Below are 144,179 nucleotides of genomic sequence, written 5' to 3'. Positions count from 1 at the left end.
AAATAAAAAATAATTGTCATGTTGTATCTGAAATAACTACCTTGTTCTACCAAAAAAGATACTGCTGCAAGGTTACTCTGACCCTCAGTTAAGATTGATATAAGTGGGATTTGTGTGTGTGTGTGTGTGTGTGTGTGTGTGTGTGTGTGTGTGTGTGTGTGTGTGTGTGTTTGTGTGTGTGTGCGTGTGTGTGTGTGTGTGTGTGTGTGTGTGTGTGTGTGTGTGTGTTTCTTCATCTTGTTGAAAGAGAAAGGACTCTATAATTTGCCTTGATATGTCCATGATGGTCTGTAACTTTCCCACCTATACATTGTATAGATGATAACATTGATAAGCATTGTTTGTTTCATAACAATGTACACAGACATCTGCTCAGAATGTGCAGCTGGGCAGGTTTGCGCACATCTCAGGATGTATTGACCCAAACTCAATGGAGAGGTGAGCTGCACAAAAAATGTACATTATTTTGCTATCTTCACTGAAATATTTTTGCAGCAATTTTCTCTGAAGAAAATATTCTATTCTGGAGAGTTTCTCATTCAGACACAGGAAGAAAATGAAACAAGGTTTAGGAGGGAAGCATCTTGTAAGCTTCAGGAAGTACTTAAAACATGTAATAATCATAAGCTCTTTCCACCTGCCAACCAGATTATAGCAGTAGTAATAATTACTAGGGAGAGGAGACCCACTCACCAGCACAGCTGCATGTAGGTCATGTAGGAAGCTCCAGCAATGCACCTCTCATCTTTGGTGTGGTGGAACTGTGAGTAGTGCAAATACCTGTCAGTTATCATGGCCCTATGAGTAAACTTCTCCCCCATTCTCCTGTTAAAACCATGATAAAATCACCACAGGTTCACTAAACTACACTTGGCTAGAAGCACTTATTTCTTCTAGATTTAGTACCCTATCTAGAGAAAACATACATTTCTCACATTTTCCCAGAAAAAGGCTCACAACAAACTGGAAATGAAATAAGTATGTTTAAATCTGTAATGAATCACACAATTTTGAGATGGCCAAAATGTCACTAGGTGATAAAAATTTCATTTACATTATAAATGTCTTATCAAATCACCATATGTGGGCCATCTTAACTGAAATGTTAACTATATACAAACACTGTATGCATACATAAATGTTGATTTTCAAGGCAGATGCTTCCTGCAGATGCACGTAGTTCTAATAGATAAGCCTTTGTTCTATGTACTTTTATGCCTATTCTATATAATTATTATACAAAGCCTATTTAGTATTTACTTTTATAAAAGATGAATCCTCATTGCAAATTAAACACTGCACTATTTACCAGTACTTATTCTCCCTTTCAGAAAACTGCTATTCAGTAGCAGACACAGACACACGAAAACATGCAATTTAGGTTCAAATGCCATTTCTGGGATTTATTATTGGCTTTAACTGTTCTCCCCATTTCTCATCTACCAAATGCAAATGATATTGGTACTTACTAATGAATTGATGTGAATGGTAATAATTTCTTTTTCTAGAGCATTTAATTGTCATATCAGTTTTTGTGTAACTATTATAGTTGAGAAGTTTAGATGACTTGACACAGGATGTTCTCAGAAATATAGAGTCCTGCCAATTGCTTACATTGTACATGCTTAGAGAAGCAGACTCCAATGGACAGACAACCTGAAGAAGCCTTATTTTTGCTGGGGAAGTAGAATGCATCAATAAAGAAAATTGCAGTAGAACCTTTATTCCAATTTATTCATTTCTATTATGTCTCTTGATTAGTGGTCTGGGGTGTTTTAGGAGATGTTTCCATCCTATTAAACACACAGCAATTCAATCAATCGGCCAGACTACTGAGTTCTGCCAAATAACAATGATCATCTCTCTTCCTACATTACCACCCTTGCATAATGCAGGTGAAGGCTTTGCATAAATAGATATTAGGACCACAAATGCCTGTTTCATGGATGCCAATGGTCATTTATGTTCCTTGGACTTTTCACAGCTTTTTGAACTCACTATAATCACAGATGTCTCATTTCCCCACAGCTCTCTGTCTGTGCTGATAGTGAGGTATATCTTGTTTCTGGCCTCTTTATTTCTGTCTGGTCTCTTATCTTTTTCTGTCTGCTAGACATCTCTACTTAAATGTCTCCCTATCACATTAAATTCCCCGTGACCAAGTGACCAAGACAGAATGTCTGATCTCTCTCTGAAGTTCTTTGTTGCACTTCTTTTCTTTCTCCGTTGAAGATATAATGCCTTATCAGAGTTTAAATGAAGACTTATAAAACTGTTCCAGAGCATACACCTCTGTTACAGACTCTTTTGTCTACATTGCAAAAATCTGTAATAACTCTACTATTCTCATTGGGAAAACTCTGGTATTAGCAGTATCCTGTGGTCATATAAATCAAACTGTTAAATGAGGGTGTTATGATGTTTGTATTAGTACACATCATAGTCATAGTAGTCAATGGAATATTCCCATGAACAATTCAACTTGATAATGGACATTTAAAATTAAGTCTAATATAAGTGTGAGAAAATAAGTATTAAAACAATATGAAGGCATGATAAAGCAATATAAACTATTAAAATTAGTAAGAAATATGGGCTATAAGATTACTTAAGGTAACTCTTAAGAGAATTTCCTAAAAAGAATCTAAATAATGAAGGTTGTTATTCAATATTCTGCTATTATATTTATATCAATCCAAAAATACTTTTCCAAGTATACTACATTTAAAAGGATTTTCTAGATTCTACAATGCACTTGCTAATGTATTTTGTTTCAATTGGGTGGTTGCTTTGTCTACTTTGTCATTATTTTGTACCTAGGAACAATGAGAAAAAGAAAAACCTTGCAGTCTATAAGTAATTTATATTAAAGAGAATTATTTTTATTAGAAACAACCTTCTTTTACATGTCAATCCCAGTTCCCTCTCCCTACCCCCTATCCCAACCCCTTTCTGTTCCCCAAGGAGGTAGAGGCCTTCCATGGGGGAATCTTCAAATTCTGTCACATCATTTGAAGAAGGGCCTAGGCCCTCCCCATGTGTCTAGGTTGAGAGAGTGTCCCTCTATGTGGAATGGGTGCCCAAAGTCCATTTGTATACTATGGATAAATACTTGTTTACTACCAGAGGCCCCATAAATTGCTGAGGCCTCCTCACTGACATCCATGTTCAGGGCCTCTGGATCAGTCTGGGGTCCATGAGCAACCCCTTGTTCAGGTCAGCTGTCCCTGTGGTTTTTTTTTCAGTCTGGTTCTGACCAATTTTTCTCATCACTCCTCCCTCTCTGCAACTGGATTAAAGAGTTCAGCTCAGTGTTTAGCTGTGGGTGTCTGCCTCTGCTTCCATCAGCTAATGAAGGAAGGCTTTAGGATGGTGTATAAGGTTGTCATCAATCTCATCGGAGAAGGGCACTTAAGGTAGCCTCTCAACCAATGCTTAGATTGTTAGTTGGTGTCAAACTCATAGATCTCTGGACATTTCCCTAGTGCCAGAATTCTCTTTAAACTTATAATGGCTTCCTCTATTGTTGTATCTTTTTTCTTGTTCTCCTCAATCCTTCCCCTGACTAAATCTTCCTCTTTCATGTCCTCCTCTCCACTTCTCTTCTCCCCCTCTCTTTCTTCTAGCTCCCTCTCCCCTCCCCCATGGTCCCAATTAGCTTAGCTGATCTTGTCCCTTTAGTCTCAACTGGGGGACCATCCATGTCACGTTAAGGGTCCATCTTGTTTCCTAGCTTCTCTGGCGATGTGTATTGTAAGCTGGTACTCCTTTGCTGTATGTCTAAAATCCATATATGAGTGAGTACATACTATTTTTGTCTTTTGGTGACTGGGTTACCTCAATCAGGATGGTTTCTTCAAGTTCCATCCATTTGCCTTAGAGTTTCAAGATTTATTGTTTTTTTTTTTTTCCCCACTGAGTAGTACTCCAATGTGTAAATGTACCACAATTTCTCCATCCATTCTTCAGTTGGGGGGCATCTAGGTTGCTTCCAGGTTCTGGCTATTACAAATAATGCTGCTATGAACAAGGTTGAACTGATGTCCTTGTTGTATAAATGTGCATTTTTTGGGTATATGCCTAAGAGTGGAATTGCTGGATCTTTTGGTAGACTGATTCCCATTTTCTTGAGGAACTGCCATACTGATTTCCAAAATGGTTTCATGAGTTGGCATTCCCACCAGCAATGGAGGAGTGTTCCCCTTTCTGCACATCCTTTCCAGCATTAACTGTCATTGGTGTTTATTATTTTAGCCATTCTGACAGGAGTAAGATGGTATCTCAGAGTTGTTTTGATTTGCATTTCCTTGATGGCTAAGGATGTTTCACACTTTCTTATGTGTCTTTCAACCATTTGAGATTCCACCATTGAGAATTCTAAAGAGATCTGTTAAGCAAAGCCTAATTGTTACCTTAAGGATCAATTTTGATTTTTGTTTAATTAATTAGTTTTGACCAACAAACTGAACTGTCTGAACTTCTTATGATGATGCATATTTTGATGTCACCTTTTATATGCCCCACAAAATGAATAGCATCTTACAGAATTGTTGAAATTAAAATGCATACAAGTATGTGCTATATGGAATCTGGTGTAGATCACAAGTAATAAGACAGGAGTGTGAAAGACCTGCCTCATCCTTCTCAGTGGGTACATCAAGCAGTCAAGGAACACCTCAACCCCAATTTAAATGGTGAGGATGTTTCCTTCTCATACTTTACGAAAGGAGGGACTCCTCAAGTGGAAGAAATGATGTGGAGAAATAGAGTGAATAAAAAAATTCTAATTTAGGTGACTCAATATAATTTTACTTTGGTGTGTGCATCAGGAGAAATTAGTCTCAAGGTATACATTGGGGTGAAATTTAGACAAACTTTGTAGGTCATTGTAAACACTGCTGAATGTCCTGTGGTAAATGGCACATTAGAGGTATTGAGATCAAAGACAAGGGCTTGCCTCATGTTAATTTCCTGAAAAAATGCAAATCCAACTCAAACCAGAGCTGCTGGTGGGTTTAGGATCTTCAATATATAGCTGGGTGAACTTGCTGCCTTCTCTGAGATCAGATTATAGCAGAAGTCTTGCTGGTCTTTATTCACAGATTAGCTTAAACATGGCATAGAGTCAGCTTTAGAAGTTTAAGAAAGTACCCTATTCTGTGTTCTGTGTCTTAGAAAGTTACTTTAGGAAAAACACTTACCATGGTGCACAGAGCTAAAATTTTTCATATGCACATGCATGGCAGCAAGATAAATGCCAACCAAGTTCCCACAGCAAGGTGGTAAGATCTTGAGTCCCTATCCTGAAACCAAGGGAAGGAATGAACCTTCATTATGTTATCCTGTACATAAAGCTATTTTATCATAATCAGCATTCTAAGGGTGTTTCTACAATAACTCCCTGTCATTTTGCAACCTCTTTCCTTGTGCTAAGTGAGGCCAAAGGTAACTGAATGCCTTACACAAGAAAATCCCTGAAAGAATGGTTAATCTCGCATCCCTGATCCTATCTGAGTGCTTCACCACAGACAATTCATCAGTTCAAGAACTTCATAAATATTTGATACTGCATTCATTAGATAGAGGTTTCTGAAAATCCAGAATAACAGCTTCTATGTGTATGCATGTACGTCATTCTGCTTGGTAATTTCAAGCATACTTTGAAAAAACCTCTGCAGCATAGTGGTTAAGCATGAATGGCTCGGAGCAAACAGTGTAGACACAATAATCTCAGTTTAGGTAATCTTGTTATAGTGCCATAAGACAACTTTTGATGGGGGAAGTACTTCTGTTTATGTTTATCTTATTGATTGTTAAATAAAATACTGTTTGGCCAATGAGATCGCAAGTTAGACAGGACTAGGAGTCAAAGAGGATTCTGGGAAATGCAGTAGAGAAGTGGTGATCCAGGCAGGAAGTGACATAGCAAGGATACTCATATTTAAGTGAAGAAGACACAGGAAGGGTCCCTTTTCCCCTTTGCCTCCTCCAGAGGCAGGATGTGAGCCACTGGGAAGGAGGGACGCCAATAAAGCATCCAATAAGATAAGTCTTATAAAATATATCGATTTATGATAATTAAGACTGAGCTAACAGATGAGGAATCCTAGTCATTGGCCAAGCAGCTTTGAACAAGAACTAATACAAGTCTTTCTGTGTATTCATTTACGCAGCTTGCGTAAAGAGTACATGTGGCAGTGGGGCTCGGCGGCTTTTGGCAGAAATATTTATCGTAACAAACTTTATCCATTCTTAGTTTCTCTAAACTGCAATGTGTAGACACTGGTTGTAAATATTTTGGAATTTTTTTGACAATACAATGAATTTATTAATTTGTCCTGTGATTGTGAAGTAAATTCTTAAAATGTAAATTATATGGCAAGAACCTGTTTTCCATGATGTTTCATATTGAAAATGTAGTTCTACTTGACAAGATTGTGGCTTCAATTAGTCTCTGCAAAACTATTTCAAGGAAATAACTAGAATGCCACATTTCAATATGTATTTGTATTTCACACAAGTTAATCTATGTCAACTTTATGTATATTTGCTTAATTGTTTACTTTGACAAACATTCCTATAAGATAGAAGCTCACCCAGTATTCCAGGATAGGCAGTAAGCCTGAGGGGTTATTCTCTCTCCTTCCCCAATTCAGGGATAACAAGCACTTTGCCATAATTGGTTATTCACATGGGACCTGGGATCAAACTCTGGTCCTCATGAGCACTTCATTTATTGAGCTACTATCATATCCAATCTTTTGTGTTCCTTGTCATCACTTTTATATTTATATGCAAAAATTATTCCAAATCATAGTACATCTTTTTATTACCTAACAAACCATCCTACATTCTGTTTCTTAAAACACTAAAAAACACCTATTCATTAATAATGTTGGAGAATTAAATTTCTTAAGTTAGAAATAAAAAGCAACCCACAAAATATCAATTATTTAAACAAAATTGTAAGCCTGAAACCATTCACTCAATGTGTCATATGAAATACTTGTTTTATTGTGTGTGTGTGTGTGTGTGTGTGTGTGTGTGTGTGTGTGTGTGTATGTGTGTGTATGTGTGTATACTTATGCCTGCATACATATGTGTGTTTCTCCAAAGGGATATTGAAGTTTATAAATTCAGAACATACTAAATTCTTTTTTAATTTAGAAACAATCATTTCACATATCAATCCCCCATTCCCTCTCCCACCCATCCTCCCATGCCTGCTACCAACCCCCACAGCCCACCCCCAACTCACTCACCCAGGATGGTGAGGACTTTCATGGGGGATCATTAAAGTAAGTCACATCATTTGGGGGAAGGCATAGGCCCTCCTTCTTGTGTCTGGGTTGAAATATTTTCCCTCTATAGGGAATGGGCTCCTGGTGTCCATTTTTGCACTAGGGATAAATACTGGTTCCAATGTTAGAGGTCCCATAGCCTGCCCAGGCCTCTTAGCTGGTACCTGCATTCAGAGGGTTTGGTTCAGTCCAATGCTGGTTCCCCAGCTTTATGACTGGGGTCCATATGCTCTCACTAGGTTCTTTTAAAACATAATCACAGTATTCACTAAATAAGATAAAATTTCTCTCAATTAGGAATTTTGCATTTTGAAACCACAAGTGTCACAGTACATTCATAAGTAAACAATAAATTATAGGGTAGTCGCTAAATAACATGGCCATTCTATTTGTTTATTTCAGAATGGGAGTTATGCCTGTGAAGTAATTACAACAGTCAATTCAATTTATTCTCAACATCTTTAAGCTTCATATTAAATTATTTATTCTTTGTTCATTTGTTTTTCAAAACAGGTTCCTCTATGTGTAGCCTTGGCTATCATGGAACTTGCTCTATAGACCAGAATGGCCTGGAACTCAGAGATCCACCTGCCTGTCTCTCAAGTGCTGGGACTAAAGGTGTATGCCACTGTTGTCCTGATTGAAATCCTTTAAAACAGTTTACAATATTATATTTTGTTTGATTGATAATTAGGAATGCATTTAATTATATGTGTCTCTTGTTTTCCTTAGTGTTGTCAGATATTATCTATCTACATATGTCTGTGCTGGAGAATATATATGGATGAAGACATATATTAACATTCAACTTCAGATCACAGTAAGGAAATATACACATGTTCTTTTTTTTTCTTTACAAAAATACCAGTTTAATTTTTTTGTCAGCTTTCTTTTTTCTCTGTGACTTCTGAGATCTTTCAGTCTGTTTATTTCTATGGTGGACAGGTGCAAGATTAGTCATGCTATCTGAATTTCTAGTTGTTTTCCCATTGTTACTGCCTCATGCACATAAGAAATGTAATTTGGGGGCAATTATCTCTGGTTCATGACTCCTGTGAATCCCGTTACATTCCTGACATGTGTTAATGTTGATGATCTTCCCTAATATCCCTCTGCTTCTGCAGCTAAATGCTACTTGCGACATTTGATATCTCTCCTCTTGAAAATGATTGTGATGATGGGACCTGATGCTGTGCTTAGATGAGACCTTAATGTGCAACACTCAGGAGCCTCCACAGGGTGTCCAGAACCCATTTCCTGCGATCTAACCAATGTGGAAGAAGCTCTATCTTCACCACATCCTTGGTGTTATCATTTAATGCTTTTTTGAGAACTGAGAGTCTATGGAAGGGTTGGCATAAACAGTAGGAACAGCAAATTAAATTTACATTGGTAGGGAGAATCTCTGTGATTGTCCTTTACCAAGTAGATACTCAATTCCCAATAAACAATAGTATCCATCTGAGTCAAACATAAAAAGATGTATTCAGAGAAGTCGGAGTGATTTCTCCATAATTTTTTTCAGATTTTTTTTATTTAAATTAGAAACAAGTTTGTTTTACATTTTAATCCCAGGTCAATCTCACTCGCCTCCTCCCCCAAGCCTCACCAACCCTCTATCCCATCCCCTCTCTGCTCTACAGGGAGGGTGTGGACTTCCATGGGGGATCTTTAAATTCTGTCATATTTGGAGCAGGGCCCTGGTCCTCCCCCATGTGTCTACGCTGAGAGACTATCCCTATATGTGGAATGGGATCCCAAAGTTCATTTGTATACTAGGGATAAATACTGATCCACTGCCAGAGGGCCCATAGATTGCCCAGGCCTCCTAACTGATACCCATGATCTGGGGGTCTGGGTCGGTCCTATGCTGGTTTCCCAGGTATCAGTCTGGGGTCCATGAGCTCCCCCTTGTTCAGGTCAGCTGTTTCTGTGGGTTTCTCCATCCTGATCTTGACCCCTTTGCTCATCATTCCTCCATCTCTGCAACTAGTTTATAGGAGTCTGGATCAGTGTTTAGCTGTGGGTGACTGCTTCTGCTTCCATCAGCTACTGGATGAAGGCTCTAGGATGAAATATAAGGTAGTCATCAATCTCAAAAGGACAGATATGGTATGTACTTACTCATATATGAATTTTAGACATAGAGCAAAGGATTACCAGCCTACAATCCACACCACCAGAAAAGCTAGGAAACAAGGAGGACCCTAAGAGAGACAGACATACATGGTCGCCGGGAGAAGGGGAAAGGGAGAAGATCTCCATAATCTTTTTAAAGGAAAAGTAAATTAAGGGAATCACCTTCAATGAAAATAGTGCTAACTTATTAAAGCCATTATTTTTAAAATGTGACTAGGTATTAAACTGTGTTAGAGAGAATACTTTTTTTTTAAATTAAACCATATCAATATAATGGAAAATCACACATTGTGCAGAAAACATGAACTCTTTCTTCAAGAAAACATGGGCAAATAAGATACTTTCCATGTAAGACTCTTACAATAAAAGCATGTTTATCCATTGAGCAGATGTTATGATTTTCAAACCAAATCTCTAACGCTCATTATTTATAGGTAAGCCAAAGCCAATTTTAGTTATTTGTATGTTTCATGTGTGGTCTCTGTCTTCTCCTGAGTTGAAAGTTTATCTGGAAAAGGAATGTCAGATTGCTTACACTTTTAATACTGAGGGCCCAGCACAATGTTGGTCAGAGTAGAAATAGTTGATAAATAACAACTAGTCCTACTGATTATTTGTTACCATCAATTGCTGACTTTATAGGATTTAGAATTACCTTGCAGGAAAATTCTGGGCATGCTTATGTGGTAAATGGAAGAATTGAAGGATCTACCTGTGTGGCTCTATTTTATGATATATTCTCCTCAGCTGTATGAGATGAAGAAATTACTCTGGGCACTGGCTATCCTCCCTCTGCATCCTGACTACTGATGCAGTGTTACCAAGGGACTCCTGGCCCTGTTGTAATTTCTTCACCACCATAATTCAAGGGTCCCCAAGCCATGAACTTAAAGACACCTTTCATAATTTATTAAATAAAATATATTTTAAAGTCTTTAATATTGACACAACTATCCTTAGTCATGAGCCTAAGGTAAGAGTGAGCTTACGTTTCATTGGTAATGTAAGGAAAGAAGGCTTCATTGGTGACAGTGATCATTTATCTGACAAAAATTCATTCCCGTGAGGAATGAATGAACTCAAGAGCATATTCTCCATCAGAGGGATAAAGAATGCAGTCAGAGGAAAATCATCACAGACAACTCTGGGACTGCTAACAGACTAGAGCATACTGGCAGGGAGTGCCCCCACACCCATGTCTCCATGATGAGGGACACTGACCTATTTCTGGATTTTTTTTTGTCTTTCGTCTTTGAGCAACACACACATTAGAAGCCTGTTTACTTGACCTTGGGTTTTAGTTTGCTGGTAGTGCACAGATGTGGGTGTGAGAGTTCCTGACTTTAATTCAGAACATCAGAAAATAAGATATTTCTTTAATAATTTGGTGTTATTATAAAATGCTATTGGAAAAAGTAATGCATTTGTGTGCCCTAAACACTTGCTACATTTCCTAATACTCACTGGTCTTTCTGGTTGAACCACATTAACATTAAGGTCAAGTACTTCACTAGAAATATTTGTTTCCTGTGGGTTTTAGGGCATCAGTCACATCTTAGTTTCTTAGGCAGTAATTAAGTGGGCTTAACATGGGGCTCATAACAGCATAGAACACAGAAGCTGTATTTCCTGTTCTTAAGATCTACTGGCCCCTGAAGTTCAGACTGATGAGAGTTCCTTGAAAATAGTGACTGTTTTCATGGAACATGGCTTTCATGAAAGTCTTTCACTTTCCTATAGGAGTAGATATCCTTAGCATAATAGCTACCATAAACATGAAGGAAATGGAGACAACAGATTCAGCCCATGGAAAGTTAAACCTCAAAAGAGAGCTGGCATTATGGTGTTAAAGTAAATACCAGAGCAAAATAGGAAAAGAATCAGCAGTTCATCAAAGAAAAGGTGATTAACTACATAGAATTTAAAAAAAATGCTGTTTTCTGATGCATACATAAAACCCTTAGTGTATAAACCAATAAGAAGCAGTGTGAAGAGTCCCTGGGTTTTTCATAGGTTACAGATGGCCAGATAACCATTCATGGAAATAGTAGCAAGGATGAAGTTGTCACTGGTCAAACAAGTACAATAGACAAATAATTACACTCTTTGTATTACAAAGAAGATGGATGGTTTTATGTTCACTAATTCTAAATTGATTTGGAGGAATGACAGAGGAACAACACAGAGTAACAAAAAACAAGTGATAGAGGAAAAGTACAAGAATATGTACTGGTAACAATGAAGTCTCATGAGCAATATCATTCCAATACTCCCGTTTTCTTTTATGTCAGATATTTATTAATTTTTACAGGATGATTTGTTTTAAACTGTGCTTTATTAATTCTTTGAGGATTTCATACTATATGTTTTGATCATATTCACTGCTAACTCCCCCTTTAAGCACTGTAATATCTGCCCTTATCACCCTACCCCTCAACTTTGTGCTTTCTTTTTCATTTACCCATATACTCCAATTTGTGCTGTTCATATACTCATAGGTATGGAGCCATGTACCAGCATATGGTACACCTCTCAGGAGTCACATCCTGTAAGAAAACTGACTCCCTCTCCAGAAGACATCTACTCTCCATTGCTTCTAAGTTAGGGGTGAATGCCTTCCACTCCATAATAGAACATTTATTGGCTTGTCCTTGTGCAGATCTTATGCAGGCAACCACAACTGCTGAGAGTTCATGAGTGCAGAATACACTGTTTTGTTCCATTCCTCCATGACTTCTGACTTTTGCAATCTCCCTGTCTCCTCTTCTGCATTGGACCCTGAGCCTCTGGTGTGAGTGTAATGATGTCAATGTCTAATTTGTTGCTAAACACTCCACATTTACTTCTTTTCTGCATTTGGAACAGTTGTTAGTTTCTAATAACCAGTCTTTACTGCACAAAGAAATGTCTCTGATAAGGTCTGAAAGTTGTGCTAAGCTTCAGGCAGAGGGGTATGAATTCAGAAGGCCGTTTGATAGTAGATACATCTTGGAAAATAACAGTCATAAGTTCATCCTTGTTCATTGCCTCTGAGCTGCACATCCACCCAAGTCTCATAGAAAAATGAAAAAGAATATAAATGGTATTTCCTATATCATGAAGCATACCAGAGTACTTTCTGTTTCTAAAGATTTGTAGATGCACAGAAAGTGTTCTCATATTATAAAATAATAAAATAGTGTTTATACAGTACAGAAAAGAGTAGGAGAAGAGGAGGAAGATGGATAATGGCTACCAAAATACAATTCTATACAAAAAATGGTGTTTACAATTCTGAAGAATAGGAAGCATAATCTGCTATGACTTAGCGTACATATAGAAATACCTGGAGGGGTGTGAAGGTCCCTAAAGAGAGAAGTGTAAAATGTGTGAGAAGATGCAAATATGAATTACTCTGATTTGGTCATTATATAAACTAGATAAGCATTAAGCAATCCTCAGTATTTCAGAAATATGTACAATATCATGTGACATTCAAAAATTGGAAAAACAAATATTTAAAATAAGGTAAATTGTAAGGAAAAGCAATACGTCTCACAAATACTTTTCAACTTTAATGTACTCTAAAATTACTGTGGAAAGATTAGTAGATGACATTTTCCATGAGTTGAAATTATTTACTATAAAAATCAAATATAAATACCTAAATATCAAAAGCCAAAGGAAAAATCAAGCTAAATATAATATGTTGATAAGAGACACCTCCTCATATTGCAGGAACTGACAAAAATGTTACTAACCTACTGATCTTTTATTTGTCTGAGTAATATTCTGCATTTATTTATTTTTTAATCAACCAAAGAAAGTGTCAGGCTTTTCAATATCTCATTCTTCCTTCTCGTGATCTCTTTTAATTTCAAAGCTTACACACACATACATACATCACATCTCTCTCTCTCTCTCTCTCTCTCTCTCTCTCTCTCTCTCTCTCTCTCCCTCTCTCCCTCTCTCTCTCTCTCTCTCATACATACACACACACACACACTGTAAAAAAAAATCACCTTATACTCTACTTTCTGACTCACTGATTAGAGCTTCAGTGACTGTGGAGAAGTTGCATTGTTGCAGCTCCACAGCCTAATTGTCTTATTTTGAGCTATCTGTACCCCATTTAACAGCCTTGCTTGTCTACCTTGTACCTGGTCTAACATTCTTATGAAATGAAACTCCAAGAATATTACCAGTAAAGTGCAGTGGCAGAGGTTTCCCACTGAAGTATTTGGAGGGTGATTTTTACATTAATTTCTTTGATCTGTTATACTAAAAACTTTACCAAATTCGATTCACCTCATGTATTTGGTGGTTTTGTGTGTCAACTTGACACAAGCTACAGTCATCAGAAGAAGGAGCCTCAGTAGAGGAAATACCTTCATGAGATCCAGTTGTAAGGCATTTCCTCATTTAATGATTAATGACAGAGGCCCCAGCCCATGGTCCTGGGTTCTATAAGAAGATGAGTTAAACAAACCAAACAAAAGCTCCCCTCCAGGGTCTTTTCATCAGGTCTTTCCCTGTTTGACTTCCATGTCCTGACTTTCTTCAGTGATGAAAAGTAATGGTGAAGTGAAAGTCTAAAAATAAACTCTTTCCTCCCACACTTGCTTTTTGGTCATGGTGTTTCATGGTAGCAATAGAAACCCTAACCAAGGCACCTATGGACAGGGAATTAGAGATAACATGAATCTGTGTTCCAAGGCTATAGTCATATATTATCTCTTATCCCATTTGAGGTGAGAGCTTGGATTTGTGTCAGCACACATATTTAAATATTCAAAACTAAGATCTGCATAGGACAGAGAGTGTATTGCATTTTTCTTTCTGAGTTGGGCTTACCATACTTAGTATAATACTGTTCTCATTAATCCATTTACCTGCAAATTTCATTATCACATTTTTCTTTATACCTCCATGAATTTTCTTGTCTACAAATGCTACAGCTTCAAGACTAAAAATATTCACATATACTTGGATATTTTGTATAGAGTGATTTTTTTATGGTCATCTCTAGGATAGTATTTTCATACATAACTGTTAACACTTTTTAATGGGCCATATTAGTATATATTATCCATATGTTTTATAGAAAATATTGATGGTTTCATCTTTACTACAATTTCTAGGGTGTATTTATATATTCTTGTATTAAAGTTTTGTTAATATTTTAACCATCAGTAATATTTCAAAAGTAGGAATAAATACTCTGATTTATTGGATATACAAAATGTAAATAAGCCAAAAGAACCTGCCCCCAACATAGTTAACCTAAATTCACAATCTTCATTCAGGGGTTCTCATTCTATGTATGCATTCCTGTATAGTGCATGTACACCTGTGCAACAGTATGTGTTTATTTAATGTTCTTTGTGGTGTGTGTTTGTGTGTGTGTGTGTGTGTGTGTGTGTGTGTGTGTGTGTGTGTGTGTGTGTGTGTGTTTAGTGTGTGGTATGTTTGTAAGCCTATAGGTGTGTGAATATGTATGTGTATGTGAATATGTATGTGAGTGTATATATGTGTGTTTGCACATGTGTAGTGTATTTTGTGTGGCAGTGAAATGCTACAAGTTAGTGCTCATTTGTGTGAAATTAATCTGTTCTATCCATAACTTTTACCCCCTTTGGAAAGAAAAGGCCCCTTATTTGGTTGGACTTACTTTCATTTTTTTCTAATTTAATATTTTTATTGATTACTTGGGAAATTTGCACCATGCACCCTGATCATGCTCACTTCTCAGTTCTCAAAGGTCCACCCTCACCCTTATAACATAGCCCTCAAAAGGAGAAGAAAAAAAAACAAAACACAAGTCCAATTTCTGTTGCCCATATATTGACTCAAACATCATCAAAATGCCAGTAGCCAGTCTCTAAAAGAAAACTGAGTCCTCTCCCACCTGTACCCTGCAAGATGCCCCCAGTTGTGGAGTTATACACTTCAGTATCCTCATCACAATTTTTGACAGTTCTCTTTGATGGCTTCCTGTCTAGACTGTTACTTTTGGTGATAAGGGAATATAGATTGTCACAGAAGTCTTTCATGTCACTTTTTCCTAAATGTGAGTCTGCACTCATCAATAACATGGCAAAAGTAGCTTCATTGCCCTTTACAGTCTGTGGGAGCACAGATCATAGACTTCCACATGGTTTTCAGTGAAAGCTGGGACCGTAGACATCCATATGGTCTGTGGCATTAACACATGCTATAGATTCCAGCATGGTCTCAGGTGGTGGTACAGACCATGGACATCAACACTTAATACATTTCTCTACTGCAGAAGGGCCATAGACACCATCAAAGCTGTTGGCATTGGCACAGGACAAGGATATACACATGGCCTCTGGGGAAACAAAGCAGATGGACACAAATATGGTCCCCACTGGCAAACTGCCCATAAATATCAACATGGTCTCAGGTGGCAAACACAGGTTCATTCAAATCCACAAGGACCCTGTATGCAACATTGACTACAGACACCATCATGCTCTTCGGTAGCATCACAGGCCAGAGACATCAATAAGGTTTGTCAGAGCAGCACAAACCACTGATATCGTCATGGCTTCAGGAAGCAGCATAGACAAAGGACATCTATCTAACTTTCAGTGATAACACCTGCCAATGACATGAACATGGCACACAGTAGCATCAGGACCACAGACCCAAACATGATCCTTGCTGGCAGCATGGGCCACAGACATTAATATGACCTCATGGATTTATTCTATAATAACACATTGACTTAATTATCATACATCTATCTGGGTCTTCATCAAGATTACAGACAAAAGAGAAATCCACATACTAAAGGTAGAATATAGGTCCCTAGTGGATCAGTGCCCTGAGGGATCAAGGTAATAACTACAAACTCTGGAAGTGGATTTAACCTAGTTTTTTCTATTTTAGTCACATCTAAAACTGTTATACCACACTGGCTATCTTAAGATTTATGATGTTTATTTCTCTTAAATCATAGTTCCGTTACATAATAAATACAAACCTACTTATAATTGGCCCATAAGTCTTTAAATAATGATAACTAAACTCATTGGTCCAGCAGCAGAGGAAAGGGGAAATTTTCAATAAACTAGTAAAATAAATTTAAAATTGTATTAAAAACTAAAAGCAAGTATTGCACTTTTAAAAGAGCATAAGCTATTAAGATCATTTGATAGTCCTAAAATGCAACCAAAATTTCATAAATGTTCTAATTACCAACAGTAAAAAATTATTTTTAAATTTGTCAAATTTACCCTAATCATATTATGTGTACCAGGAACAAATCTGTGCAGTCTAAATGGTAGAACCTTGAAACACTTCATTCATGTGGCATTTCTTTGCTTCTCTCATTTTCACTGATACTCCACAAAAGTATTAAGCACACTATGGAGTTCTAGGAATTTAGTTTGTACTTAAGTATCAACCTGCCTACACAGAAATCTTAGGCTATGTTTCCTGTCACACGTTTGGTATTTGTCTATGGTGGGTCTATAATTATGGTGAACTAGCTACTCCTCCATGTAAAGGAGAAGCAACCCTGTTTAACAACTAAGTTGAATTACAGATAATTCCTGAAGGGCCTCATAAGGTACTGGCTTTTGTGTCTGGGTAATTATATGCACATATTGCTAAGCAATCTGCAGTCTGAGTAACATTAGAATCCTAAAGTTGGTAGATGTCTGTTTTATGGGAACATGATGCCAAACCTAAACCAACAACATGGACCCAAAAGACTGAGATAGTTTAATATACAAATGTCTACTGGATTTCTAACTTCAGTAACTTTGTAATTTAGCAGCAAGTTTGCATAGTTTTATAAAAATACACTAAACTCTGCTAGAATGGGGTTTGGCTTACTAATGAGGACTCTAAGAATTAAAAGGAATATGGATTGGTACTGGAGGAGGAAACCAATATTTAGGGGAAAATGAAATGAAGTAATACATTATATACTATTTGGGTGGCTACTTGTGGTGTAGGTACGGTGGTAATCTTTAAACAGACTTGAGTTGTGATGTGATGAATCACACTAAATCATTTTCAGCATCATTACAGGGAAATGACAGTTATTCTGAATATATATTTTTAATTTCTTTTCTTAAATATATGTAGGATTACAAAATATACAGTTACACTCTTTTCACAAGTGATTAAGGAAAATGCCTTCGAAACATTTGTCATGTGAAATATGAAATAATGAGGTACTATTTTCCAGAAGAAAACCACGAAAATGAGAAGTTATGACTAATGCTTTCAACAGATATTGATTTTTCAAAGCTACTTTTGAACTTCAGTTGGTATTTAAGCAGAAACTCTACAAATATCACATCAAATCTCAGCAAAGCTTCCTTCAAAAATGTGTTCACTGCCAGGGAAGGCCTTAGATATACATGGCCTCTCTTTACTTCATAGTTTTGTGTAGAAGTCAAGTTACTTTTCTCTGTTACTTTTGAAATGAAGCTATAGGGAAGAAAAACAAATTGTGCAGGAAATATCCATGGAGAAACATGACCACTATGTTGATTTATAGATGCAGTATTTCTATCCTTGTGGGATTTGTTCTATCTGCACTCCTCCAGTTTCTCTAAACATTACCTCCATCTCCCCAAGACTTAGTGGCCACTGTCATGTGGGACTCTTGGCAAAGCACACAGCTATCCATGGTTTTGCAAGATTGTAAACATTTGTGTTAATTTGGTGTTTGAAATGACTGTTTTTAGGAAACACTTGTCATAAAAGCAAATTTGGATAATAAAAAAATGCCACCAATGATGAAGCTTTGTTCTTTGAAGGTTAAACTGTGGGATTGTCCAGGATTTCTGAAACACTTTGAGGTTAACCAGAGAAATCATTTGTTAATATTAGATTTAATGTTATAATCTTTTAAAGATTGAGCCATGGATTTACTCTCTGCAAAATACATAACAAATATGTTTACTGTGAGAAAATGCTCTAAGATCATTTCAAGAACCTGTATAAGATAAAACTCTTTCTTGCTATTTAAGGTTATAAAAATGAATTGTAAACGCTTAGTCAACTTCTAATTTCGCAAACACATTTTCATGGTGAATAGCCATGCTGACTGTTCCCTGGCTTAAGTTCCTGGAATTGCCTCAAGAAGTAAGACTGCAAGACCCTTAACAGGGCACTTGATGTCAATTGTTTTATCAAGATGAGTGTCCATAACCATGCTATTTCTTGGAATTTGCTTGCTCTTTGAAAATGAATTGTCAGTTTCTCCCTGAATATGGTTTTCTGTTGTCAACTGTTTCATCTATCACTCTTTTCTTAGCTCATTCTCCATTTTCCCGCAGAAGTTTCTACAATATTCCAATTATACTCTATTTCTCACTAAAACTGTTGTGTGTGTTTGCTATGCAGTTCAGATGAGATAATTTTTTTGCAAGTTGCGTATGATATCTTCTAGAATGTGGATGATGCAAACCAAACATTTGTGAATACTTAGCTGATCGATGTTTAAAAACTTAAACATTATAGTGAGTAATTATACTTTATGACTCATGTAATTATTTTGAATAATACTATTTCTACTTATTCATAGAAAATTGCATAAATGTGTAGAATGCATTTTGATTATATGCATTCCTCTTTATCATCAATATCTACCTGTGCTCAGTTACTGCTGCCCAGCTATGCATCGATTTAGGACATCCACTGGGTCCTGGGCACCCTGTCATGAACCTCATCTCCAAATAAAAATGACTATCCCTTTCTCAGTGGGCATCATCTGCCAATACCTCCTCTGCTACGTATGGGGAGCCTTAGAATCCTGTTCCTTTATCACACTGCAATGTTATCTTTATACTTTGGTTTTTACATTTCTTTCTTCCCTCACTTCATGATGTACACTGAACAAAAGACAAAGCATGTTGATATATCAAATCCTGTCAAGTCTTTTAGTGATAGCAAGTAGATGCATCTTGTTTTCGATATTTTTATTATTCAAATAAAAGTATTCAAAAGTGCTTGCATGCGTTTATGTATACCATATACATGCATGAGTCTTTGATGCCAGAAGTGCATTGAATATATGGGGCTAGAGTTACAGGGGTTGTTAAACTTCCATGTAGGTGCTAAGAACTGAACCCAGGTTCTTTGCAAGAGCAACAAGTGGTTTATAAGATGCCATCTCTCTAGACTGTGGATCTTTGCTTTTTTTGTTAATTCTAGTTCTCCACTCTGTTGTTTGATTTGGATATGTAGGGTGAGTTGAATTTATTGTTAATACTTGGAGATATGTGCTGCTTCCTGGAATTATCTTTCACTTCTCCCATGATTTTGAGTAAGGTTTTCTTCTCCTTCTCCCTTCTACATTAGGAGTTTGTTTGCCTACCAATTTGAACATACTTCATTACTCCAAAGCCACCAATTGTTTATCCATTTTTCTTATGTAAATTGGTCTTCCCATGTTCTCTGGTTATATTTATTATCCACGTAGGATTCCTTGAAGTGTGATCCATCATGTTAAATTGCTGGCCAGGCATTACTTACTTAAGGCTGTTGCTGGGACGCCTTCATTTTGTGGTCCATTTCAAAAGATAATCTCTAGAGATGATTACCTGGGTTTCTCAAATTTAGCATTTCAGTGGATAGATCTGTTATAAACTTGAGAATTTTCCCCCCTAAGTTACTGCTTCATGATTGTAGCTTTAAATACCTACTCCTCTGAATTATTTGAATTTCAATTATAATTCAATGTGATAAGGAAATATTTATTTTCTGGTCATGTCTGAGTGGGGGGTCTGAAAGACTTCCTGCCTCCAATTGCATGTCAGCATCTTTCTCTAAATTTGGGAAATTGTCTACATTATTTAGTAAGAAAATTCTTTTGGTATCTCCCATCCAAGTCCATTTTATTCTACCTCCTTGGGTGGCTGGATTTGGTCTTTTGCAGTGCACCACATGGGTAAGACAGTTCTTTTCATTTTTTTTATCCTTTATTTTCTAGTTTCCTTGAGTAGCATCAGGTGCTCTTCATCTGAAATCCATTGTGTAGTCAAAGCTGAATTCTTGCATCTGACAGTCTGATGGGACACCAGAACCACCTGGTCTGTGCCTTTGTTTACTATACCTTAAATGTAACCAATATCTCATCCTTGCTTCAGTCTCCAATATTATATTTTTCTCTTTGATCTTATCTATGGGCAATGTGTTGCAACATATGTTTGGCTGATTATTTTTTCATTTCCAAGTTTTACTGCAAGGCTTCCTTTTAAGATGACTCCTGATCCCAGCATCAGAGAGTTTTCGAGGAGAGCTGATTGTCTAGCCAGTGTCAGCATGCTGTACAGATCACAAGTCCCCCATGCCGAGCTTTATGTTTGCTGTATCCAAGGTGAAAAACTGTGAGTCCAACAGTACTTTCCCTTTTCTTTTATCAAAAGTCCTGCTGGGTTGGAAGATACATCACTCTTTTCCTTAATATTTTTGCTCATGCCTTATGTTTATATTCATTGTATGCTTCTCATATTTATCCTCAATATTTCTGGATTTCATCTGAAAATTTCTACACTTCATTTCAGATTTGTGAAGATGTGGAAAATGTGTGGTGCTTCCAATTCATATCCTTCCAAACAACTGCAAACAATCTTGTGTTTGAAATCTGCATATTGTAAACCTTGTAATTTACTTCAATTCATATCATTTATGGAATGTTTGGAATGAAGGAGCAATATAGTCTTTTTAAACAATGACAACCATATTTAGATTCACTGTTTAGATCATCTTTGACTTCTTTAACAAATGATTATTTTGTTTTTGTTGTTTTGGGCACCCAGGTATAGTAGTCCTTTTATTTGTAAATTTCATCATTGTTTTACACTACCTATTATTTATTAATAAAAATCAATAATTTTAATTGTTTGTTACTAGATTATAGAAACAAATTTGGGATCAGTTCATTGATATTGTGATATTACCAATTCAACTTTTATTACAGTATTTAGTTTTTTTTGTAGATTGTCAGAGGGATTCTCATTAGATAAGGATGTCTTCAATAAGATAATTTCATTTCTTCCATTCTAACACCATTGGATTATGTTACTTTCTTTAGTTATAGTAGTATAGTATTTACTCATTTTATAGATGAAAATATTATGGCATAATAGTCAATGGAGTTATTAAATATATATGGCTAGGCCACAAATGTTTTGGGGTCTCACAAGTGCACTCTATTACTTCAATCACATGACAATTAAAAGGAAGATAACTAAAACAACAGATAACCATGTCCTTGTAATTTCCAATATATAAGTAGAGAATACATTGCATATCATTTAAAGACCCTGCAAGATTTGGCCAAATTTTTGAGTAATTCAGCTCAAAAGATAAAAATCAATCCCCAAATTTCATCACTTTTTACAATACCTTGTTATTATGCTGAGAACAAGTGGAATGTAAGTGTGATCTCAATAGTAAAAAGTATGATGGTCTTTACAATTCAATGATAAATGTCAAAAATTCAGACACTTCAGAAGCAGTTGAAACAGCTTGAGGCCATCCATGAGAAGTTGCTATGGATGGCATTACTATTGTTTCATGGCTGTGTGTTTGGTTATAATCCATGCATGAATATGTGATTAGTAGATTTGTTTACTACATCTACTCACTCTTAATTACCATATTTAGTTCTCTTTACATTTTATGCAAACATTTAACTGTATGTGGGAACAAAGCAATATCATTTGGTCACAAATGGAAGAATGCAGAAGTCTAGATTAAAGGCAGGCTTAGTGGCATAAACATTGCACTATATGATGAGCCTGAGAGCTACAATTATGTATGTTTCCTCACTAGAACATTTGCACTCAGTATCTTCTGTGTAAAAATCATTCTTAGGGAAGAATTTCATTGGAATATTTCACTGTTTATTTTTCTAAAGTAATAGATGGCAAGTTGTGCTTGCCTTCTGCATTTAATAATTGCTTTGGTAATCCAAAATTTTTAATCTTAATAAAGTGTATTTTTAAAAGTACAAATTTGTACTACCAATGATATAATTTCTAACTATTAATGATTTTTGTTTTAAATTTAAAAGTAATTTTACATGACGATTTATAGGAATTTTCAAAATATTTATGGTCAAATAATCAAAATTTACGGTTTGAATATGGCAGAGATTTCTTTGAATATTAAATAAATGCTACAAAAAGTATTCTTGACAATTCAAAGTTTTTAAAACAAAACACTGTCTTGTTTGAATAATATCTGTTTTTAAGGGGAAACACAAGTCCTGAAGATTAACCACCCTCCAGTTTGTCTCTCCAGACAACGTGACATCATGCATATACCTCTTCTCTTGAAGATACGGTCTTCTTTGAGCGTTTATGTGATGTAGATATTTGTTCAAAATCCTTTTGAAAAACCCAATTACAGAGAAATATTCTATTGACAATAAGGAAGTGAATTGCAAGCCCTGCCTTGTTTGCGAGTTAAATTTCTTCCCTGTAAGAATAGTATGAGTTCAAACTAATGTCTGTGTACTGTAATCTCCATATTTAATTTTGCCATAAGATGTTTTAGAAGGAAGTGAAAATGACTCAAATAAAGTTCATGAAATGAACACAAGGATAACTTACTTGCAGTGCCTTTATTCTATGTTGTATGAATTATGCATAAGCACATATGGTGGGACTGGGGGTAGGGGTATGAGTTTGCAACTTAAAGCAGATTCATTGTTGAAGGAGGTGGAGACTCCCTGTGCTTGCGTTTTTATGTTGGCTGTGTATGTAGGGGGTCGACTGTTAGTTGTCACCTAAAAATGAAGACAACATTAGGATAGTAAGAGGAAGGTAATAACAGGAAGATATATCCCCTAGAATCACGGTTTCTCTTCCTCGGACTTCTCAGGGTAGCTTCACAAGGGGTGTTTTACCGGCATCTCACTCCCCAGCTCTTTCTGAATGACCAGTCACACAACATGTGCTAGTTCCCAATGTCCTGCCCACAGCTCCCCACCCCCTGCTTTCTAGCCATGAAAATGAAAGCCCCAGCTAGGCATGCTCTTAGCATCCTTTATCTAATCTCAAACCTAATATCCAACCTCTGTCTTTCTATAGTCTTGGAGTTCATGATGTGGCTAAAAACAGCAGCCTGGTTCTTGCCTCCGCTGCTCTGGAAGGAAGGTTTTATTTTGACTGTTTGAATTGAACTTCATGTGTCCATTCCTGTGTATTATTCATATGCTGGTGAATTTCACCATCAAAGTAAGGATGAATGTAATTACCTTCACAGCAACAATTGTTTTGAAATTTAACTTTATCTCAAAATTGATGATTTTGTTCTAAACTTATAATTATTCTGACTTCTCTGGACAGTGGGGAAAAAAATCAAACCAGCATTAATCAGCAGGCTGACACTTACTCAAAAACACACAGCATTGCCAATTTCCTCCATTTGTGAAAATTATAGAAGACTATAACATTTAATTTTCAAGAAAGTACTTTGAGTGCATTTTAGGGTTTTCTAAGTCAAACCTAGAATTGAAAGAACTTTATAAATGTTATGGTTTGTTGAATTTTTGTTTGTTTTTTAGTTTCCAAGAGATTTCCAATTTGTACTACAGAAAATTGTCTCTATTATGAACAGCTTAGATTAATGTGATGGATTTGCTGCAATTACTATAATGATAGTAACATTTTATTTTAATAAAGTAGTTTAAAAATAAAGTAGATAAATTCCATGGTTTTTAAATGTATGTTTAAGTCTTCATGTAGTGTAGGAACTCATGTGTAGAGGTCATGGAACAATTTGTGGGAGTAGGTTCTTTCCCTCCATCTTGTTATTCCCAGGGACAGAACTGACAGGTTGTCAATATGGTGGTAGGCACCTATAGCACTGACGGTCCATTTTGCTTTTCTTAGTGATCACTTACCATGCTTCTGGCATACCAGAACCCCACATCTGGCAACACACTACATTCGTTCATTTGCCTACATAGCTCCATTTTGGTTTGGACAGTACCTCAGCATTTTCTTGTTCACTCAAATTTGCTTCTTGTATGTTGACAGGAAAAATATATAACTAATTGCATATCTGCATATTCCACAGTAGAAGTATGCCTGAAATTCTTTTCTTTTCCTTTTTCTTTTTGACACAGGTTTCTCTGTGCAGTCCTGGCTGTCCTGGGATTTACAGAGTTCTGCCTGCCTTTGCCTCCTAAGTGATTTGATTAAAGGTATTTGCCTCCCCAGTCCAATTGAACCAGGGACATGTTAAATAATGTTTTCTTTTGTTTTGAATGCTTCTCTGTGGTTTTTAAACTGAGCAAACATTTAGTAAATATTAAGTAAACAAACATAAATAAATTCAATTTGTTCACATTCAGTTTAATCTTCTAACAGCAAATATATTATTGCAAACAGCATCCAAATTACCAAACAAATATTTCTGCCCAGGAAGGAGATATGTTTTGGTTTTCCCAAAATGACCCTCACATACCAATGATGCCAGTAACCAGCACTGTAATTATAAGCCCATACATTTATTCTGACCAGCTTTAAACACTGAAAGTATGGACTGCCATCACATGTATTCTTTGTTTCCTTGTCTGTAACCTTGATCTGAGATTTCTGTAAGTCTACAGAACAATGTGGAGGAAACTGATGTGTTGAAATGTCTACTCCTCTAAGCCATGATTACATCTAGTTTCCTTAAGAACTTACACTGGAATTTAGTGGCTTAAGCCAATAAATCCATATTTCTTCCTTTTCCACCCATGAATCTTCAATCAGAGCAGGTGATTGCGAATGCAGTTTCTTTGCCTCTCTGGACATAGGTGGAACAAAGCAAAATGGATGGATCACAATAGGGCAGGATGGTAAAGATTCTGGACTGTGAGTTTGACTGAAGCTGTTGGGTTTAGGCCTCTATGGAGCTGTGTGTATCACACTCCCAGCACAATGGATAACATCCAAATTTTTCATAGTACAGAAAATAGAAATATCCATGGCCTTCAGCCTAGAACATACAGGCATATTTTGCCTTGTTTGCTCTAACTTTTCAGCTGAGAAGAGCTTCAAAGAGGGTTACTAGAGGACAAATCTCACTTCTTTTTGGGAAAAGTCTTAATAATATTTGTTCATTTTAATCCCTGATATATTTTTTCAACATATTTCCCATCTAAGTATTTAATTTACTATTGTCAGTGATGTTTTTAAGAGTCTTATAATAATTTGTAAGTGATATTTTGTAATTATTTATTGTAGAAATGTAGACTTGTAGATGATTTTTTTAAAAAAAACTTGCATTCACTAGACTTGTTAAATGTATTTATTAATTTGAATTACTTTCCTTGTTTTTGGATGTTAATTATTTTATTTTCATATGCTAAATAATTTCTTAAATTTATTAGGATGTATAGTAATAAATGGTCCCACATAAGTTACTATATCTTAAAATCTGATATCAAATACAATTTATTCATTTATCCTGGACTATTAACACTGGAATATTTCTTTACTATGATCTCAGAAAACTATTGAGGGGTTAGAGAGAGGCTTGTGGGTAAAAGATCTTAACATGCAATCCTGAAACCTAAATCAGGATGACCAGAACCTCCTTAAGAGCAGGATGTGTGCAAGAATATGGCAGTAATTGAGATACAGAGACAAGCTGCTCAATGACCAGCTGTCTCAGCTCACTTAATTGGGAAGAGGCTCTGTCTTAGGTAGAAAATAAAGAAATGATACCGCAAAATCATCCTCTGGTGTCTACACACATGTTGGATTTGTTTGATGAAGCCACTTATACAGCACTTTCCCATTTCTTTATATTTAAGTAATTTCAGAGGTGACTCTGTAATCTGAATACCAGACTAACTACCAAATGACCACTGAATGAAAAGGAGCCACAGTTATCCCTTTCTATAACCATAGAAAAATTCAATTGTATGGTAATTTTTCTAAATCACTTCTCTGTATCCAGTATCTGTGGGCTTAAATGCCATCTCCACAACTCTCAAATATGTGAACCAAATATCTTTGCTGCTGGGCAAGTAATAAGGCTTTGTTTAATTTGTTTTTGTGATAGGTGTTGGAGAGAATAGTGTTTGGAATTTGTGCATATGCACAAGCATGCTTTTTTTCCCCTTCTCTTTTTTTCCTAGATTTTCTCAGAATAACCCTAATACAAACCTCAGACATGGTGTCAATTAAATTAAAGTCATTAATTAATTAGCAAAATTGAAGTATTGAATTCAGTCACCCCATTTTTACTATATTTTGAATGACATTTTGAGACAATTTCTCAATATTTTGTCTAGATTGGTATGGGTTTGGTGATATCTTGCCTAAATCTATTGATTGCCAGCATTGTGGGCATACATCACCATGCTCAAAACGTTCATATTTTGTAGGTGAAGTGATCATTTTGAAACTCATGGGCCTAAAGAAAGCACATTCATTCAGAGATGTATGGAGTTTCATTTTAAGTAGAAAGGGAAGAAAATGGCATGTTCTGTGCATTTCATACTTCATCTGGCTCTTGACTTGTATGTGAAACAGGTGTCTGACCCATCCAGACTTGGTACATTCTCCTGATTATTACCTATTTCCCTCAACACTTTCCATAATTGTCTTGATATGTTTATAAAGGCTCTTACTGGAATAGTTTGGTAGTTGCAGAATAAAATACTTTACACTTCGTAATTACTCTAGTGCATTAACCAATCAGCATTATCTGTACAGACGCAGTAGCCAATAGTAGTTCAAATGAAGCAAAGCTAATATTTATTTAAATATTAAAAATATTTCAATTTCTGAGTGAAATAATGAATATTTGAAATTCTTTTCAGTAATTGACATTTGGAAAACTCCAAATATTTCTTTTCTTTTTTTTTCTTTTTTTTCAATATTAGAAATTCCCTGCTGTTCATTCTGCTGGCCACCTTCCCTGTCACTCATCATCTATATTCTCATTATTAATCTGAGAGCTTCCTTCTCCTTGTGTTTCACCCATCTGCCTCAGATGTTCTGAACCAGTCACCCACACATGGACAACTTTACTATTTGATCTTGAATGGCTCAAGTTTCATAAAATAGACAATCAGTATAAGGGGAAGATTTAAGGGACAACTATTGAGTACTGACTTAGAAAGTTATTATTCTGAGTTTTTCAATAATTATAATCCATATTATAAAGTTGGCATTGCTCTCAGTAAAGGGTTTCTATGTGCACCTCACTTTTAATGCTTAAATTGATATCTGATGTGCATGGTAGAAGACTTCTGATGTATACAATATTTTAAAATAAGGGTTTTACAAAGCTGAGTTTTCAAATGAAGTGACACAAACATTGTGCACACTGCCTGTTTTATTATGGAATTGAGAGGAAGGACATAGAAGGAAGTGGAATAATCTATAAAAGTGTGTTTTGATACAGAAAGGAAATTAATGACTACTTTCTGATAGAATTCTCCAATGTTTATAAGAAGTGGAAAGAAAAGATCCCAAGTTGTTATTTAATCTCTATACAATAACACCATCAGATACGGTACCTGGAATTAGTGACTTATATCAACAGGCATTTGATTAAACAGTAATGGATACAAAACAATGTAGACCAACATCTGAAAGACAGGAATCATTGAAGAATTTGTTATAAGACCCTCTTAAACGAAGCTGGAATTAAGAAATCAGAGCTAACTAAAACTCATATATTAACCTAGAAATCAGAGATCACACAAAGAAAAGAGTTGATGCTATTATAAGTCTCAAAATAGACAGAGCAATGAAACAATAAATATGGTAACCCAATTCATACTTAGATCTATTGGTATTCTACCTCATGTTTCTTTTGTATGAAATTGAAATAAAGTCAAAGTATTGTTAATTTCCAGATCAAATTAAGAGGACAAATTTGAATTTTGTTCAATAGTCATTCCAGTCACTATGTTTAACAAATGATTAACAAAGGGACTATTTTGTAGCTCTCTCTCTATCTATTTATGTTACTTAAGTATATATGATATTTGATAAATAGTGTTATAATGGTTTAATATATGTTAGATAGATTTAACATCTCTTTCTATCTGGTCTGTGGTGGTTCACACCTTTAATCCTAGCACTCAGAAGGCTGAGGTAGGCCAAATCTCTGTGAGCTTTTAGACCAGCCTGGTCTTCAAGAACTAGTTCGAGAACATCTTCGAAAACCACAGAGAAACCCTGCCCCAAGCCCCACCAAAAGCAACAACAAAAACAAAAACAATAAAATCCAAAGAAACATCTCTTTTTAACACATATGGCTAAATTATATATATATGAATATATGGATATCATATATATATATATGAATAATTGGATAGATCTAATATTTAATTTATGGTATATGTACAATATATATTATTGAATAGATCTAAATAAAATATACCAGTTAATAATTAACTTTCAGATAAGTTATATAGAATCCATATATTCTATTTTCATTGGAGATTGTAAGATGGTGATTTTTATTTATTTCAATGACTATAAAGGTGTATTTAAACATTTAGAAAGAGTTGAGGAGTGAATCTTGAAGGGAGATGGAGATCAATTCTTTATTTTTCATAAAAAAACAACTTGAATATCATATGATCTGCAAATAGTGAAAGCTTGAATTCTTCCTTTTCAATTTGTTTGCCCTTCATCTCCTTTTCTTGTCTTATTGCTCTAGCTAGAACGTCAAGTATGATATTGAAGGGATATGGAGAGATTTGACATCATTTTCTTGTTCCTGACTTTAGAGGAATCACTTTGAGTTTCTCTCCATTTATTTTGATGTTGGCTGATGGTTTGCTGTATGTTGCTTTTATCATGTTTAGGTATGTTCATGTTTTCCTGTTCTCTCCAAGATCTTTGTCATGAAGATTTTTCAAAGGCTTTTTTAGCATCCAGTGAGATGACCATGTAGTTTTTCTTTTTCAGTTTGTTTATATGGTGGATTACATTGATGGATTTTCATATGTTGAACCATCCTTTTATCCCTGGGATGAACACTACTTGATCATTGTCGATGATTTTTTCTGATGTGTTCTTGGATTTGACCTACCAGTATTTAGTTGAGGATTTTTGCACCAAAGTTCATGAGAGGTATTGGTCTGTAGTTCTCTTTTTAGATGTGTCTTTGTGTGGCTTGGGTATCAATGTAATTGTGGCCTTGCAAAAGAGTTTGGCAATGAACCTTCTGCTTCTATTTTGTGGAACAACTTGAGGAGTACTGGCATTAGCTCTTGATTGAATTCCTGGTTGAATTCTGCAGTAAAGCCATCTGGTCATAGGCTTTTTTATTTTATTTTTTTTGCTTGGGAGACTTTTGATGACAGCTTCTATTTCATTTAGGGTTTATAGGTCTATTTAAATTGCTTGTCTATTCTTGATTTATGATAGTCTACATAAGTGACATGAAAAACTCAAGCAGGGAACTCCTACAATTGAAGAACACCTGCAGCAAAGTGGCAGGATGCAAAATCAACCCCCCAAAATCAGTAGCCTTACTATGTAGAGATAATAAAGCAATGAGAAAGAAATCAGAGGAATATCACCCTTTACAATATCCACAAACAACATAAAATATCTTTGGGTAACACTCACCAAACAAGTGTAAGTCCTGTACAGTAAGAACTTAGAGTCTTTAAAGAAAGAAATTAAAGAAGATACTAGAAAATGGAAAGATATCCCATACTCTTGGATAGGTAGAATCAACATAGTAAAAATGACAATCTTACCAAAAGCAATCTACAGATTGAATGTGATGCCTATCAAAATCAAAACACAATTCTTCACTGACCTTGAAAGAGCAATACTCAACTTCATATAGAAAAACAAAAAACCCAGGATAGCCAAAACAACCCTGTGTAATGAAGGAACTTCTGGAGGCATCAGCATCCATGACTTCAAGCTCTATTATAAAGCCATAGTTCTGAAAACAGCAAGGTATTGGCACAAAAGTAGAAAGATAGAGGAATGGAAGCAAATTGAAAACCCTGATAGTAATCCACACATGAATGGCTACCTGTTTTATGACAAAGAAGCTAAATTTATACACTGGGGAAAAAAGCATCTTCAACAAATGATGCTGGCATAACTGGATTCCAACATGTAGAAGATTACAGACAGAACCATATCTATTGTCATGCACAAAAGTTAAGTCCAAATAGATCAATGACCTCAACATAAATCCAGCCACACTGAACCTCTTAGAAGAGAAAGTCGGAAATTCCCTTGAACAAATTGGTACAGGAGACCTCTTCCTGAATATAACACCAGTAGCACAGACATTGAGATTGACAATTAATAAATTGGACCTCCTTAAACTGAGAAGCTTCTATAAGGCAAAGGACACAGTCAGCAAGATAAAATGGCAACCCACATTATTGGAAAAGTTCTTTACCAAACCCACATCTGACAGAGGGTGATTTCCAAAATATACAATGAACACAAGAAGCTTGTCACCAAAACACCAAACAATGAAATTAAAAAGTAGGGTGCAGAACTAAATAGAGAATTCTCAGTAGAGGAATCTAAAATGGCTGAAAGACACTTAAGAAAGTGCTGAACATCCTTAGTCATCAGGGAAATGCAACTAAAAACAGCTCTGAGTTACCATCTTACACTGGTCAGAATGGCCAAAATCAAAAACGCCAATCTATGCTAGAGAGGATGTGGAGAAAGAGGAACTCCCTTCCATTGATGGTGGAATGCAAACTTGTAAGACCACTTTGGAAATCAGTATTGCAGTTTCTCAGGAAAATGGAAGTAGTCTACCTCAAGATCAAGCAATTCCTCTCTTGGGCATATTCCCAAAGAATGCACATTCATACATCAAGGACATATTTTCAACTATGTTCATAGCAGTGTTGTTTGTAATAGCCAGAACCTGGAAACAGCCTCTGTGCCTTTCAACTGAAAAATGGATAGACAAAATGAGGTGCATTTACAGAATTGGATACTACTCACTGTAAAAAAGCAATGGAGTCTTGAAATTAGCATTCGAATGGATCGCACTAGAAGAAATGATCCTGAGTGAGGTAACCCAGTCACGAAAAGACAAACATGATATGTACTCATTCATATATGAATTTTAGACATAGAGCACATGATTACCAGTCTACAATCTGTAACGATATATCTCTCTGCCCCTGCCCAAGTTCTGCCCTCCTCCACGTTAGAGTCCCAAGTAACACATAGCGAGTCATATTATGTAGAATGCTGCTGACCAAAGGCTAGAATTTCTTATCTGCTAGCTCACTCTTAATTATCAACCATAACTACTAATCTTTATATTTTATAAGAACATATAATATGGAGGATGCCAGCTGTATGAGCTCTTTCTTACCAGTGGATCACATGGTAGCTCCACAGAGAAGAGAGGAGGAGGAATTTCCTGCTTGTCCCTGCTTATATTCTGAGTCTGCCTGCTATGTCACTTCCTGCCTGAATCACAAGATTTGTCTTTACTACATTTCCCAGAATACTCCTCGACTCCTAGTCCTGCCCAACTTGCTTCCCTATTGACCAACAGCATTTTATTTATCAACCAATAAGACAAACATATACACAGAAGTATCCCCCATCATCCACTGTTTTCTGACTAAATAAAAAGAAGGGTTTTAACATTAACATAATAAAATATATAACAAAAGAGTTATCAAGTAAGAACTATAGTTACTTTTATGTTTTAATCCTCTTTTAGATTAAAGCATGGGGGTAGGGGAGATGGAGCTGGGAGAGAGGGGGAGAAGAGGAGGAGAGAGGAAGAAATGGGGGAACAGGAAAGTTGAGTCCAGGGAAAAATAGAGGAGAGCAGATGAGAGATACCATAAGAGAGGGAGTCACTATAGCTTGGAAGAGAGATCTGGCACTAGTGAGATTTCCAGAGATATACAAGAATGACACCAACTGGCAATATAAGCAATATTGGAGGGAATATCCTAAATGTCCTATCCCTATAATGAGACTGATGACAACTTTATATGCTGTCCTAGAGCCTTCATCCAGTGGCTGATGGAAGCAGATGTAGACTCCTACAACTAAACAATGAACTGAACTCTGGAACTCAGTTTCAGTGAGGGAGGGATGATGATCAAAGAGATCAAGACCAGGGTGGTGAAACCCACAGAAACAGCTGACCTGAACAAGGGGAAGCACATGGACTCCAGACTGATGTCTGTGAGGCCAGAATGGGAATGATCTAGACCCCTGAATATGGATGTCAGTGAGGACACCTTGGCACTCCATGGGGCCTCTGGTAGTAGATTAGTATATATCCCTGGGGTAAGAAAGGCTTTGGGAGCCCATTCCACATTGGTGGATTCTCTCTCAGCCTGGACACATGGGGGAGGGCCTATGCCCCACCCAGGATGATATGACAGATTCTGGGGATCCCATGTGGAGGACCTTTCCCTCCCTGAGGGGAGAGTGGGTGAGGGGTTGGTAGGGGTTGGAGGAGGATGGGAGGGAGAGGGAGCAGGGATTGTCATGTGAAGCAGGCTTCTTTCTAATTTTAAGTAATAAAAATAATTTAAAATATATAAAAAAGAAATAACTTGATGCCAGTACTCTAAGTTGAGGATAAACTTCTAGTACTTATACAAACATGGAGATGTTTGGGTTGCCTGGCATGGGACATATGAAAAATTCTAAGCTTAATGCCCTTGTTTACCCCAGAGATGTGGCATATAAGTACCTATTGCTAAAGACACTATGTATTTCAGACCTGGCCCAGAGACAACTGACTTGGAACTGACCTGAATGCCTTCTCCCTGAGGGCTAACTTTCATGATACAGGAATCTGGCCCTGCCTCAACAAGATGAGTGGACAAACTTAGTAGAATTCCTATGAGAGGACTTACCTTATCTGTGGAGCAGACTGGAGGAGGCAGGAGTAAAGGGATTGGGAGGAAAGGAGGGAGGGGGAATGGGATTAGAATGTAAAAAATAAATTAATAAAAAAAGATAAAAAAGAAATTGCCATGCAAGCTTCCAAAGAGGTTTACCCAGCTATACCACATATGCACCATAACAAGTTCCAGCTGACACAATAACCCCAAGGATTTATAAATGCCTTATATAACTCAGTGGTAGCCAACTGCTCTCTAGTCAGAACTAAGACCAGCTAAACAAGAGGTAAATCATGCCTGGTACTGGAAACACAGCCCACTACTCACAACAAGTGAATGCATGGAACTTGAAGGAGAACCAGTATCTGCGACTTCCACCATAATGCCTAACCACACTAAAATATTTTACTGATGCCCACATGTAAATGTTGTACTTATTCCATATCAAAGAAACTTCATTTTGCAACAGACTAAGAGCATTGTAGAGATGCACAGCTGATCAAAATGCACAAGCGGAGGCTAGTTCCAGTGGACACAATTGTAAAACACTCTCACATTGAAGGCTCATTGAAGTTTCCTACAGGGAACACTGTAGGAAAGAATGTGAGAAGATTGTAAACCAGAGGATCAGGTAACTTACTCTAAAGTAGTGTCCTAATCTTAGAAGTTACAACAAATAAAGTATCTCCTACATAAGCAGCCAAATATTAACTGAACAATGACAACAAAAATATATACGTGAAAATAAGTGGGGATGAGAGGGAAGAGCCTACACTTAACACAAAGAACTACAGGCAAACAAGGAGTGCCGATGTTAAGGTCTGTGAGAAGTCCCACAGAAGACCACCAGTAATGGATGCAGTCAGCAAGAGCATTTTATTACTAAAAACCTGCCAAAAAGTTGGGGTGATACAGGGTGACAGCCTGGGAGGCTCACAGGTCCCCCTTTAAACTGGATTAGGAGAATTCAAGGGAGGAGAGATTAGTCTGGGGGCTGATTGGTGAGTAGCTTTAGTAGTTAGGGACTTCCCATTGGCAGGGTAGGGAGCACCATCTTTAGCTATCAAGAGACTGTGATCATTCACTGAGCCACCAGAGGGTTGTGGTCATTTGCTGAGCTAGCAGAAGTCTGTGGAAAACCTAATGATTGGTTGCTCTGAGTTATGGTTCCCCCCTTCCCCCCCCAAAAAAGTTTGCTCATCCCAGCCATCTGTAGTAAATTGAAACTAAGGAAAGGTCCCTGGCAGGGGCTATTGGAAACCTGTCATGGCTCTGGTATGACTCCTTGGCCCTCTAACTGAGAGTGCAAGAAATAATCTTCTTCAGAGAAGAGAAGACTCATTGTTAATCCAATACCAAATGGTCAGCCCCGAGATAATACCTATGAGTAATGCTATACAAAATGGGAAGGTTACAGTATAGAAAAATTATATATGCACATTTATGCATGTAACAACAATTAACAAAAAAGAGGCCATGAATTTGAAAGAGAAGGAAGGGGTATATTGAAGGTATAGGGTATACAGGATTAGTGTGAAAAAGGAAGGGGAATTGAACTTATATTAATTTCAAAATCAAGGAAAAAAGTAAAGTAAGCATGGTAGTATACACTGATAATTTCCATACTGGAGAGGTAGAAATAGGACAATCCTTGGAATTCCTGCCAGTTAGCCTGGTGCAAACAATGTGTTTAAGGACAATGAGAGAACTGTCTCAAAAAAACAGAAACCTTACGTTACATGCTAAAAAAAATCTCCTTGACCTCTGGCCTCCACACACACACACTCAGATCTCATCTATGATTCACATCTGTGTGTTATTTCTGCAATTCTGATGTATAATAAAAGGTTGCATTTAAGCTTGAACTGAAGACTCAGGATAAAGTAATGTTATTTTGTATTCAGGATTAAATACACAGTCATATAACTTCCAAATCATTACACCTGATTGTCTTAAGTGAACTGTCAGAACAATGTCCAAGAATGGAGTCCTGTGAGGTCATTTCTGAATGCTTGTGAGAAAACTGCAAGAAACCAAGACAAGGGTTTTATGGCCTTAGTTTTTTCAAAGACACGGAATTGTTCTTTTTTTTTTTTTTTTTTTTCTTGGTTTTTCGAGACAGGGTTTCTCTGTGTCTTTGGAGGCTTTCCTGGAACTAGCTCTTGTAGACCAGGCTGATCTCTGCCTGCCTCTGCCTCCTGAGTGCTGGGATTAAAGGCGTGTGCCACCAATTCCCGGCCTACAGAATTGTTCTTGAATTATGCTTTCATGCCCCTCTCTGGTGTAGTGGAAATGAACAAAGTTATGTTAGATCATTCATTGCAGCTAGCTATTGTTATTCGTTTAGATGCCTCTATAGAAAAAACATGTTTTTGCCTCTTGTGTCTTGCTCTTGTGATTAAATAACTTTTTCTCATGTGACTCATTTTTACCCTCAGAATACAAATTGTCTGAGGTTCTGAATGAAGTAGATGATTCCATGGGTCTTTATTTTGCCTTGTTTTTCAGCTTCATTGTCCCAAGTCCCTCTGCCTCTAGAGCAATAAACAGTGAACTCTTCCAAAATGACATTCCGTGAGAAGGAATAGTTATTCCAAGTTGTTTCAATATCTGCTATATTAAAAAACTAGCTACATTAAAAGGGAATGAATCAGAGCGTTGTTTTCTGGGAAATATTAGAAACTGAGAAACCTAGAAACCATTTTAGAAACCCACATATGTGATGGTTTTGAGATAGCTGAAATTAATTTATTTTCATCTGTAATCTGACTTCTTCATATTCGCAATATTTGTCTTTTTAGGAAGATTTTACTGAGTGGTGCATTAAATATTTATGTCTTCTTTCCTTATATGAATGAAAATTATTACCATTCCTCTTCTCACTGATTTTATAAATGAAACTGCCTGGCTAATCCATAGTATTTCTAGAGAAGAAAAATGATGTGACATACGCCAGGAATATTATGCTCACCTGACAAGCCATCACTCTCAAGTTTCCGTTAGCTCAATCAGAAAATAGTAGTATGGTGAAATAGATGAGGGCTTGCAGTCTATTACTCCCATGACTGCAGTTTGACAGACTTACTCGTAATGAAAAACAAAAACAAAAACAAAAAAATCTCATTTTTCCCACAGTCAAATGATAATCCAATTAAAAAAAAGTCATTGTCTTATATTTGACACTACTTTTTGTGTCACAAAAAAAAAAAGACAGAAGGGAGGATAGAAAGGAAAGGGAGTGTGCAGGGATGGAGAACAGGATGCGTTATGAAAGCAAGGTGAGAGAGGGGGATGAATGCATGGCATGTGGCCTAGTGAAGACTGTTATGGTCTTTACATGGTTACCTTTCCTACACAGCAGAACTGTCCTAAACTGACTCATCCTCATCTGGATCACAGAATACTCTATCCTCTGTCTAAAAGACTTAGCCTAGCAGTGATGTGTGTATGATTGTGTGTATGAGTGTCATTGTAGAGAGAGGGTCCTGCTATGTAGTCTAGGCTAACTTAGAATTCAGAACCCTCCTACCTCACGGGACCAGGGGTCACAAGGATCCATTAGGGTACATCTGCTAGAAATTAAAACCAAACAGATTTAAGTCTCTCTCTCTCTCTCTCTCTCTCTCTCTCTCTCTCTCTCTCTGTTATGAAATGTAAGTTTTTTATTATATTAAAATAATAAGAATGAAAAACTGAAATGTTCAATCATGTTACTGTTAAGTTTTACTTAATTAGGACAGATTTCAAATGAAGCATTGTACACTTTTCCCTGTTATATGGGAGAAAATACCCTAATTTATATAGATCTACTTAGTATTTTTAAAATCTACTCTATTCATTTTAAGTTCCTTAATTTATAACGTTTTTCAACTCTTCATGAAAATCATTTGTGTGCTGATAGTTGTATATTCAGAAAAATGTGTGAGGGCATTTTTGAGTCTTTATGGGTCAGGTGAATAGTAATCCAGGGCCAGACAGTATGTTACCCATTGTCTAACCCCAACGACAGAGCAGTATTTTAGGATTACAACGAATTAGTCTGAGTATTTTTAGTGGAAAATAACATGGATTTGCTTGTCTGATGATTCTTCCTTTTAATGATTCCTGGCAATTCTGATGTCTTCTCGGCCTCCAATTTTTCTCTCACTCATTTGGTGGTTGGCTGCTTCTCTTTTATGTGACTTCAGAGTTTTGACAAACCTCCTTATCTGTATGGTATTTAAGTATTTCCTTGCTTGATTTTCTTATGTGTTTTCCCTGTGTTCATGCCAACAATTAGTGACCCTCACGTGCAATGTCTTTATTATTCTTGTAGTTTTTAACAGTTCAAGTTGTAAAGATTCTCAGTCATTTTCATCCTTTATTGTCCCTCTAACCTTCCTCTCCTGATGGAAGCCTTCTCAATTCCTATTCCTAGTTCATGCCATGCATCTCTCTCTCTCTCTCTCACTCTCTCTCTCTCTGTCCTCTCTCTCTCTGTCCTCTCTCTCTCTGTCCTCTCTCTCTCTCTCTCTCTCTCTCTCTCTCTCTCTCTCTCAGTGTGTGTGTGTGTGTGTGTGTGTGTTTATTTTAATGGGAATTGGGGTGAGAGATTACTTAATGAAGGCCACACCACAGAAGAATATACCCCCTGTTCCACAAGTTGTTTGAATGACCTTACTATACAAATCAGGTGGTAATATCATCCTGATCCAGTCACTCCTTTTTCATTGTCTTTAAAGGCCATGCATTCAAAACACTCAGTTTCTAGAATATAACAGTATCCTTTATGTCTCTTATAACTATTACCACCTATGGAATCCTTATTTTTCCTCAACAGGATGAAATGTTTTCTGGGAGGCATTCCATGTCATTCTATTTATCATATAGCTGTCAGAACCAACCCTCCCTGTATCAGCATTCTTTTACAAGGGTAAGCCTGTGTAGTAATGACAGAGTAATAAATAAATAAATAAATAAATAAATAAATGGAAATATACATGCTACCATTTTTTACTTTTTATGTCTTATAATGGATAATCTATCTTACCCACCAAGAATGGAAACTGTAAGAGAAATAGCATGAATCCTCTATCCTAGTGAACAGACTCATTATCACCCAGTTAAGAAGACAAACATAAACTCAGTAGTTAACATTTTTCTGTTTATTAATTATCAGGTGATTCCATGAACTCTTTTTTTAGTAATAATTTTCTTGTTTTAAAAAAGAAACACTTCTCTTCAGTAACATGTGAAGGAATATCATAGTTGATATGAGATATTTTTTCTTTCCTACATAGTCCTCCAAACATCACTTGCGCCTGATGTTTTAATTCTATGTAAAGTTTGCCTCTGTGTCATATTGTGATAACTAGTTCAGGTTTACATGAAATTGGTAATGTAAATGAAATTAGACATTCTAATTCATAATGCACTGACTTTTAAAAGAATGTCATTTCAAAAGGTTCTTGACAGGATAATGACTGAATCTAAGAATCAGCCATAAGTGTAGATCAATTCTTTTCTGCACTACCAAGGTATCATTCAGAGCAAAGGGTCTCTGCTTACAAATATCTAGGAATTATTTATAATATTTCATACAAATAAACTTTAATGACAATATAATAGGAAATGATTACTTTTTGCTTGCATAATGTTTTGATACCAAGAAAAAATTCAAGTCAATAAAAAATGATGAGGACATTCCCAAATCATCATTGAACAAAAACAAGGTGTTCATTCTAGAAATATGAGCATATGTAAATCAGCAGGTTGACAAAGGCCTTAAGTAAAAGAAGGAAGCAGGTAAGTATCCTGAACCTTGTAGCATATCTCTGGAAACCTTAAATTAGTATAACCCCGGGAAGAAAAAAAAGCATGGTGTTATCTTCATTTGACTGAGAATAGAACATACAGTTCTGCAGCTGCTCAGAGGAATCTGATGGGTCAGTACAATATCTTCATCTACAAAAGCAAAATAGATTTTAAAATCTATTTACTGAGAACTGCCACAACACCCACCTCAGGGTTTGACATTGTACTAAATCATTTTGAGCATTATCATCATTATTTTGACATTAAATTAACTGCTTCTTCACACATACTATCTCAGAGACATCATTAACTATGTGAAATCAAGATGGAATCAAAACAGAACCAGGAAATTGAATTTTTGTAAAAGAAGGCAATTGAGAAACTACTGGGGAGTTGCTTATGAAATAATACTAAGTTTGCACTTAATTCCAAACTCTTGGAGTGAGTAAAAAACAAAACAAAACAAAACAAAAACAACAACAACAACAAAAATCAAAAAAAGCAATGCAATGTAAGTAAGTCACAAAGTGAAAAAGGTAAAAGCAGGAAAAAAAGTAAAAACCGTATAGGATCCTCACTGGGTAAGAATACATTACACCAGACTAAAAATGCACTTACTGTTTTGTTGTTCCTGTTTGTTTTGTTTGATTTTGTTTATTTGAAACATGATCTCACTATGAAGCTTAGGCTTACCCCTCTTCCTCATCCTCCTGAAGGCTGGGGTTATAGACAAGTGTCACCACACCTGGCTAAAGTAATTTTTAACAAGCTTACAACTGAGGTCCCCCCAAATGATGACAGACTTTTAAGGTCCCTGGTGGAAGTACTCACTATCCCTTGGGAGGAGTTGGGGGATGGATTGGGGTGGTTGGTGGAGAACATGGGAGGATGGGAGGGGGAAGGAATGGGGAGGAAGGATATGTAAATATGAGCAGTAATTAAAGAATTTAAAACAAAACAAAACCTGAGGCCAGGAAGCTAGAAAAGACAATCCCCAAAGAACTCTCTATAGAGTGTAGTTAGACATACATCATCATATAATGTAAGGATAAAAAGATCTCACAATGAAATTTCATTTTAATACACATCTTTGATCAGAGCACTAGGGAAACAGAGGCAGGCAGATTCCTGAGTTTGAGGCCAGCCTGCTCTACACAGAGAGTTACAGGCCAGTTGGGGCTGCATAACATGACCCTAGAAAAATGTAAAATTAGCATATAAAGTAAGAACACTGAGACCTGTTGTGAGGAGCTGTACATGAATCAGGATCCTAGAAACTATGAAAACTGCCCTAATCTTCCTGTGGCAGAAGAGAATGGTAACAAAATCCACTTTGTTTCAAATTCCAGACCTTAAGATGTGAAAGACTAGTTACCTCTAATCCCCTCATACAGAAACCTGAATTTCCAGAAAACTGAAAACCCTTCATGTTGAAACTACATTTGACATCATTTCACTCTAAATTAGATCATCTCAGTGTAAAGTTCATTCTCATTTTCTATGTGTATATCGTATCCTCACACTTTTCACAGAGTCCTGCCCTTGTCAGCAGTAGTGTCTCCTATGAAGAGATCAGTTTACCTTGGGCCTCTCCTCTTTTCTCCAATAGGAAAGCTACTCAGATAGTGAATGCTCTAACTCAGAATGTATGAATTGACTGTACATGTGTATGTAGGAAAAATGAAAATGTATCTTTTGTGATAGTAGAGTCTTGAGAGAAGACTTTAAATTTGATCTCAAATGCTCACCTCACATTCTTTGTTTCCTGAAGTCTTCAGATTTCAGTCCAAATCACTGCTTCAGGACTGAGTTCTGAGATACTTGAAGTCTCTCCAATTTCTATCATAGGGTTGTGTTACAGAAGTGCTTTATGGCCATCTTCTCTGGATCCTCACTTCACAAGAACATATAGATTGTGATCATAAAGATAGGAACCCATACATTACTTTAATAGCCCTGAGAACACATGTCCTACCTTAGGAACCTTAGGACAGAAGTCAGTCATCTTCATCTGATGGCAAGGTACAGAGAATACATGTACCCTTATACAAGCACAGTGACCTGTGCACAGTTGAAGGTTATCACTGGAATAGCATGTCAGATGGGTGGGCATCAGTGGGGAGGAAAATGGGAAGACTTTCTGCCAGAGGTTGGATTACACACTAGATCTTGTTGTTGGGTCTCTTCATCACATCCTGCCTTTGTGAATGAAAACCTGGCTCTACTATAATGTTGAGGACAGTGGACCCACAGTGGCTACACTAAGCTTCCCTCAGGAGGTGTGGGACAAAGGCAGAAACACCCTCTCTTTAGATTCCCCCTGTTTTCAAAAACTAGTTAGCATAACCTTTTTCTCCTGTGATTTATATCATTAGAAATTTCTCAGTGAGACAATTTCCAAATAACTAGTGCATGTTATAGTCAAAATATTTAGCATTTTTTCATATATTCCTACACTTGTGATTACTGTCACCTTCTACATCCTAGGTCCTTGAGTCATCTCAAGAAACTTCAGTGCATGGTGGCAAATTCAGATTTCTCACCTGTTCAATTCACATAATCTCAAGTTTCTGTTTAAATCCCACAAACTCATATTTAGATCTTATTTCAAAAATGGCATTCTGAATGCCCACAAGTATGATTTTCTCCAAATATTTATTTCTTGCTCACATTACACATGTTCTTAACACTCATAAAAATTATTTGTTGAAGATCCCAACTTAATCACTATATACCACAGTATTACAACATTTTATCCTTGATATTAGAGCCTAGGATAGATCACTTGAGCAAACTTGTTTTGAACACTAACACACAAATACAGTATTTTACTGTCTTAAATTTCTTACACATACTCTATGGAAAATATTACTCTTAAATTTTTGAGGCTATCTTATCTGTGTTGAAAAATAATAAAATGTCACATTTGCAAAATACAAACACTATGGCTGATAAAACTAAGGACATTTTGAGAGTATTTATTCTATGATTTACTTACTCAAACACAAACTTTTAATTTTAACTTACAATTACAGTTACTGTTTTATTAGCAATGAAATAAATACATTGTGGTATATGTCAAAGTGTGTATATTTATTCTCTCTCTCCCTAGCTCATTGTTCCTTCCCCCTTCACTCTCTTCCTTCCTTCTCCCCTCCTTCATTCAGAACAAATAAAAGTATTCAAAAATGGATGGAGGGATGGATGAGTTGGGGACTTGCTAGTTTTTATTTTATTTATTGGTATCCATCAAGAAAATGAGCACCAAAAGCAACAATGAATAAACAAAAAAATACAAAATCATGGGATTTTAAGAGTCTTCAATATGCTTTAATAATTCAGTGTGTGAACCAAACAGACTTTATGAAAAATTAATATTTATAGAATGATCAGAAAACATAAGCACTACCTAGGGGTTAGATGGTATGAAAATTGCAGGTACACTGAAGACATTAAAGATTCATTTAAAATGAAGCCATTTGAGATGTTAGGAAACCATTTATATATGACAATCTTACCTTTAATTCAAAATGATCAGGGACTCAAAGAAGGCTAGGAATGTACAGAAAAATAGTGGCTGGAGGTATGATTACAAAATGTGTGTGTTGACCATAAGCTGAATAGCTTATTCTTCATACTTTATCTATGATCAAAGCTTTCACCATCCAAATAGTAAGACTGACAATTTGATAAAGAAAATTTAAATAATCCCTCACAAAATTTTTGATATGAGTTTAATGATTGGCAGGAAAATAATATATAATTTAATCAACACAATGGTGATTTTTCTATATTAATCCCTGCTGTCAAATAGTCACCTGTAATAGAAGGATCACATTAAAGGGTACTTTTTATGAAAGGGTCTTACTTTCTTCCTGTCTCGGTGACACATTGTAGTTATTTTTCAATACCAACATATTGGCAAAGAGCCAGCGGAGAGTAATCATGGGTCAGTGATATATCTTGTGCAGGAATTAGGACATGAAGTTGCTATAAATTGAAACAGAGACAAGAGCTACTCTGTTGTATAAAACTCTCCTTGAAATATAACTGCTCTGCACATTAAGGTTTATGACAACATTATGCAGACTGAAACTTGAAAATATATTAAAGTCAATGTGAGTCTCCAAGACATGGCTGTGCAAAGCTGGCCTAACATCCAGACATGAAACAGAATGAATAAGACTCTGAAAATAACAGGAGAAACTAGATGTGGTTTTCTTCCTACCACATTCTCCATCTTTCTTTCCTCTCTTTCATTATCAGACCCAGGTTTGAACTAATCATTCCTAGAGTCTGACAGCATTTAGCCAAGTGTATAGAATAACAATATAAAAGAAAATCTATTTAAGCTCCCAATTAATCACATTTGTTTAATTAAATTCATCAAAAGTAGGTAAATACTTTATAAAAGTGTTTTTGAAATACCAAAATGTAACAACTTTGAGTCCTATTTAAGCCTAATTATGAGAAAGAACCTTTTTATCCTTCACATTACCAATACTTAATTGTCTTATAACTTTCACATTCTTCACCTCGTTTGTTTTTATATATATATTGCAGAAACATTAGTGATATGCCTTATTCTCCATCACTGCTGCTAAATGACCAGTTAGAGAAAAAGACCTTCAGTAACAGGATTATATTTTATTTGAACATTCTAAACTGTAATAAACTAGCTGGAAATCAGTGTTTACTCATTTTCTTTGTTTCCAAACATTTCTATCTGTGTAGTAAACCTGAACAACAAGACTAACCATTCTAAAACTGTTCTTATATGAAGTCAACAACAATCACTGTACTTTACATTTCTGCTCTGAAGTATTTTCAAAGACATTAAGTTGATATCAGGACCTTAGTTTCATCCTTAAATATCTTATAGCAAGCTCAAGGTCTTGAGGCTGATTTGCAAGTAAAATTCAAGCCTCAGTTCTCTGTAGTTCTGTTTATGCTAACTCACTTCTAGCATACCTCTCATTCTTTCTCCTGGCTGACTATTCTTTCCTTACGCAGAATCCAGTGTGAATCAACCAGTTGGTAAATAAGTTACACATATTCTATATGTATTCATATGCATATATATTGGATACACATATGTGCATTTCTTTATTTATCTATTCATACCTTGGAATCTTTATTTTTTTTTCAGAGACAGGGTTTCTTTGTAGCTTTGGAGTCTGACCTAGAACATGTCTCTGGTCCAGACAGGCCTTGAGCTCACAAAGATCTTGCTATCTTTGCCTCCTGAGTGCTGGGATTAGGGCATGTGCCAAAACCACCTAGATCAGAATATTTGTTTTTAAAGGTGATCAGAATGTTTCTCTTTGTGTGCATTTAGTATATTCTTTATTTCATGAATTTCTTAGTAACATGTTATATTAGTTGTTATCCCAATTTTTCCAGCTTTATTCACAATTTTATTAATCGTGTATCAGTAGCATCTCTTTTTTTATTCTCATTGATAGGCAAGTGTTTAATTATATCTCATACATCACAGTAAAATGTAGATCAGGTTGAAGACAGAAATTATTTATAGCTTTTAAAAATGTTTCCAAGCTAATTGCTTAAATAAGAAATCCACACAAACTGCTGAAAGACAAATCCATCTCTTTACATTGAGACTGTGACTAGGAATACATGATGAATCTTTTCTTCACTCTGGTTTTCAATAAATCATTAACTTTGACATAAAATTTCAGCATCAACCATTACCTAAGGGCTTTAATAGTAGTTATGATGGCTGATCTTGGTTGTCAAATTGACTACATCTCAAATAAACTAAAATCTAAAGAGCTGGACAGGCAGGATTTTTGGGGATTGAATCATTTGAGACTCGAAGACTAACCCTATATATGGGACACACTTTCTGGTGGCAGCTTACATAAGAAGACCTGGAAAAAGGAAGCTTTTGCTCTTTGTCTACTAGTACTCACTCTGTGGCAATTTCTTTATCATATTTCTGAGGTGTCCCTTCACTATATTAGAATCTACTATTTTAGGATCCAATACAGAAATGACCAGTTTAGATATGCACTCTCATAGATGGAGTGCATTATTCCTTGACTTTCCATTGGCAAGCACACTGTAAACCACTTGTAATAAATGGCTGTTTGAGATATATAGATAATTCTATCAGTTTTGTTTCTCTATAGAATCTGGACTAATATATCAATTTTCATATAATATTATGACATTTCCTGTTATTTAATCTTTACATTAAACTGATGAATTTTAATTATGACATTACCTTATTACCCAAAAGGTACCTGCATGATAAATCTGACACCATAAATGAAAACTCTTACAAAATTCAAAGTTTCAAAAACTGAGGAAACAAATATATTTCTGATTACTCAGGAAGGATTTTTATTGGGCAATTCATTTATAACTCAAATATCATTGTCCAGCAGAACTCAGGCCAGGGAATAACTTTCCAGCTGGGACCCACAGGCATAGATGCCCTGGATCTTTGGTGATGAAAGGATGGCTAGAATATTAACATCATTTGGGGTTCTCTTCTTTGTATTGCTTCATGGGATCAGGGCAACCTCAATATATATTTTTTTTCAATATAGCATATGTCTTTAAAATGGAAAAGAGTACTTGCTTTATAAGGTGGGACTGGTATTGAAATATTATCATACTTCCCCAACAGTCTATTCCACAAAACAATTATATACAGCTTAAGATTGATGGTAAAAGTGAAAGTATATCACTTATTGATAGGAGCGAGGACACGGAATTGACAAGCTTATTTATCCATGCAGAAACTAAATTGAAAAGTGTAATTTTCTATAAAAACAGATGGTTTTTAAAATGTCAAGCAATATCTCTGAGGAAGCCAGGTCAAATGACTTCCCTTTCTAGCAGACTCTGTGATAAGGGCTGTAGAGGCCAGCAGCCAGCCAAAGCTAATCGTGACTGTCCACCTGGTTGGATGAAGGGATGCCTTGTAGCCATATCTGAGAGCATCTTGGATGATGCTTCCAGAGAAGCTTAACTGATGGGGGAACTTATGCTCTGAACATCGATAGCAGTACATTCTTCTTTCTCTTCTTGCTGGTATGCAGAGGGAAAGAGCAATTGATGCCTGCCACTACAGATGTGAGATGGTCCTACTACAGTTCTTTCCCTACCATTTTGGAGTGTATTCCCTCCACCTTAAGTCAACATCAACCTTTCCTCCTTCCAGTTGCTTCTTCTATGGAACTTGGTCACAGCCATGAGAAAAGTACCTAATACACTCACTCTCCCCCCCCACACACACCCCTCCATTGGGAAGCTGGCATCCAATCACTGGTCCACCTTCGGTAGACAGTCCTGTTGTTGACATTTCAGTTCATAGTGAAGCTCTGTTGTGATCCCAGTTAGAAAACTATGATCTTTTTTCCATATTACAAATTAATCCCTCCATCTTCCCACATAACTTCCTTTCATCATTGCTGTTTCTACGAGAAACTTCAAATACCCGATAAGAAACTGCATTATGATTTCTTGGGAGATTAATCAACATGACCTTTATAATATATCTTAACCAGCTATGTAGCAACCTATAAATCATAAAACACGCATATGTGTTACGTGTTTCTGACATGAAACATACTACAGATGCACAGTTTACCTCTGGAGTTCCAAGGTCATCAATCACAGGAAAGAATTTTATTTGAAGTTTGAGATCTATCAAGTTATATTTCATAATTCTGGTAATACTTTTGTAGGAAGCTGATATTTCCCTGCAGCCATTACTTGTGATTGAAAGGCAGGCCACAGTGTTTGCCCCATGGTGTTTTCTTTCTTTGTAATGAAGTTTCACAACACCATTTCCTTAGCAAAAGTTCAAACACATTATAGTGCCATTATTTATAATACTTGGCTGATCCGTTGTCTTATTTAAGGGAATTTAGGCTCATTTAAAAACTAAATCCTACCATCAAGGAGCTTAAAGCTTAAGGGGGACAATCAAGACTGGAGCAGGCCAGAAAATCACATTGATTTTAAGATTAAAGGTGTGAGAGTGAATGAGATAACAGTAATGCAAATCTCAGTACAAACTCAAACAAAATCATTTTGCTCAGTTGACTAAGGGTATCCTTACTTTTGTTAATTTTCCATTTCTTTTCTTTTCTTTCACCTACTTCCTGATTCCTAGATTTTGATAAATGGAAATGATGATGGACTGAGAGCTGCACATGTGGACACTAACTATTTGAAGCCCAGGGGAAAAGCATTAGAACTGTATTTGAAATTTCTATCCAGGTTCTCCATTTGGTGACTCTGACTTCATCTGCCACAGGAGCTGTGTTTAGTCACCCCACTCACTTCACCTGCCCCTCCTCATCACTGATCTTCTGGTCATTTTAACTACACCCATTGACTCCTGTGTACTACCTATGGCTCTGGTTATCAATCTTTAACCTTCACACACTCTCCTGATATTACTTTCTTTGTAAATATTGCAAAGTCCTTATTATGCCAAAAGACATACATTTGTGTTTCTATTCCCATTTTTGCATAAACAGCATTTCACTAAATACATGAATTCACATCTGATCAATAGGACCAAAGCTTTTGTCTTCACCACCAAAATAAAAAGTATTTCCCCAGGATTACTGTACAGACACTCAATAGAATTTAAATATTGACTTGTCTTTTATATTTATCTTTACATATGTGTATGTCTGTGTGCCTAATTGTTGCTGTGTGCACCATGTGTGCACATGAGATAGGCCAGGAAAGGTGCTAGAACTCCTTGGGCTAGAGATAGAGCCAGTTGTTATCAGTTAGATGTGGGTCCTGGTAACTTCTGCAAGAGCAGCAACCTTTTGAACACTCAGCTACCATATTGCCAAAAATTTCATTCTTATGCTCCTCATCTATAGTCAAACTTCCTTGTTAATCCTTACAAGATTGGGAATCTTTTGCTAGTTTATATGCTGGGATTTGGAAAAGTCTTCACCACACTAGTATTTACAACAATAAAATCCAAAGACTTACTCCAAAAATGGTGTAAGATAGGAATGCATGTTATTGGGAATATAAAAGTGATGAAAATTTCTGGTGTCCTTAGCTATTTATTCTTTAATTCAAATAACATTTCCACCTATTGTGGTTTCTGCATTTAATAGGCACTAACATATATAAGAAAAATTTAATGATGAAGGCACCACAATTTCATTAAATGGAAATGACAGCCTATGAACCAGGGTGCTAGAGATGATATTAGTCATAAAGCCACTTTAATAACTTATAGTGAATTTCCAGGAACTCAAAGATAGCCAAGTAAATGCCACATTAAACAAATAAACTATTTTTTGCCTTGAAGTATGCACTCCAGAGCTTGAGCACATTATTCTCAGTTAATCAGAAATTATGTTTTTTGTTATTTATTTTGAATTTTCATAAACATATATTTTATATATATGGGTATATAAAATGTATTTTCCTTTTTTATTTAAATTAGAAACAATCTAATTTTGTATATCAAACCCAGTACCCTCTCCTTCCCATTCTCATATGACCCCCATAGATCCTCACCCCATCCCTCTTCTGCTCCATAGAAAGGGTGAGACCTTCTATGGGAGATCATCAAAGTCTGTCACATTATGTGGGGTAGGGACTAGGCCCTCCCCCATATTTCTAGGCTAAGAGAATGGGCTCCCTATGTTTATTTATACACTAGGCATAAATATAATTCTTATTTCTGTTTCAGGTGACAATACTAAATGTTTCCCTGCTAACTTGCATATAGATGTTTATTGTATCATCGTCACAATCTGAAGTCCTAATTTTTTCTCCAAATGAGAACTCTAGTTTCCAACAAAACAAAGCAACCAGTTTTTACCATTTATGAAAATTTATCAGAAGACTTTCCATAGTTGCTTTCATTTCTTATAAAGGAAGGAATGCTCAACTATATACTCCCATTAAGAGGAGTCATAAAAGCTGTTTTTGAGAAATCATGATTTATGCATATTATATAAAGTTCAGCCTAAAGAACAGATGTTAACCCTCTTGGGCCATCTTGCTGAGAGTCTCCTAATAATCACCATACGTATAGCTGTGTGCCCCGTCTGCTGCAGAAGCTTTTGCCCTGACACACGATGCTGGTGCCTATGCTCTACGAGGAAGATCCAGAATTGGGCCCTGGCATTTAGAAACCATTATGTGAGTTAATTAAGATAATTGTTTTCCTAAAGATTGCTTGTCTAAGAGAAAGTTAAATCACTGGAGAAATTTCTCCTTTCAGATCATCTGTACAGTGCTATTTGGAATTAATCACACTTCAAATAGTTGGAAAATTATGTTTATTAGCCCTGCTAATAAGAGCTCTGCCTCTTAGAAGGAAAGGAAAATTCCTTCTATAACATATATAAAATCTTACCATTATTTAATATAGAATTCTTACTAGGTTCTTTTCTTAATGTTGTGTCCCCTTCATCTAGAGGTGGGGTGTCTTGTTGTCCATCTATTATGAAGAGAGAAATTTTTGAAGTGTAACATGAAATATCATTTAATTCCAGTCAAGAATAATATTCTTATACATGTTCTGAGTTACTTTTTCAAATAAGTTGATATTAATTATGCGTGTCTGTTTTGTGCATACCCAAATGAATATTTGACAGGCTCTTCTGAATGTCTTACAACATAACTTCAGTATGGACTTAATAGTTTTCCTCTCTACATACCCCTGTTGGCTTTTATACACTTGTTGTAACCTCTGAAGTATATAGAATATTTTGATTTTTAAATTTGCTCAAGCACTTCTTTCCAGAACTTCTATATTTCAGGCATGCTTTTCCTTCTACAGAGGAGTTATGTTCAACTGAGTTTGAACCACCATAAATTTTCTTTACAGTTTTCATGTGCTCATTTTGATGCTATCTTCCAAAAGCCAACACAAAATTGAAGAAAGAGTTTACATTGGCTGTGGTTTCCTTCCTGAATGTTTACTCTTTCTAATTTCTTCTGGTAGCCATTACAGTGATTTAGCTATGCCTCTCTTGTATCAGCAACCCTGTCGATTTGTTGGAGAATCAAGGGTACTTTGCAGTCTAGCCAGTGATTTGGGTACAGAAGATACACCTTTATGTAGGAAATAACTGTTCCATGATGGTTGTATTCTAATATTGTCAATTGTTGAAGTTGAACAAGTAATAATATTGAAGTATGGTGCTGTGCTGAGGACTGATATAAGTTATATAAACATGAAACAGAATATTTAAGGTTCTGGATAAACTTACTTTGAGACACATAACAAAAAGAACATGTAAAAGAGCAGATAGTTTATAAGCTGCACGTGTTTCCAGGATAGACCAAGAAATTAATGACATATTTAGTTTGGAGGACAGGTGACAAATGCAAGGAATTTTATATTGCACAGATTAGCTGGGATGAGGACAGGGAAGATGAAACACAAAGTCATAGTAAACAAAGTAATTTGAGAGATCTAAACAATTTAATTACATTAACAACTCATTAAATTTACAGTTTGAAACAGCTCTTTTCATAGATTGTTTAATTTATTGAAACATGTTGACACATTCCCATGGGGGTTACTCCAAAGGTATGAAATATTTGTTCATGTCTATCTGCCCCAACATTAGCCATTTCTAAGTATTCCTGCATCTTCAGTGTTCTGGGTGTTTTGAAATATATTTTCTATTTTATAGATGTGTAAAGAATGGGGTGGGTATTAGAGAAGGAATGTTTAACAGTTACAATAATGACAAGAAGAATACAGGATCTCCAAATAGGTGATGACTGGAAAATAAGTTATTCTGAGACTTGTCGAATTGTTAGTAAAGTAAATGTGATGAATATGAGCAAAGGGTAAAAAAATAAAAGTGCTTATGTATATCTGTTGGGAATCTAGATGTACTATTCTGAACTGTAAACAATTATTTAAGAGAGAAGGGTCTTGAGAATGGCAACAGCCATGAAAAAATATCTGAAATACTTGTGGTAGCACAAAGTGAAGCTACCAATGGATAAATGTATACATGTGCATTTTAGAATAAAGAAATGATATTTATGAAATGAACTTTTGGCAGATTGAAAGCTGCACAGTTTTTTTCTTTTTTTTTCATTTCTTCAAGCTTTCATGATTGCACCTGGAATGGACCCTAAACCCAGGCAAGAGCTATTCCAGTTATGACAAAATTACTGTCAGGCTGAAATCAGTGATATCCATAAATAAAATTATGTGTCCCAACAGGTGTGTTGTTTTTGTTATCTCAGGAATTGGGAGAATTGTATTGATATATTATTTATTATTTACTAAATGTTGCCTAAGCCAGGACACCCTTTTTTTTTTTTTTTGGTTTTTCTAGACAAGGTTTCTCTGTGTAGCTTTGGAGCCAAACCTGGCACTCACTCTGGAGACCAGGCTGGCCTCGAAATCACAGAGATCCACCTGCCTCTGCCTCCCAAGTGATGGGATTAAAGGCATGTGCCACCAACGCCCAGCCAGGCACACACTTTTAATACCAGTAACCAGAAGCTAGGATGTGTTGGGTACACACCTTTATTCCAGTAACTCAGGATCAAGAGATAGATGGGTCTCTGTGAGACCAAGGCCACCCAGATCTATTCAATACTGTTCCAGTCCTAAAGAGCAACAGTTCACACAAAGATGATCTCAGTACCTGAGACCACAAACCTTTAATCCCGGCATTAGGGAGGTATATAAGACAGGAGCAAAGTCTTGGGATGAGGCATTCATTCTACAACCATATTGAGAATAGGAGCACCCCAGCTTTTTAGAGCTTCCTGGTAGCTTGGTTGCTTTGATTCCCTGATCTTCAGGTTGAACCACAATATTTGTCTCTAGGTATTTTTTTTTTCATGTTATAGAGAATTCACCTCTTCACTATGTGGAGATTGCCTGATGCGTTTCAGTGGGTTTGATGTGAGGGAACACTGTCATACCGGAGCTTGTTCAATCAGTTACATTTACAGGTATATGTCTGTGTGTGCATCTATGTACAATATATGCACATGCTCCCATTGCACAGGTGTATACAGACATTTGTGCTATGTGAAATGACCATGTTGAAAAGAAATGCAAAAAGATAATAAATAAGTAAAACTGAAACTATTCTAGCGAACTAGTTTTCACAATGTGACATAGAGACAGACTTTATATAGAACTAAAGCATCAGGCACAAGTGAATGTTGGAGGACTATAGGTTAGAAAGTTGAAGGCCACAGTATTTTGGCCTTGTTAAATCTGACTATTTTCTGAAATTCTGGATAGGAAAATAGTGGATGTAGTTATGATTTTTAAATTGGACTTAACTGTGAATGTTCCTAAAATACTAAACTTAAAATTCACTTTGAAAATTGGATTAATGTATGTTCTCTGAACTGCTGACATAAGTAAACATGTATATTTCTCAATACATCTTTATGTGTCTTTGAAGTTTTAATTGTGGAGTAAAGTGGACAGATTTTCACCATTCTTAAAATTATTAGGAATGATGAAATAGTAGTCTTTATGATTGTGTTGAAGAGACATACAATAAACATTAACAACTATTTAATGAAGTGAGAAAATTATTTTTCCTAGTATGCCAAAAATTAGAAAAATAAATTAATAAAGACTTCATTTACTACTAAAAGAAGGACATAAAATGTGAAATGGAATGTCGTTTGGGACAAATGAGAGTCAAATTACATGGTGATATATAGCATCACAGTCATGCTAATAACATTAAAATAACTGTTATGATACAGATGGATTATTTATTTTAGAAAGAAATATCATATTATTTTCTTGACAAAAAAACCCCTACCACACTTATGAATATAAGTCAAAACCAAAAGATGAATGTCAAATGTGCTGTAGTGTACCTAATAAGGAGAAAGATTGAGCAGTTAAATGACATTCATATGAAATGTAGTGTAGATAGATGTTTCTGTCCAGCCTGGTCCTGCCATTCTTCAGCCCCCATAAACACACATAGGCTTATATTAATTATAAACTCTTTGACTGATGGCTCAGGCTTCTTATTGCCTAGCTGTCTCTTAATTATTAAACCATTTCAATTAAACTATGTCTTTTCACATGGTCTTAGCTTACTAGAGAAGCCAGAACCTGTTTCTTCCCCAGCAGCTACATGGAGTCTTTCCAGCAACACACTCTGCATTTCTCTCCCTAGAAATCTCCTGAATAGGAGTGATGAATATAATCAGCGATTATACTTCCTGCCTGACTACATCTGCCTGTCTATTAGTGGAAACAGCTTTATTCACCAACCAATAAGAGAAACAAATATTCACAGCATACAGAAGAACATCCCCATCATCTCCTCTTTTCCATCTAAATAAAAAAGATTTTTAACTTTAACATAGTAAAATTATATCTAAAAAGCATTAACCAAGCAAGAACTACCATTAACAATATTTACTCCACTAACATTTGGCAAAATTTAAAGAAAATATTCTATCATCTAGCCCTATATTTGTGAGTAAAGTTTTGTATGTAACTTACTCTTTTATCATAACTGAGGTAAACTATAGCCATAACTATCTGTCTTCAACTCCATCCAAGACCTCAGAAGGATAAGATATAAACTCTAGACAGAGACATCTCACTGCATGGATAGTCACCCACAATCCCTCTGTAACTTTGGGGCATCCCTCTTCAGCCTATAGGCCCAAAGTGTCTGGCAAAGTTTTCTATGAATCAAGAACCTTGAAGGACCATCCTGTCCCTTGGAAAGTTCAGCAGTCACTTTTTTTGCCACCCTTTTGTCCAGTGTGGCCAGCATGCTGTCAAGCAGTCCAGGCATGAGCACTTTCTTATCCAAATGGCCATTTCTGCCTCATTGAAGGCAAACTCCATAATGAGTCTCTCCCATGCCCATTACCCTCTCTGACATAATTGGTGTTGCCAGGAGCCTTTTAAATGCCATATTCTGCAGGTCTTTGAAAAGTTTTGAAGAATGCCTATCCATTTGAAATACATCTCTGTAACTAACATGACTATAAGTTTTAACTGTTATAGGTGACTATAATCTGTATTTAGTTATGCATTAAAATTTTAAAAGAGTTACATAAACACAATAGTTAAACAAGAGTAGAAATATATATAAACCAAAATTGACCTTAAATTTGTATCAATAAACCAAAATCTATACCAATGAAAAATAGCATTACTATATCATATTCCCCTTTTTCTTTAGAAAGAGATTGACTGTGATCCTTAATCATTTACAACCAAGCCTGTTTAAATAAAAACAAACATTTTAGACAATATTTGGGAATGTGGGTGTAGCTCTCTCCAAGCAGCTTCATGCTGTTTGGGGATGCTGTCAGCCCCAAAGGGATCCCGAGAAAACCCAGAACCACAACCAAATCCTGGCCATAGTCATCTGTGAGGCTGCATCCTCTCAGATGTTTTGGATGTTGGATCACCTGGGCACAGCTTCAAGGGATCTTGTCTGACCAAACCATGTTAGTCTGAAAAGAATCCACAGAATTTTATCTTCTGTGAAGGCATAAACAGAACCTCTTTTACAAAGTAATATGTCCTTACACTTAAATTTTGAAGTCAAGGCATTTTTAAAATATATAGTTTGGTTTAATCCAGCAGTATTTATAATCAAATGTCTTTTAGCAGCTTTTGTTTCTGGCTCAGCAATCAATTCAAACACAACACAATAACAGAGAACCCAGACTCTCTGTGTATTTTCCATCTTTATGTAGTTTCTTTTAAATAACTCTCTTTCTTTTATTTTTAATTTTTGGGGAACAGGGTTTCTCTGGGTATTTTTGGAAAATTCATGCTGTAAACCAGCCTGGCCTTCAAATCATAGAGATCTGATTGCCTCTGTCTCTGGAGTGCTGGGATTAGAGGTATGAGTCACCACACCCAGCTATTCTATTTCTTTTTAAGGACTTTATAGTTTTCTTTTTCTCTTCCAAGCTGATGTATATTCTTAAACACACTGTATAATGTTTAAAGGTTTTGTTCCAATGAATCAGTCTTTACTGTATATCTCTGTCTTTTTCTGATCACATGAGTCTTTACTCTTCTACGGAGTTCTAAGTTTCATGACCTCCTGGGAAGAATGCAGTTTTCCCTCCTACATCAATAGTTATTCAAGGTGTGGAGAGTTTGCATGGCCAGTCTTTCTTTCTTCCTCGATTTACCCATCTTGTCATCTCCTGTAATGGTAGGATCATGTTGTGAGGGCCAGCTTCAACACAAGTACTCTTAGCCCTTCTTCTGTTTTCCTATCTGTCTGAAGTACAAGGTGATTTTAGGCATCTTCCCTATTTCTAGGCTGTTAACCTAAGGACCAAAGTGATTCCTTTTCCTTTCTCTTCACAGTCCTAACAGTTTGTCTGTTAGCCCACAGCACACTGTTGCTTTTCATCATAAGACAGACATGCATGAATCATGCAATATCATAACCATTATTTGCGTGAGAGTTAATCATTTCCACTTTATTTACTTTTTTATGTTCCTACATTTCCTTGATAGAACAAATCAATATAAATAATAAAATTAAGAATCATAATTTCCATAAATTGTACTTAAAATAATGAATATATGTACATTGGAAGGGAAATAAAAGCTTTCATAGCTTTAATTTGTATAAATGCCTAGTATCTGATTCAAACAAAAATTTATAAATAAAGGATGAAACAGTACTCACTATATACATACATATATATATATATATATATATTAGATACCACAGAGTATATGTATTTTATACATATATGAATACATAATGTGTATCTTGTATATGAGTTTAGAGAATTTATTTTTTTACACTTATTATTGTATTTTTATTATTTGTATGTCACTGTGTATAGAAAGTACGAGGGAGTGCATCAGTTCTCAGAGTCCAGAGATGTTGAATCCACTAGAACTGAAGTTACAGGTGGTTTTGATTTGCCAGCTGTAGGTGTTATAAACTAGACCATCATCTTCTGCCATGGCAGCATCTACTCTTGTCCATTGAGCCACCTCTTCAAGCCCTGGAAGCTTACCTGAAAATGTAATTTTAGCTGGGTGGTGATGGCACACATCTTTAACCCCAACACTTGGTGGCAGAGTTAGGGGGAATCTCTATGAGATGCCAATTTGGTCTACAGAGAGAGTTCCAGGACAGCCAGGTTTGTTGCATAGCGAAACCACTGTCTTGAAAAATCAAAAAGAAAATGTGATTTTGAAGCAGAATAAACTGTGATAAGAGGACTTCATGACCAATAAATTTTCTTAGCTATGTGTGGTTTGCTCCAGTGTGTAGCAGCTACATTACTACAATCTCCCCTCATGTGATTAAACTTATTTCAATGTCATTAGCCTCACTTTCTTTCATTGCCCAGGTATCCTGAGAGAATAGGTTCTTATTACAGAACATTAATATTGTGCTAACTTTTATTAGTTACTGTTAAGCATATATTGTGTCTCATGAACCAATAATCAAGTTTATAAATTAATCTTTCTCACAGCATATATGTATACAAAGAAACAGTATGCTTGTTTTGGTAACTGAAATTGCTACCCCCCAGACACATATGTACAAATGCATACATACATACATATATGAAAAATGGAAGAGCTGAAGAAAACAGGAAGTAAGTTGATAGATTTTTTATAATTTTCCCATTTTTTGTAATTTGAAGATGTACTTCTTAGTTTTATGAGATTTTTGAGCTACCTGAAAATTCCCTGTTTGGGTTTATTGGTAATAAGATCAACAATGCAGTAGAAAACTGATCAGCTACCCATATGGAAAGACCAGATATCCCTTATAGACCTTAGGGGGTAATGACCTGCTGGGAGACAGCAGTGGGCTCAAGCTTCTTTTAATTCTCCTTCCAGCTCTAAAGGAATAGCAATTAGAAATAAGAATTTCAGTTTTTGGAAAGTGTATCAGCACCTCTATTTGAAGACTGCTGAAATCTGTTCCTTCCCTGGCTTCTGGAACATGTTTTACTACTTTGAGAAACTGTCAACTTGAGAATCTCCACAGTTGCCCTGGTGACACTTATTTTAGTTGTTTATGTAAGTCTTATTAGGAAGGGTCATTCACTGTTTTCATCCTTTTAAAGTTCATGTTAACTTGAGATTGAACGTTGAATAGTTATGAACAAGAATCTGAGCTTGATGAGATGGCTCAGCTGTTAAGAGCACTGGTGCTTTAGTGGAACACCTGGATTTGGTTCCCAGCACCCAAGCAGTTCTGAGCAACTATCTGCAACTGCAGTTTGGGGGCATCTGATGTTTTCTTCTGACCTCTGTAAGTATTATACAATACTTACAGACACACCATTCATACACACAAAATAAATATTTAAAAAGATTTTTGTTTGTTTTTAAAAAGCTGGGCTGGATGACTTTGGGTCCACACTGAATACTTAGTTTGTTCTTTATTATGTGCTAATGAAATGCTCAATATTTAGACCTTCCAATACCACTCTGTATAACTAATGTAATTATTTTCTAATATACAGTTATATAATATTCCTTCTTTATCCATTGTAATACACACCCACTGTGCATGTGTAAAACCCAGGTAATGGAAGTATTTATGTAATTTTATATAAACTTACTTATGATAAAGCTAAATTTATAAACTTAATTATCCCCATGAGGCACAATAAGGGAATAATAACAAACTAATAAACTAGCACAATTACAACATTATGCAAGAAAATTTCTCTTCTCAGTGTATCCTATTGTATTCCACTCCTCTGTCTTATCCTGATTTGAGATGGGACCAGTTCTACACAATCATCAGAAATCATACCATTGACATTATAATGGGGTCAAGGATGAAACTGATCAACATATTAACAGTAACAGCTGCACATACAGCTCACTAGGGTCAGCAGCTATGACAAGGAAGGCTTTGTAAGTTCTTGCCCCTGCCTGGTATTCTGATTCACAATCTCAGTTCAGATCTGTTCCCTGGGGTCAAGTCCAACAGTGGCAGACACTGGTCTAGTTCTGTTCAAGACAAGACCACTCGCAGGAATATCTTCTGATCTGTGCCATTCAAATGATACTTGTTTATTCTGGAAGTGTTCAATTTAATGGAAGCTCCAGCTTCCATTCCGAATGCCTATTCTAACTTTGTAGATGTTCATTGAGTTACATAGATTTTGGGTCTTAAACTTCATGTGGGATGTTTTTATTTATTTGCAAGATATTTTACAATAAAAATTATAAAGTTTAAAAAAGAGTTGAAGGGATTGTGGTTGAGTGTATAATGAAGTTGAGCTGTAATTCAGGGGAAACTGAGGTAATAGCTAATTCTATTAGAATTTGGGAATGGAAATGAATTTTCAGGAATTCTCTCAAATAAAGAAGGGGGAGTTGCATTCTGCTCTGGTGCTGCCCTATTTTAGAGGTGATATATAAGGGTTGATAGCTCACACCTTCCTGGACCAGTTAAGGAAGAACTTGATTCTAGTAATCTTTAGACAATCCTTGAAAGGTGGGGCTGAAGTCCCTCTATCATTGCATGTAATGTGTATATTTGTAGAAAACATCAGCCCCAATGACATAGAAACATGTGAAGGCCTGTAAATGTTAAAGAAGAAGGTATATTTACCTTTATAAATGTAGTCCTGTGCAAGGATAGCAGCCCCCAGGAGTCAGTAGAGGATGTACCCAGATACCAAACTCAGCACTAAGGAGATTTATTACAGCAAGGGGCAAGCAGTTTGGGGAGGGTGGCTGCCTCTTCATCAAGCAAAGAAGATAGCAAGCAGCAGCAGCAACAACAACAAGCAATAAGCAGGCTTTTTTTTTTTCATGAGTGAGGTTTTAAGGGGATAAATGGGGAGTCGTGCTAGGGTGAGTTAGGAATTCCTGCTTGGATATATTAGCCAAATAGTGAATTTTGATTATTGGACCTTGGTGTTTGTCTCAGGAATGAGCCAGTAGCCAAATAAGGGACTGGACCTTGGTTGCTAGCTTTAAGAGTATAATCTAATGGCTTTTAGCAAGAGAGAAGAAAAAAGGGGGAAAGGACAAAAACCCATTAGCATCTTGATTTTCATGCTCTGGCCTGCTAGAGAATTCTTCATCCTGGGTCTCCTCTACCAATATAGATAATAGCTAAGAGTAGGTACAAGACAACTGTTTCTGAAGGGACATGTGGAATAAGGGAGATGAATTAAGATAGTATTACCTTAATTCAGAAAATAACAATACATGTATAGTAAACCTGATGCTAATTTTATTGCTTTTAAATAAAAATAAAATGGAATATAAACTAACATTTAAACTGCCTCTGAAAATAAAAGCCTATTTGATTTTTTTAGAGCAGTGATACTTTCTTAAAACTTAAAAAAAAATACTAAAGCTAAAATAATGGTAGACTTAAAAAAATCCTTGTTCTTATTTGAAGATAGGAGATAGAGTAACCATTTCCAATATGCCTTTCTTCTACTATGTTGGAAGACTATTCAGCTAAACTGCCATGAATGACTACCCGGACAAGAACCTTGGATAACTTCTTTTCTCAAGAATCATAGCAACTGTTTCAACTCAGATACCTGTTAGCATTCATATAGACTTGGTAGTCCTGCTGCATCTGTTATGCCAGAATGTGTAAAATTCTAAGCTTTTCAAGGCATTACTCATCAGTCATTTCTTTATTAGGTTAAAAACTGTGAGTATAGATGCATTCCACTTGCAGTTTCTTGATGCCATCCACTGAATATAAGTTTCTGGAATGTTTTATTAGTTGTACATTAATTTATCTAGAAGATTTATTTTGTTTATGGTGTTTGTTGTCTAGGAATTGCTTGCCCTACTGAAATGTGATTAATTTGTATTTGTGATGATAGGCAAGACTAAGCAAAATAAAAATGCCAAACTAATAAATATATAATATGCATTTCTTGGATGTCCTCTGCATCAAATCACATTATTAACATAAGAAAATTAGAGATAATTAGCATATTGGTTTGAAAATGAGAAGGCCAATTAATTTGTGGATCCTCTAAATGAGAACATTTATCAAGATCATGTTTCTTGTTCCTTTATTTAAAGGACAATTTAATAATTCCAGAGGATGGTAGATTTATTGCTTCATAAAGGAATATGAAAGAAGTAGATTTACCAAAAGTAAGTGAGACTAAAGTTTCAAAGAAGAAAATGTGTGATGTCATAAGAAGCCTCTGAAGGGATATTTGCAAACATGTATTTCATTCGTTTGTCTGAAAGCAAGATGCTGTTTGACTTGGATTTTGCCTTCTTTCATATCCTGTTTTCCAATTCTTTGATACTTTCGTAGATGTAGATATGCATTTTCATTATCTGATTTTCACTCATGCCCTCCACCTTCCTCGAACCTGGCTCTCTCTCCAGTATGTATCACTTCCTCTTTATTTCTTGCTTTTTTAAATCACACAGTGACTCCAACTACTTATTTCCATTAGGGGAATCTGGTGGAGGGGAAAACATGATCTTGAAAAGCTATGTTGAGTTGGGTAACACAGACCCAGAAAGGCAATTATCACATGTTCTCTTTCATACAAAATTCTAGGTTCAAATCTTTTGCATGTCTTTTGCAGTGAGCGTGGGTTAAGAAATTGCAAACATGGTGGAAAGGAATATTTAAAGAGGGGAACTCTGTAACACAAGTTCAATAAAAGAATTACTGGGGCAGACCATTCAAGGAAGTGGAGGGTAAGGGGAATGAGAAGTGGAGAAAGGTAAACCAAAATTAAGTGTGCATGAAGAAGCCAAATAGGGATCCATGGTCTTGCAAACTAAGTGAAACATATGAAGGGAACCGCAGAATGTGTGTGACATGAAAATGTCTGATAATGACTATATTTGTTCTGACTTTCTTATCGTCACCCATTCCTTAATGTGAGATAGTGCTGAGCTAGCAGGAGGATTGGGAGACTTTGGCCAAGGAGAGAACATTAAATGTGTCTAGTTAAGATGTGGTGGACTGGTGATGCAGGTTAGTGGTAAAGTGCCTACTAATGCACACTATGAATACATATTTATGAAACAATTTCCATGCCAAGTCTGAGTAAATACCTACCATGAGTACTCTTACTCTCATCCAAAATATGAGCTCAAGTGTGTTGTTTTCTTGGTATCATCCATGAGTTTTAAATAAACATGAGCCATGACTTGTATTGAAAAATTTAATCTTAGTGTTATTTCTGTTTACAAATATTTTGGAGGGAGGGAAACCTGTGGTCAGGATTATTGTATGAGTGAGGAATGTATTTTCTTTCTTAAAAAAAAAAAACATTTTATTTATTTACTATGTATACGGTCTTCGGCCTGCATTCAAGCAGTGGGCACCAGATCTCATTCAAGGTGGTTGTGAGCCAACATGTGGTTACTGGGAATTGAACTCAGGACCTCTGGAAGAAGAGTCAGTGCTCTTAACTGCTAAGCCATCTCTACAGCCCAAAGGAATGTATTTTAAATAAAACAGAAATTGCATAGTTATAAAACAAAAAAGTCCAAAGTAAATATTTCAACTCCACTCTTACTGTTTTTGCTCTCAGAATTTTACCAGTTTCTAATATATGATGCAATCTTATATTATCTTTCTATCCTATGTTTATTTCCTGGAGAATTACATCACTCAAGGGAATACCTATTTAATTTTCATTTGTACATATACAATATTATATTATTTCTTTAAGAAAATGAAAAATTAATTATTTAAAGTTTTAGTATATTTACCTCAGAAAGCTGACTGGTTATAATGTAGAAAAAATGTCATACTATCATCACACAAGTCAAAGTCTAAAGAAATATTTGATGGCAAGGCATAGAATAAAAATCAGCATATGCCTTCCAAATGGAGAAACAATAACAGTATGTTCAAGTACTCAAAAAAGAAAATCGCTCAAGTTAATTTTAAATATAGAATTTCTACATTGCATAGACTCTTCGTAAATACTACTAAGAATTATAATGATTAAATGTGTAAGGCATCATCATCTAATTACTTAAGATCTGTATTTAATATCTTTATATGCTATGAATATTATTTCTGAATATGAGAGATTATAATTTCTAGAGATTTTTCTTGGTTGTATGGAGTGACTGTTACCTTCATAAGATTTGAGTCTGTTAATTATTTCTCTGTAAACCTAGAAAAAATATTCTTACTGTGTGCAGCTGCTGTCTAGTATTTCCTACAATCCATCTGTCTATCTACCTATCTTATATCTATCTACCTATCATCTATCATCTATCATTTATCTATCATCTTTCTTCATATATTAATTTCTGCCTATTTGTCTAGTTTATCTTAAGTTTTATCTATTCTATAAATAGTTCATCCATCCATGTAGTATCCATCTATTTTCATCAATCCATCTATATGCACAGGTATTCATATGTGTAAGTTTACATGCATGTATGCATGGGATGAGATGTTGATATTGGATATCTTCTTTAACCACTAAGTACCTTATTTTTTGAGACAGAGTTGCTCCCTCAACCTGGAGCTCATATCCAGCTAATAACCTTCAAGTGTCTGTCTCCTCACACAAACCCAACTAGAGGGTCACAGATACATGCAACAGTGTTTCTAGATTTTATGTGGGTGCTGGGGATCTGTCTTTGTTAGAGTTTCTATTGCTGTGAAGAGATGCCATGAACACAGCAACTCTTACAAGGAAAACATTTAATTGAGGTGACTTGCTCACAGTTTCAGGGGCTCAGTCCATTATCATCATGACAGGGAGCATGGCATAATGTAAGAAGACATAGTCTTGGGAAAATCTTTTTTAAAAAGTCAGCAGAGAGTGGCCTCAGTGTCACATTGAGCAAATTTGGATGGAAAGAAACATGAAAGATGCCCCATGTGACATACTTTCTCCAACAAGACCACACCTACTTCCCAAGGCCACACTTACTCTTCAAAGTCCCATCTCCAAATTCATGTCCAAATTCTTGTCTGGCTGCCACTTTAATGACTAAGCCATCGCAGGCCTATTACTGTCTATGTGGTGTTTTATATCCTCATTTGAAATTTTAAAAGAAAGACACTAATTCTCAATTTTGATATATCAAAATTGCACACAGTATGAAGACTCATTGTCCTAGTAAAATCTGTTACAAAGTAAGAGAACTTATGTCATAGTGTCTTGTGCTATGACTGTAATAATTTTCTTTTTTTCTCCATTTTTTATTTAAATTAGAAACAAGATTGTTTTACATGTCAATCCCAGTTCCCTCTCCCTCCTCTCCTCCCATACCCCCACTAACACCCTAATGATCCCATACCATTTTTGCTCCCCAGGGAGAGTGAGGTCTTCCATGGGGGGGTCTTCAGTGTCTATCATATCCTTTGGACCTCCCCCATGTGTCTAGGCTGAGGGAGTATCCCTGTATGTGAAATGGGGTCCCAAAGTTCATTTGTATGCTAGGGATAAGTACTGATCTACTACGAGAGACCCCACAGATTTCCAAGGCCTCCTCACTGATACCAACATTCATGGGCTAGGGATCAGTTCCATGCTGGTTTTCCAGTGATCAGTCTGGGGGCCAAGAGCTCCCACTTATTCAGGTCAGCTCTTTCTGTGGGTTTCACCAGCCTGATCTTGTCCACTTTGTTCATCACTCCTCCTTCAAACCGAGAAGCATCTGTAAGGCAAAAGACACAGTTAGCAAGACAAAACGGCAACCCACAGAATGGGAATAGATATTCACCAATCCTATATATCCAACAGAGGGCTGATATCCAAAATTTACAAAGAACTCAAGAAGCGAGTTTCCAAAACACCAAATAATCCAATTAAAAAGTGAGGTACAGAATTAAATAGAGAATTCTCAACAGAGGAATCTAAAATGGCTGAAGGACACATAAGAATGTGTTCAACATCCTTAGCCATCAGGGAAATGCAAATCAAAACAAGTCTGAGATACCATCTTACTCCTGTCAGAATGGCTAAAATCAAAAACGCAATGATAACTTATGCTGGAGAGGATGTAGAGAAAGGGGAACACTCCTCCCCTGCTGCTGGGAGTGCAAACTTGTACACCCTCTTTGGAATTCATTATGGCGACTCCTCAGGAAAGTGGCAATCAGTCTACCACAATATCCAGTAATCCGACTCTTAGGCATATACCCAAAAGAAGCACATTCATGCAACAAAGACATCTGCACATCTATGTTCATAGCAGCATTATATGTAATAGCCAGAAACTGGAAGCAACCTAGATGCCTCTCAACCAAAGAATGGATACAGAAAATGTGGTACATTTACACAATGGAGTACTACTCAGTGGCAAAAACAAACAAACAAAAAAAAAAGTGGAAACTTGAACTTGCAGGCAAAATGGATGGAACTAGAAGAAACCATTCTTAGTGAGGTAACCCAGTCACAAATAGAAAAACATGGTATGCACTCACTCATATATGAATTTTACACATAGAGCAAAGGATTACCAGCCTACAATCCACACCACTAGACAACGTTAGGCAACAATGAGGGCTCTAAGGGCAACATACATGGTCCCACAGAGAAGCAGAAAAGGATAAAATCTCCTGAGCAAATTGGGAGCATAGGGGAGGGGAGGGGGAGCTAGGAGAATGAGAAGGGAAGAAGAGGAGTGAGGAGGACATAAAGGAGAAGGAAGGTTGTGTAGGGGGAAGAATAGAGGAGAGCAAAATAAGAGATATCATAATAGAGGGTGTCATTATAGGTTTAAAGAGAAATCAGGCTCTAAGGAAATGTCCAGAGATCTACCGGGATGACACCAACTAATCATCGAAGCAACAGAGTTGAGGCTACCTTAAAGACCCTTCCCTGATAATGAGATTGATCACTAACTTATATGCCATCCTAGAGCCTTCATCCATCAGCTGATGGAAGTAGAAGCAGAAAACAACAGCTAAACAATGAACTGAACTGGAATCGAGTTGCACAGAAGGAGGAGTGCAATTATTTTCTTAATCATATTAATTTTTATTTTAGTCTAATGGTTAACTCAGATCCTCTGCCAAAATATTACATGCTCTTAAAATCTGAGGCATCTCTGCAGCTCCTTAGCTATCGTCTTATTGTAAAAATTTTCTTTAATTGTATACTCTATTATCTTATTCTTTTTTTCTCTGTGTCTCCTAGATCCTTTTGTTTTTGCTTTAGTTTTATAATGGAAATAAATAATACTTTAATTCTGTAAAAGCACTCACACATTCCTAATCTCCCTTTTGTGGACAGTTTGAAAAACATAGGAGCTGGGCATTATGAAACAGAAAATTTGGAAATTGCAGCACTTTAAATATTAAATGGAAACTAGCTGCCACCTGGACCTTATCTCTTAGTCTGTCTTCAGTGTACTTAGATGTCATGTGAAAGTGGTCCTTTAGAGACTCTCAAATGGTGACTAACTTTGACAAGGACTGAACAGAGATGTGAACAGAACAACTAATGATAAACTCCTAAGAAGCCTCCTACATAACTTACCAGTAGGAATTGGGAGAAAACACATCTGTTTGTGTCTAGTTCAAGTGAGAATTAGTTACAGTTTTTCAACATCTTCATGAAAATATTGGGAGAATTTGACTTTATATTTTTGCCTTAATCCACTGTCTACTTTTTATTTTTTGAATTGTTTCTAAAGTTGACATCTGACTTAGAATGCAAGTGGTTGTTCACTGAGTGATGGTGTCTGTCACTTGGAAATAACTGTCTTTGGTTCACAATTAATTTTATGGCAGTGTAATTGCCTTGTGTCTTTCAGTCTCATAGAGGTGAAATGTCAAGTCTTATAATACTCAGTATTGACTAGTTGGGATATTTTACCAAAGACTGCACACCTAGCAACTTATTTTCTGTCTATTGTGCTTTGCATCAGTGTCTGTTTTGTTTGAATATTTCTCTACCCCTTGTTCCTTTCTACAAAGAAGACTTTGGTGCAATTCTCAGTAAACATGCTCTCCCATTTACTTGAGACTGTTATCTCAGCCTATACTCACTTTGTTTGTATTTAACCTCTTTATATTCCTTGATATTCACTGAATTAAGCACCCTATCCTCAGTATGCCAGGCTGAGTTTGGTCTGTCTCATCATTCCTTCAATTTTCCTCTGATTTCACTCTTGCCATTGTAAAAAACCACTGTCTTCTTGAGCTGCCTTGCATGGATCCTACACGGTAGTCTTTGTCTCTTCTAAATTTCTCTCCTTATCTCCCCAGTGACTAGTGCTATGAAAACTGATTTATGGTTTTTTTTCTTTTTTTAGATGAATATAGTTTTGCTGGATTGATTTGCGTTGTTCTAAAGAGAGTTGTGACTTACGAACAGAAAATAGTTCTGTTTTATCTCTAACATTTTAAAGCTAGAGTGTTTAAACTTTAAAACTTTTCTATGTGTCAAGTATGTATAACTAGACTGGTCATAGGTTTAGAACAGAACCCAATATTCCTAAATAGATATGTTATTAAAACCATTCCTAAAGATTACTGCTATAACCATAGATAATAAAACATCTCAATACTAATCTGAGATGTTCTTGTTTGCAGTAGGTGATAATTAAGGCAAAGACCTTCAACTGATCAAGTGCAGAAAAAAGAGACTAAGGAGTGATCATACCTTAAATGGAAATACAAACAAGAACTCCCCTACACTCCCTAAGGCACAGTATCTTTGCAGAAAGGGCAGAAAGATTGTGAAGAGCAGAACTGGAAGATAACATGATAATATCAAGTAACCTATGGTTTCTAGACTCAACCGGGCAAGTGAACACATGAACTCACAGAAATCTCACAACAGCAAAACCCGTACAAGCTCAAGGGAGAAAAAAATTCCAGAATAAAGCAGAGGGGATTTGGTACAAAATTGCATGAATAGCTGAGGACCTATTGGCATAGGGTAGATGCTCTGATAGGGAGACTCACTTTTCTTTAATGATGTGACAACAGGTAGGTTGGCCCCAAACAAGGACAGGCTCCAGTCCCAAGACTTGCTCAGCAATGCAAACTGTACTTGATGTAGGAAAGAATAGGAACATGAAGAAGAGGAGAAGGAAGAAGAGAAGGGAGAAAACTCAAATTAGACTGCAAGGAAAGAGACTATGGAACTAGAAGTTATGGGAGGATTTGGGAGAAGTGATGAATGTATTCAGATAATAACACATAAAATTCTTAAAGAACTAATAAAAATGTGGTTTTTAAAATCTCATAATTTCTAAAGCCAATAATGAAGCATTAATATCTAACCAGCTTAAGAAGTGACTATTTCAATCAGCTGGTATCTCATTATTTGTTTATTGATGTCCATGTCCAGAACTGATACAGACCTTCTCTGATGGGAGAATGGGCCTACCTTACGTGAATTTAATTGAATAAATTTTACAATGGTGCGGCGTCCACCCTTGACCATCAAGAACAACGCAACACTGAGGAATCTTCTTCAACACAGTTTAATCGGGAACCTCTTTGCTTTACAGTGTAAATGGTGGCGGCCCCAGGGCCAAGGGAGATGGGGCCTGATATAGTCTACATCTACGAATCACCTAACCCTACGTGGTGTGCCAGGATTGGTTGTCTCCAAGCAGAATTAAGAAGATACATGACCTTTACCAAATTAGGATTTGTTTACCACAGAGAGCGCTCGCCGTCGGGCTGGCGGAGGGCGGAAACTGGCGCCATCTTTTGGGCGCAGTATTTTGCAGCTCCTTACACAATGGCTAGATTAAGCTAGAATACTGGACCTTTCTCTTACCCCTTTTCTTGCTCTCATTTTAATGCATATTTCTCTATCCCGTTTTTTCATTCTTATTTAAGTTTCTTTGAGTAAATGAAAAAGATATTTTAAGAAAAACAATACTTTGTATTTTTTGTTATTCTAATGTCACTTGATTCTTTTTTCTCTTTTTTATATTTTTTATTTGATTTAGAAACAAGATTGTTTTACATGCCAATCCCAGTCCCCACTCCCTCCCCTCCTCTCCCTACCCACACCAACTATAACCCTACCTATCCAATACCATTTCTGCTCTCCAGGGAGGGTGAGGCCTGTTGTTGTATTCACATTTTCATTCCTGATTTCATTAATTTTCATGTTCACCCTCTGCTGTTTGGTAAGTTTGGATAAAGGTTTGTCTATCTTGTTGATCTTCTCAAAGTACCAACTCTTTGTTTCATTGATTCTTTGTATTGTTCTCCTAGCTTTCTGTTGTGCTATTAATTCTCTAGTGTGATTATTCTCCTGTTTCTTCATGTGGGCATTTTGCACTATGAACTTTCCTCTTACCATTGCTTTCAAAGTGTCCCTCCCTCATCCCTTTTGACTGATTTTATTTTAATTGTTGATTGTTTATTTGATTGTTGGATATTAGGATTGCTACCCCCACTTGTTTCTTGCATACATTTGATTGGAAAATCTTTTCCCAATCTTTAATTCTTAGGTACCCTCTGTCTTTGAAGTTGAGGTGTGTTTCTTGTATGCAGAAGCAGGATGGATTCTGTCTTCTTATCCATTCTGCTAACCTGTGTCTTTTCATGGGTGAGATAAGACAATATTGAGGGTTATTAATGACCATTGATTTTCCATTCTTGTTTGTTTTGGATTTGGTGGTGGTAGTGAAATTATGTGTGGGTTTCCATCCCTTTTCTCTTTGGGTGTTGGTAAACTGGGATTATCTATTGCCTATATTTTTCTGGTTGTAGTTAGCTTCCTTGGGTTGCAGTTTTCCTTCCAGAACTTTCTGTAGAGCTGGATTGGTGGATATGTATTGTTTGAATCTGGTTTTGTCATAGAATATCTTCCTTTCTCTAGCTATATTGATTGAAAATTTTGATGGTTATAGTAGTCTGGGTTGCCATTCTTTGTCTCTTAGTGTAGGTAGAATATCTATCCAACATAGTCTGGCTTTCAGTGTTTCCATGGAAAAGTCAGGTGTAATTCTGATGATAGGTTTGCCTTTGTATGTTACTTGACTTTTTCCTTTGCTGCTCTTAATATTTTCTCTTTATTCTGTATGTTTGGGGTTTTGATTATAATGTGTCATGGGGATTTTTTTTTTTGGTCCAGGCTATTTGGTGTTCTATAGGCTTCTTGTACTTTCATTGGCATGTCTTTCTTTAGGTTGGGAAAGTTTTCTTCCATGATTTTGTTGAATATGTTTTCTGGGCCTTTGAGTTGGGTTTTTTCACCTTCTTCTATACCTATAATTCTTACGTTTGGTCTTTTCACAGTATCCCATATTTCCTGGATATTTTGTGTTAGGGATTTGTTGGACTTAAGAGTTTATTTGGTTGATGAGTCTATTTCTCCTAGTTTATCTTCAACTCCTGAGATTCTCTCTTCCATCCTGTTGGTTATGCTTGCATCTGTAGTTCCTGATCATTTATCAAGCTTTTCTATTTCCAGAATTCCCTCAGATTGTGCTTTCTTTATTCTCTCTATTTTGGTTTTTAGATCTTGGAGTGTTTCCTTGAAAGAATTTTTGATATCTTGTATTTTTTGGTTTGCTTTTTCTTCCATTACTTTAAGGGATTTTCTCATATCCTCTTTGAGGCCCTCTAGTATTTTCATGAAGAAGTTTTTAAGATTATTCTCTTTTGCTTCATCTGCATTGTGATGTTCTGGTATTGTTGGTGTATGTTCACTAGTCTCTGGTGGTCTCACATTGATTTTTTTTCTGTTGTTCAATGTGCTTTTATATTGTCTTCTTCCCATCCTTTCTTCTGGTGGGAGTCTCTTCCTCTTCTGGTGGGTATGGGACCAAGGTTCCCTTCTGGTAGATGCAAACAGTTCCAATAATCTGATATCTGTCCTCTTCTCATGGGTAGGTGGATGGTGGTGGGACTGTTGCCAGTGCCTTGGCAGTCTCTGGTTGTGCTGGAGCCTGCCGGCCGATTTCGGATCCTGTGAGCAGCTGTCACTTGATTCTTATTATATTAAATGATGTTTGCTAAAAAAGCAATAATTGTTAGTTTCTGTAGAATTCAACTATTAATGGTTAAGAATATTACATGTATACATCATTACTATTTACTAGCCATCCATCCCAATTCCATCCATGTGTAAATATTTATTTGGTGTAGGCAAGTAGATAATTCTACAGATTGGGAATTCAATGCACTATTGGATTAAGGTATCTTTATTTCAGAGGACAGCAGGGTGAAACACAGGCCAGAGCTAGGTTAAGAACCCAGCCAGCGCGGCCAGAACAAAGGGGCCCGCGTCCCCATGTGCAGCCCCTTAAGAAGCTGCCTTACGTCATCCTGGCTTTCCTTCACCACGCCCTTCTGGGCGAGTCCTGGGTCCACCTGGTACCTGCCCCAGGACTATTGGGCGGGGTTAGGGTGACTCCCTACAATGCACAGTTTGTAATGGCTGGGAATCTCACAGTTAATTACTCTTCTGGCTGGAACCACAGTTGAAAATTGTCTTCACAGTTCTTGTTCTCATATACTGTGTTATGCTCTCTTTTATAGAGCATCATGAAGGATTTTCAGAGCACAGGGTTAGTCACCAGTCACACTATCATTGTGCTTAACAGATTAGATGACCAAGCCTCAGAATGGTGTCTTATTTATAGTTACCCAATTTAGAGTAACATTTTTGTGTTTTAATCCAGTATTATGCTATCTTGTATCCTCTGGCAAAGACAGACTGATATACCTACAAATAGTATGAATGGTGTGTTCGAATGTTGAGAAATAGCTTTCTTAGATATTGGAGATGATTTACATTTTTATAAGCTGTTTAATATTTAACCCTGTGTAACAAATATGAAAAATAATTCATACATCTATTTTACACTAATGATAAAATATCAATCAACAAATAAATACTGGAATATACTTCATCGACTGTATATTCCAACATGTTTTTCAACATTGTTGGGAATCTGAATAGAAGAGATACATTATTAAAAGTGAGAAGATTATGCCATCTTCTTGGAGTTTTAAAATATACCCTTTCACAAAATCCCCCCTTTGCTGAATATGGAGCACACATTTTACATGGATTTCCCTGGCTCCAATTATTGTAACAATTTAAGCAGAATGAATAAGTTGTGTAAAGCAGCAATGCTGGCAACAATGACAGTGAACATGATTGTTCTCTGAGGCAGGAGTTGCGATGTCAGGCCAAGGACATTTATTACATGCCCTTTAAGCCATGAAGAGCTCAGGATCCTTTGTCCACCACAGATAGCAAACTGTGAAAACAACTAAACCGTCTTTATAAAACTTGAATTCAGCCTGCACATCCCATGTGAAACACTGGCCAGAATGGCAGCAATGGAAATGCTAGCTGCCAAGTCAGGTGGAATTCTGGATCTAGCTGGCCAGTTCAGTGAGAGACGTCTTCACAAAGAATAACAAAAACATGGGAAAATACAAAAAGAGACCAGACAAGTTAGAGTACAATTGAGAAAGGTACCAGATACACACACATGAACACATCTCCACGGACACTCCTCAAAACCTGCAACTGACCAATGAATAATGACTTTGATTATGAGGAAACAAATCATACATTAACTTTACTAAAGTTTTGAAGTTAAAACATATTAGACATTATGCAAACCTCTCCAGCGAGTCAATGATTTTTTTATATTTATGTCTTTATTTTGTGTATGTTCTGGAGGAATACTTGCAATAGAACTGGGATGAAGGTAAGAGGACAAACTTGAGAGAGTGTGCTCTCCTATCCTGTATAAGGATAGACTAGGCATCCAGGCCCAGCAGCAAGTGCCTTTTCCTCCTGGGCCATCTTGCCAGCCCTTATACAAATTTCAATATTCTGATTTACATGAGAACAATTGTTGTTAATTGCAAAGTGTGATTTAAAGAGGTAAGTGACAGAAATCATATTTAATAATAGAGGCATTTAGCCATGTATGATTTCATTACCTGTTATGACTGGTTTGAATAGTGACTTTTTACAAATTAGAATCATCTGAGTCTGCAGACTCACCCAAAGATTTATTCTGATTGCTGTAGTTGATATGGGAAGACCCACCCCAAATTCAAGTGGAACTTTCTGGCAGGAGCCCATGAGGAAGGGGTACCACAGAAGGAAGATTATTTGTCTTTTGCTCATTGCTCTTCCCTCTTGCCCCAAGATGGTTTCCCCATTGCTGCTGTTGCTGTTTTTGTCACTGGTATGATAATTAATGTTTTATGATGTCCATCTTTGACTAGGGGTCAGCTGCTTTTCCAAAAGCCTTCTGTTCCAGATTAGGACTGCTGAGGCATTCATCCTGGTGGACTGGTATTTGACAATGTTTTCAGCCACTCAGGTGTGAAACAAGTATATTGATTATTTCAACATATGGTGATTTAATAAATTCTTCTAACACACACACACACACACACACACACACACACACACACACACACACACACTTTTGATGAGTACTGTTCCTGTAGAGAACCCTAACATAATTTGACAGTCATATTCATTTGAAGAGTATTTGCTATTTTTTTAAAATTCATTTACACAAATCAAAATGTTAAATTCTGGCTTTTTTCTATAGAATGAGCTTATATGCATACATGCAATATTTAATTATCACCTTTAAATTTAATATTGTTTCTAAATTGTATCATAATTATTTAGTGTGTGTGTGTGTGTGTGTGTGTGTGTATAATTGTGTGTCACAGTTTGCAAATGGAGATCAGAGGACAACCCGTGGATGTTGTTTTCTACTTCCACATGTGGGTACTGAGAATCAGATTCAAGTCATCCTTAGGTTTGCCTGCTGGTTCCTAGAACTAAGCACCCCTACATATATTTTTAAAAGAATGCTCAGGTTTGACATTGTGCTATAAATTACCAGTTTCTAATTTATGATCAGATAACATACCTCAGATTAAAGCTTCTCTTTCTAAAGATACTATCTTATTCTGTCTTTATATGTATGGAAGACTACTATTTTTGTTCCATGGATGCAAGGTTATACTCTGTATTATTTTTGTCAGATGATATGATGGATGTCTGCTATATCTGGTGGCACTCTGGAATTCACCCTCTTAATGAGATGTGCCTTCCAACTCTTCACTGTCAGAGAGAATGGCATTCTACCAAAAGTGTGATTCAAGTTATCATTGGGAAAGACATATTCAGAGTGACAGCTGAAAACTATGGGGGACTTTGGGAATAGGGAAGGTTAATGGGAAATACTCAAGTTAGCATTCATTAACTTAATTTTAAAAAGGCCTTTCTTTGTTAAACATTGAGTGCATTACTTCCCTCCCACCTAATAATGCCTTGTGCTTATTTGCAGAGATTCACTTTAGATATGAAAATGAATGGATATAGAAAGGGATTTTTAACAAGAAAAAGAGTATTCAAAAAGTTACCTAGGAAATCTTAATTTTTGAATTACCAATTCATGACTTTTGATATAAACACCTGAGGCCTCTGGTTCTTTCTGCAAATTATATTTTTTTCATTTGAATGTTTATATCATTCATTTAACAGTGATTGATAAGGGCATGGAAATCAGGATGCTTGACCAGTAGAATGAAGTGGAGTTTAATTGGAGAAAAGAACTTATATAGGGAACAAGTGGCTGATGCACCACTCTAGCCTCAAGGATGCAGACCTTGCCACACTGATGCTTCTGTGACCTGAAGAGGCTTTGAGCCCCACTCCTATTCCTTTGACCAGTCATACCCAAAAGGGCATGGTCAGTACTACAGGTGCAGAGGGTGAAAATATCACTACAATTCCCCCTTTAGTCTAGAGAAGAAGATTTAGGCTTGAGACAAAACTATATGCAATGACAGTAAATATCAAGTAGTCTCTGGGAGAAGGAAAGGTAAGTTTCCTATTGTCAAATTCTGTTCCATAAAATACTCTTCATTCAGGACGGGTGTAGGTGGCTCACGCCTTTAATCGCAGCACTCACACTCAGGAGGCAGAGGCAAGGGATCTCAGTGAGTTCAAGGCCAGCCTGGTCTCCAGAGCGAGTGCCAGGATAGGCTCCAAAGCTACACAGAGAAACCCTGTCTGGAAAAACCAAAAAAAAAAAAAAAAGTACACTTCATTTAAGACATCTGTGTGATAAAAACACTGTAAAACATTAAAGATTAATTTTATCAAAACTGTAGTGCTTGTTAAAATTCACATGTACAGTATCTAACCTCAGTATATCTTGACTTCCTTCTTTGTTAACTTTCAAAGTAACACACATCAAAGTATACTGACCTCAGGATATTCAAACTGTATGTAAAATACTCTGTATATAATTCATTTAATTATATTCAGAGAAAAGGTGGAGGTAATAATATTTTTATAAAGATGACAAGCTATAAACAAACAATAACTTGATTTATTTTAACATAATGAGAAGATTATGGAGAGTTGAATAGTTTATGTGCCATACACACATTTTCATGCCAATCAAGTGAAATAAATGGAAAGGAAAAAAATCTCAATCAACTGGTGAACGTATTACAAACTGGATCATTTAATTAAAAATTTATTCCATCTTGATTTTATGGTATTTTTCAAGTTTTAAAATCTAAAGCCTGTCTTGTTTTCCAAGCCTTCATATTTACAGTTTGTGGAAAGTTAATCAATCCTGGATCAGCATATGATTAATCATCATGACTACATTGACTTTAGCATGTTCTGTCATGCCCAGATCACAGATAATTTTGCCATTCCTTGCCTTTCAACTTTAAGAGTTTAAGAATATAGACACAAATATGGAAATATTCTTGCTTCTCTCAAAATTTCCCAGTATATGGAATAATCTATCTTCATGCTACAAACATAACTATATTGTGTTAATTTTATAGCATACAAAATAATGTTTCACAATGATATTTTCATACATATTTATCATTTTGTTACACATTTATTTGCCCTTCATTTTCCTAATATCCTACTACATCCCCTTTCTTGCCGGTCTCCATCCTTTATCCTAACAATTTACGTAATAGATTTATGAGAAAAATCATACAATACACATTCTTCTTTACAATTTGATACTTATATGTTTATGTTCCTATTTATATATACAGAAGAGACTTTTATATTCAATGCATTGTTTACCCTGTAGCAATGTACATTGATTTCTTGCCATATAATAATACATGCTCTGGTAGCATTAAATCAAAAGGTTGTCAAAACTTTGCCTTTCATTTAAGCTCTCCTTATTGTTCACTATATAAGCATATTAAGAATATATCAACATACTAAAATAGCAATATATTCATAATATACATTTAAGAATATTTACATGTATAAAATCATAAATTTTTAGGATTTGCTTTACAAATAGTATAGGTAGTAGTGTGCCTATCTATAAAATTCCACACATGTGATTCTTATGAAACCTGCTACATAAGAGAATGGCAATGCTGCTGACAAGAGCCATGACTGAAAGCTAGAGTGGGTAAAAAATCTTAAGCACGGAGCAAAGCCTTTCTGGTCATGACAGAAGGGGGATGATAAAGAGGCTATACTTAAGCAGTGACTTGAAAAGTAGCCACTGGTAAGACTTCCCAATTTATGATAAATTTTATGAGCATTTAAGACAAACAGATGGGACATAAAATTGACACTGAATTTTACTTTTCAGAAACTGAAAGATGTCAAGACTAACATAAATATAAAGGTAAAAATGGGCACTGTAATCTCAGCAAAGAGACATGCTTTAGAAGAGAGAATAATTTAGATATTGCACCCTGGGGAAATGGAATATTGAAGATGTGCCTGGATGAGAATTTCTACAAAAGAAAGGCCAACTCAGAAGAACTTAAAAAATAACAGGAAAAATAAAATAAAATAAAAATGAACAAACAAAATGCAATAGGCAATATGTTTCCCTGGAAGCCCATTAAGAGAGTAGGTCAAAAAAGATACCAGGAGGTGGTTACTATATTAGGGTTTCTTTGCCTGTCTCTCAACCCAGATATACTTGTGAAGGGTCTTCCCTTAACTTTACCCTAATGCTCATTCTTGTTGACCACCTTAAACTCATTAGTAACCATAGAACTATCAAAGAAAAGCAAGAATGGGAAGTTGAAAATAGAAATTAAAAGCTGTAAGTCAATTAGGTTATCACCAACATTTAACCTATAATGGTTTCCTAAACACTTGAAATGAAACCAAACTGCTTATTAAGGAGTGATAAACCTTCAAATCCACTGTGATTTATGGCATCCATGCAATCTGAGAATCATGCTTCGGTAAGCATGATCTCATTGATGGGTTTTGTATGTACCAATCATATGCAATGCTAATACATTGCAGACAGGCATTGGGTATACTGACTTCTTAAATAGATACTTTTTTTCTCTTTCTCTATGCACATGCTTTTCTGAGAAACTGTGGCTAGACAGATTATACTCATAGGCAGAAAAGTACTACTATCTTTTTTTAAATGAATTCCAAGCCCACTTCTATTGATTTATATTTATATTCATAGGTCAATGCAACTCTCAGTCATCATTAGAGAAGCTTCTATTCCAAGTGTTCAGTGATTAAAACATAAATTCACAACTTGACAAAGCACACAGAATATGAGACTGATGGATTCTCAAAGCAAAATGGATATCTTTACCACATACTCTGCACCCAAGGGACAGAAAGACTATAAGAGCAGAGACTACGAGTAAATAATGTCCCCTGGATACAACAGGATAGCTGCATATATGACTTCAGCATGGGTGGGAAAATATGCACAAGCCCAATACCTATTAAATACTCATGTGGAAAGAGGATGTGGATATGGTAGTTAGAATAAGAATGTCCCCATAGGATCATATATTTGAATGCTTTGTAATCAGGGGCTGGAACTCTTTGAAAGGAATACAAGGACCAGGAGGTGTGACCTTGTTTGGGGCAGTGTGTCACTGGGGGTGTGCTCTGAAGTTTCAACAACCCAAACAAGATCCAGTATCTCTCTTTTTCTCTCTCTTTTTCTCTCTCTGTCTCTGTCTCTGTCCCCTCTCTCTCTCTGTCTGTCTTTGTCTCTGTCTCTCTCTCCCCCACTTCCCTTTGCCTGTGGATCAGGATGCAAGTAGCTTTCAAATTCTTCTCTAGCACCATGTTTGCAATTCCTGCTGCCTGTTCCCTGCCATGATGATGATAACCAAGCTTCTGAAACTGTACACATGTCCCCAATTTAAATGTTTTCCTTAATAGGAGTTGCTGTGAACTGGCCTTCTTCTGTAATCAGATTTATTACCATCCTAATTGTCATCATAGAACCATTATCCAGTAACTGATGGAAACAGATGCAGAGTCCATAGCTAAGCACAGGGCCAAGCTCCTGGAGTCCATTTGAAGAGAGGGAAGAGGGAGGATATAAGCAAGGGATATCAAGATCGTGATGGGGAAACCCACAGAGAGAGCTGACCAAAGCTAGTGGGAGCTTACTGACTCTGGACTGAGAGCTGGGGAACATGCATGGGACTAAACTAGGCGCTTTGAATGTGGGTGACAGTTGTGTGGCTTGGGCAGTCTGTGGGGTCATTGACAGGGGGACCAGGATTTATTCCAAGTGCATGAATGGACTGTTTTGGAGCCCATTCTCCAGGGAGGAATTATCAAAATTTTTAAAATGCCTTGCATCTAAAATATTTTGCTCTGGGTTGAAAAAAAAGGAACTACAAATAAGCAAAGGAACTAAAAACTGAGGGAAAAAAGGAATCGACACACACAATTGCTCTTCTGCATGTTCCTTTATAATTATTCTTTATCTTTCTCTGTCTTTCTCTTTTTGTTTCTCTTTGTTCTTCTGTCTCTTTCTCCCCAGTTCTTGGGGATAAAGTTATACATACACATTTGCAACAGTAATTATTTTTTGCAGTAGAATGTGAGGTTTGAGTTTCTCAAGGTCAGCAAGGCAAATAAGATTTACATAGAGAACAATAAACTAAAACTGCTAGGAGAAACTTTTAGCATCAATTGGTTAGGGCTATAAGTCAAAGAGAGGCTCTAAGTTTAATTCCTACAAGAAAACACCTGGTGCACTGCAGTGCTCTGGCCTCAGTTGTGGCAGAGGCATTCAGCAAAGTTACCTTTCCTTGAGGAGAGCAAATGGACTGATTACCTTTGTCTTTATCTTCTCAGGGCAAATAGGAGGGAGCAGTAAAACTCTAAGCTAAAATCTTGAGTTAATAAAACAAGAAGTTTGAAAATCTTTTTAGTGCAGGGTTAGTTTAGGTTATTGCTTCTTTATCTGCCAGTGAGGTATAACCAGGGCATACTGAATTTTTGGTCCATCTATACAGCTATGGATCAACTTTGGGTGTGTAATAATTCTAAATCCTTGAATATCTGGGAATGTCTTAGATGGAATGTTTTTGCCTATGCACTAAACACTGATCAAATGCCTGTCAATAAAGATAAGTGCAAGAAGGCAGATCTCTGCAATTGCAATGGAGAGGGGAACAAGTACCTGATAGTGAGAAACAGGTCTCACACATAGCTAAGGAATGTAATCAGTAAACTAGCACTTGTTAATGGGGAGCAGGTTTTACACATAGCTATGGAGTCTAATCAGCAAACTACAAATGCATGGGAAAAATTAATCTCAGTAAATGATCAGATAATGCTGAACTATGGGAAGTAAATCCCAAGTTTGTTGCAGAAAGGAATAAGGCACAGGAAGAACCTAAAGCAAGAAATAGCCACTTCATTCACAAGATTATAATGCCAAATACAACTTTTGTACTGGTTTTCTCATCAGAAGAATCCTTAATTCTTCTGAGTTATTTAATGATATAATAGTTGTGTGATTTTATGAATTGTAGCAAGGACTACCTTGCTCAGCCGAGATACAGGGTGGGGTATGGGCTTGGTCCTTCCTCAACTTGATATGCCAGACTTTGTTGACTCCCCATGAGAGGTCCCCCTTACAGAGAAGTGGATGGGGGACTGATGGTGGGAAGGAGGGAGGAGCAGCAGGAGGGGAGGGGGAAATTTAATTGATATGTAAAATGAAAAACTTTTAAATAAATTAAAAATTAAAGAACTTCTGTGGTCATTCTGTCTCTTCACAGCAATAGAGAAATGACTATGACAGTGGACATAAAGCCCCACCCCTATCTGAGGAAATATAAGTAATGAATAGTATGCAGGAGAGGATAATATACTTTCTTTAAGAGTGTATTCACTGGTAAGTTGACCACATATCCAAGTGTATATGGGTAACACAAATTAGAATTGATGGATTTACAAAACAAACAAACAAACACACAAACAAATTAAAATAAGGATACAAAGTTCACAAGCTGAACCTCGAAGGCGAGGGGAGGAGGTTAATAGGATCAAAACACAATATATGAAATTTTTAGATAACTGATGAAAATGTAATAAATAAGACAGGAATTCACAAAAAGTAATGCTTTACAATCTGACATCACAGCATATTCATCAAATATAGAAGAGTTTTCTTTGTCTTTATTTCATTATTTGACTTTGGACTGAATTCGTGATCAAAGATATCTTAGGTCAAAAACTAAAACACAGTTATTGAACACTCAGTCCAGAATGTGGATCACAAAAGAATTGGGAAATTTCCTCCTCCCTGGACTAAATCATGGACTAGCCTGTTAAATAATACAACATTTTATAGAGGAAGTTTAGTGCAATATAGTCCAAGCTGTTTGAAATGTATCCATTCCCTGTTCAGATGGAGAGCTAAGAAAGATGCATAGCTGACTCTTTAGTGAAAATATTATCCAAAGGACCCACCGCTTAATCATAAAAAATAATTAAATGATTGTAATTTTTAATTGACTGAGCTTTTTGTTAATATTACAAGTTTTTTTTATTTTTTAAAATATATTGGTATGTCTTTAAAATTTTATACATTATTATAAACAAGAATAAAAAAATCACACATCAACATTAAACAGATCCAACACCATGTTAATGCTAAAGCAATACTTAAAACTTATGCAGTGTTTATAAGATATTATGTAGATATTTAATATTGTTTAGAAACATTTTTAAATAGTACAAATGATGATTACAATATGATATTAATAAAATAATAAAGATTGTATAAATATAATTTCATTTACATAAAAATTCATCAAGTATTTGAAAATATAATTCCTACAATTTTAACAGTTATCACCTTAAAATTTTAGGATTATGAAGAGATGGTTATTCTACTTTGTCAATTTTTTACAAATATTATAATATCTATTATTTTATAATAAATAATGAAAATATTAAATAATGAAAATTAATCTTATATACTAAGTATTTGGTATAGTAGTCTTTACATATGGACACATAATATGTACATCTCATATATATTATTTATTTGATGCAAAAATGTGGTTTGAAATAAAGCATCCAGGGACTGGAGATATAGCTTGACTGGTAAAGAGCTTGCTTACTATGTACAACGCCTTGAATTCCATTTCATGTAAAGTATGAACTGTATATAAGGTCATTTAGTTCTCAGTTCAAAACTTGGTGGTAGCAAACAGAAAGATGAGAACTTTAAGATTATCATTTATTACATAGTGTGTCTAAGGCTAGTCTGGAATATTTGATACTGTGTCTCAGAATAAATAATATAGAAGAAACAATATCTGGAAAGCAATCATTTTTATCCTTCACTATTAGGCAACCATTTAATTGCAGCACTCAGAACTGAGACTTCCTTTTCGATTTTGTGGCAGTTATCAAATTCTGGGTTTCAGGAGGTGTACATTAGTTAAGAACTCATAAAACGAAAAGTTTTTAGTTTGTTTTGAATGTAAATTTAGGATGACATGGTACTTGAATTTTTCTATTAATTACAGTAAATTCTCACAAAATATGAAAACAGAATGAGACCAATATATATTTCTAAATCACTGCTATTCTCTCTGGAGAATTTCCACTGAAAACACAAAGGAAATATAATTTAGGCACATTTGGAAGTAAGGACAAATCTCAGGCAACATCCACTCTCATAAAATAGACCTGCTCAGATAGATTCACAGAATTTTTGCCTATGGCTATGTGAGCTGTTCTGCCCCAGAGATATCTATTTCAATTCTCTCTGTGGGATTCATTGCTATACAGCATTCTTTAGAGGATCTTTTTATCCCCACTACAAATAGATTTTGTTTCTTCCATAGTCTACTTGCTGTCCCTCAAAAATTCTCAGCCACTTATCTAGAATTTTTATAAAACTTTATAGTTAAAGGAATTTAAAATATTTACATGGAAGAAAGTATGTCATAAAACCTTGGAGACTTCATATTGTTACATAAAAGTTTAATTCATGGAGATGTACTATCTGACATATATATGGTTCCCTTAAAAGTAATCTAAGTACTAGCTTCAGAACAATAATATATTAAACAATGTGATTCATGAAAAATAATTTTTAGAAATATGGTGATGGCTTTGTGAATGATTGGCTTCAGTTCTTCATGTTCATTCATTTTTAATGAAAAAATACTTCATTTATTTAAGAAATTGAATGTGTTTAGTCATTGTTTTCATTGTGCTAGTATATACTACCTTGTGGAATTATTTAAAAATGGATTCATGTTTCTATGTCTGTAGTAAAGTCAGTACATTGTGGTAGTGTGCACATTTGATATTAACTGCTCATTTAATGGCAGACTTGAAACAAAAAGAGATAAAGGAACCAAAGGCTGCACATAGTTTTCAAAGACACATAGTGATCAATATCTTATAGTTAGGTCATGCATCCCCAAGTATCCTTTATTTCCCCCATAAAGCACCAGTAGGTAGAGACTAAGTGCTCAAAATGTTGTACTATGGTAGTATTTCACATGTAAAGGTAATATGTAATAATGAACTACTCGCCACTTAATTTTTCAGTTCCAGTTTCCGTACCATTGGAATGTACCACTAACTTTTAGGATGGATCTTCCTACCTCAACCCTGTATGAAATCTGTAACAGACAAGTCTACGAGTTTGTTACTGTCCTAGGATTTCTATTGCCATGAAGAGAAATAGTGGCCATGGCATCTCTTATAAAGGAAAACACTTAGTTGGGGATGGCTTACACATTCAGAGTTTTTTTATTTAATTTTTTATTGAATTTTTACAAATTATAATTTCACTCCCTCTCCCCCCTCCAATCCCCCACCATCCCCTTCCACCCTCCACTCCCAATAGAGGGTAGAGCCCTCCACGGGGCTCCCCAAATTCCACAACCTCATCCTGGGCCAGGCCTAGGCCCTCCCCCCATGAATCCTGGATGAGAGCATCCACGTCATGTGGGATGGGCTCTCAAAGTACCTTTTTTTTTATTCATCTATTTAGCTCATAAATAAAGTCATGCACAATTATGATACACAATACAGTATGTTCACAATGACATGGCTAAATTAAACCAATTAACATGTTATATCACACATATTCATCATTTTTGTTTTGAGAACACTTAAAGAATACTAACAACTTTTAAAATATAGCATATTGTTATCAACCACATTTATCATGCTCTCAGTAGACCTCAAGACTTCACAAAGTCCATGCCTCTTATCCAACTGCAGTTTTATATCCTTAAACCAATTATATTTTATATGAATTTGCAAGGCATTCAGTGCTTTCTCTCTTCATTTAGGCCTGTTTCTAGGCCACATTCTCAAGGGGATAGTCCTCACTTAGTGACTGAAGAAGAATGGGAAAGTGGATGCTATTTCAACATTTTCCAGTTAGGTAATTGAGCTAGACAAAGTCATGACAGAATGATTGTGGCTAAAATACTGGTATGAAATATGTTCTGTTGACTATGATGTCATTAGCACTTGAATATATCAAAGATTCAGTAACATAGTATTCCAGGTCATCCCCAAGTCAAGCTTTGATTTGTAGTGTTTCACAGAGAGTGAAGTATCCCATATAGATGGAAAGTCTGAGGGAATTTTGTCCCATGTCTGCACTAATTTGTCACACTACACTCAGAAATCTACCTCATTTTTTCACATGGGATTGTGGTTAAAACATTCGCATATAAAACATCCAACAGATATGTCCATTGTTGATACTAGACAAAGCTTTGCCATTATGTTCTGAGATAATTCTTTCAAGTTTTATAAGCAGAGACAAGCCTGCTTGGTTGGTACTATTAGCTTATGGGATGCTGAGGCAGGTGTACAGTTGCAAGTCTGGCCTGGGCTATATAGAGAGACCCTGTCTGGAAAAAAATAAAATGAAATAGTAGAAGAAAAGCCCATGAGCAACCAGAAAAAAATCACAAAGCCATTTTCTAGCTCCTTCACAACTCCTGAGTCAGAAAGTGTTATCTGGTAAGGTAGGTGAATAGTCTAGAAAAATAAAGCTGACAGCAACTTGAATGTCAGTTCATTCATCTTCCAGAGACATAAAACAAACAGCATAGATTACTGGTATGTATCTTTCCAGGATTTTGACTGAGCAAGTCCTATAGTTGAGAGGTTTCCTTAATCTTAGTAAAAGTAGCATGACACTGAACAAAAATGTTATTTGAATTCATGGCATATAAACCAGGAAAAAAACCTTCATCAGTTAAGACTGTCAAAGAGTCCCCTGGCCTGTTGCATGACTGCCATAATGACCTCTGACCCCTTAGCAAGACTGTTACAATGACACATATTTGCCCTCTGTGCCTTGGTAAAGTCGAGTTACTTTGCTAACTTGTTGAGAAAGCTAAGTCCTGTTGAAGTGGAAAGTTCCCAGGCTGGGAAAACCTCAGCTGATTCTCCTGCTTGAAAGTGGGGATGGGTAGTTCAGGAGAGAGATGCTCTTTCCCTGGCATAATGAAAAGATGTTAAAGGCAGTTTAAATCTGTCAAAGAAAATCCTCATTGCTGCTAAATCCCTCTGCTCTCACTGTGAGTGCTCCTGTTGCTTATGCTTCCACCAACAGAATGGCACTGAGATTAGGCAATTTGGTTCTCAAGTTGGCATATTGTGGTCTCTCTTTTTCCACTTCTGCTTTTTTTGGGAGGGAAAGAAGAGTAAACCGAAAGCCAGATGGGCTTCCTTTAGCCAGCATTAGCATTCTTAACTCTTACAGAAACCTTGAAATGAAAACTACATAAAGTTTTAGCTGGTTTTCCCAGATCCCGAAGGTGCAGACATAGCGAGGACCGTTTTAAATTGTCTGTCCCGGGATTTTTGCTATCACCATCCTCCTGTAATTGTAAGAAACGGCAGATGACTCTGCAAGCATTCCCATGTAGACCACTGGGAGACTTAAAAGAAAGACTGCAGTTACTATTGCAAGAGCTCTGATGGTGACTGGTGCAACAGGAGCCTTCATTTGCATGTGAGGCACGTGGTAACAATTCTTTTCTGGCTCTATGACCAGGCTCATGGTCCTGTGGTAGAAGTCAGTTTTGGGGGCTGACCCGTTTGGTTTTGCAATCAAAGGCTTCTACAAAGGATCTCTTCTTGTACATCTAGCAGTGCATGCTGGGCTGGTGTGAAGCGTTAGCCACAACTGAGTCATCAGCAAGGCCAAGCTACAAAAGTGCAAAGTGACTGCTTGACAGCTGAAGGCTAAATAGCTTCACAAATAGACAGGAGGTGCAGGGCAGAAGCAAGAGGGGTAGTGGAAGGAGGAAGAACAGAGAGCTGAGGCTGAAGAGTCAGGGCAAGCTAAAGCCAGAGAAGAGAAACTACAAAGCACCTTGTAGAAAGGCTTCCAGAAAACTGTCAAGACTTCAAAGCCGAGAGCCTCAAACACTGCAGATCAGGAGATATAACACTGGTCCCTTTGAAAACCTGGAAAATCACAGTGACAGGTAACCCTGTACATAAACTACAATACAAGCTGCTTCCTAGGCCTAAGCAATCATGGCATCCTTGGTTTATAGGGCCTATAACAAAAGGGGAGCTAAGGGTTGCAATTGCAAGGCCCACGTGAGAACTTCACCACTAGAGGGCGCTGCATCCCAGGACTCATTCTGGTCTGTGCTGTCAATTCCTCTTTGTCAAGCATGTGGACAAACAAAAGCTTCCAGAGATCCCCTCTGGAAGCTTTTGCTTATATATGCACCCCCCATGAATCCATCAGGGCAGAGCAAAAGGCCTCCAGCCAGGAGAATAACAAACCAGCACACACAAACACATATATTTATAGTGTCTAACTCACCACCATTAAAACAAATAGTTCAGGAAGACATATCCAGACACGGAAACATCTATGAATAATTAGAATTGAAAGACCAGAATGTGGTTTTAAACCAAGATTTAGCCCCACATTCGCTTGTTATGGCTTGCATCCATTTAGGGCTTAGTTTTGACTTTAACTGTCCTTATCAATGAATAATATTATATTTTCTGTTTATACAAGTAAGACTAACAGTGTAGCAAGTGTTTCTGACAAACAAAGAAAAGAATAATTGTGAACATGGACCACAAGTTTTAAAGCTAACAGGAAAGATGTTACAGACCCTGGCCCTGAAGTAATCCTGCCAATATGTCCCTCTTATTGTCTTGGTTTGATGACACTTGAGTTAAGCTCAAACAAGTAAAACTTGGAATGTAGCTAACTAAGCTATACCCTTCTGAAACAAGCATGGAAGGGAGGAGACAGAGCACAAAACAAGATAACCAGCAAATTTCTAACACCAGCAAAAGCTCAAATTTCCCTGAAGGAAATTAAGCCACCTGGTGGAAACTTTCTTTTTTAATTAATTAATTAATTAATTAATTTTTTAATCTATATTAGAAACAAGATTGTTTTACATGTCAATCCCCATTCTCTCTCACTCCCTTCCTCCCCTGCCCACTACAAACACCCTACTTATCCAATACCATTTCTGCTCTCTAGGGAGAGGGAGGCCTTGCATGGGGAGTCTTCAGAGTCTATCATATCCTTTGAGGTAGGGCCTAGGCCATCCCCCGTGTGTCTCAGCTGAGAGTGTATCCCTCTATGTGAAATGGGATCCCAAAGTCCATTCCTATACTATGCAAATTACTGATCTACTACAAGAGGCTCTGTAGATTTCTAAAGCCTCCTTACTGACACTCATATTCATGGGGTCTGGATCAGTCCCATGCTGCTTTTCCACTGATCAGTCTGGGAGCCAAGGGCTCCCTCTTGTTCAGGTCAGTTATTTCTATGGGTTTCACTAGCCTGGTCTTGACACCTTTGCTCATCACTCTTCCTTCTCTGCAACTGGATTAAAGTTCAGTTCAGTTTTTAGCTGTGGGTATCTGTTTCTATTTCTATCAGCTGCTTGATGAAGGCTCTAGGATGGTATATAAGTTAGTTATCAATCTCATTATCAGGGGAGGGCATTTTAGGTAGCCTCTCCATTGTTGCTTAGATGGTTAGTTGGTATTATCCTTTTAGAACTCTGTACATTTCCCTAGTGCCTGATATCGCTTTAAACCTATACTGGTTCCCTCTTTCATGGTATCTCTTATTTTGCTGTCCACTATTCTTCCCCTTACAAAACCTTCCTGCTCCCATATCCTCCTCATCCATCCTCTTCCCCCCTTCTCATTCTCCTAGTTCCCCCTCCCCTCCTCCATTCTCCCAATTTGCTCAGGAGATCTTGCCCCTTTCCCCTTCTCCGGGGGACCATGAGCAACTTGAGATAGAGAGAAAAGGGAGTGCTACATAAATCTCCCAACACCACACTGAGATAGAAATACAGAGACCTGGGTGCAGGATGAAGCTTGCTGAGGCATCACTCAAGAAAGGGAGCCTGATGGAAAAAATTTCCTGTATAGGAATATGGGAGAGGAAAGCACTATGCAAATTACATACATAAGGTTGCATACCTGATGCATCTTACTTCCTTTGCTGTTTTGGAGCCAGGCCACTGGTCCTTTCTGCTTTTTGGCACACATCCAAGATCTTGTGTATTTCTGATTTAATAAACGGTAGCTACCTTTGTTTCCCTATGCAGTCGATTGAACAAAAGCACACGAAACAAGAGAGCATACCAGCTGTCTCATACTCAATTGTGCTCCTGCAATGACATCAAGAAGTTTTGTTTTTTAATTCTAATAGCATATATCCCAAGAGCAGAACCCCTCCATCTGTAATGTAGGTGATAATGTATCTCTCTCTTGATGTAGCAAAGCCTCACTGTATGGTAGCTGCTCATTTGTGGGTTTGGAGTAAACAATTAGCCCTAACAACTATCATAAAACAATCCTGTACTTGCTTTTCTTTACAACCAATAACTGATGCACCTATATTATATATTGTATTATGCATGTAAGGAAATAGCCTAGTAGCACACATCATAGTGTTTAGCTTGCTCCAGTGATCTTCAGAGGCAGAGGAAATCAAAGTTGAAATAATATAAGGAATTTGCTTTTTTCTTGATGGAAAAAAAAGCTCAATATGTAACTGATAATTGAAATGAGAGACATTTGTTTATTCCTAATATATCCTTAAGTGTTTTATAGCTGAAAGGAACCCTATCATAATTTAAATATTTTAGTGTTCAACAAAATGTATTGCATATAGTTAAAAGGTTTCCTGTTCTGATTTGTAATAAAGTCCCTTGGAATCCCAAGGCACAGATGCTCATGCTTTTGAGCTGTTGTACAGAAAATGAGTAGGAATTTAATTTGTGTGATAAGTGATTGCCTCCTGCTGAAACAGCATTGTGTCACCAAGAATGAAATGAATCCTATTAAAAATAAGCCAAAGCCAAGAAGAGAAACTGGCTAGGGATTTCCAGTTTAAAAATACCAATATATCTTCCTAGTGTGTTCACATCTATGGTAACATGCTGTTTCTTCCTGTCAGAAATGTTGTCTACACAGAATAAATAATGAGTCTTCTCCATTCAAATTAGTTGATAGTTTATGGCTATCATCTTCATATAGTGGGTCATTGGCTATAGTCTTTCTTCATAATACAGGCACTCTCCCAGTCAGTATCTTATTGTTGTGAAGAGATACCATGACCAAGGCTTATAGAATCGGAAGTTTACTTCATGGAAGTGAATGCAATTGCATGCAGGCAGACATGGTGCTGCAGAAGTAGCTGAGAATTCTACATCTGGATTCACAGACAGTAGGAAGAGAAAGTGACAGTCTGCCTGGCTTCAGATTTTAAAATCTCAAAATGCACCCCAGTGAACCCTTTCTTTTGGCAAAGCCACACCTACTACAATAAGGCCACACCTCTTAATCCTTCTAATTAGTGCCACCCCCTGAAGGCTAAGTATTTTAATGTATAAGCTTATGGGGGAATATTCTTAACTTAAAACACCACACTGTATAATTTACTAGAATCTAGGTATAATTACCAGATCAAATGTGGTGTTTGTTTCTGATTATCCTCAATTCTTGGGGTCTATTATCTTAAAGCACTTTGGTATTCAAAAAGAAGGGATTACTGTGAAACACATAGGTTGAAATAAAACTTCTAAAGGAAGTTTGCTCACAGAAATGTATTTAGAAGATGTAGGTGAATACATTGGCTCAGTGCATATACATGTGCAAGTGCCAGCATAGGCATGTGCTTTAGCGCTTTAGTAGATGGGTTTATAAAATAGTCTTTACCAACCAGGGTTCTCCTGTACAACGGTATACACAGAATAGGTGGATGCTGATAGATAAATGATACATAGCTAGGTAATTGCTGCTCTTGTCTGCCATCCTTTTTTCAGACCCAAATAAACACAAAAAATAATATTAATTATTAAACTGTCAGTTGATGACTAGGGCTTCTTATTGGCTAGTTCTGTCTTAGTTATTAACTCTTTTCTATTAATCTATGTATTTCCATGTGGTCTTATCTTACTGGAGAAGGGTCTGGACATCTTACTCTTTTGTGGTCTACATAACAACTCTCTGGCTGGCTCCACTGAATTCTCCTTTCCCAGAATTCTCCTTGTTTCCTAGCCCCACCTATAGAAATAGATGAGAGATGAGAGACACATAGATGACAGAGATAGTTAATAGGTTCACATAGATAAACATAATGAATGGATAGATGATATAGATAGATAATAGAAAGGTAGATGGGAAATAAATAGATTTTAGATACATGATAGGTAGACACAAAATAGATAATAGACAATAGATTAAATGATAGATGATATATAGATATAGAGATAGATAAATGTGAGACAGATAGGTATTTGGACTCTCCCTATATGTTTGACAGGGAAGAAGGTTCAGGAATCTTAGCCCTAACAATGGTATCACCTCTATTAAACCATTGCTCTATCAAAAAGCAAGCACACTGATCTCAAAGAGGAAATGACTTTGCTATGGTAACAGACAGAAACATACTGCCAAGCAGTGTATTGCATATGGGATAATAAGCATATTTTATGTAGTTCCAGCTACTTCTCTATCTACAAATCCTACAATGGTTAATCCATTTACTGATATTTGATACACACTCTGTTCATATCTCATTTATAACATTTTGGGAAACAACTTCAAACACTTATGTCCTTTATCAGTGGTCAAGTCTTGAAGGGAACCTAAACTCAGTAAGTCTAAACCCAAAGCCTTGGCTAACTGTTTCCAACTGAAAGGTCTTGCCACTCTCAGAGGTCTCAACACAATGAAGTCAGGCATGATGGGTTACTCACATCTAAAGTTAAGAGTTTTAGATCAATCCCTTCCTAACTCTAAGATGAAACTCTAGGCCATATAAAGCCTGTGATTTTTTATTTATAAAACATAGCTTTATTGAATTGTCATTATACAAACTGAAACTAGCACATTTGAATTAAACCATTAGACTAGTTTTCTTACTAACACCCCACCAAAATATATTCCCAACACAATAGCAATATTAACAATGTAAAACACCCCAGGACACTGCTTGGGACAAAGTGTTTGTGGTTCTCAGTGTACTTTTTTTCTCTTTTAATCAAATTCATTTTTAGGTCCTCTTGTTAAGAAAGCATACACTAGGTAATCGTAACTCTTAGTTTTCATCAAAGCTTGTTGGTTGGCTTGACATGGTCTGGACATGTATCAATTTTCTATGTCTGTTTGGAAGAATGTTTGTTCTGTGAATTTTGAAAGCAATGATCTAAAAATATCAATAAGAGCAAAACCAAATTTAGTGTTGTTAAAAGTCTCACCAGATTTGTTGATTTTTGAGTGTTTTTTTATTAGTGAGAGAATGCATTAAATTTCTTAATATGATAATTAAATTATCCCTATTTTTAAACTTCATTTATTTTAATTTTCTATTATTATTAAGGATTTTTATTATAAATCTGTTTTTTCCTAATGCTGTAACTCTTTAAACATTAGCAATTACTCTATCCATCTTGACTAATTGTCTATCTAAACATAGATTTGAAATCTACTATCCATTGTTAACAAAACCATTTATTTCTATACACTTACTCTACAATATTTGTTTCTGTATATTTATTCTCAACCTATTTTTGTTTAAATTTTATCTTTTACACAAAACAGAAACTTGTTGTTTTTTATCACTCTTTATGATACATTCATTTTAGTAGGTGACTGCATACAAATAGTGTTCAAGAAAGCAAGCTAAAAATTGGCTTTTGAACTGTATTGTCATAGTTTTAATTTTCATAATTTTATTTATGACGGTATTACTTATTTTACTTTCACATATCTTTCTTTTCTTGACAACTTTTGGATTCCTTATGTGATATTAGTTTCATTTTGATGCTAACTGCTATCGAGAAACATGTTATAAGCTGTAAATTGTGAGAAGTTTAGTAATTTTAGGAGGTGTTTCAGTAATATTTCACGACCAATTCATCAGTATTTTATTTAATATTTTAATGATTATAAGATACTATTACATAATAATGAGTTTGTTAACAGCCCCCTATAAATGAGTAGTGTGCCACCTCACATAAATTAGAGAACGCTTCTGTTTGGCTTTCTCTCCCACGTGTCATATGACCTTAAGAGAGAGAGAGAGAGAGAGAGAGAGAGAGAGAGAGAGAGAGAGAGAGAGAGTACATGATGCTCTTACAAATACAAGTTGAGTCACAGAAATCTATTGTAAATAAATATTGCTACCTGATGGTATTTTCTCAGACAACTGTGATTTTATTTTTTTTCTTTGTATAACATTCAGAAAGAAAGCGTTCCTCAGATAGATAACATTTCAGATATTCTTATACCTCTCCCACTGTTGATTCAGCTTTGCCATCTGCTGCTCTGATTTATCTTTCACAAACCTCATACAGCTAGCTTTTGTTTCTTTTTCCCCTTGGGTTCTTAGTTGGAATCAGCAGGAGAGATTGGATGTTTAACATGTACAATCTTTGAAAAAGTTGATTCCTATCTAAAGCTTTTCATGTATTTCCACTATTATTTTAGTACAAATACATGCAGTGAGTTATCTACACTGACCTGTGAGCTTATGCACAGCCAAGTTAGTAACTTGGAGGGGAAATAAATTCTATGGTTTGTTATTATTTTCTATTTCAATTCAGAGAAGTTACTCTGAATTCTGATATCTGAAAGTTTACAAAACCAGACTTTATGAGCATAGATTTGCTATGTGGTCGCTGTTGTGATTTGAGTGTGCAATGTCTCCCACATACACACATGTTGGTGTCCCAGCTGATGGTACTCTTTTGGAAGAGGATGGAACCTGCAAGCAGCATTATCCTCCAAAAGGAAATAAATCACAGGGGCAAGGCTAGTGGTTTGATCACCAAGCTCTACTTATTTTCCACCTCTGCTTCCTCATTGGAGGCACAAAATCATTAGGGCCTTCTCTCCTACACTCATGCCTTCTCTTCCATGAGGGACTGCATTCTTTCAAACATTGATTCAAAGCATGATCCTCCTTCCAGAAATTGCTTTTTGCCATGTACTTGGTCATAAAAGCAAAAAGGTAATGAACACAGTCACTTTTTATGCATCTTCTTTGTTCACATAAAAAAGTGTGTTTGGTTTCACTTCAAAGAATGTACATATATGCCATATTGGTTAAGTGAATTAATTTTGCTGTCTTTGTCTCCAATGAGATACTGTTTTCTCTATTGTCTTAGAAGTATGTTATAAACATACAGCAGGGTGTGGGGATTCTCTGTCACCTTAGAGGTATGCTAGAGTATCCAGCTATGATGTGGAAATATGACTTTCTTTAAATGTCAGTTAGTGCATTCGAACATGTGTTACACCTGGCTGGGATTTTGTCATCTGTGTTACATTGCAGCTATGTGAAACTGTAATTGCTAAATAATGATGACAGCCTCAGCTGATTATTTACTAGATGCTTCTCTTAGTAGACTTGATTTTATTTCATTTTTAATGCCTACATTCTTGTCTATTTTTTCCAGGCAGTGTTTCTCTGTGGCTTTGGAGTCTATCCTGGAACTAGCTCTTGTAGACCAGGTTGGTCTCGAACTTACAGAGATCTTCCTGCCTCTGCCTCCTGAGTGCTGTGATTAAAGGCATTCGCCACCAATGCCCGGCATAATATATGTAGTTCATAAAGGTTTATTTACATGTATTTATATACATACTAATGTGTTCATTATGTATCAATATGTAAATATATTTAATATAATCTAAAATTATGTAAAATATATATTCTTATTGTGTGGGATACTTCTTTTCATGGTTTAAATATTTACTATTCTTTTATTTCTGTTGTTAATATGTTTTAGTTGACATAAAATTATATCATTTTCATGCTATAAATATTTACCATTCTTTTATTTTGTTGTTAATATGTTTTAATTTAAATAGAATCCTATGACTTTCCCTCCTTCCTTTTCTCTTTCAAGCTCCAATCAGATACCCTCCCTTCAAACCTTTCCCATGGCACGTATAAAACTCATGTTGCTTGCCTGCCATTCTTTCATTATTATTGCTGCACTTATTTTTATTATTTTTGCATATGGGCATGGTATACATTCATATGTTTAAGCATGTTCACAAATGATTGAGTGCATATGTTTTTGGGTTATGCATGCCAATTTCTGTACATGTGTATATAAGCCCAAAGTTAACAATGGGTTTCTCCCTCCATCATTTACTGAAGCCTCTCTCTGAATTCAGAAATTTTTAGTTTAGGCTAGATTAGCTATGCAGCATTCTGTCTCAGTTTTCTCATTTCTGGAGTTATATGTGATCCCCCAGTCTTTCAGTCTGCTATGTGGGATATCAGAATCTTAATTCTGCTTCTGACCTGTATTCGATGACTTGAGCAACTCACTGCACTGAGCATATTCCCAGCCCAGAAACATTTACTCTTCTTGTGTTGAGAATGTGCTTTATTCACCTATTCTGAAAATGCTTTCTTAGTTTGGTTTTGTGGATCTGGAAATGTCTGGTAATGATATTCATAAATTATTGGAAATTTTATTTTCTCTAGACTTGATTAGTTTTATCTCAACAATCTTATTATTTGTTTTCCATTTCTGTTTATTGTTATATCCTAGCCTCTCTTTTACTTTCTTCTATTTAAACGGATTTTCATTTTATCTCCTGTAATTTGCTCATAATGCTTTATTCTAGTATTACTACTAAGCATTTGCCCATAAAATACAATATGCACTAAGGCATATTAAACTATTTGTTAAATTATGTTACATTTTCAGAAACTCACAGGAAACTACACTTTATGGTATTTCCTGAAAGTCTATCCTGCACTTAGCTCTACTTAGTTCACATAATATGCTCTGAGTGGCTCCTGGATGTCTAGATATTGCCATTCCTGGGACCTGGGACTAAAGGTACCATTTAATGCTCATTTAACTTAATTGAAATCATACTTAAGTGAATTGAAGTTTGCTCAAACTAAAGTTTTCCTTGTAAGAGTAGGTATGAAGCAGAATTTATCACAGAGTGAATTTAACCCCATAGCGAGAGTGAACACATTGAAGAATCTACTCACATAGTGTTAAAGGTCCTTAAACACCTGACAATTTTCCAGGCTTTTGTGTTCCAGGCAGTCTTGGATCAAAAACATAAATAGACATAGAAATAGATGCCAATTACTAAGAAAGGGAGAAAACTCCCAAACCAGGAGTGGGCTAGTAACATGAGCCAAGAGCATGGCTCAGAAGTGTGGAGCCTCTAGCTGCAAGAATCTTTCTAGGACATTGAAATAGTGACCACTTCTCTCACGTTAGTATTTCAGAGGCTTTCTTTGTGCGTGTGTTTTTGCTGTGTGAAATCCAGGTTGGGAAACACATTTAGTCTTTTCTGCTAATTCGATTTTGTATAGTTACTTTTTGATTATTTAATTAATTGCATAATTAATAGTGTGTGTGTGTGTGTGTGTGTGTGTGTGTGTGTGTGTGTGTGTGTGTGCATATGTGCATGGACACCCCAGTGTACATGTCCAGATAAGAGGACACATGTCAGTTAAAACTCAAATCGGAAGGATTGCTGCCAAGTACCTTTGCTCAGTGTCATCTTGTTACCCAAGCGTTTACCAATTTCCAAATCTCTCTCTCTCAAGTCTCCACTCTTCTGCCATAATACAATGAAGTCTTTCTATTCTGAAAGGTGGGTGGAAGGACTTGATAACTATTCCTGGCACTGCATGAACTATTGGAATGATCTGGTGTATTTCTGGTTTCTTGTGTTTCTTTCCCAGCAGTGAGCAATTTCATTTCACACCCCTCAGATCAGTATGCAGACAATGGCTAGAAATGAATATCCTCCCTCCGCAAAGATCTCTGAAGCTCTCAGTGAAAGTCTTTTCTCTTCACCCCAGTGCTCATATCAAAATTGAACTGTTTGGCTCTCTCAGCATCCAGTGATCTCCCATATTCATTGAGACAGCCAGTGTTGACTGTCGCTTTTGCTCTGTGACTCCAAACTGCCTCTAGGAAATGACTATGGACAATGAGAGCTCATACTTCATTTGTTTACTTCCCTCGGGAACCACAAACCTGCTTTATCTGTTGTGATGTTCAGTATTTGAGGCAGTCAGTTCAGTTATTTAATTTGGTTTTCTAGTTGAGAGCCATTCTGGCACTATCATGATGGAGGTAGTAATCCTCTCAATTTCATTTTGGAGAAATAAGCAGTTTGATAAGATATGAACAAAGACAGTTCCGTGAAACTAAACAAAGTAATTGAGACATTCAATCCAGAAGAAGGCATCACGGTAAGATTCCAATAACACAAAAGAATCCTCAGTGTTTCTAATTGGCCACAGGCCTGGCTTGTTTGTTATGGTTGGCCAGATTGTCCCCCTGGTTCAAAATGAACTAAAATGGAAAATGAATGCAACGAATTATTTCCATCTATTGATGTCTGTTCCATAGATGTGAGTCAGGAAAGAGACCAGTTTTCCCATAACCAGAAAGGGTGCCAGGACTGCAAGTCCATTATAAATCTCTTTAGTTTTTGCAAAGATAGTAAAATATCAAATGGCTTCAGTGTAGCTGAAATTTAAAAAATCAAAATATGATAGTCTAAGACATAGTAAACAAGCTACAAGTATTTTTCTCTAAATTAATAAAATAAACAGCATAAAAGTGAAGAAATAAGGGAATATATTTCATTTCAGTACCATGTTATGTTAAAAGTTTTGGCCTTGCATTTTCCTTTTTTAACGACACACCAAACACAGTCTCTATAATCTCAACAAATCAACTGGAAGAATGAATTAATTTCTGTACTTTGGGAATATAAACACATTATGTATGTTGTCCAAAATTTACAAGATGGACTACACTGTAGCCATTTTCTGTTCATCTTTTGTGACCAATTAGAGATACCATGTCTAGTAGGCTTTTCTACCCAAGTTCACTGTACTATGTGTGTTACTCATCCCAAGGTAACTACTGATGGGGACATCAGCTTTAAATGCTCACACATTTTTACATTTAATAGTATCTGGTGGATAATTTTATTAGGAAATATTGTAGTAAATAGTATGATCACTGACAGCACTGACAGTTCTTACTCCTTCTAATGTCAGGTGCTCAAGATGCTTGCAATGATAATTTAGATGATCTCAGATAATCAGCTTCTGTACCACACTTGGCAAAACAAATTTGTATTCATATGCATATATATCTGTGTTTGCATATGTATATATGTATGTATATGACAAAACATGTTAGCCATTTTTCTAGTTTTTATTGTTTAAAAATTTTCACACAAAATATTTTTTATATTGTTTCCTCTCTAACAATTCTTGTCAGATCCTTACCCAAACCAATCAACTTTACGTTCTTTGTGTTTCCACCAAAAATAAAAAGATGAGGCCTGCTCTTCAGTATGGTTGATATATCCAGTGCATCTCCATTGGATAAAACTAATTTTCCCTTTGCCAGCAGATATCAATAGCAAACAGCTTTTGGTCAGTGATGGCTCTAAGTCCCTGTAGGGAGAGATCTTACTAGGTACCTGTGGCATTGACCACACCTGTTTGGGCTTGGCCACAGGAGCTTACAGGGCTTGTGGGATTTAGGCCTGAGGGGAGGACAGGCTCTCTCTGTCTCTCTCTCTATCTGTCTCTCTCTCTCTCTCTCTGCCTGTCTCTGTCTCTGTCTCTGTCTCTCTGTCTCTGTCTCTGTCTCTCTCTCTCTCTCTGTTCTGGTCAGGTTTTAGAGAGCAGCTGAGTTTGGATGCTTGGGAACACTGACCCTGGGTTATCTATTTCTCATGTAAATGATTTCTCCCCAATAAAATTAACCATGTCATCCCTATCTTGTGTATGGTAATTTTACTTCAACAAGTCCCTACTCTCTCCCTTCTCCATATTGGGACTTTATCAACTTGTTCTCGCTCTCAGTCTCTGTGAATTCATGTATACATCAGACCTGTTGTCTGGAAAATGTCATTTCTTTGGAGTCACCCACTACCTGTGGTACTTACAGTCTTTATATTTCTTCTTCTACAGAGAACTTTGAGTCATGAGGGATGGTTGTGATAAAAATATTGCATTTAAAGATGTGTGATCCAAGGGCTCTCACTCTCTGTATGTTGCCCAGTTGTTAGTCTCTGTTAATCACCATCGATTGCAAGAAGAAACTTCTCTGACTAGGGTTGAATGATAAATGGATCTATAGTCATAGAAACTCCTATATATCAATAGGAGTTATTTTATCACCGTGTTTCTTTAATAGAATAAAAGAAATAGATTTCCCCCTAGAACCCATGACCTACCTAGTTTCAAATTCATTACCTCATTAATAGTGTCAGGTGTGGGTTCTATGTCATGTAAATTTAAATGAAATCAGATCAAAAAGTGTTTTGCATGCAACTATTTGTATCAGTATATTTTGCATACGGGTCCCAAGTGTTGCATGCTGGGTTTGTAGTTGTATGAAACTGATGATTATTTTTCTCCTTAAGTAGCATGCACAAATACCTTACAGCACAATGAATGATAGTCTGCAAAGACAAAACTTTTGGTTAGGCTCCAGCTCAGTTTCTCTATATTTGATGATACTAGTATATCCTGTCTTCAGCCATAAGGTCATACTATCAGGTTCCAGATATTAACAAATAGTGCTTTGTAGACATCTGGCCTGTGGACCTCTAACAGTGACTACACCTCTTTGGGTGTGGATTTAGGCTGATGGAAGCAGAAAGAGAGGAGCTTGAAGCAGGTGTGGCTTTCTTTTGCACACTCTTTCTGGTGGGTCAGTGGATCTGCGAGGAAGAGCAGAGAAATGCTCATGTGGTTCTTTGTATTTTTCTGTGTAATTGTTCCTCAATAAACACCCATTTATCATTTATCTTGGATCTAGTGATATAATTACATCCTTCCCTTCAGTGCTGACAACAATTGACTGTAATATATCAATGGGACCCCTTTAGCCCATATAAAAAGCCAAAATTTAAACTAATAGTATATATGCATATAAAATCACTATAAAAGTAGAGACTAAATAAATGGAAATCTCAAGAGTTCTTTCCCCTGGTGGCATAAAGTAAAATTAATAATTTTTAAAGGATGTTCTATGCCAGCCCCCAACATTTTTTCCTGTCTTTTTAAATGTACTATATCTCCATGACAAACACATATGCTTTTAAGTATAATTCAGGATATGTAACATAATTTATTTCTGTAATGAAAATGAAAATTGTTCCAAACCAGTGGAAATGCTATAGTCATTTTGTATGATGCCTGTTTCTATCACTAGCTCTGAAAATAAGTTGTCCACCATATTTTATTTCCAGGAGGCATCCACATCAGTGGACAGGTCCCAGCAGAGTATGTAAGGAGTTGGCAAGAGAAGGAAGTGAGCCAGGCCACAATGGTTGGGAGAATCTTGCAGCCTGGTTGACTAGCAGACAAACTGCTTCTTTTTTAAGTACAGAATTCAGTAGGGATACATTCATGTTGTTTCAAAACATAGATAATATCATTTTTGGTTTTTGGCATGTGTTTCACTTCCTTTTGCTCATATTTTAGTTGTCATTAATAATCCAATATCCCTAAATTGTAAATATTAAAAGTCTCCCAAGCATGCAATAGGTGGAGATGAAAACCACAGGTGACACGGAGCTTCTCATTCTCATGGTGTTATAGATCTAGGCTCCAACTCCCCAGGCAACATATCTTGAAAAAATTGTCATGAGTTCACTGGGCATAATGTTACATTTCTGTTATCCTATCATGTGGAAGACTGAGGCAAGAAGATAAGGAAAGAAACTGCACAGAGTAAGTTGTTTGCTACACAGCTTTTTTTTTTCTGATTGAAAAAGTCTCTTTAGGAAGGTTTCTCTTTAAGACTCAGGAAGTAAATAAAACATACAGGACTGAGGAATAGGATTAAATTTACAGGTTTCACAAGGCACCCACTCTACTCCAGGCTAATAAGCAGCATTAGTTTCTAGGGAGAGGAGATTTTCAAAACTGTAGCACTTCCCCCTTGACATGTAGGGGACAGCAGAAGTTCAGGTTTTGTGAATCATCCCTGGAATGGGCTTTTCATCTATTCACTAACTTTTATCATCATGTACTTCTGTAGGTAACTCCAATCAGTTCACTACACTAGACTTGTTGGAATCTTTTCTTTTACTGTTAATAGTGCCCTATCTGGGGTAAATCAATGGTTTTCATATCACTCCACAAAAAAGTCATAGAGTATCATCAAATTATGCAAGTTTATATACTCATAAGCTACTCTTAACAATGGCTATGGATTTCTCAGTCTTCAGATTTTCACAGTGGGAGTATGTCTTGTTTTTCTGCTCTTTGTTTACTGTTATAGGGATGGGCATGTGGGCTTCAAACTCAATATATTCTAACCAATTACAAAATACATGAAGTCATATTTTGATATCAAATAAAGTAAGCTTCTTGACAAAGAATCTATCAAAAACTAGAGAGAGATTTCTCAATAATGAAAATTGATTCATCAGAAAGACTAAAACTATCTTAAATATCTTCACTAACAAGTGAAATTCAAAGTACAATGTGTAAAGATATCAAATGATGTAGAAGTAGAAATTGTTCTGTAACATCACTAAAATACAGAGTTATGATCTCTCCTTTTATAAATTGAATGTTTGTGTCCTCTACCAAACTTCACAGTAAAAATACAAAACCTTCTGTATGATTGAATATGCATATGGATAATTTCGTACATAATTATATTTATAGGATGTTATGAGGGTAGGGTGTCCATGAGGGAATTACTAAAGCAGGCGAGAAATTATCTCTGCTTCACCCTGCATAGACACAAGGAGAAGATGGGCTTCTCTAAAGGAAATCTATTGCATTCAGCAGACCAACTGTTCTGACTCCATGTTCTGATTGCCCCCCGACCCCAGCATGCAAAGGTGTGAGAAGTGAATGTCATTTGTGTAAGCTGTTTGTCTCTGTGGTCCTAACAAGATAAACAGAATAAGTCACCTTGGCCTAATTGGCTTTTAAAGGAAACTCAATCCAAAATAACTTAATACATCTTTCTTTCCATTTTATGTGATATTTTCACTGGAGAAGGGTATGTGGCCACCTATGAAAAAGTCTGAAGGCAAGGAAAATTATAAATATCAAATGAAAACAAAATAAAATTATAGTTAATTACTAAGTTTCTTTAAAATACTAAGTTACAGAAGACGTATTAAATAATTCATAGATCAAAATGAAGTCACAAGGGGATTGGAAAAATAACTTAAAGTTTAAGTATATTAAAGTTATAAAATACAAAGTATCAAGAGGGAAATTACAGTATAAAATATTTATATTAGGGAAGAAAACTGAAGTCTCAACTCAGGTTTGAATCTTAGGCTACAAAAGAATGGGGAAAATAAGCACAAAAATGTGAAAGTAATAATGGAAAAACAAAAATTTGGAGCAGAAATTAAACATGATACAAAATAAATAGAAAGAGATTAAGCAGAGGAAAAAAGTGACATTTTAGTGAGTTCCCAATGTCAGGAAACTCCTAGTTCTGCTGATTATAAAAAGAAAATACATACTAGGATTTCAGAAATGGAAGAGATCACAAGCAATAACTCTGGGAAATCAAATTACTTTGAAAGACTGAAAATTATAAACAAATTCATTCCAACAAGCTTGACATCTGAAATAAAACTGAGAATTTTCTTGAAATAGTTTGTTGAAATCCTAGAACAAACAATAATATAACTAAATATGTAAGTATCTCTTAAATTATTAAAGACATGAATGAGTGAATATACTAACCAATTAACAAATTTTAAGTAACGATTAATACCAGCAAATATCAAACTAAAACCATATCCAACTACTGACTAAAATTTAAAGCACTGATTATAAGAAGTGTTGGCCAAGGTATGAAAAGAAAGTATATCATCAAAGAATACAACTTGGAAAGTTTTGGCACATAAAGATACTTCAGTTACGAGTTTCCTATGTGTTTGCAAAGGCTTGAAAATCTTCCCAAGAGTATAAATGTTCAGAAATAAAAGTCTGTATTTACATTCTGTAGAAAAAAATCAACCCTAAAAAGTAACAAAATATTTGAGGATATTGAGGAATTTTGAGACTGTTGTTAGGTCAAAATGTGTGACAGAAAAGTGTTACTGGAGGCAGGTCAACTCGGCCCCTGAGGACCATGCAACCCTGAGTCTGCTGAATGACTGGGCTACTCCAGCCCCCACTCAGGGCAGAAGTGAGCTGATTTGGTTCTTGCCTTGGGTCCAACTTCTGCCAGCCCACTCTGGGAACTTCCATCCTGGGATCTGCATGCAGGTCGACTTGGCCCCTGAGAACGAAGCAACCAAGAGTCTGATGACATCTCTGTGCTAGTCCTGCTCCCAACCACCTGGACAGCAAGTGCCCTAGACTTGCCTGTACCCACATTGAGACCCATCAGAGTATCAGACCCCCTTGCAACCACTGGAACAGGACCTAGAATCCATACATACAAGGAAAGAAACAGACACCACTGTAGGGGATGTTGTAGCCATGTCTCCTTAGGGGCTGGTTACAGGTATGCCTGACCATGCCTGTAAGGGCATGGTCAGGGTAATCTAAAGTGAGGGACACTTATGTGGTGGGGTGCTTTCGCTTTGATCTTTGGCTTCCTGTACATACTGCTGCCCCACCAGCTGACTAGGTCGCTATGTAAGTAAGGCTTTCCCCTATTAAATTTCCCCTATAAAATTAAAAATTGTATTTTTACCTGGCTCCATATTGATAATTTTCTACATTATCTGGTTGTCAGGAGAGGGATATTGTAAACATAGGCCCCATTTCGAACAGCCTGTGGGTTCCACTGGGGCAGCGCCCTAGGCTGGGAAAGGACCCTCTCTCCACAGGTGCTCCCAGCTGCGCCACACAGACCTGTTGCACCACACAAGTGCATCCCTGCTGCCACTGAGCTGCTCAGAACCGTCTGCCCAGGTGTGAGACTTCCACAGGCCTCCTCATGGTTACTGTCACAGTTTCTAGCTGCGTGTATGGGACGGGCACAGACTGCCGCCTACCTGTGCCAGGAGGCCTCCTGCCCATAAGCCGAGTAGGCCTTGGCTTTCAACAGGGTCCGCACAGCAGCCATAAAGCTGTGCCTCATTGAGTGGTTGCAGCCGCAAGGCAGTACACTCTCGAAGCTAAGCACAGCTGCCTTTGTGACCTCTCTCCACTGCAGCCACAATCTTGCCTGACCAACCACTGCCAAATGCCACACAGACTAACTGAGCACCTGCACCACCTACTGGTCAAAGATAGTTACTGCATCTGGATTAGAAATCAGGAAAAATCATGGTGGAATATTTATTGTTTGCTAAAATTGGTAATATTTTTGCTTATTACAAGAATTCAGTATTTGAGGAGGACACTAATCTGGCTTATATGCAGTCATGGCACTTAGCTTGCTGCTACAATAACATTCCTAGCCAGAGTCCTCAGGAACAGGAACAAAGATAACCTCACCACCTGCTTGAAGGAAATAACAGCTTTATGCAATGAGGTTTTGGAGAACAGATTAGGTCAGGCCACAATTGTGCAGCAAGTTTAACAAAAATTGGATAATAAGCTTGGCTCTGTGTCCAATACACTAGAGACAGAGCTGTCTGTTACCCAAGATGAGATGCAGCATATTTATGATAAGATAAACACAGAGAGATCCTCGATGTATGAGGTGTTAGAGGCTGGCCTGTTTGAGGACTGTGACAGACTAAAGAATAGCTGTAGCCGTCTAGAAACAGAGATAGGCTCTGTGAGCCAGAAAATAGATGCAAAGTTGCAAAACACCCGGAGAGGGTTGAAGAATTGGACAATACCATTCAATCAGTTACTGAAGCATCTAAGGTAGCAGATCACAAAATTGAATCTAGGTTTGGATGTTTGGAAGATAATTTACAGAACAGAGCTGACAGATTAGATAGGTCCATATGGTCAATTGCTGAGGATTCAAAATCAGCAAATCATGACCTGAAATCTAGACTCCAATACCTAGAAGGCAGGTTCCATACCATCCAGATGCTGTCTAAGGACAACCATATTAAAGATATAGAAAAACGTGTAGAAGAGCAGTTAGAGCAATTTACAGATTTGCTAACATGCTTGGAATCTTTTATGATGCAGGAAATTGAAGCTTTTCACAAGGATATCATTAATAGGCTTAAAGATCATTGGGATGCCACAGAGGCAGAATCACTGCAATCCGAGGCACCTACTCCACCCAGGTGTCATGGCTATTCCTCTAAGGTTGTTACTCGTACACCTTTAGTCTACTCAAGCTACCATGGTAGAAATGCCAGCTTCTAAGAAACACCCCCAGGGACAGATGGCTTATGTATGACAACCTATAGAGCTGAAGGATCTTAAGAATATTAAAGAATCAGTTATCTCATATGGTCTCCATAGCCCATATGTAAAACAGCTATTACATTCATGGGCAACATTTAACAGGGTGACACTCACAGATTGGGAACGATTGGTGGCAGCTGTACTTGAGAATTCATGTCAAATCCAATGGAGGGCATTGGTCAGGGAGGAAGTGAAGCTCCTTGAGCATCAAGGCCTAAAGGAAGGTTTTGAAGCCCACCTAGATAAGATTCTTGGTGAGGGTATTTATGCTAACCCACAGGCTCAGGCTGAGTATGACGACCATATACAGTCCCTATGCAGGAAAGCAGCATTAAATGCCTGGGATAAGGTTTGTGAGCCAGGAGAACACCTAGAAGCTTATACCAGAATAAAACAGGGACCTATAGAACAGTTTCAGGACTTCGTACAAAGGTTAACTAGGGCAGTAGAATTACAGGTAACAGATCCAGAAACAAGACAATCAATTATATATACAATAGTTTATGAAAATGCAAACCCAATATGAAAAAGAATAATTTTGCCTTTAAAGATCAGATCAGCTCTGCTAGAAGAATGGATTTTGTATGCAGCCAACATTGACTATAATGTGCAAGATACTGGAGCTTGGGTAGCAGAAGCCATGTGGAAAGGTTTAAAAAGGCAACAGGAGATTAAATGTTCTAGAGGTGTGGACTCAAGTGCTTGGGAATCACCTTATAGAGGTCAACATAGGTACCAATAGGCTAGAGGTTACTACTACTATAAACCAGAACCTTGGGTAGGAAGAGCCTTCCCCAGGAGACCATGAAGGTACCAGAAACCTAGATGTTTCAGCTGTGGTAGAATGGAACATATCAATAGAAATTGTAGACAAACAAATTCTAACAATGTCTCATATTGAAGGCCACTGCCTTTTGGATTGTGTAGAAGATGTGGTAAGGGCAGACACTGGACCAATGAGTGTATATCGAGCAGGGACATGCAAGGAAACCTATTAAGGCTGGGAAACTCCGAGGTAGCACTCAAGAAGGCCCCCATATCGAGAAAAGTCCGGTCATTCCCAGTAGCAGTGGAAGACAATCTCTCAGAGGATGAATCGATAGTTTTTTGCCTATTGTGAAAAATGATACTGCTCTAGATGCTTGTTTGGCTAGTGGTGAAGAATCAAATGTGACTGGACAAAATGAGAAACACATATTTTGGCAAACTTTTATTAATGATAAAAGACTTCAGTTGAAAGTGAAAATTAACAATAAAGTTATTACTGGCTTAGTGGACACTGGAGTGGATGTGACTATTATTGCCCAAAAGTCTTGGCCTCAGCAATAGCCTCTTAGAGAGGTGAATGTACAATATTTTTGGAATTGGAACACTATCCAGAGTTCGACAGAGTGTTAACTCGGTGGTCTGCATTGGACCACAAGGACAGAAAGGGAGACTGAAACCATATGTGGCAGATATAGTAATACATTTCTGGGGTCGTGATCTCTTACAGCAATGGAATAATCAGATTCATATTCCTCCACTGACAGATACTAATTATGTACAATCTTTAGATGGCAGAAAAGATCTGGTAAGATGTTATGGAAAACAGTTACCAACCAACCAGTGTGTACAAAAACTAAGTACAAATGATGGACCTTCAGAGGAGCCAAAGGCTCTGCCATGGAAGTGGCTTACAGATGAACCTGTTTGGGTATGACAATGGCCTATGACCTCTGAGAAGCTAGAGGCTTTAGAAAAGTTAGTATAGGAACAGCTATAGGCTGGACACATAGGAATCTACCAGCCCTTGGAATTCTCCAGTATTTGTTCTGAAAAAGAAGTCATGTAAGTGGAGAATGCTGACAGACCTGAGAGCCATAAATAAGGTAATTCAACCAATGGGCCCTCTGCAACCTGGAATGCCATAGACTTCCTTGATACCTAAAGGATGGCCTATCATAGTCATTGATCTAAAAGACTTTATTTTCACAATCCCTCATTTATCATTACATGGATGATATTCTTTTATCAGATTTCAAAAAGGAAACTATGGAATGTATGTTTGAAATGGTGAAGGAAGTTCTGCCTCATTGGGGGTTACAGGTTGCCCCAGAAAAGATACAAAGAGGAGATTCTATTAACTATTTAGGTTACAAAATAGACTTACAAAAAACCAGACCTCAAAAGTTACAAATTGGAAGGGATCATTATCAAACTCTTAATTCTCTTCAGAAATTATTAGGGGAAATTTGTCAATTACAGATAATTATTGGTGTAGAAGGACATGACTTAAAGCATTTAAAGGTGAAAGGAACCTAAACAGTCTGAGAATATTATCTGCTGAGCCAGAAAAATAATTACAATGGGTAGAAAACAGAATAGTGGATGCACATGTAGATAGGATAAACCTTAATTTAGACTGTATTCTAGTAATCTTGCCATCCAGAGAATACCCTTCTGGGCTTCTGATGCATAGGGAAGACACTATATTGGAGTGGATATTTCTGCCACATAAACAAAAAAAAGTAAAAGACATATATAGAAAATATATCTGATTTGATTTTAAAGGCCAAATTAAGAATCTGTCATCTGACTGGAAAAGATCCAGCAGAAATTTTAGTACCTATAACTTATGAGGAAATTTCCTACTTGTGGATGGATAATGGATATCGGCAATAGTTCTTACTGACTTTTTGGGAACGATTAGCAATAACTATCCCCAAACTGACAGAATTAAATTCATAAAATAAACAGTCTGGATTTTTGCATATATTGTAAGACAAACTCCCATTTCTGGAGTTCTTACCTTCTACACTGGTACCAACAAATCAGGTAAGGCAGGTTATAAAGCAAGTGAGGAATGTAAAGTAGTTCAAAGTCCATATACATCTGTACATATGGCAGATTTATATGCAATTCTCATGGTACTCTTGGATTTTACAGAAACTCTTAATATAGTTACTGATTCTCAATATGGAGAAAGAGTGGTATTACACATTGAGACTGCAGAAATCATTCCTGATAACACAGAATTAACTTAACTGTTTATACAATTACAGGAAACAATCAGAAATAGAAGTAATCCTACACATATCAGATCCCATACGAGTCTGCCTGGTCCACTAGCACAAGGCAATGATGAGATTGATTGTTTATTAATTGGAAGTGTGCTAGAAGCCTCAGAATTTCATAAGAAACATCAAGTAAATAGCAAATGTTGGAAAAAGGACTTCTCCATCACTTGGCAACAAGCCAAGGAGATAGTGAAAAGGGGCCTACTTGTTCCTTTTACAATCAAGCTCCATTGCCAGCAGGTTGTAATCCTAAGGGCATTCAGAGAAATGAGTTTTGGCAGATGGATGTCTTTCTCTTAGCAGAATTTGGAAATTTGAAATATGTGCATAATACTATAGACACAGTCTCAGGGTTCCAATGGGCTACTGCTCTTAACTCTGAAAAAGCTGATTCTGTTATTACACAGCTGCTAGAGGTGATGGCAGTTATGTGTAGGGGAAGCTGTAGCCACGCCTACTTAGGGGCTGGCTACAGATACGCCTGACCATGCTTGCAAGGGCGTGGTCACGATGACATAGTGCGATACTTGCATGGGACTGCGGTCTCGATTTCGGTTTTACTTTTGGGCTTGTGTGCATTCCACTGCCATGACTCCTGCTAGGTTGTTCTGTAAGTAAGGCTTTTCCCTATTAAATACCCTTATATTTCTACCTGACTCCATATTGGTAATTTCCCACTATATCTGGTGTAAGAAGTGGGATATTGGAAACCTACACACCATTTGGGACAAGCTGTGGGTCCACCAGGGCCTGCGGCCTTGGCAGGGAAAGGTCCCTCTCTTCACAGGTGCTCCCGGCTAGAAGCCGACCTGCTGCAGCTGAGTTTCTCAGAACCATCCACCCAGCTCGGAGACAGTTTCTAGCTGCCTAGAGGTGAGTAGGCCTCAGCTTTCAGCAGAGGCTTCCCCTGGCCGCTGCTGTGGTAAAGCAGCATCTATTTCACTGGTTACAGCCATAAAGCCATATACTCTCTAAGATAAGCACAGCTGCTTATATGACCTCTCTCCACTGCTGACCGACTGCTGCCAAACGCTGCAAACTAACTAAACCCCTGTGCCATCCACTGGTCAAAGATACTTACTGCATCTGGAGTAGAAATCAGGTAAAATTATGGCGGAATATTTATTGTTTGCTAAAATTGGTAATATTTTTGCTTATTACGTGAATTCACTGTTTGAGGAGGATGCTAATCTGTCATTTACTGGCTTATATGCAGTCATGGCACTTAGCTTGCTGCTACAATGACATTCCTAGCCAGAGTCGTCAGGAACAGGAACAAAGATAACCTCACCACCTGCTTGCAGGAAATAACAGCTTTATGCAATGAGGTTTTGGACAACAGATTAGTCAGGCCACAATTGTGCAGCAAGTAGAACAGAAATTGGATAATAAGCTTGGCTCTGTGTCCAATACACTAAAGACAGAGCTGTCTGATGAGATACAGCATATTTATGATAAGATAAACACAGAGAGATCCTCCATGTCTGAGGCCTTAGAGGCTAGGCTGTCAGAAGACCATGATGAGCTAAAGAATATATGTAGCCAGCTAGAAAGTCAGATAGGCAATGTTACCCAGCAACTAGATACAATGGTACAAAATAACCAGCATAGCGTTAAAGAATTGGACAATGCCATTCAATCAATTATTAAAGCATTCAAGGTAGCAGATCAGAAATTTGAGTCTAGATTTGAATGTTTGGAAGATAATTTACAGTACAGGGCTGATAGATTACATAGGTCCATGCGGTCGATTGCTGAGGACTCAAAATCAACAAATCATGACCTCGAATCCAGGCTCTAATACCTAGAAGGCAGTTTCCATGCCATCCAGTTGTTGCCTAAGGATGATCGTATTAAAGACCTAGGAAAACATGTAAATGAGCAGTTAGAACAATTTACAGATTCACTAACATGCTTGGAATCTTTTATGTTTAAGGAGATTCAAACTTTTCAAAAGGATATCATTACTAGGCTTAAAGATCATTGGGATGCCTCAAAAGCAGAATCACTCCAATCCCAGGTATTATGACTATTCTTCTAAGGTTGTTACTCGTACACCATTAGTGTACCCAACTACCGTGGTAGAAAAGCCAGCTTCTAAGAAACACCCCCAGGGACAGATGGCTTATGTATGACAACCTATAGAGCTGAAGGATCTTAAGAATATTAAAGAATCAGTTATCTCATATGGTCTCCATAGCCCATATGTAAAACAGCTATTACATTCATGGGCAACATTTAACAGGGTGACACTCACAGATTGGGAACGATTGGTGGCAGCTGTACTTGAGAATTCATGTCAAATCCAATGGAGGGCATTGGTCAGGGAGGAAGTGAAGCTCCTTGAGCATCAAGGCCTAAAGGAAGGTTTTGAAGCCCACCTAGATAAGATTCTTGGTGAGGGTATTTATGCTAACCCACAGGCTCAGGCTGAGTATGACGACCATATACAGTCCCTATGCAGGAAAGCAGCATTAAATGCCTGGGATAAGGTTTGTGAGCCAGGAGAACACCTAGAAGCTTATACCAGAATAAAACAGGGACCTATAGAACAGTTTCAGGACTTCGTACAAAGGTTAACTAGGGCAGTAGAATTACAGGTAACAGATCCAGAAACAAGACAATCAATTATATATACAATAGTTTATGAAAATACAAACCCAATATACAAAAGAATACTTTTGCCTTTAAAGATCATATCAGCTCTGCTAGAAAAATGGGTTTTGGATGCAGCCAACATTGACTATAATGTGCAAGATACTGGAGCTTGGGTAGGAGAAGCCATCCCCAAAGGTTTAAAACGACAACAGGAAATTAAATGCTCTAGAGGTGAGGATATAAGGGCTAGGCAAGGAGAAGCACCTTATAGAGGTCAACATAGGTACCAAGAGGCTAGAGGTTACTACTGCTATAAACTAGAACCTTGGGTAGAAAGAGCCTTCCCCTGGACACCACAAAGGCTCCAGGAACCTAGATGGTAAAATAGGACATACTAATAGACATTTTCGAAAACGAATTCTAACAATGCCTCATACAGAAGGCCACTGCATTCTGGATTGTGTAGAAGATGTGGTAAGGGTAGACACTGGACCAATGAATGTAGATCGACCAGGGACATACAAGGAAAGCCATTAAGGTCGGGAAACCCTGAGGGGGGACTCAGGAAGGCCCCCACATCGAGAAAGGTCGGCTCATTCCCAGTAGCAGTGGGAGACAGTCTCTCACAGGAACAATAGATAGTCCTTTGCCTATTGTGAAAAATGATACTCCTCTAGATGGTAGCTTGAGCAGTGAGTGATGAAGAATCAAGTGTGAATGGACAAAATGAGAAACACATATTTTGGCAAGCTTCTATTAATGATAAAAGGCCTCAGTTGAAAGTGAAAATTAATAATAAAGTTATTTCTGGCTTAGTAGACACTTGGGCGTATGTAACTTGTATTACTTAAAAGTCTTGGCCTCAGAAATGACCTCTTAGAGAGACAAATGTACAATTTTTAGGAATTGGAACTCTATCTAAAGTTTGACAGAGTGTTAACTCGATGGTCTGCATTGGACTGAAGAACAGAAAGGGATAATGAAACCATATGTGGCAGATATAGCTATAAATCTCTGGGGTCGTGATCTCTTACAGCAATGGAATACTGAGATTAATATTCCTCCGCTGTCAGATACAAATTATGTACAATCTTTAGATAGTAGAAAAGATCTGGTAAGATGCTTTGGAAAACGGTTACCAACCATCCATGCTGTACAGAAACTAGGTACAAATGATGGACCTTCTGAGGAGCCAAAGGCCCTGCCATGGAAGTGGCTTACAGATGAACCAGTTTGGGTATGACAATGGCCTTTGACCTCTGAGAAGCTAGAGGCTTTAGAAAAGTTAGTACAGGAACAGCTATAGGCTGGATATATAGAGGAATCTATCAGTCCTTGGAATTCTCCTGTATTTGTTGAAAAAGAAGTCAGGTAAGTGGAGAATGCTGACAGACCTGAGAGCCATAAATAAGGTAATTCAACCAATGGGCTCTCTGCATCATGGAATGCCATAGACTTCCTTGATACCTAAAGGATGGCCTATCATAGTCATTGATCTAAAAGACTGTTTCTTCACAATACAGTTATAGGAAAATGATGGAGAAAAATTTGCATTTACTGTACCAACTCTTAATAATTCACAGCCTGTTAGGAGATATCAATGGAGAGTTTTGCACCAAGGAATGCTAAATAGCCCTACTTTGTGTCAACACTTTGTACAGCAACCTTTGGGAATAATTTGTAAGAAAATTTTCACAATCTCTTGTTTATCATTACATGGATCACATTCTTTTATCAGATTCTAATAAGGAAACTTTGGAACGTATGTTTGAAATGGTGAAGGAAGTTCTGCCTCGTTGGGGGTTACAGGTTGCCCCAGAAAAGATACAACGAGGAGATTCTATTAACTATTTAGGTTACAAGATAGACTTACAGAGAATCAGCCCTCAAAAGTTACAAATTAGGAGAGATCGTTATCAAACTCTTCATTCTCTTCAGAAATTATTAGGGGAAATTTCTCAATTACAGATGATTATTGGTGTAGAAGGACATGACTTAAAGCATTTAAAAATGACCCTTAAAGGTGATAAGTACCTAAACAGTCCAAGTATATTATGCTGAGGCAGAAGAAGAGTTACAATGAGTAGAAAACAGAATATTAGATACACATGTAGATAGAATGAACATTGATTTAGACTGTATTCTGGTTATCTTGTCATCCGGAGAATACCTTTCTTAAATTCTGATACAAAGGGAAGACACTATATTGGAATGGATATTTCTGCCACATAAACAGAATAAAAAGTTAAAGACATATATAGAAAAGATTTCTGATTTGATAAATTAAGACTTCGTCAGCTGACTGGAAAAGATCCAGCAGAAATTATAGTACCTTTAACTAATAAAGTAATTTCCTCCTTATGGAAGGATAATGAAAATTGGCAAATAGCTCTTACTGACTTTTGGGGAACAATTAACAACAACTATCCCCAAACTGACAGAATTAAATTCATAAAAAAGACAGTCTGGATTCTTCCACTTATTGTAAGACAAACTCCCATTTCTGGAGTTCTTACCTTCTACACTGATGCCAACAAATCAGGTAAGACAGGTTATAAAGCAGGTGATGTAAGTAAAGTAGTTCCTATTGTTTATGGTTGGGATTGGAAGGAGGTGTTCAGGCTTGGATACCTCTCTTAGACGACTTTAGAGTTTAGTTAACATAAATAGTTAGGATGTGACATAAGCAGCTTGTTGTATCTTCTTATATTTTATCTTTATGATTGTTAATTTTGGATACTTTACACTGTTAAGTTTTAATCCTCTTTTAGACTAAAAGGGGAATTGTAGGGGAAGCTGTAGCCACACCTACTTAGGGGCTGGCTACAGATATGCCTGACCATGCTTGCAAGGGCATGGTCAGGAAGACGTAGAGCTATTCTCAATATACAGAGAGAGTCGTGTTACACATTGAGACTACAGAATTTGTTCCTGATAATACAGAATTAACTTCTCTGTTTTTACAATTACAGGAAACTATCAGAAACAGAAGTAATCCTATATACATTACACATATTAGATCCTATTAGATCCCAGGCCCACTAGCACAAGGCAATGATGAGATTGATTGTTTATTAATTGGAAATGTGCTAGAATCCTCAAAATTTCATAAGAAACATCATGTAAATAGCAAAGGTTTGAAAGGCAAGAAGCCAAGGAGATAGTAAGAAACTGTCCTACTTGTTCCTTTTATAATCAAACTCCATTGCTAGCATGTTGTAATCCTAAGGGTATTCAGAGAAATGAGGTTTGGCAGATGGATGTCTTTCACTTTACAGAGTTTGGAAATTTGAAATATGTGTATCATACCAAAGACACATTCTCAGGGTTCCAATGGGCTACTGCTCTTAACTCTGAAAAAGCTGATTCTGTTATTGTACACCTGCTAGTGGTGATGGCAGTTATCTGTATACCTGCACAAATAAAAACTGACAATGCTCCAGCATATGTCTCTACAAAATTGGAAAAATTTTTCAAATACTGTAACATAAAACATGTTACCGGTATACCACACAATCCTACATGACAAACAATGGTTCAGAGATCTAATAGAACACTTAAAGAGATGCTCAACAAACAAGCTTGGAAGACTAAACCCCCCAAACATAGGTTACATAATGCTTTATTAACACTAAACTTTCTTAATGCCAATGAAAAAGGACAAACAACTATAGAAAGACACTGGACTACGGAAAAAACTGCTGAACTCAATCAGCCAGTATACTTCAAAGATGTACTAACCTCTGTATGAAAACCAGGACATGTGTTACATTGGGGTAGGGGTTTTACATTGGTTTCTACAGGAGAAGAAAAACTTTGGATACCATATACATCTGTACAGAAGGCAGAATTATATGCAATTCGCATCATACTTATGGATTTTACAGAACCTCTTAATCGATATTTACTGATTCTCAGTATACAGAGAGAGTCGTGTTACACATTGAGACTAAAGAATTTCTTCCTGATGATACAGAATTAACTTCTCTGTTTTTAGAATTAAAGACAACTATCAGAAACAGAAGTAATCCTATATACATTACACATATCAGATCCCCATTCCTGACACTAGATAATGTGTTACCTAAGTGACAACAATGGGGGAAGGGAGCGTAGCATCCTCCAAGTTACTTCCTGATGAAATGGGACAATGACAGCCTTGTGGAGTCCTGTAGGAAGAAAATGTTAGTATAGTGAAAGTCTTGAATGGATTGTATCCTGTCCATGCTAGATGGATATCTCTTGAAATCATCAACTTGATTGAAGTCAGTACCCGAAGCTCTGGCCTGAGTGTCAGTTGAAATGGAGCAAGTTGTATCTAGTGCAGTCAAGGAGGTGTGGCCCATTTTTTTCCAGGGTGTCAAGGGCTTGCTTTCAGGCAAGTCTTCATTGGCTGTGTGAGACTCAAACATAAACAGTTAGCAGAGAAATGTTTGCTTGTTAGGTACACATGCTGGGGAATGCAACCATGAGAGCATAACAATTATGAGTGGTGTACACCTTGAGAGAAATATCCAAGAAAAGACAAAAACAGTCCCCAAATTCTTCTTTTATTCTGTATTATATCAATTGGCTTCTTGATACAATACAGAAAAGATAAAGTTTAGTTAAATAACGTGCTTGGATTTTTGAGGAGGAAAGCCAAATCCACCTCTAAATCTAGCATTGGTTTAGTTGAATATGAACTAGGAAATAAAGAGAAATAGAGTTTTTTGAGAGACAGCTGTAAAGTTTACCATATGGCACGTTGCTTTTGTTTAAGTATCTACCCATGTAGTGTCGTTTGCCTTTTGAAGATGAGAATTTCTGTGAAGATAAAAGCAAAACATTTCCCTTTCCCTTGGGAGGTTTCTATTTAGTTTATAAGATATATCTTAGTAGAATACCTGTCATTTGTCCTCATCGAGAGGTTGTTCCTTTTTAACTCGAATCTTGATCAATGTAGTCCACCATATAAACAAACTAAAGAAGAAAATCCACATGATCATCTCACTAGATGCTTGAAAAGCCATTGATAAAATCAAACACCCTTCAAGATAAAGGTCCAGGAAAGAATACAGTAAGGCAATAGCCCACATCAAACTAAATGGAGAGAAATTCATGTGATTCCTTTAAAATCAGAAATAAGACAAGGCTGTCCACTCTCTCTATATCTCTTCAATATTGTACTTGAAGTTTTAGATAGAACAATAAGACAACAAAAGGAGATCAAGGGAATACAAATTGGAAAGAATTCAAATTTTCACTGTTAGGAGATGATATGATTGTTTACATAAGTTACCTGAAAAACAATACCAAGGAGCTCCTTCAGTTTATAAACACATTCAGCAAAGTGGCAAGAAACAAGATTAACTTAAAAAACATTAGTAGGCCTACTATATATAGACTATAAGAGGGATGAGAAAGTGATCAGAGAAATATCACCCTTTACAATAGCCAAAAACAACATAAAGTATCTTGGGGTAACACTAATCAAACAAGTGAAAGACCTGTATAGCAAGAAGTTTGAGTCTTTAAAGAAAGAAATTAAAGAAGACACCAGAAAATTAATAGAACTCCCATGCTCTTTGAAAGGTAGGGTCAACATAGTAAAAATGACAAACTTTACAAACACAGTCTACAGACTCAAATGCAATCCCCATCAAAATCCCAGCAGAATTCTTCACAGAACTTGAAAGAATAATATTCAACATTATATGGAGAAAAAAAGACCCACAATAGCCAAAACATCTCTGTACAATAGGGGAACTTCTGGAGGGATCACCATCCCTGACATTAAACTCTATTATAGAGTTATAGTCCTTAAAACAGCTTGGTATTTGCAAAAAAATTAGGCAGGTAGACCAATGGAATTGAATTGAAAACATTGCTATTAACTCACATTCCTACAAGCACCTGATTTTTGTCAAAGAAGCTAAAGATATATAATGGAATTAGAAGAAGATCTTTAACAAATGGTCCTGGTATAACTGGATGCAGGCATGTGGAAGACTGCAGATAGATCCAATTATATCACCATGCACAAAACTTAAATCCAAATGGATGAAAGACCTCAACATAAATCCAGCCACACTGAACCTCTTAGAAGAGAAAGTGGGAAGTACAGTTGAAAGATTTGGTATAGGACAATTTCTTGAACATTAAGCATGTAGCACAGACAATGAAGTTGACAATTAGTAATTAGGACCTCCTGAAACTGAGAAGCTTCTGTAAGGCAAAGGACACAGTCAGCAAGACAAAATGGCAGCCCATAGAATGGGAAAGTATATTCACCAACCCCATATCTGACAGAGGAATGATCTCCAATACTTACAAAGAACTTAAGAAGCTAGTTTTCAAAGAACCAAATAATCCAATAAAAAAGTGGGGTACAGAACTAAATAGAGAATTTCAACAGAGGAATATAAAGTGGCTGAAAGACACATGTGAAAGTGCTTAACACCCTTAGCCATCAGTGAAATGCAAATCAAAACACCTCTGAGATACCATCTTACTCCTGTCAGAATGGCTAAAATAAAAAAAAAAAACCACTAAGGATAACTTATCCTGGAGAGCATGTGGAGAAAGGGGAACACTCCACTTCTGGTGGGAGTGTAAACTTTTGCAGCCACTTTGAAAATCAGTATGGCAATTCCTGAGTAAAATGGGATCACTCTACCACAAGATCTAGCAATCCCATTCTTAGGCATATAACCAAAAGATGCACATTCATACATCAAAGACATCTGTTCAACTATTTCCATAGCAGCATTATTTGTAGTAGCCAGAACCTGAAAGTAACCTAGATGCCCCTCAACTGAAAAATGGATACAGAAAATGTGGTACATTTACACAATGGAGTACCAGTCAGCGGGGAAAAACAATGGAATCTTGAAATTTTCAGGCAAATGGATGGAACTAGAAGAAACCATTCTTAGTGAGGTAACCCAGTCACAAAAACAAACATGGTATGCAGTTACTCATATATGGATTTTACACATAGAGCAAAGGATTACCACCCTACAATCCATACCATTAGAAAAGTTAGGCAACAAGGAGGACTCTAAGGGAGACATGAGTGATCCCCCAGAGAAGTGGAAAGGGACAAGATCTCCCGAGAAAACTGGGAGAATGGGGTTGTGGAGAGGGAGCTCCACAATAAGAATGAGAAGGAGCAAAGAGGAGGAGATAAAGGAAGAGGGATGTTGTATAAGGAAAGAATATATGAGAGCAAAATAAGGGATACCATCAGAGAGGGAGCCACTATAGGTTTAAAGAGAAATCAGGCACTAAGGAAATGTCCAGAGATCTACAAGGATGACACCAACTAACCATCTATGCAACAGAGGAGCCCCCCTATGATAATAAGATTGATGACTAACTTATATGCCATCCTGTAACCTTCATCCAGTAGCTGATGGAAGTAGAAGCAGATACCAGCAACTAAACCCTGAACTGAACTGGAATCCAGTTGCAGAGAAGGGGGAGTTATAAAAAAGAAAGGGGTCCACAGCAGCCTGGTGAAACTCACAGAAACAGCTGACCTGAACAAGTGGGAGCTGTTGGCCCCCAAACCGATCATTGGGCAACTAGCATGGAACTGATCCAGACCCCATGAATGTTGTTGTCATTGAGGAGGCCTCAGAAATCTATGGGGCCAGTACTTATTCATGGTACAATCTATGGGATCAGTACTTATTCATAGCATAGGAATGGACTTTCGGAGCCCATTTCACATAGAGGGATAATCCCTCAGGCTAGATATATGGGGCAGGGCCTAGGCCTTATCCCCAAAATAGGACAGACTCTGAAGACCCCTCTCCCATAGAAGAACTCAGTCTCCCTGGGAATTGCTGCATTTTGAAGTAGACTGATTCCCATTTTCCTGAAAAGCCACCATAGTGATTTCCAAAGTGGCTATACATTGTATCAGCAATGAAAGAGTGTTCCCCTTTCTCCATGTCCTTTCCAGCATAAACTGTCTTTTGTGTTTTAGATTTTAGCCATTCTGACAGTTATAAGATGGTATATCAGAATTGTTTTGATTTGCATTTCCCTGATGGCTAAGAATGTTGAGCAATTTCTTTCAGCCATTTTAGATTCCTCCATTGAGAAGTTTCTATTTAGTTCCATACCCCACTTTCTAATTGGATTATTTGGTGTTTTGATGACTAGCTTTATGAGTTCTTTGTAAATTTTGGAAATCAGCCCTCTGTCAAATGTAGGTTTGGTGGAGATCTTTTCCCATTCTGGGTCCTCCCATTTTGTCTTGTTACCTGTGTTCTTTACCTTACATAAGCGTCTCAGTTTCAGGAGGTCACATTTATTAATTGTCGAACTCAGCGTCTGTGCTACTGGTGTTATGTTCAGGAAGTGGTCTCCTGTACCACTTCTTTCAAGGGTACCTCCTACTATCTCTTCTAAGATGGTCAGTGTTCTGATTTATGTTGAGGTCTCTGATCCATTTCTACTTAAGTTTTGTGCATGAAAATAGATATGGATCTGTCTGCAGTGTTCTACATGGCAGCATCCATTTATACCAGCACCATTTGCTGAAGATGCTTTCTTTTTTCCATTGTATAACTTTAGCTTCTTTGTCAAATATCCAGTGTTTGTAGGTGTGTGGATTAACATTAGGGCTTTAAAATGGATTCCATTTGTCTATCTGTCTTTTTTTGTGTGTGAATACCAAGCTGTTTTCATTACTATTGCTCTATTGTAGAGCTTGAAGTCTGGGATGGTGATGCCTCTGGACACTATTGTACAGGGTTGTTTTCATTGTCCTGTTGTTTTTCCATATAAAGTTGAGTATTGTTCTTCCATGGTTTGTGAAGAATTCTGCTGGTATTTTCATGGGGGTTGCATTGAATCTGTAGATTGCTTTTGGTAAGATTGCCATTTTTATTATGTTGATCCTATCTAAGAGCATGGGAGGTCTTTCCATTTTCTGGTATCTTCTTTAATTTATTTCTTTAAAGACTCAAAGTTCTTGTCATACAAGTCTTTCAATTGTTTTGTTAGGGTTATCCCCAAGATATATTATGTTGTTTGTGGCTATTATAAAGAGTGGTATTTTTCTGATTTTCTCTCACCCCCTTTATTGTCTATATATAGTAGGGCTATAGATTTTGTAAATCTTGTTTCCTGCTACTTTGCTGAAAGTGTTTTCAGCTGTAGGACTTCCCTGGTAGTATTTTTCGGGTCACTTATGTGAACTATCATATCATCTACAAATAGTGAAAGTTTGACTTCTTTTGGAATTTGTATCCCCTTCATCTCCTTTTGTTTTCTTATTGCTCTTGATAGAACTTCAAGTACCATATTGAAGAGATATTGAGAGAATGGGCAACCTTGTCTTGTACCTGATTTTAGAAAATGAGAGCCATTCTGATGTTGAGATTCTCTGTAATTTGATCATGATGATTTCAATGATGGTTTAGTGTATGTATGTATATGTCATCACTAATCAACTGTTGCTACAAGTTGATCATTTGAAATTAATAGCATGTCACTTACACCCTAACAAATTTGAAAAAGAATGACTGAAAAGGATGCTAACTTTCATAATTGCTTGATGAGAAGGTATGAAGACCTGAACTGGACCATCAACACTCCTATGAAAGTTGAGCACAGTGGTGTGTTGTTAAAATCCCACTTCTGGGAAAATGGAGTCAGGAGAATCCTTCTGTAGTCAGCCTACGTAAATAGTGAGCAATAAGTTCGGTTAGAGACCCTGTCTCAGAAACTAGATTGGAGAGTGATTGACTTGACTTTTGATATCCACAGTCATCTGTATGTACATGCATACATATAAACACACATGATCATGTATATACACCACTTACATATCATACAATAATGATGATGATAATAAAATTAAAAGAGATCTGTAAAAGAAGCATTTCGTGGACATTGAAAATTGCATTTCACTAAATATTATTTGGAACTTTGTGTAAGAGAAATGTTACTTTCTCTTTACTGCTCCCAGTTTTAGCCACACCATTCCCTGTAGCCAGTAAAAGAAAGTACTTATAACCTGTATCTGACACATGTGAGACTCATTATTCTCAGCCATCATCTGGTCCCAGCATACTTCTTAGCTTCATCTGCCTTTAGATCACATTTCACTGACAGAGCCTAAACCATAGACGTGAGTGGTAGAATATATGGAAGAAAATTGAACAGCCCCAATAAAACCTTCAAGGAATGAAACAGAAAGAAAATGCTTAGTATTGTTCATGGCTGATGTGGGCAGTGTTTAGTACAGGACAACAGAGAAAATATTATCTGAATCATTTTTCTTTTTAAAAATATTTTATATTTATTTTTTATTTATTGTGGTAAGGTGTGTGTGTGTGTGTGTGTGTGTGTGTGTGTGTGTGTGTGTGTGTGTGTGTGTTTGTATATGACAAAAATGCCATATATGAGGGTATGCACAGATTTCAGAAATGCCTGTTGGATTCCCTGTAACTGTTCTCACCATTTAAATTGATTTGCCCATTTTGTCATCATTTCTATCAGGTTTTACTTTGTAGATATGAATGATAACTTGTTAAAAGAAAATATCTTTATAATCATTCTTTTTTTGGATGCTGCTTGTGTGAATTTGTTGTATTTGTGTTTATACTTGACCCATCTATATCTTTACCTCTAAAGTATTTTCCATAACCAAATGTCATGGCTCTCTTACCCATTTTAAATCTAGTCTTATCATTTTTGGATCTTGATTAGATGTTGCATGGAGTTCATTCATTACTACAAATATGAGTATGATTATCTGATTCTGTAGTGCACAGATTCTGTCTTTTGCAATTATTGTAGGTATCAAAGGAATCCAAAGTGAAAAAAGAAGTTTAGGAATATTTCCACAGGCAGCAACTGCATTAAACTTGTTAACTTAAAGTATGTATCAATACTATTCAGTCCACTATTGTAGTAACCATTTACAGACAACATTATGCAAATGGACATAACCTCATGCCAATAAAAGTTTATTAGCAAAAACAGATGGGCAGCCAATTCTAAGACCTTTCCTATTTAATCTTTAAATTTGTTCTGGAAAGGATACAGAGAGGATGGTTTGAAGCTCGTGGGAAATGCCCTTTAGGCTGGAGGACGGAATGCAATCCCATTTGCTGCTAACAAAGAAATAATATATGGGTGAAAGATGGATAAATAGATTTTATAATTGATGAACAGATAGATGATAGATGCTTGATGGGTGATAGATAAGTACTAGCCTAATAAATGTACATAATAGAGAATATTGTGTTTTGAATATGAAATATCCTCAATGGTTTCCTGAATGTGAATATTTGGTATCCAAGGGCTGGTGTTCATTTGACACTTTGTGTTATCTCTAACAGGTGGAGCATTCTTAGAAGAAGTGGGTCATTGAGGACTGGTTTGATACTAGGCCCCACTTTCTGTTTGTTCTCTGCTTACTGACTGGCATGTATAGAGATTAATAGTGACCTCAATCTGCTGACCTGCTCTCTCCATCATGCCAGATTTAAATCCCCTAAAATTTTATGTCTCCTTTACTTGCTTCTTGTCATCAATTTAGTCACCTGAATGAGAAAAATAACATAAATCTATGACAGATGGGAAAATGCTAAGGATGGTTTCCTATGGCAAGAGTGTGAGAAATGCTTGACTTCCTTAAATTATGCACAATGTCCAAGCACTACTTGAAATGAGCTAGTGTCCCACTACAGAATCTCTAATAAGTTCTACTGCACAGCAGAGTAGATCATTACTTCAGTGAGACAAGTAGAACTGTGCCCCTGAATGCCTAAGTACCAAATAGGACAATAAATACTGATATAGAATTAAAAAGACTCATAAACAATGACTGGACATGACAAATTAAAGAGTTAGTATGACTATCTCACAACACATGATCTTAAAACAAAATATGAGTCACTTTTGATCAAAATCATGTACTCTATTTAGGCACCAAGAAACAGGGTTTTGATTTAAGAGTAAGGAAAAGATCTTGTGGAAACATATTCATTTTTCTTCATCCTCTGAACAGTTTGCCAAACACTCTAGGGACATAGCTGGGCCAACAGCAATGGATACACTTGGATCAGAAAGAAGACTCTTAGAAGGCAGCTGAGGAGACTTTGAGGAATGTCAGGCATGGGGCATTCAGCTCCACAAGCAGATCTATCTATTCAAATCTTTGTACAAATAAATTGTGAATGATGATGACACAATTCCTTGGGGTCCATCAGAGAACAGAGACTGGTATGTGAAATTTCCCAGCATTCATAAATATGAAAATCCCAGAAAGTCAGCCTTTGCAGGACTCATTCTAGTCCCATAAATGGGGCTATTGAGATACAAGCCAGTAGACATAAGGCCTCTTAAATTTTAAATGAATAAAAGTACAACAATCAAGCCAATCTAAACAAAATTTCAAGGAAAACAGAACACTGTCCAGAAAAAATACAACTTAAATGTCATATTACAAAGGATTCTCAATGTCTCACAAATAAGTATAAGACATAGAGAGACCAAACCAATAAGCAATTCAAATAAAAGTTTTGTCAATAGAACAGATAAAGGCAGACATAAGGACATATTGAAAATGTAGGACTGTTACTTCACAGGAAGACATGTTTCCAAATCCTATGGAATTTTCAGATATGTTAATTTGTACATGCCAAAGATACATTAAATAACATATGATAACCTCACAATATCATAAAACTGCTAAGAGCACAGGTATTTTAGAGTCAGAGTGAAACTAAAGTTACCAGGAAAAAAGAAACAACAATGAGAATGGAGCTCTATGTCTAATGAGGAAAGTAAAATCAATACAAGTATGGTAAAATAGATTTTAACATTGTAATGTTTTCAATGTAACAAAATTTCTCAAAGCATCCAGTATTATAATTATGAGATACAGAAGACTGTCCTGTGAACAGCTTCTATTTTCAAGAAGCTATGGTAATACACCCCTTACATATAACATAATACATAAAACATCTTTTGATGGGGTTCACTCAGAACACAGATCAGTAACTATGACCATAATCAGTATGTGAAATATTCTTGACACTGTCCATGCCCTCCCTTCAGAAGATCAAGGAGAATGGTTGACCACAATGTTGGCAGTCATTTATGCTTGTTGTCAGTAGAATTTGCCATTTGCAATCCCTCTTATGTCTAATTTTTCCTCCTGTTGTTCTATTCATCTTTGATTAAGTTAAGTGCTCTAATAACCTTGGGGGTGGATAACATCACTTCATTTCCTCCTCTTTGATCTTGCTTTGGGTCATTGCCCCTCAAGCAGCATTATATACTCTGTGATCTCTCTTAGTCAATAGGAATGAGCAAGTGTGCTCCCTGTGTTTTCAAAACCTGTTGTGTGTCTTAGAGACTGACTGTCATTGGCATCATGTAACACTGAAAGTGTTCTTAGTGGTTCCTCATTATTTTCTTCACACTATTTTGTGCTTTCTATTTTTTCCAAGAAGCATTTAAGGGAAGGCCACAGTAAATATTTTTAAATTAAAATTATAAATTCTTTATCTTCAATGTTATTTCTGAATATAATATGTAAATGTGTAATAAAGCAGAATCTGAGTATTTGTGCTTCTTTTTATTTTGTGTTTGTTTTTACCACAAATATTTATTTTTTCTATATAGAAACTGAACTTTAAATCTTTTGTTGTAGTGATTACTAAAATTCCTAGTCTTGTCCTTACTTTATCTAAAAATTTCAGTCTTTCATTATAAATTGGATACAAATTAACTAGATTTCACTTTTAAATTAAATCAAAGGAGAATTATAAGATAAACAGATTATTAGACCGTGGTAGTCAACTCTGGAAATGATCCTTAGAGATACATTCTGGATAATGCACAAACTCCAGAAGACAAGGGTTGAGTCATTTTATTTGGGCTCAAGGAGCTCCAACTATCACCTTCTTGAAATGATGGCTATTTCTAGCCTTGATTTGGAAAGGCATTCTCCTAGAAGAATTAGAATGACCTACTAGCTCTGGGGATGCAGACAAAATGACTCTTCAGAGAGCTGGGTCTGCTTGAGTATGTTTTTTGAGCTAATCAATAGCCCAGTTTGGTGTATGTTCAGATGGCACATCTCAAACACTTCACACATTACAGAATCAAGGAGTTAGAAAAGTAGGAAATGGATGTAAGTATACGGAATCTCTTGTTATGATACCAAGTGACCACAGATTGTCTGTGGAAGCTAGCATCCATTTCCAGTCTACCAGTGTGCAGCCTGCAGTGTGGGCAGGGAATCACCCCACTGTTAATCTCCAGGTTTCATAATGAGGAAATTAAATAAAACATGATGGGGAATGTACTGTGTATATTTATCTTATTGATTGTTAAATAAAATACTATTTGGCCAAAGAGACAGGAAGTTAGACAGGACTGGAAGTCAAAGTAGATTCTGGGAAATGTGGTAGAGAAGTGCTGTTCCAGGCAGGAAGTGACATAGCAAGGAGACTCATTTAAGCAAGGAGAAACAGGAAGGGCCCTCTTTTCCCCTCCGCTCCTGCTCCAGCGGCATGATGTGATCCACCAGCAAGGAGGGACGCAAATAAGGTGTCCGATAAGTCCTATAAAACATATGTTTATGATAGTTAAGACTGAGCTAACAGAAGAGAATCCTAGTCATTGGCCAAGCAGCATTATACCTAATACATGTTTCTGTGCATTCATTTGGGCCTAACTTGGGCGGGCGGCTGGCATAAAGTAAAGTTCACATGTGGTGGTGGGTCTCAGGCAGCTTTTGGTGGAAAGATTTATAGTAACATGTAGGTCTGTTATTCTAGATACTCTGCTAATGAACCCTTTTCAGACTTCTGTGGTACAGACAGAAATCATTCTCATGTGGTTGCAAGACCAGGCCTTCCTTATCCTAGGTGTTTAAAAACAATCCCCATACTCTCAGATGCCACCTCATTCTTTGGCTCATGTTTCCTTCTTATCCTTCTTCTCCCATTCTTCCTCTTTCTCTTCCAAGCTCTAGCAATACTTCAAGAACTTCCCTGGCTTCAAATCTCTCTCATCTTTCTTCTGCATCCTTTATGCTGGCTTAACAGATAATGAAAGCTTTTAGATTTTAAAGGATAATGTTATTATGTTTGGGCAAGTGGGAAACTTTCTGTTTCCAATTCTCCAACTTCAATTACATCTGCAGAGTGCCTCTGACTGGGCATCCTATTTGAAGTTTGTGGGGTTCAGAGAAGGTATCTTTTGTGGGGTGATATGTTTTCTTGCTATTACAGTAAGTGAGAGAAGGGCATTAAATTCATCATGAGACTTTATTTGCTGTGGGGAATATAGACATTTGGAATACTGCCCTGTCTCAGGGAAGAACACACTAATAATCTTAACATGAGAAGACTTTGTGCTGCAATCTAGGTCTTATCTTAATGAGTCTAACTCCTTCTAAATCTGTTGGCAATGTGTCTAACTTCAATATCAGGATTCTGTTAGGAAATTGAAATCTAAACTATTCACGAAACATGTAGACATCTGTTCTATACCTTTGCAGCAGGTACCAGATGCTGGAAATAGACTTGAACAAGGCCCCCAAACTTTCTCAGCAGAATACCTTCTCGTTGGACTCAGCAGAAAAACTATTAATATTACCCAAAGAACCACCATGCTTTTTCTTAAAGAAGTAAGAGGCATTGGCTGATTAGGGGTGGTTTTATTTCATCTGAATTATGAAAGGCATCACTGTTTCTCAAAAATCTGATGACATTTTCTGTGGGTTTGTGAACTCTGTGCTCAGGACTTCATGAGGCTTCCTGATGAGATTCACAGGGCAAAGTCAACTATGTGTTGATCAAGAAAATTGCATTGCCAAATAGCAATAATAGTAAAATAGACTACTTGAAAACTTCTTCCAAGAAGCACTGTAGTAAGAACTCACATGAAGCATCCATAGGATTCTGATAGAGTATTATATACTAGTGTAATCTTAAACTTAAGTATGAGAAAATTGAGATTAAAATGCTAAAAGTCATTGTGTTGGGGAACACACAGAGAGGAGAGAAAGGGAGAGAAAGACAGACACAGAGACAGAGAGATTTTACCAGGATATTTTAAGAATTTAATGATCACCCCTTGTCTAGATCTTGGTACACAAATACTGAATGTTAGAAAGATGTCAGGATTACTGGGTTGAGAAATACAAAAGCATTATTTTATGTCACAAAGCATTCACAATTATTCATTTAGAACTGAAGTTGTCCTGATACTTCAGGAAGGGCCTCTGAATATACAACTTTAGCTAGAATAATGCTATGATAAAGATGTGTGGATAAGCCAGAATGTAGCAAATTACAAGCTAAGCTGCAGATCAATGATACCAGCTCTCATCAGGGGCATTTACCTGAAAGAGATGTTAAATGAACTTCTTACAATTTGAAGTATTTGGGACAAAATACACTGTCCCTACTCCAAGTTTGCAGGAAATTGAACTAAGATCCTTTGGAGGGAGTAATTAGGCCTAATTTGAACAGGTGAGGTCATGTGAAAAAACTTTCTCATGGAAAATGAAGCTAATTGAGATTAATGACTTAAATACATTGTTTCTCTACTTAGCATTTCAAAACACTACTTCCTGGAGAATAAAACATGTACCTAGAAATCTATTAGGGAGACCTCTCTTCATTCTTTACCTTATTTTATTACACAACATTGTTAGATTTTTCCAAAGTATATGCACTTCCTAATAAAAACTTTGAAATTTTTTGTGTCTATAGGTGTGTGGTGTGTATGCATGTTGAAACATCTGCGGGCAAAATGTGGCTTTCTGTGTGTATGCAAGAAAATGGGGAATAGGTGACACATGTTTCTTATGTGACATCTCCATTTTTATCTCTTCCTGAGCCTTCAAATTTTACCTATTGACTAGTCTCAGAAGTCAGTTTGCCTCGGAGAATGCATGTCTCTTACCCTGGGTTTGCAGCCCTGATACCAGGCCTGCCTGAAGGACTCTAGAAATCCACACTCCAGTCATCATTCTTGCATAGCAAACACTTTCCCCATAGAAAGATGTGTTACAATAAATCTTTCTGCCAAAAGCCGCTGAGCCCCACTGCCACGTGTAAGCTTTACGCCAGCCACCTGCCCAAGTTAGGCCCAAATGAATACACAGAGAGACTTGTATTAGTTACAATGCTGCTTGGCCAATGACTAGGATTCTCATCTGTTAGCTCAGTATCAATTATCATACATCTATATATTTTATAAGACTTATCTTATCAGACGCCTTATTGGCGTCCCTCCTAGCTGGTGGATCACATCGTGCCGTTGGAGCAGGAGCCGAGGGGAAAGAGAGCGACACTTCCTTTTTCCTCTTCTTAAATATGAGTCTTCTTGCTATGTCACTTCCTGTCTGGAACACCATTTCTCTACTACATTTCCCAGAATCCTCTTTGACTCCTAGTCCAGCCTAACCTGCTGTCACATTGGCCAAGCAAGTACTTTATTTATAAACATACGCAGAAGTATTTCCCCCAGCAAACATGTCCCCAGCCCAGAAAAAAATATGAAAGTCTAAGAATAGTCATTAATTTTTTAATTTCAAATTAGTTTCACCTGGTACTTTTTTCCCCACTAAATTTCTCCAGTTTTCCCTCTACCTAAGAGTTTTTTTTCTCACAAAACTCTCATGAATGTTTCATACATAATTTTCTCTTTTAAAAACTGAAGCTGTTGATGCTCATGAAGATCTAAGTATTCTTCTGCCAGTAAATGATGTCAGTCCAGGTACTTAAACCAGATCATGTGAGTCCCTCAACCCAATACTGGGCTAAATTTTAAAGAAATAACAGTAAAATACATGCGCAGCATGACTATGCATGGAATTCAGCCTGGCTCTTCACTATGGTTCCCATTCTTATGTGCTTCTTACCAAGTTAAAAATACAGGAAAATAAACCAGTTCATTTGTTCCATGCTGCTTTACAATATGTATAGACACAGGAGGCCACAAATAAATTAGATTACCAAATCTATTAGCTCATCAATTTCCTTTTAAAAATCCAGTGATAACTCTGCAGAGAGGAAAAGATAACAGGTTTTTTTGTAGCTGCAGTGTGGGTAAATATATGCCCTAAGAAGTTCAGGCCTACACATGCTGTTACTTGAATGGTCATCTTCACAGTGATGATGGATGTGTAAGGGAAAGTGAACCTATGAGTCTCAATGAAGATTATAAGTCCAAATAACTCACCCTGCCTACAATTAAAACCAAGTTGTAGTCTGAAAAGTGCCTCCCAGAAATAATTTGATGTTGTAGATACTTGTTGACTCTGGACTGTGGGCATACTTAGAAATGGGGCCTTCTGTGACTACCCTAATTGTCATCATAGAAACTACATGAGGGATGCAGAGATCCACAGCCAAGCATTTGGCTGAGCTCCTGGAATTCAATTTAGGAGAAGGAGGAGTCATCATATGAACAAGGGGGTGGGGGTCCAGACCATGATGGGGAAAACCAGGAAGAGAGCTGACCCTAGATAGTGGGACCTCATGGAATGTGAACTGACAGATAGAGAACTTGCATGCAACTGAACTTGACCCTCTAAATGTGGGTGACAGTTATGTGCACTTAAATTGTTGGGGAAGTACTAGGCAATGCCACCTGGGACTATCCCAGGGCATGAACTGGCTTTTTGGAGCCCACTTCTTATGGTGGGATAGCTTGCTCAGTCTTGATATGGGGGGAGAAGCTTTGTCCTGCCTCAACTTGATATTCTAGACTTTGTTGACTCCCCAAGGAAGACCTTACCCTTCAGAGGAGTGGATGGGAGGGGAGTGAGAAGGGTGGGAGTCAAGGGGGCAGGAGAAGGAACTCAGGTTAGTATGTAATATGAAAAAGAAAGGATTTTAAATAAAAAAATAATAAACATACACTATATATATTTATAAAAAGAAAGAAATTGGGGCCTTCTAAAAGACAATAAGGTAATCTGAGAGTGCCAGGGAGTGCTTCCCCATGAGACAAGGATAATTAATTACACCATGCACAGAGAAGGGAAGGAAGCTGGGAGAAGGAGTGGGGATGAAGAGAAGGTGCGAAAGAAAAAGAAGCAGGAGGAAGAAGACAATGTTAAAGGAGATTGCCAGGATCCTTCCTATGGAATTGAAGGCAAACTGGGTCATTCATTATGTTTCCTTTGTTATTCTGTTTGTTTTCTAACATTAATACTGAAAGGAAATAGCAGAACTTACAGCTTCAGGGGAGTAAAGTTACAAAGTCTGATAGAGGAGTCACATTAGGGAGAAGAATGAATGCACAGTCCCAGGGACTATAGGATAGATGTGCTCAGTGTTTATTGACTTGACTCGTGGTTTAAACCTAATTGTGCTTTATTCTGCTTTGTGTATCTATTTTTTGGCCATTTTTGTTGTCATTGTGTTAGTTATTTTTATTCATTTGTCTCGTGTTTGACTAGTTTCATTATGGTGTTCAGTTCTATAAAGATTGGTATTGCATAGAAGAGTTGTTGTACTGCACAAACACCAATTTCTCCCTGAACTTTTCAAAAGGATATTGAACAGTGCCATTGTGCAATTAGATGATCATGTACACCATGAGCCAGTTGCTCAAGCCAATTTCCTCTGTCTTCACTGAATGATACAACAAGAAGATACTCTGGGTGCCTTTATTTTCTGATTCTAAAATAGATATGTTGAATACAGAAGTCAAAACAAAGTTGGTCATATCAGTGCATATGTACCTCATTATTTGGGTGTGTTTGTGTGTGTGCACACGCATGCACACAGGCACACATACCTCCATGTGTGTTCATGCACATGTCCATCTGTATGTGCATGTGGATCTGTATGTGTAATATTTAGAAGATTGCCAAGTACACTGAAATACAATTGAGTGCTGGTCACACCAAACTTCCTGAATTTACTTGCATTCATTAATTAATTACCACATATCCATTATATACCAAAGAACTGGTTAAATATTTTGGCTTTAATAATATTCAATGATGTGTTTCTTGTCCTTACAGAATAAACTGCAATGATTTTGAAAATCTACTAATTCTATTTTCTGATACTCTGTTCCATGCAGTTAGTATTTATATCTCCACACAGAAGCCCCAGTAATGAGCTTTCTACTTCCTACCTCAAAAATATCCTTTAGAAAGATTCTACATGTAAATGAAGTCATGCTATAGGAGTCCTGGAATACCACCATGGACTTTGATTGAAGTTGTGTACAGTGAGGAACAGATACTATCCGTATCTGAGGAGACCAGATCTGAGGAGACCAGACCAGAGGAGAAGGTGCACTTTCAAACAAGTGAAAGTTAGGAAAAGCAGTAGATTTTTAGAGTGATAGCATGGAGGGAAGTTTGGATTTAGAGCAAAAATCTGGCTATCCAGTGATTGGGTTCACTGTAGCTTTTGTTGAGGCATGTATTTATCAATTTTTAACCCAGGATCACCTAAGGTTTGGACACAGGAATTTGTTTGACGTTTTGGGATAAAGGAGAAAGAAAGACTGTATTTTACCTATTAGTGTTGGCTTTAACTTGACAGTCAGTTAAACATTGCTCTTTTTTGCATGAAACCTATGGTGGGTGTTTGAGATGGGGAGAGGATGACATTCACCACTGTCAGGTGATGTTTAATAATTTAATGTCCCTAATATAGACTCATTGTTCACCTGTCAGTTACAAGTCCTGAGATTATTTTTTATTTTCTATTATGCTTTTTGAATCAAATGGCAATCAAGAGTTCGAGAATTGTCTACTGAAAGTTAGCCTTTGAAAGTTCTAAGACTTTTCAAAAGAACAAAATTTATTTAGAAACACTTAGATAAATGTTCAACATTTTTAGTCATTAGGTAAAATGCAAGTCAAAAGTACTATTAGATTTTATCTCTTTATAATCCATGTGGCCAATATCAATAAAACACTTGCCAGCTAAAGATGAAGAGGCTTTGAAGTAAGAGAAATATTTAATATCCATTGCTGATGAGTGTGCTAACTTAAAAAAGCCACTGTGGAAATCAATGTGGCCTTTTCTGAGGAAAATGAGAATATATCTACCTCAACATCCAGGTATACTACTCTTGGGCATATATCCAAAGGACTCTGTAACCCACTACAGACACACTTGCTCATCCGTGTTTATTGCTGTTCTATTCAAAATAGCTAAAAATTGGAAATACCATAGATACCTATCCATAGATGAATGGATCAAGAAAATGTGATACATTTACACAATTGAATATTACTCAGCCATTAGAAAACATCATGAAAGTTGTAGGTAAATAGATGGAACTAAAAAAATAAAATAAAAAACAAGCAAAATTGAATGTAGCAACTAACACCCCACCCCCAACCAAAAACCAAACATACTCTATTTATTATATTCAGATTTTACATTTGAGACTTCAATAGACATAATGCAATTTATATAGCCATAGAATTAGGTATTAGTTAAACGACCAGTCCAGGAGACCCCCTAAAGTATTTTAGACTATAACATTATGGAGAGACACATGGGATATCTGAATCAGTGGACTAAATAGAGATGATGAGGGGACAGGAGGGTAAAGGATGGAATATTGATAGAAACAGCCAGAACTAAGGCCCACTTGAGGGGTCATACAAGGGCCTACTATAGAAAAAACTTTAAAAATATATATTCATATGAAAGATATCTAAATGGAAATACCAAATAACAGAGGAGACAAAGTGTCAGGACGGTTCTTACCACCAAGTGAAGTTTCCAGGGGTCAAGCAAGTCCCCCAAAGAGAAACCCCCAAACAACTCAGGTGACTGCAAAGGCTATGATTGGTTGCTCTCTACAAATTGAAGGTAAGGCACTATTGCTGAAAACAATACCTACATATCTCATTGAACATGGAAAGTCATGCTGGTGCCTTACCCCTAATGTCTAGTACCCATGATAGTGGGAAGTATTCTGCAAACTATTGTGAGAGAACGGTAAATGCCAGGCCAGCTACAAAACCTTCCAATCTACAAAGTGACCTTTCTGCATGATATGCTGATTCACTAGAGGCACAAACATCATGGCAGTAATCAACCCCATCTGACTGGATTTAAGGCCACTCCATAAAATGGAATCTGAGGCTATCAATGCTGGGATGGCAAAGAATCTGTGACTAGATAGACAAGGGGAAAGCAAATACCTATTTTCTCCTAAAGGAACATGGCAATAAAATGACTCAATTACATTCTGTTACACTCATACATAAGTGATTTGCTCAGCTATCATAGGACAAGATTCTCCTGCAGTAGATGGGAGAAAATAGAGACCTACACATCCACAATGTGATGGAAGAGAAAGACATTGGAACATTTAGTCCTAAATTGGATGTCTTCATCAAACCACTCCCCTCATATCTCTGAGATGTGGGGAAAAGGAAACAGAAAAAAATTAAGATCCAGTGGAGAGAGAAGAAACCAAGGAAACAGAACTTTCCAGACACAGAAAGACTGATGAACATATGAACTCACACAAAAATACAAAAAGCCTGCATAAGTCCACTCTAGATGGGGGTCTTAGAGCTGAGACTCAAATTGGACACCAGTCCCCATTCCTAACTCAGAAACTATTGTCAAGGTCAAATTCTTGCAAAAGAAAAATTAGTTTTCTGCAATGGAGTGTCAGCTGGGCATCTGAATCATAGTAAAAGGAGATCCCATTTCCAGCAATTATTCCAACACAAATTATTCCATTATTAATCAATGGAACTTTTAGAGAATTTTAGTTTCACAATCCTTCATTTTTTTCTACCTGGCTAGTATTTTGCTAATATGTTATCGTTCCCAATTTTGTTTTTTTATGAGTGTTTTGTGTGTGTGTGTGTTTCTTCTGCTTTTTTCTTTTTTCTGTTTGTTTTTCTGTTTTTTATTCGTTTTAATTTTGCATTTGCTTAAATGTTTTTTAATTGCCTAGTGGTTTTCTGAAGAGAGAGAAAGAAGAGTTAGATGGATATGAAAGTGAGGAGACTAGGGAAGGAGATATAGGAGAGGAAATCATTATCAGAAAAAAATTGTATGAAAAAATATTTTCAATAAAACTTAGTTTTAAACAACTTTGTTGATAATCTGCTGTGTCAGAATTTCTTAACTCTATGATTAACCCATTAGTCATGTGACATTTGAATTTCTCCATGCCTAAATATTTCAACATTATTGTTTATGGGATATAAATCAAATATTCTGTAAGTTAAAAATCAAAGTATTTACTCATAGACCTGGGTAATATCCATGAGTACTGAGACATGAGTGCATGCAAAAGAAGGCCAATGGCTTGGAACTGGTGAATCATGAGTGCCTGAGCCTAGAAGCAATAAAGAAAGGTCAGAATGGACATTAGTTCATGTGGATGCAAAAGAAGGAGGCAGCATAAATGATAAAGAAATATGTATATTTAAATAATACCTAATTGGTCTTTATAATTAACATTGTGAGATAGTTTGGAAGTTTTCCTGAATATAAAAATAATTATTTATTTACAGAACACCCTATGTTTAGATATTAGGATATACATCATATATATCTAGAAATTTTGTATTTTCACACTAAATCTGCATCCTAACATCAAGCAACCCAAATGCTTTACTTTACTGAAAAATGTAAGATGTTAAGACAATAGGTTAAAAAGCAGTTTATGGACATGAATTTAATTAAAAGTGTAGAATTACATTTTCATTAAGTTCTTTATTAGTTTCCTTAAAATAATTTCTATAATATATTTTTAATTGTGCAACTTCAGTGTTTTGATTAGATTATATGAAATGTTATTTAGCAACAATGAAATTTATATGTTCATCAAAATTCAATTTATCTCTAATTAAAATGTTTACCTAGTTTAATGCATTAATTAATTGACTAATTAATTAACTGCTATACTCCTCCTCAGTTATTGATAACTTTTTCAAAGAATCATGGGGCAGTTTTCAAACTGTATTCAAACTGTATTCAAACTGTTTTAATGCTTCCCTTTCTAACATAAGGTAGTGGACTACTGGGGAGCAGATTATATATATTTTGTTCAAAGAAACAGTGTCTTCACTTGGGAAACTTTGCTATTATGCTTCCTGTTTTTGAGACTCTAATTAAAATAAGAGTTTTAATTGATACTATGATTGAGGCAGATCTGAGGGATACAACACTCTCTAGAGTTTGGGACTGGCCAGGGCCTGTAGAACCTGTTGAATATTTGTTAAGTATGATCATGATGTTAGTTCAGACTTTATCTTTTACTGTAATCAGCTTGAGGATTTTTTTGTGACTAATAAAACTACATGGAGTGGAACATTGAACAAACACTGTCCATAATTACACTTGGCAGCCTTGTGCAGAGAATTCTTAAGAACTACATGTTCACTTCAACTTCATAGGACACTGTAGTCAGATTTCAGCACTGCTTCAAGTAGGTTGTTTCCTTCACACTGGGCACTAGAGCAATGATCCTGCACTCTAGACAAGTATTGCAGAGCATGTGTCACATGTAACTGCTATCACAGAGAGCCACAACCCTCTCTGTTCCCTACCTTGCAAAGGCCATCTTCAAACAGGTCTGAAAGACAAAGAACTCTTAGTCAAGAATCCCAGAGAAAATTCCTTGATTGTCAAATGGGATCTTTGTGTATATGCATGTATGTATTAAAAGTGTGTATGTGATTTTTGATTGTGTGTGTGTGTGTGTGTGTGTGTGTGTGTGTGTGTGTGTGTTTATCAAGGAGTGCTATGGGGAAAGAGACTCACAGATACAGTACAAGGTATAACCAGTTGCAGAATTCTTCTGTTTTATGCAAAGGAGCTGGGAACAAACCACACTCAGCTTCATGATGCCTGACCTGATCTCCACAACCCAAGAGAATAAGACCCCCATTTCTCTTTTTAAGCAGTCACATCTGCAGACAATATACCATACCCTGAGGCTGGTACCCCGAATCTATTGGCAGAACATATTCCCACAACAGAGTTCCTTTTAAATTTTGAGTCAACTAGGAGACATCACTTCTTTTCAGCATTAAGTTTTATAAAAATTATCCCAACAATGGTGGTGCACACCTTTAATCCCAGCACTTGGAAGGCAGAGACAGGAGGAGCTCTGTGAGTTCGAGGCCAGCTTAGTCTACCAAGCAAGTTCCAGCACAGGCTTCAAAACAATACAGAGAAACCCCGTCTCGAAAAACCAAACCAAATAACAACAACAATGAAAAAAAAACAAATGGACAAACAAATATTTTTGTGAAAATTTCTACTGAGCTGGCCTTCCTTGCCATCTCTTGGTCTTTCTCACTAGTGTGGTAGACTGTGGTGGGAACTTGAAGAGGAGAAACCACCGGTTGCAGTATTAGGAGCAGTGACAGCAGCAATATTTTCGGCAGTGTCAGCATCCCAAACAGTAGCAGGCAACAAGTAGTAGGCAGCAATGTCAGTAGCAGCAGTGTTAGCAACTTGATGAGTGAAGAACTCCAGAAAGCCACTGATGGGAGAAATAGGGGTAGTGATGAGTTTCTGAGACCACAAAAATGTAGAAATGGCAAAAGATGATGAAGAGCCAAATCTATAGGCTGCTTGTCACCAAAGGATGTCCAGAGAGCTACAAGTTATAAGGGTCCAGGTTCCTAACACCCAAAGCCTTTAAAAATAGGCCCCTTTAGAAACAAGAATCACACATCCCCAAAGCATGGAATCTACAGAACTAACTAGCACCTGCTGCTGTCATCAGCATCTTTGAATGATGGGTTTCTATTCATGGACTGTAAGACTACTGGTGGTGAACACCTAGAAACAAACTTCTGGGCAGATCAGCTGCACCTGTACATTTCTGACCTCTACAGATGGAGACAAAGGTCTCCGGTTCCTGGGACTCAGGCCTTGGGTTTATATGTGTAGACCACAGACCCTGTACACTCAAGGCCTGACCAAGCAGTTCTCTGTCAGCTCAGCATTTATGTGAAATGTTTGAGAGAACCCTTTTTGTCTTATTTGCTGTAATTAATTGCTGAACAACTTCACTTTTGTTCAAGAGCCATATCTCTGAAATAAATAATTTTCTGACAATGCATCAGACAACTGACATGGGCATATGACTTGGTTCCAACTTTTTCTTCCCTAGGCACTTATATTCACAAGTCTACTTTAACAGTTTCTTTCTCATATCCAGAATATGCCAGGAAAAAATGACAAAACAAACTCAATCTTTAAGCTAATTAGAAGAGTGTGAAGTTACCAAGCAATAAATGATAAATAAAAAGACTACAAAATATTAGTTAATAGATTATTATAATGCTGAGGACAAAATTATGGTTAGGAAACAAGCTAAGCAAAAGATATTATTTTATTTAAAAAGTATTTTTATGATGGATAGATCTTGAAGATTAACAAATTTAAAGAGGCTAGTGCTGTCTTGCTGTCTACTAAAAACTGTTTATTGAATGTAAAGTTATTTTTCTCACCAGAACATTGGGTAAAATAATCAATTTTAAAAATTACTGTAATGATAAGATGACACTTATGATCATGTAATACAATGTGCTGAAAATAAAAATACTTTCCATTGAGTTTTGATTTGTTAAGCATTTCCTGCAACCTCAGGAATACCTGGAAAATGAAAAAGGCTGTTGAAGAGTCTATCAATGAGAAGGAAAGAGCAGGATAAAAGTGACTAGTATGTGGACATGTAAAGTGGGGTGCAAATAATGTGTACCCCAAAGGAGTCAGACCAAATTTGATGAACAGATGTTTTAATAGGAAAATACTCACCCAGTGAGTCAATCCTCTAAACCAGGGGAACCATGGAACATAGAGCTGCCTGTGTGCAACCCTCATATTAAGGTCTTGCTACATCACTGACCACACACTAGTGTGCATGGTCTGTGTTACCTCTGCCAGCCCCCAAGAGGGCATGGCTAACATTTCCCCTACAGACATGTGCAAAATGGGAGGTCTTAATAAGGAATGATGGAGGGCATAGTGAGAATATAATTTAATTGCCCCATCTGAGTTTTCAATGCCTCCACAAAAAGTCATAGATCATCTAAAAAAGCCCCAACAACAGGCATGAGAAATCCCCTTTTGAATTGTTGATCAGGGTTGGCTAAGAGATTCCTCAAATATTGTCGGCTATTTTGGCTACTCTTTGTTTCCTCCCAGAGTAAAAAATAAATACCAAATACTAAAGACACCAAAAGCTTTATATACAGGAATTTGAAGTTCTAAACTGGTTCTTGACTGAGACACTTCTTCCAAAGGACTGGTTTTCATGGTAAACATACTTGCACATATACTGGCACATATAGGCAAATAACACAGATTTTACCCAGGGAAGAGCTTCTCAATTCACTATCCAACACCAAGTGGCCAGTCCTGATATCCTAATAATATATGATTACATACAATGAAGTAATATTAAAGGGACTGAGAATGCTGTATTCAAATATTTAGGAATATATATATTATATATATATTATATATGTATATTATATTCAACATAATATAATATACATATATATATTACAAAAGCTAAAAAATTGGGCACATGTATATGGGAAGGGAAAGAGAAAGGAAAGGGTAGGAGACAAATGATGTAATTATACTTTGATATGAGCAAGATAAAATTTTAAAAAATCATACATAAAGAGCTAAAATTATAACAGATTGAATCACATGGTGTGGAGTAAATAAGAAATTTATATACTTCCCTATTATCAGACATTTAGGTCCCTCATCACAAATATCAAAGCATATGAACACTGTCAAAAGCTGCACCATGAGGTAGAACATGAAGAGGACAATGGATGAGCTGCACATTTTCTAGAGCAGTGCTTATACTTCCCCTGCACACAAGTGGACGCACCAAAGAAAAGGAATGGACAGCTAAATGTCAGGAATTTCGTGTTTTCCTGCCTTTACTGTCTCCAAATGCAGGCACCGAGCCCCCACCTGGACATGCAATGGGCAGGAGACACACAAAAGCACATCAGAACACCTGTTTACCAGTGAGGATTCCTTCTTTCTTTTCAGTAATAAAAATAAATTCTATGACTAAGACGGGCAAGTGCTAGAAGGAAACTCATCAATTGAGTGGCCCTTATACAAATTTTGGACCTACTCTGACTTAGCAGGAGTGGACTTTTGCCTCTGTACTTTCCTTGCACCTTTCCCTGGCTTTGCTTTCTGGTTTCTCTACCCCTTTATTAACCCACAGGAGAAAATGTCTGAAGACTGTTTGAAAAATATGTGGAAGGAACATATAACTAAGCCAATGCATCATTTTAATAGAATGTCATTTTAAATGATAATACCTCAAGAAAACTTTGATTGATCCCACAATGTTTCTCAGATATCTTCATGAAGCTGTCAGTGTTCAAGGTATCCCAAGCCTTTACCAGTGATTTTTCTCTTAAATAACTATGTTTATTCACGTTTTCCCCAGATATTATCTTATTTATAACCAGGAGATACTCATGCATCCCCTGGAATACAGTGTCGTCAGGAGTTCACAAATACTCACATACTTAGCCACCAAAATACCCCATGATCTTACTGAAATGAAACTGGCCTGGCCTTAGGAATCCCCTGGAGACCTCCTTCCTGAAGAAACATTTTATTTTTGTCTCTGTCATTATACAGCTCTGTATCAAAGCATTGGCTGGCCATTCTTTATGCTGCCTCCTGACTTAATAAGTTTTTATGTCTATGTTAAAAACATCCAACATGGAGAAGATAGAGCTAACATCCTGGCAGAACACACCCACTGTTTCTACTGTTTAGAGAATTTTTTCCCCTTTTCAACCATATCTAAGCTTTACTTTTGTTATTTCCTCCTATCTCTGGACCACAAAACACAAGTTCACATTATCTGAAATAATCATTTAAACATCTTCCCTAATTCTACTTTCAGACATCATATTTTCCTGGATTAAAGCTTTTCTTTAGTATCTTAGCCATTTATTGCCATCACCAGGTGTGACCTGATCTCTCTATGCAATATAGCAACAGACATCTAATCTGCAACTGTATTTTCTGACTGGTTGCCTTTCTCTTCATGACAGGTCTGTCTTAACTAAAACTTGTTATTTTAATGTAGCATACTTCTGACCTTGCAACAAAGAACATGATGGGGGCATTTTCAGAATACACTGTGTAACCTTTGAAGCCACACATTTTAAGATATCTCGAGCAACCCTGTGATGATCTGGTAGCTTTGCATTGCCATTTTGTTATGAGGTAATATTTTATCATTGGTCCAGAATCTCTCTGCCGATTGTTTGGATTCTTACTCCCACATGCTAGTAAAAGCAAAGTAATTATTCATTAAGCACTTTTTTTATATGGATAGTCCTATGTGGTTGTCTCTACTTCCCCTTCAAAGATGTAATTGCTCTGCATAATACTTTAAGTCCATATTTTAATATGTTCCTTGCAGCAAATTGTACATTTACTTGGGAGACGGCACCATGTTTAGTGAGAGCCTGCATAACAGTCACATAAACACCACATGTAAAGGAGTATGCATGGAGAGCTGAGATTGATGGAGTCCCGTAGCTCACTGACCATCCAGTCTAGTCAAATGACAATTCCAGATTCACAGATAGATCTTGTCACAGAAATTAGTATAAAGAGTGGCAGAAGAAAGTACAGGATATTGACCTCTGAACTCTATATCTACAGGTGAGAAAACCCACAAAGAAACACACACATTCATCTGTACAAAGGCACAATATACTCACACTAACCCAACCCTAACCTACATACACACATGTATTTGCACATAAGGACATATAACACACACATAAACATATTAAACAGTCACACTTACACACTTACATGCCTCTAACATATATATCCTTTCTTTGAATCACTAGTTTTTTTCTTTACTGTATTTGCATAAATAGAAACTATTTCTCTGATTTTATAATGCATTCCCAACCCATTATTTTGCCAAGCTCGTATAACTGATCAGTCTTCAGATAGCAATCTTCACAATAGGCATTTCTTTTTGATGTTTCTAGTTCTCTGTGTTTTGTTCTGTAAATTTTCTCCAATGAAGGAAAATTGCTCCATCCTCTCCCAACATCACTTTATTCAACTGAAAAAATGGTTTCTACTTTGTTGTTGAGAGTATCAATCTGATAAACTTAATAAGTAAGATAGCATCTTTTATAGATTGATAACAACAGCCACATGTGCTCAATTTTAAGCATTCATATTTTCGTCTTTCTTAAACTTTTAATTTCCTTGCTGAAATCCTGGCGGCTACCTGATTGAAAGACTGTAATGTTAGTTACTAAGTTATTGAACCTCAGCTTGCATAGCCATATTTTCTCATTTAGTAAGAAAGATAGTTATCTTGAAACATTGTTAGGATTAACCTACACATTAATCCATATATGTGAATATATACATAAATTACATATGACATCAAATGGCAGACTTTTATGAAGCAGTTAATAAAAAGCCATGAAATTTAATTCTCTATGCAAATCTGTTTTATGTTGAGGCTGATTCTTTGTTTGTGAAATGCAAGTTAGTAGAAAATTTTCTATTTTTTATACTATCCCAAGTTCAAATTTGAGGTCACATAGCAAACTGTGAAACATCTCAAGAGTCCTTTGAATGTTTATTACAACCAATTCCACTCTTGTCAACTCATTTTTGGCACAAAGAAGCAACCATCTAATAAATTCACATTCCCTTTTCACAGAATGACAGGTGGAAATTGCCAAGGGCTGTCACCCCAAGCAGCACCTAGCTTCACTCTTGCAAGTATAGTTCAAAAGAACTTTAAGAATTTACCAGGTAGAAGATGTTATTTCTTCAGAGAACAGAGCCACAGCCTTTTGTTGAAGAGAACTAGGGAAGTCTTTCATTGTTTTTATCACTCTCTGAGCTCAAAATATTTTAATACGCAAATTGTCTCATTTTTCATTGCAAACTTTGTTCAATTAGAACTTAAAATAATGACATATTATTGAGTTGGTTGTGTTTGTACAGAGGCATATTCCAGATAGAACACATTAATCCATATATGTCAAATTTTAGTACTTTAACCCTGGCATCATCCACCTCAAATCACCCATACATTGAAATTGCACATTAGTACTTAGGAGTATGGCCCATATGCAGTAGCAATTCAGAGCTATTTGTTGACGATCTGGATCCTTATTTTCTCTGTGAACTATGATCCCAGACATTCTAGTTTCTCATGATAGGTAGACTCTGGGGATTAACTCATTATGAAAATAGCCATGCCAGTTTAACTGTATGCCTTTCAACCAACTGTGCTTATATCTGTGCTCAAACAAAAGACAAACTTTATAGCAATAAGAACCTTATATGATTTTTGTTTCATGTGAAGATGTAAACATGATAAAAGAATAATTTAAAATATGATTTTGTTGGTTAATGTATAGCACACACAGTTTTCTGGTAAACAGCTGGCATTGCTTCATCTGCCTTAGTGTCTCATCCCCTCTCATGGACTTCACTTATCATTTTTTCTCAGATATATAGACATCTTCTGAATTTTCCCCTTTCCCCATAAGTAATGTGCAAGATTGTGGCACGTGAGCCTGTCTCTTCACAGCTTCTTTGCCAATGTTTATTTTCTTGACACAGGGCAAGTTTTAGAAACATGTTCTTTCCATCAGCTACTTTTGTTTTGTGTTAGTGCATATCTAAGATTCTTTTTCTATGAACACCAATTGTTTTTGGACTTTAAGCCCAGTCTGGTCCCTGTCTGATACTCACACTCACATTCAACCTCTTGATATAACTACACATAGGAAGGGAAAATTGAAATTATTTCTAGAATACATCATTGATTTCTAGTTTCTCCAGATGTATCTCCTATACAAGGGTTTATTTCTTGTTAGAAGCCAATAGTATCTGTCTATTGCTCAGGTAAAGCAATTTGATTATCTAGTTTCTACTAGCTTGCTTCATCAGTAAATGATACTTTATTTTCTCAGTAAATCCATCATCATAGAATGACATTATTTGAAACATCCTAAATGTTCTCTTTCCCATTTATTTCATTCTACTCTTAAGCCTTAATAATCCTTAAAATTAGTAATTGATTCTGTGTCACTGTCTTACTCTGACACAGTAGTTCTCTAGTGGAAAAAAATCTCTTGAAAGAAAAGTTTTGCTTTCCACTGGGAGCCCATTCCAGTTGGTACTAGACACAATGTCAGCTCACGGAAGTGAGCAGCATCATTTCCTCAGAAAGGTCAAAAAGGAACACTTTTAAACTCTGCCAGTGTAACAGAAGTTGTCTTATGAAGATAACACATTAAAGTTTAATATAATTTCTCTGAGACATAATTTCTATAAATAGGTGAATATCCTTGATAAAACTTTATGGTTTCATTATAATACATGAAAACCTGGAACATTTTCTGAAACCTATAGAAGTAGATAATTAATTTCTGGGTAGTATTTTATTGTTGATGTTCATTACATTTTTGCATAGTTATAGTATTCAAGGATTCTACAGGAAACAGTAAAAGATGGTGTATACACAAAGACATGAAGATTTTTTATCATTGGGTAAAATAAATGATACGTAGATGTACATAATGATTGAGAGTTCCCTTACCTTTGCATATGACTATAAAGAAAACAATTTGAGAAATGTGCATCTTGTGATACTTGGAAACTTCAGAATTTTTTTTGACAAAGTCCCATCAGTGTTTAGGTTTCTCCTCTAGTACCTATTCTGGGCACATGGATTATTTAAGGTTGTATAATATAGTAGATTGGTAATGTGAGTCACATGTGTGATGCTGAACTTCCTTAAAACTGTGCATGAACATGAAAAACATGCAGTGTGACATCATTGTAATGATGTCATATCTAGTCAAACTGATACACAATTTATCATGTCAACATTCAATAAGATAATAGTACTAAAATAATTTATATTCTTTTTTACTCAATGCTTCTTGAATTTTTGTATTCCCAACCTGTAACAAATAACAATGCATACACAGTCTTATAAGCAATGATCAGTATCTGCAAATAAAAAGTTTATCACCCAAGGACATTCCTGAAACTCCAGAAGTCATTTTTTTTTCCTCCTTTAAAATTTGTCAATGCACATCGCCTACAGAATATCAGCAAAGATTTCCAAAATATCACAGGGTTCCTCTACTCTGAAAGTGGTTCTTATTCAAGTTGACAATATTTCTTGAGTTCAATCTTTGATTGAATTAGTCTTATATAACTGATGACATAGCAGAAATCCAGCTAACAGACACTTAAGCTACCATTTACCCATTTAATATGTAGAAGGTTGCTATTTTTTCCAACTTTTTTTATTTGAATTAGAAACAGGATTGCTTTACATGACAATCCCAGTTCCCTTCTCACACCCGTCCACCCCTACCCCCCACAACTAAATCCTTATCTGTCACATATCTTTTCTGCTCCCCCTGGATGGTGAGGCCTTCCATAGGGTTTCATCAGAGTATTTCATATCCTTTTGGAGAGGGCTTAGGCCCACTCCCATGTGACTAGGCTCAGGGAGTATTCCTCTATATGGAACGGGCTCCCAAAGTCCACATCTATGCTAGGGATAAATACTGGGTTTCTAGAGGAGGTCCCATAGATTTCTGAGGTTTCCTCACAGAAACCCATGTTCCTTGGGTCTGGATCAGTCCCATGCTGGTATTCCAGCTATCAGTCTGTGGAACAAGAGTTCCCGGATGTTCAGATCAGCTGTTTCTGTGAGTTTCACCAGCCTAGTCTGAACTTCTGTGCTCTTTACTGGTCCTTCTCTGCATCTGGGTTCCAGTTCAGATTGGTGATTAGTTATGGGTGTCTGCTTCTACTTCCACCAGCTGCTGGATGAAGGCATATAAGTCAGTCATCAATCTCATAATCAGGGGAGGGCATTTAAGGTAGCTTCTCCTCCATTGCTGAGATAGTTAGGTGGTGTCATCTTTGTAGATTTCCAGACATTTCCCTAGTGCCTGGTTTCTCTGTAAACCAAAAATCTCTCTATTATGATATCTCCATTGTTGTTATCGTGTATTCTTCCCCTGACTCATACTTTCTGCTCTCTCATGTCCTAGGCATCCGTCTTCTTCTCCCCTTCTCTTTCTCCTAGCTCCCTTCACCCCTCTTCCCGTGCTCCAAATTTGCTCAGAAGATCTTGAACCTCTCCCCTTCTCCAGGGGACCATGTATGTTTCTCTTAGGGACCTCCTTGTTTATTAGCTTCTTTGGCAGTGTGGATTGTAGACTGGTAATCCTTACTCTATGTCTAAAATCTGCATATGAGTGAGTACATATAATGTTTGTCTTTTTGCAATTGTGTTACCTCGATCAGAATGGTTTCTTCTAGATCAATCCATTTTCCTGCAAATTTCAAGGTTCCATTATTTTTTTTTCCTCTGAGTAGTACTCCATTGTGTAAATGTACCACATTTTCTCTATCCATTCTTCAGTTGAGGGGCATCTAGGTTGCTTCCAGTTTCTGGCTATTACAAATGGTGCTGCTATGCACATCGTTGAACATATGTCCTTGTTGTATGAATGTGCTTCTTTTGGGTATATGCCAAAGGGAGGAATTGCTAGATCTTGTGGTAGACTGATTCCCATTTTTTTTGAGGAGTAGCCATACTGATTTCCAAAATGGCTGTACATGTTGGCACTCCCACCAGCAGTGGAGAAGTGTTCCCCTTTCTCCACATCCTCTCCAACATGAACTGTCATTGGTGTTTTTTATTTTGGCCATTCTGACAGGAGTAAGATGGAATCTCAGAGTTGTTTTGATTTGCAGTTCACTGATGGCTAAGATGTTTAAAACTTTCTTATGTGTCTTTCAGCCATTTTAGATTCCTCTATTGAGAATTGTCTATTTAGTTCTGAACCCCACTTTTTTGTTTGGGTTGTTTGGTGTTTGGGGGACTAGCTTCTTGAGTTCTTTGTATATTTTGGAGATCAACCCTCTGTCAGATGTGGGGTTGGTGAATGTCTTGTCCCAGTCTGTCGCTGCCATTTTGTCTTGCTGACTGTCTACTTTGCTTTACAGAAGCTTCTCAGTTTCAGGAGGTCCCATTTATCAATTGTTGACCTCAGTGTCTGTTGTACTGGTGTAATGTTCAGGAAGCAGTCTCCTGTACCAATTAATTCAAGGGTATTTCCCACTTTGTCTTCTAATAGGTTCAGTGTAGCTGGAATTATGTTGAGATCTTGGTCCATTTTGTCTTAAGTTTTGTGCAAGTTGATAGGCTTGGGTCTAACTGCAGTCTTCTACATATCTGCAACCAGTTATGCCAGCACCATTTGTTAAAGATGTTCTCTTTGGTCCATCGTATAAATTTGGACTGTTTGCCAAAAATCAGGTGTGCATAGGTGTGTGGGTTAATATCAGGGTTTTCAGTTCAATTCCATTTGTCTACCAGTGTATTTTTGTGCCAAAACCAAGTTGTTTTCAGAA

The sequence above is a fragment of the Cricetulus griseus genome, chromosome 4 (genome assembly GCF_003668045.3).
Source record: "Cricetulus griseus strain 17A/GY chromosome 4, alternate assembly CriGri-PICRH-1.0, whole genome shotgun sequence".
Lineage (NCBI taxonomy): Eukaryota > Metazoa > Chordata > Mammalia > Rodentia > Cricetidae > Cricetulus > Cricetulus griseus.
The sequence above is the reverse complement of the archived record's forward strand: the minus strand, read 5'-3'. Positions refer to the sequence as shown.